Source organism: Talpa occidentalis, unplaced genomic scaffold, assembly GCF_014898055.3.
Source record: "Talpa occidentalis isolate TD23 unplaced genomic scaffold, MPIMG_talOcc4v2.1 talOcc4.11, whole genome shotgun sequence".
In the NCBI taxonomy this organism is placed as follows: domain Eukaryota; kingdom Metazoa; phylum Chordata; class Mammalia; order Eulipotyphla; family Talpidae; genus Talpa; species Talpa occidentalis.
The window spans coordinates 8351844-8496022 of NW_023601104.1; the positions used below are offsets into that span (position 1 = coordinate 8351844).

The 144179-nt window shown below is 42.9% G+C and overlaps 2 protein-coding genes across 4 annotated transcripts; one reads left to right on the forward strand and one right to left on the reverse strand.

Moving 5' to 3' along the window:
• The first annotated feature begins 920 nt into the window (after window positions 1-920).
• Window positions 921-65888, forward strand: FAM98B (family with sequence similarity 98 member B). Its single transcript, XM_037502186.2, is given in 11 exon segments — window positions 921-1136; window positions 30606-30826; window positions 38321-38466; window positions 39488-39622; window positions 40626-40804; window positions 43638-43718; window positions 44274-44390; window positions 50465-50632; window positions 52710-52827; window positions 52830-52916; window positions 52919-65888. Coding segments are annotated over 11 exon segments (1455 nt in total). The 5' UTR covers window positions 921-1064; the 3' UTR covers window positions 53050-65888.
• Window positions 56255-120889, reverse strand: RASGRP1 (RAS guanyl releasing protein 1). Of its 3 annotated transcripts, none has more exons than XM_054700399.1 (17): window positions 120623-120889; window positions 114342-114526; window positions 80628-80733; window positions 76731-76793; window positions 75670-75801; window positions 73912-74065; window positions 71164-71337; window positions 70104-70220; window positions 69179-69454; window positions 68972-69052; window positions 68598-68702; window positions 67803-67912; window positions 67007-67151; window positions 66330-66366; window positions 65473-65625; window positions 64103-64488; window positions 56255-58625 (listed from the first exon to the last, which is right to left on the reverse strand). In XM_054700399.1, the coding sequence occupies exons 1-17, from the start codon at window positions 120682-120684 to the stop codon at window positions 58491-58493; spliced, it is 2421 nt and encodes an 806-aa protein (XP_054556374.1). In that variant the 5' UTR covers window positions 120685-120889; the 3' UTR covers window positions 56255-58490. The 3 variants fall into 3 exon arrangements, with proteins under 3 accessions (XP_054556374.1, XP_054556380.1, XP_037358084.1); XM_054700405.1 differs by lacking the exon at window positions 120623-120889 and adding an exon at window positions 119984-119999; XM_037502187.2 differs by lacking the exon at window positions 120623-120889 and adding an exon at window positions 119732-119811.
• Window positions 120890-144179: the final 23290 nt, after the last annotated feature.

Sequence of the window (144179 nt, forward strand, 5' to 3'; positions counted from 1 at the left end):
TAATTTTCCTACCACTCAGAGAGGCTCAAAAGATCTTTTATCTAGTATGAAATAAAAATAATATCCTTGCACTTTTTCTTCTCTTTGTGAATTCCATAGCTATTTCAATTAAGAGAATCAAATTGTGTATTTGCTGCTAAATCTATCTTTTCTTCCACATGCCTAGAAACTGGAAAAGGAATGTTTGTTTAGATATATCAAGACTCCGAGAACACAAGTCTTTCAAGCCTCCGAGAACACAAGTCTTTCTGACTTGAAGTCTTTCAAGTCAGAAGTTTCACTTGGCTCAAAAAGGTGTGGAATGTTTCTCAAAAGGTATTTTCAGAAGTTACTGCTGGCTGAGAAAAATTTAAATTAATACATGATAGCATTTGCTTGTTTTATTTTTAAGCAATATTTTGTACTCAGAAATTGCCATCTTTATAGCATTTCTAGTTACAAATACATTTAGATTAGCACTATTCACTGAAATTTAAACATGGCATTTTCAACTAATTTGAATTAAGTTCACGTTATTACAGGTGCAGGGACCCTGCATAGGAAATCTGAGAACTCAAATTACTCACAAACCTACCTATAAGGTCTTATTCCCCCCACCCCCTTTTTAATGTATGGAGAAATAGATTTTCACTGATGCGTTTATTCAGGACTTAGATGTTTGCACCATTTTCTGAACCACAGTATGCAGAAATGTGTTTCAATCTGTGAGAGTCGTGTTTTGTTTTGTGCGTTACTTTCAAAGTCTTCCAAAGGAATAGGGCTGATCTTCTGTAGTAGCTTCACCTGGAAGGGACACGAGACTGTTGAGAAGAGCTGAGATAGGCTGTTGAATAGTGCTGAAGGAGCACTTTACAAACAGGACTGATTTTCTGAATCACCTGAGTAAAACATAAAAGCCAGGCAGAACCGGCCAGTCACAGGCAAGATGCCATGGCAGCTTGCTGCTGGAGCTGTGGTTTAGGCTGCAGAAAAAAACAGAAAGGGCAAAGTACTAAATGAACTCCTGCACTCTACTTAGTAGCTTAGGGGAGCAGGGGGTGTCAGAGCCCTAAAAGCTGCATATCATGAGCACTTGGTGGGAGAAGGACATGTACCTGATTATTTGGAGAACTATCAAGACTGGTGTGGAAAACAAGGTACCTCATTTCTCTTCACCTATCCCTTCCCCCTCACCCCCTACTTTTTGGAATGTATTTTTAAAATGTATTAATACTTTAAAATCTGCAACTCAAAGGGGAAGTTAACTGACTTGTACTATTATCTACATTCAAAATTTATTCAAAACTGTTGAGGACAAAAATGGTTTCCAACTCGTACTCTACACCAGACTTACCTGAAGAATTTAAAAATAGACGAGTTCCTAGACCCCATCTTTTCTCTTGGATCAGAGTATTTGCAGATGGAACCCAGAAAGTTCTTGGTTCTGAGTAGCAGACATTCCTGCTTCTGGGCCAGTCACAGGTGAAGCAAGTCTAGTCCCTGTTTTTGTATTTTTAGTCAAAGAGCACTGAAAAACTAGAACCTAAATCCAGTGGGGATGATAGATACCTTGTTCTCAAATTTTTTTAAGTTCAAAATCTTTGCTCAAATAAATGTTAGCTTGATCTGTAAACTGTTAGATCAACTGAAATTACTCCAGTTGGTAGTAGAAGTTCTTGGGATGGCTGCATTCTCCCCTTTGCTAAACTAGGAGGAAATACTGTGACGAGGGCATTTTCAACTGTTTCACATTCTCTCCTTCTGACTTAACTGCTGAAGGGTTCTTAGTTTCAGTTAATATCACTATCCCTCTCGCTCTCAGGAATCAAAAGCCCAGGAGTCAGAAGGTTGCCTGTTAGAAGGACCTGCTACTGTCCTCACTTAAAGTTACTTCCTTTTTTTCTTGAATAGTAAGCCTAGTATGCTCTAGAAATGGTCCTTATTCCCACCCAATAGGCCCCAACTTAGGTTTTTAATTCCAAACCCTTCCTGGTGAATAAAGCTGAACAAACTAGAAGGTAAGTTGATGGTTCAAATTAAGCAGTACCCCCTGGGCCACTCTCCTCTGGACCCCGCCTTTCCAAATGAGCTTCTGAATGTCTTCAAGTATATCTGAGAAGGCCCAATCCTCCCAGATTTTGGATATTTATTACTCTTGCCCTCTAAGAGTGGCTTCACTCCCGAGCATCTTCATGGCTTTATCTTGAGATGGGCTGAAATGGTTATATCGGCATAACCTCCTATGTCCTCGTCTCCCTGGCTATTATCTACTTTCAGTTTTTCAGTGATTATACACTGCCCTGCTCTGCGTCTCTGGTCATAGTCCTTGCCAATGACACATCCTCGCCCAGAGGAAGTTGGGAAAAGTAGGTGAGGCTTGGGTTTGGAAGCAACATGTCAGACCCAGCGATGGCCCTAACTGGCTTTGGCCAAGCCACTCAGCTGCTCTGGAACTCAGCTCACCTGTAAAATTAGTCTAGGGTCGCTAATCCCTAAGAATACTGCAGTTTATAAAAAGTTATGACTGCCTTTCTTGCCCTCCTGCTGTCAGTAGTAAGAGCATCTTTTCCCCTCTCTTCTTTCTGTGCTATGAATTTTCCTCTGAGAATTCTTTTTGCTGCATCTCATAATTTTTGGTATATTGCTTGCATTTACATTTGCCTTAAGATACTTTTTACTTTACCCTTTAATTTCTTCTTTGATGCTTTGGTTGTTCAGGAGTGTCATTGAATCTCCATGTATTCAAATTTTTAGTCTTCTTCCTAATATTAACTTCTGGTTTTATGCCATTGTGGCCAGAGAAGATACATGGTATGATTTCAGTCCTCCTGAATATGCTAAGAATTGCTTTGTGGTTTAACATGGTTCATCCCAGAAAATGTACTATGTGCACTTGAGAAGAATATGTATTCTGCTTTTATTGGCTAGATGGTTCTGTGTCTGTTAGGTTCACTTTGTCCATAGTGTTGATCAAATACTGTTTCCATTTTGATTATCTGCATGATCTATCCATGGTTGAAAGTGTGTTATTAAACTATTATATTATCTGTATCTCCTTTTATCTGTTTTTTGCTATGTATATTTGGTTGCCACAAAATTGGGTGTATACTATTTATAATTATTGTATCTTGGTGAATTGACCCCTTTATCATTTGTGTCATTTTAATTTTTAGTGACATGTCTATTTTGATATATTAATAATTATACTTGTCCTTGCTATTTGCTTGAGATAACTTTTATACTCCTTCTCTTTCTGCCTATGTGTATCTTAAAAGCCAAAGTAAGTCTCTTGTAGGCAACATATTGTTAGATCTTGGTGTTTTTTGTTGTTGTTTTTTTTTTCCTTTTGTCAATTCAGCCATTCTACCTCTTTTGACTGGAGAATTTGATCCATTTATATTCAAGGTAATGTGGATAGGTAGTATCTACTAATATATTGATAGGTAATAACTACTGACATTTTGCTCATTGTTTTCTAGACTCATTTTTTTTTCTTGCTGTGTGTGTTTGAATTCTTTATCCTTTAACCTGTTCTATGATAAAATATGTAAACACCCTAATTTTAGTTGGCTTCCTTATAAGGCAGTGAAGATGGCCAAGTCCTTTATCAACTATCTGAGGAAAGCATTAAGAGGATCCTACCAGAGCCTGACCATGTTGGCAGCATATCTCAGATTTCCCATTCTTCAGGGTAGTAAGAAATGTTTGTTGTTCAAGTAAAAAAAAAATATAACACCCAATTTTATTTTTTGACATGTATTTTTTAAATTTTCTTACATTATTTTTATTTTCATACAAAAGTTCTCCACTCATGTGTTCTCCCACTACCACATTACCTGTAAACCTTCCCTCCCCTATTTTGGCCCCTCTCCTTCCCCCTCCCCTGCTGGAAGCCTCAAATATATAGTTTATCTACAAATTTTCTTTTTCTGTTTTGACTCTTTGACAATCATTGGATTGAAACCATCCAATAATTGTCTTCTGACTTATTTCAGTAAGCATAATCCCTTCTAGTTCCACATTGCTACAATGGGATGAATGACATGAGTTTATCTTTTTTCAATGCTGAATAATATTCCCTTGTGTATAGATACCACATGGTCTTGATCTGTTTATCTGTTTTGGGCATTTAGGTTGTTTTCATATTTAGCTATTGTAAATAGTGTTGCAATAAATATAGGGGCGGAGGTTTCCTTTTGAATTAATGTTTTTATGTCCTTTGGGTAAATTCCTACGAGTGGAATCACTGGGTCATACGATAGATCCATTTTTAGTAATTTGAGGAGTCTCCACACAGCTCTCCATAGTGGTTGGACCAGTTTGCACTCCCACCAGCAGTGTAAGAGAATTCCTTTTTCTCCATATCCTAGCCTTCATTTGTTATTGCCGGTTTTTTAAATATGGGCTATTCTCACTGGTGTGAGGTGGTATCTCGTTGTAGTTTTGATTTGCATTTCCCTGATTATAAGTGATGTTGACATGCACTTTTTAAATTTTCTTACATTTTTATTTTCGCACAATGCAAATGTATGAAATGTTGGCCATTTGCATTTCTTCTTTGGAGAAGTGTCTTTTTAGTAGTTCTGCCCATTTTTTGAATGGGTTGTTTGCTTTGTGGTTTTTTTTTTTTAATTTTGAGTTGTGTAACACCCTATTTTAAACTGATAACAGCTTTACTTTGATAGTATTTCAAAATTATACTTCCCCTCACCTTTTAGGTTATTTATGTAATATTTTACAATTTTTATAGTGTGTGTCCAGTAACAGTTTATAGTAGTTATGGTTATTTTAACTCATTTTTAAAAGTTTAATAGACATTCCTTTATTTGAATATCTATATACACTCCAAATATGTGGTTTAAGATTTGCTTTTCATGGAAAGGAATTTAGGTCTCAAGAAGTTTTGACACAACTACATATTTTCTTGACATTTAAGTGGACCTTTTAAGAAGTGGACCCCTGAAGAAAATAGAAAAATTGGTTTAAGGCCACCAACAATTAGATTTTGAGTTAACTATGCTTTAATATGCAAATCCAGAATGGGTAATTCCTCTATTTCTGACATGTTCAAATTCACCCTAGACACAAAAGCCTAGTCTAGTGGAAGACATGATGCAAACAGAACAAGTTCAGCAGATTGTGGTGCAATATTAAGCTTGCAGTTGATGGTCTGACAAATTGTGGAATGTAAGGATTTTTGAGGGGTGAGAAAAATAGTTGTATTGGAAAATGTGAACTTGTATTGACACCTGTAACTGTTGCATGACTTAGTCACCTTATGTGAGTTATATAACTCACAAGATAACTTAGAAGATAACTTGTAAGACTAGTTGGAGTGAGCAATATGCACTTTCACATAAAGTCAAGGATATTTTCTCCAGGCTCCTAGTGGTAACAAATTGCTATAACAAAGTATTTAAATTTTTGGTAGAAGTGGATATAAATTTTCTGTCCTCATAGTTGAAATGTATCTGATGGCCACCATTTTCCCATTCCTACTATTGATTACCAGTTTGTAATCCTTAAGGATAATAATGTTCAGCTTCCATCAGTTTAAATATAAACTGTTGTTTGTACCATTACTGGCCACTTTGTACAAAATTCAGGTTTCTGCATATCCCATGGAGTCATGGGACTGAACCAGGAGCCTTTACTGTCTGTGACTTCAAGGGTATGGTAGAAACTGTTTTATTTAGGTAACCCACAATGTTTCATTTATAAGAAGATACGTATTGCAGCAGGTTTATCAATTCTTCTAAAAATGAAGGCTCTTAAAACTCTTTTCAGAAGCAGCAGTCACATAAATAGAATATGGGATTAAATAAAAAAAGTGGGCCCTAGTTAGCTTTCATTTTTTCTTCATATGATCATAACAAAGTATTAGGATATCCTTCATACATCAAGCAAAATCCAATTTGAAATTGTTCTTACCAACTCCAAAAAAAAACAGCCACTTGAGAATAACCCAACAGAGCAGTATGTTACCTCAACAAAACTGTAGGTTTTATCACAGACTCCAGGCCAATCTAAGGGTTAGTTTCTGCACTCCCTTTACATAATTTAACACCTGTTACACCAAACAGCATTTTAAACTGTGACATGTAATTCTCTAGTAAGATAAAGACAAAGCATTTATTGTATTAGAAACAAGGTATACATCATTTAGTTTTCAAACATTGTACTAAACTTTAGAAATTTGGCAAAGTATTCATGAAACAACCTGTAGGCAACTAGTTTTAGCAAAGAACACAACTTAAGCAGACATGACAGGCCTAAATTGTTTGCTAGATAAGAATTTTATAAACATTACTTATTAGTGGTAACAGTGAAGCATCTTGCATCTTCTCCACGTCACATGGAGCCAACCATCAATCGTGTGGTGGGCCTTGTGACCCTTCCCCAGGCCACAGCTCTTGCAGTCTGCAAATGTCAGCCCTTACATTTCCTTGTGCTGTGGACTTACCAGCTAGTTGCTACCCCATGGAAAAGGGATTAACTACATTTCTTAAGCTTAAACTTGGCTTCTAAGTGAATTGTGTGCCATCACTGCCATATTTACAGAATCTAACTTTATCGTTACCATTGAGTTTTTACACTACCTTCCTATTAGTGCATTTTTGCCTCCACTCAAAGAACTTCCTTTAGTATTGCTTATAAGGCAAATCTAATGGTGATGAACTCCTCCCTCAGCTTTAGTTTGTTTGGGAAAGTCTCTTCATTTGTGAAGGACAGCTTCATAAGATACAGGCTATTTAGTTGTCAGGTTTTTTTCCTTTCAATATTTTGAATCTATCACCCCATTCTCTCCTGGCCTGAAAAGTTTCTGTTGAGAAATCCATTCATGTTCTTACAGGGATTCCCTCGTATGTAATTGCTTGCCTTTTTCTTGCTTCTTTCAAAAGTCTTTGTCTTGGATTTTTTTGCAGTTTAATGATGATGTGTCTTTGTATAGCCCTGTTGAGGTTAAACCAACTTGAAGTCTCTTGGGCCTCATGGATCTTGAGGTCCATTTCTCTCCCCAGCTTTGGAAAGGAGATAGCCATTTTTGTCTTGAACATAATTTCTGTCCCTTTTTCTCCCCTTTTCTCTTTCTGGAATTCCCATAATGTAGACATTTCTTTTGTGTCCCATGATTCTATAGATTTTCTTCACTTTATTTTTTTTTTAATTTTTGTTCCTCGGGATAATTTAAAATATCCTTTCTTCTAGGTCATTGATTGTGCTGTATAGTTGAATCTTGTTTGAAGCTCTCTATGGAACTTTTTAATTCTATCATTGTATTTTTCAGCTCTAGGGCTTTTTATGACTTCTATTTCTTTGTTGAACTTATAATTTTGCTCATCTATTTTCCTAATTTCAGTGTGTTCATGTGGTTGATGAACAACTTTAATAATTATTCTGAACTTTTTGTCAGACTGTTCATTGATCTCCACTTCTTTATCAGTTACTACAGCTGTATTAGTTTCCTTTATATTTACCTCTGGCAACTGCCAACATGTTCTCTGTATCTGTAAGTTTCCCCCCCCCCCACCCCCACTTACAAATGAGATCATTTGGTGGTTGTCTTTGTCTGAATATATCTGCTATATTTTTATCCATCGATGGACACTTAGGCTGTGTCTATGTCCTAGCTATTGTAATGATGTTGCAATAAACATAGGTGTGCAAATACTTCTCAAGCTAGTGTTTTCATTTCCTTTGAATAAATAGTTATACATAGGATACTTCTGTTTTTAATTTCTTAAGAAAAATACTCTATACTATTTTCCATAGTGGCTGCACCAATTTATGCTCCTATAAACAGTGTACAGGGCTTTCCTTTAAAAAAAAATAGATTTTACAGGCCTTTCTTTATACCCTCACCAACATTTGTTTCCACTTTTTTAAAGAAAGATATAGGCCATATGATGGAGGTAGGAGGGGATAGTTCATTATGGTTTTTGATTTGCATTTTCCTCATGAAAAATGTTGAGCAATTTTTCATGTCTTTTGGCATCTGAAAGTTATCTTTGGAGAAGTGTCTATGCAGATTCTCTACCTAAGTTTTGATTGGCTGGTTTGTTTCATTGTTGAGTTGTATGAGTTCTTACATAGTTTGAATAGTAAATCCTTGCTGGACACAGGATATGAAAATATCTTAATCCACTCAGTAGATTGCCTGTTCATAGTTTAGTTTGCAGTTCCATTTGTTTTTTTTTTTTTTTTTTGCCTTTGTTTCCTTTGCCACTGGAGTTGAGTTCCCAAATACATCTCGAATGTCAACGTAACGGAAGATAGTGCCTCTGCTTTGTTCTAGGCACTTTATAGTTTCAGGTCTTATATTCAAGTCTTCAAGTCATTTAAAAATTTTTGTATGGTTTAGATAGTGGTCTAGTTTCATTCTTTTGCAGGTGGTCATCCAGTTTACCCAAGAATATTTAAAGAATTTCCTTTCTCCATTGTGTGCTCTTGGCTCCTTGGTCATAAATCAACTCTCCATATATGTGTCCGTTTTTTCTAGACTCTCAATATGTTCCATTGATGTGTCTGTTTTCATGCCAAGATCATATTGTTTTTAATTACTGTGGCTTTGCAGTGCAGTTTGAAATCAGTGAACATGGCACCTGTATTTTTTTCCTCAGGATTGCTTTGATTATTTGGGTTCTTTTGTGATGCCATACAAATTGTGATATTGTTTTATTTCTTTGAAAAATGACTTGGAAATTATGATGGGGATTGCATTGAATCTATATATTGCTTTACATGAGATGGTCATTTTAACAATATTCTTTCAATCCATGAAAATGGAATAGCTTTACTTCTCTTTGGGTCTTCTATTTCTTTGACAAGTGTCAAAGTTTCAGGAGGTCTTTCACCGCCTTTGTATTTTATCCTTTTTGATGCAATTGTAAACAGTATTGTTTTCTCAATTTCTAATTCATTATGTATAGAAACACAACATACTTTTGTGTATTGACTTGTATCCTGTAATTTAATTGTTTCTAGTAGTTTTTCATGGATTTCATAGTATTTTCTATGTATTTAACCATGTCACCTACAAATAGTGCTGGTTTGTTTCTATTTTTCCAATTTGGATTTATTTTATTTTATTTTTAAGATTATTTATACAAGCACTGGGTACAGTCAGAAGCGAGGGAGGGTGAGAGAATTCACCAGAGCCAGAGCCGGGAGCAGAGCAGGCAGAAGGACCAAAGTACACTGCTGAGGGGAGCAGCGGGCGGCAGGAGAGGTCTGCGCGCCATGTGGGACCCTCCTCCGGTGTCCGAGAGCAGCCGGGGATCGAACTGGTGCTGCAGAGGCCGTGGGCAGCCTTGCAACCCAGCACTCAACTGCTGCGCCACCAGGGAGGCCCCAATTTGGATTTTTAAAATACCCTTTTCTGGCCTAATTGCTCTGGTTAGAACGTCTGAACGTACGTTTTGAACAGTGGTGGTAAAAGAGGATATCCAAGTCTTTCTGATTGTTGAGGAAAAGCTTTCCATTTTTTAACTTTGATGTAATAGCTATGAATTTCTATATATATTGTAACAGGGTGGTCCCCAGGAAAGGGGGAGGTTCCCTGCCCCACCCAAGGGAGGGTGGAGCTGAGCAGGAAGAGGAGAAGCTGCAGAAGAGACTAAGGAAGGAAACAGGATGGAGCCAGGAGACCTGGAGGAGGCACATGGAGCCTAGAGACACTTGAAGGAACTGCGCTTGTCTTTTGGTTGTAGACTGGGTGACACAGATGTGGGTGAGACCTGTGGGGAGGTGACCATGGCAGCTTTTATCTTGATGTTGATTTTGCTCTTTTCCTTCCGGGCTTGTCCGGTTGTTTGTGACCCTTTTCTGTGGGTCCCCACTGAAAGATGCTTTAGACTTGTGGCAGGCCTTGGGGCCTTGCTCTGGGCCAATCCCATTTGGATGGACTTTTACCCACGAGGGGATGGGTAACTTTGGGTGCTTGATTTAGAAACTAGATTCTTTGCCTTACCTGTATTGTTTCCTAGTTTTATTAAAGTTCCTTTTCATTAAAGTCTCCTATGTTTTGTGTTGATGCGGCGGATGGCAGAACCCATTTAGAATAGGCAGGTTTGCGGGGTTTTGGGCTGCCCCTCTCCCCGTCCTATAACAATATGACCTTTGTTGTGTTGAAGTAAGTGCCTTCTTTTCCCATTTCAAGAATTTTAATCATAAATGAGTATTGAACCTTGTCAAATATTTTTTTTGCATCTATTGGTGTATATTTGATCATATAATTTTATTTCCCTTTTTGTTGATATGGTGTTTTACAGTAATTTATTTGCATATGTTGAGCCATCCTTCTGTCCCTGAAATAAATCTCACTTAGTCATGATGTATGATTCCTTTAATGTATTGTTGAATTATGTTTGCCAAAATTGTGTTGCTGGTTCTTGCATGTATGCTCATCAGAGATATTTGTCTAGTTTTTTCTTTTGTATTACTCTTTAGTTTTAGACTCAGTATTTTTGGCTTTAAAAAACACGTCAGGAAGCATTTTCTCACTTTTCTTTTGCTGTTTGACCTCCTTCATTCTTATTCACCAACCCCTGCCTATTAAACCACCAATCTCTTCTCTATTTTCATGAGATACGATTTTCTGTCTTATTTCACCCAGCGTAATGACTTTGTCAATCCATGATGTTGCACATGGCAAGATTGCATTATTTAATGGTTGAATAATATTCCTCTGTGTATGTGTAGATCTTTCTCTCTCTCTCCCCCTCACAGACAAAATATCTTTACTTATTCACCCACCATTTGATACTTAAGTGTTAGCATGTCTTGACTATCGACAATAATGTTGCAATTAATGTGGGGTGCTGATATATTTTAGAGTTAGTGTTTTTGTTTTCTTTGGATATAGCCAGAGATGAGATTTCTGGAGAGAATGGTAGTTTCATTAACTTTTTAAAAAACTTCTATGCATTACTTTTCATAGTAATGCACCAATTGACATCTCCATGGATGTATCTGTTTTTATGTTAATGACACTGTTTTGATTACATAATTTTAAGAGTTTGGAATCTGGGGGCATGATGCCTTTGTTTTTCTTTTTTTGTATAACACTACATATGATTTAGGGTACAGGATTATTTCTTTTCAGATGTATTACCGCATTGCACCTGTCACCAAGGCCCCCACTGCCCTCCACAATAGTCCATAGGACCCACTTCAATCCCTGCTCTTCACCCTTCCCCTCTTTCCTATGGTAACCTCGATTCTACAGTCAGATTTCTGTGGTTTGTTATTGGTGTGGTTGTCTGATACCTTGTTTTCTTTCTGTACTCCACATATATGTGAAATCATACTGTATTTGTCTTTCTCCTCATTTTTCTTAGCATTAACCCCTCCAGTTCCATCTGTGTTGTTGCAAATGGGCAAAAGTTCATTTTTTTAAATACCAGAGTAGTGTTCCATTGTGTGTGTGTATATATACACATGCATACATTGATACAACTGTAAATGGGATTGTTTTATTGATTTCTTTCTCTTCTGGCTTATTTGCATTTAGGAATGAAACTGACTTTTGTAGATTTTTGTAAACCTGCCACTTCATGGTTTCAACAATTTTTTTAGTGAAGTCTCTGGAATTTCCTATGTATATTATCATGTATGTGCAAATACTGATAGTTTTCCTCCCCCAATTTGAATTCCTTTTATATCTTTCTCTTGCCTAATTGATTTAGCTAGGTTCCAGAGCTATGCTGAATAGTAGTGGTAAAAGTAGACATACTTGTTTACCTGATTTTAGAGGAAAAACTTTTTTATCATTGGGTTGTAGTTAGCTGTGGGTTTGCCAGATATGTGGCCTATATTATGTGTAGATATGTTCCCTTTTGTCCCAACTTTTGAAGGTACTTTTTTCGTGAGTGGATGTTGATACTTTTCAAATGTTTTCAAGGCATTTATTGACATTCTCATGCAATTTTTATCTGCCCTTTTGTTGATGTGGAGAGTTACACTGATTAATTTTGGGATGTTGAGCCATCCCTGGGGCCCTGGAATAAATCCTGTTTTGGTGCTGGTAGATGGCACTTTTAATGAATTGTTGAATTGTGCTTGTTAAGATTTTTTTTTTTTACACCTATGTTCATCAGGGATAGTGTTTTTAGTTTTCTTTTTCTGTAATGTATTTCTCTGCTTATGGTATAGAGTAATGTGGGCCTCATAAAAAATGTTTGGAAGCATTCCCTCTTAATTTTGGGAAAGATTTTGAGAAGGTCTTTGAAAGATTGGTAGAACTCACTACTGTAACTGGTCCTTGGCTTTCAGGTTTTTGGAAGAAATTTAATTACTATTTCAATTTTCTCACTCATAATTAAACTCCAGTTTTGTTTTCCTGACATAGTCTCAGAAGGTTGTATGTTTCTCAGAATTTGTCTGTCTTCCAAGTTGTTCAACTTATTGGTATGTGAATACTCAATACCATTTTATGATCCCCTTGTTCCTGAGATGTCTGTGCTAACTTCTTCCACTTCTGATTTGATTAGTGATTAGTTTTCTCTTTTTTCTTTTGTCAGTGAACTTAGCTAGATGTTTGTCTATTATTTTTTTTTTTCAAGGCACCAGTTTTTTGCTTCAAATTCTGGGTTCTAATCTGTAAGCTCAATAATCTTATTTTAATTCCCAAATACTTTCCAAATGAGTTTACCTCTCATTTCAAGGATAATATAGTCAAAGGAATTTTATATATTGTATTACTTGTGAGTATTCCACAGGAGATTCACTGAGCTCTTCCTGGTAGGACAAAAGGTGCTAGATTCTTCTGTAGAAGTCACTCCAAATCATTTGTATAGTAACCATATTGACCAAGTATACAATCTTGCATTTCTACCTCCCAACAGTCTTTTTTCCTGCTGTTTTTGGCCTCAAATAGCTGATATCAAATGGCTATTAACTGTTTCCATCAGTTTGTATGATACCAAGTAGAAACTTCCCTTGGATTTCCTATATGCCCCCCCTATTTTTGGCAACCAGCAAGACAGGTAGCTCACTTGGTCAAAAATAAATTTAAGTGCAAACAATCTTTCTGAATATACCACTCTACATTGAGATAAGTTTAACAGGTTCTCTGGGTTGATGCAAAAGGCTACTGTCTCAGAGCCATCAAAATTAAGTGCTGGAAATCATAAACTCCTCTTGGCTTCCTGGTAGGTACAAGTGTCAGGTCATGGGCATGTGGCTTTATGCACTTGCACTGAGCCTGCTCTTAGCAGAGATCTGTATTTGCTTTAATGTTCTGCTATTGTTGTCTTGAAGTTCTTAATTGTCCTAACTTTCTCATTTTGTACTGGGACCTGTATATTGCATAGTTGGTCCTGGGTAGAAGTAGCTGCTTCATGATATCTGCGCTATTACTCATGTCTTGAGGGAAAACTTGTCTGAAAGAGATCTAGAAATTGCCCAGAAATTTGGACTTCCTGATAACAGGTAGCGGTAAAGCCAGAAGTTATAGAATAGCCACAGAATCCAAAACAAGATCTTTCTGGATAGCATTGTGGTTCTATTTTTTAATTAAAATTTTTTTTTACATTGTTGTAGTCCCCATAGTTCTCCTGCCACTGTATGGCCCGTGAACTATCACCATATTCCCTTGTGTTCATCCATCCTCTGCCCCCTCAAACCCACTGCTTTGCTCTATGCTTCAGTTCTATGGTCAGCTTGCTAGTTTTGACTTGATGATTCTTTTTGTCTGATTCTTCTATATTCCAAATATGTGAGGCCATCTGGTGTTTATTTTTTTCCTTCTAATTTTGGCTAGTATAATCCTTTTCAGCGCCATCCATGTTGCTACAAATGGCATGAATTTGCCTTTTTTGATTGCTGAGTAATATTCCATTGCATAAGTATACCACAATTTTTGGATTCATTTGTCTATATTGGGACATTTGGGTTGTTTCCATATCTTGGCTATTGTAAGTAGTCCTGCAATAAACATAGGAGTGCAGGTTTCCTTTCGAATTAGTGAGTAGGCTCCTAGGAGTGGAATCACTGGATCATATGGCAAATTGGTTGTTAGTGTTCTGAGGAAACACCACACAGCTTTCCATAGTGGCTGCACCAGTTTACATTCCCACCAGCAGTGTAAGAGTGTTCCTTTGTCCTTTATCTCCATATCCTCTCCAGCATGTTTTTTTAATGTGAGCCATTCTTACTGGAGTGGGGTGGTGTCTTACTGTGGTTTTGAGTTTCATTTCCCTGGTAACTAGTGATGTTGAACATTTTTCCATATGTCTGTTGGCCATTTGCATTTCTTCTTTGGAGAAGTGTCTTTTTAAGTTCTTTTGTCCTTTTTTTTTTTTGGACTGGGCTTTTTGTAGATCTTTATCAGTCCCTTATTTGCCATATGGTGTGTAAATATTTTCTCCCATTCAGTAGGGCATCTCTTTGTTTTGATTATTGACGTTTTTGCTGTACGGAAGCTTTTTAGTTTGATGTAGTCCTAGCTTTTTTCTCCTTTGTTTTCCCGGCTTCTGGAGAAGAATCCTCAAAAATGTTTCTGAGGTTATGTTATGGAGTGTTTTGCCTATGTTTTCTCACATGTATTTTAAGGTGTCAGGCCTTAAATTAAGTCTTTTATCTATTTGAGTTAATTTTTGTATATCGTGTAAGGTAGTAGTCCAGTTTCATTTTTTTTTGCATATTGTAGTCCAGCTTTTCCAACATCATTTATTAAAGAAGCTTTCCTTGTTCCAGTATATATATATTCTCCTTTGTCATAGATTAGTTGACCACATATGTGTGGTTTTATTTCTGGGCCTTCAATTTGATTCCATTTGTCTCTGTCTGTTTCAGTTCCAATACCATGCTGTCTTTATTATAACGGCTTTGTGTAGTATTGTTTGAAGTCTGGGAGTGTGAGGCCTCCATTTGTCCCTGTTTTAGTCAGGAGAGCTTTTGGTATTCAGGGATTTTTTTGTGGGTCCATGTGAATTTATTCATTGTTTGTCCTATTTCTTTGAAGAATATCATTGAGGTTTTTCTTGGAGCTGCATTGAGTATGTAAATTGCTTTTGGTAGGATGGCCATTTTATAATGTAATGGTTCCAATCCATAGGCAGGAAATATCTTTCCATTTCTTTGTCTTCTATTTTATCAGTGTTTTGTCATTTTCCTTGTTTAGGTTTTTCCCCTCCTTTGTTAGGTTTATTCCCAGGTATTGAATTTTTTAGGGTACAATTATAAATGGATGGTTTTCTTAGTTTCTTTATCTTGAGATTGTTTGCATATAGGAGGCTACTGATTTTTGTGTACTGATTTTGTTACCTACTTTACTAAAATGGTTTATTTTAATTTTTCCGTGGATTTTTAGGGATTTTTCTCTACATATAATATCTGCATATGGTGATAGTTTCACTTCTTTCCCTTTTTGGATTGCATTTGTCTTTCTCTTGCCTAATTGCCCTAGTTAGGACTTCTCATTCTATACTGAAAAGCAGTGGTAAGAGTGGACATCCTTGTCTTAGTGCAGATCTTAATGGGAACGCTTTCAGTATTTCACTATTAGGAATGATGTTAGCTGTGGGTTTGTCACATATGGCTCTTATTATGTTAAGATATGTTACTTTCATTCTGAGTTTTTTCAGGGTCTTCATCATAAATGGATGTTGGACTTTATCGAATGCTTTCTCAGCATCTATTAATATGATCATATGGTTTTTATTTTTCTTTTTGTTGATGTGCTGAATTAATTGATTTTCAGATGTTGAACCATCCTTGTGTCCCTGGGATAAATTCCACTTAGTTGTGATGTGTAATCCTTTTGATACATTGTTGGATTCAATCTGCTAAGATTTTATTAAGGATTTTTGCATCTGTGTTCATTAGGGAGATGGGTCTGTAGTTTTCCTTTTTGGTGGTGTTGATTTTAGTATTTGTTATGTCAGCCTTATACAATGTATTTGGTAGTTTCTTTCAAAAAAAAAGCAAGGAAGTTTTTGTAGGCTAGATATTAGTTCATCTTTGAATGTTTGGTAGAACTTGTTTGTGAAACAATCTGGTCCCGGGCTTTTGTTTTTTGGTAGGGTTTTGATTACTATTTCAATATCACTGCTTGTAACTGGTTTAATTTTTCTGTTTGTTCAGCTTTGGGTGATTTTATAGTTCTAAGAATTTGTCCATCTCCTCTAGATTGGGTAACTTGTTTGCATATAGATGTTCATAGAAATCTCTAATTATTCTCTAGATTTCTGTTGTAAGTTGTAATTTCTCTTTTAAAATCCTACTTATTTGGGTTTCTCCCCTTTTTCTTTGTGAGCCTTACTAGGGGTTTGTCTTATTTATTTTTTCAAAGAACCAGCTTTTGGTTTCATTGATCTTTTGGCTTGTCTTTTTTCACTCCTATTTCATTTATTTTTGCTTTAATTTTTATTTCCTTCTATTGGCTTTTGGATTATTTTGTTCTTTTTCTAATTTCTCAAGATGGGAGATCAAGTTGCTTCTGTGGATTATTTCTTGCTTCTTGATATGGGCTTATATTGCTATATACTATATATAGCATACTGCATATGCTATGTTCTGGAAAGTTGTCATCATCAAAGTTGTCATTCGTCTCGAGGTATCTTTTAATTCTTTGATTTCTGCATTAACCCAATGGCCCCTCAGTAACATGTTATTTAGTCTCCATGCAATGGGCAATCCTCTTGCTTTTTTGTTGCAGTTGATTTCCAGTGTGATCACTTTATGGTCAGAAAAGATACTTGGTATGATTTCAACCTTCATGTATTTGTTGTTTGTCTTGAGACCTAATATATATTTGATCCTGGAAGATGAGCCATGTGCATTTGAGAAAATGTGTATTCAGTTTTCGGGGGGTGCAGTGTCCTATAGATGTCTATTAGGTCCATATGGTCTAATCTTCATTTAGGGCTCTTTGTGTGCTTGTTTAATTTTTATCTTGTTGATCTGTCCTTTGGTAAGAGTGGGATGTTGAAATCTCCTACCACATATGTATTTTCTCCATTGTCTGTTTTCAGAACTGATGGTATTTGTTTAATGTATTTTGGTGCTCCCTCGTTTGGTGATTATATACTAATGAGTGTTATAACTTTCTGGCCTATTGTCACCTTGATCACTGTACAGTGTCCTTTGGTGTTTCTTTCCACCTTTTTTAGTTTGAAGTCTGTTTTATCTGCTACCTCTGCCACCTTTTGGGGCGTAATTCCCTATAGAATTGTTTTCCATTGCTTTACTTTCGATTTGTTTATCTTTGGAGCTTGTGTGTTTTGTGGAGGCAGAAGGTTGGATTCTGGTTTTTAATCCAGAGGCTATACTGTGTCTTTTTATTAGTAAATTCAATATATTAATAGTTAGGGGTAATTATTGATCCATCGAAGTCTGTTATTGTCATTTTGGTGATTTTTTTTTTTTGGTTCTGTTCACTACTTTGTTCCATTCTTCCTGTCCATTTCTCTGTTGGTTTAGATTTTAAGGTTTCTTGGAGTAGGGGTTTAGTGGTAGTGAATTTCTGAATATTTTGTCTGTGGATGTCTTTATTCTGCAAGCTCTTCCTTTATGAGGGAAGAATAAAGTATTCTTGGCTGGCATTTTTTGTCTTGGAGCTTTTTGAATATGTTGCGCCATTCCCTTCTTGCCCGTAGTGTTTCTTCAGAGAAGTCTGATGTCAGCCTGATTGGTTTTCCTGGATAAGTTATCTGTTTCATTCCCCTTGTCAGCTTCATTATTTTTTGTCTTGGACTCTTGGAAACTTTACTATTATGTATCTTGCTGTGGTTTTCATTATGATAGTTTGAAGTTTCCTGTATGTCTATTGTTCTTGTCCGGTATGGCTATGGTAGTTCTTGTAGCTTCCTGCACGTCCATTTTCATTTCCTTTAAGTTTGAGAAGTTCTCTTCAGTAATTTCCTTGAATAATTTCTCAGTTCCATCTCTCTTCTCCTTCTGGAATTCCTACAACTTCTATTTACTTTCCCCATGGTGGTAGATAATTCTCGGAGAGTTTCTTTTTTCTTTTTGGCTCGTTTTATAGCTGTATGTTCAAGAGCACAGACTGATTCTTCCATTTCATCTATTTTCGTGAACATTTCCAGAATTTTTTTAGTTCCTATTGATCTTTTAACCTCCTCCAGTTCCTTTACTTTCTTCTTAGAGAATCAATCTTGTCCTTCTCTTCACTAATTATTACTCATACCATTCTGTTCCTTTTCTGCTTCTTTTGTTTTTTTAATTCAGAGAATTCAGAATTCTGTATCTGTCAGGCAAAAATTTTTCCATGTCAGTGTCATTGGGCTCTGGAAGCTGATTTTCTTTCTGTAATGTATTGTTCCAGGAGTTTGCTTGACCACTTGTATATTTCTTTCTCCCTGTTTTTTGCTTTTGTATTTGTCCTTGGCGTAGGATCACATGGCCACTGGTACCCACTGGCATTACCAGGGCATATATGGATTTGCCTGCAGCTTGAGCTGCTCTGGGTGGAGCTAGGGGATGGGTGTGTGTTCCTGTTGCTTTCCCCTCAGCTCCCACCTACTGGGCCTCTTCTGATGGCCAATGGATGGGTCTGCACACTGCCTGGGCCACTGTGGCAGCTGGGCAGGGTTGGGGGCTACTGTGGCCTCCTTCGACCGGACCACTTGGAGTATCCAAAGTGCCCTGATGTAGGGCCTGGCACTGAAAGGCTCTGTCTGTGGCCCCATCTGCTGGTGGGTGCAGCCGTGAATGGAATGCACTTCTTGTGTAGCTAAGGGTCCCCAATGCAGGGCATGGCCTGGTCCACTTGAAGGCATGAGCTGGTTGAGCTGTGTGGGTGGCGCTTGGTCTTTCAAGATTGTGGCTAGTGCTCAACTGCTGGTGGCTGGTGTTTTGGCCCTGTTTGCTAGGTGGTGCTAGAGAGCCGAGTGGGGTATGCCTCCCTGCAAGGGTTTACTCGTGAGTTGTGTCTTAGGGCAAAGAAAAAAGGAAAAAAAGAATTCTGACAGCTCCTGTGGAGCTGGCGGCTAATGCTGAGGTCTTGGTTGCTCACCTGTGGGTATCCAGGGATTCCAGATGCAGTAGGGTGGGATACTGGGTATTCCAGCCTGGGAGCCAGTCCGGGCTGTAAGATGCTAGTTGCCCTCGTGGACTGGGCTTACCTATTGGCCTGGTGCCTGTAGAGAATGGACTCCTTTTTTTCCCCCCTCCCTTTTTGGTTCCTGGGAGTCCTGGAGAATTGCTAACGTCATATAGCTAGTACGAAGCATCTAGGTTTTGATGAAATCTCGTTATCAATCCTTTTTCTAGTTGTTGTTAGAAGAGAGGTTGATCCCAGCATCTCTGTTCTGCCATGTTGTTGACCTGTGGCTCTATTCTGTTCTATTTTAATCATTCCGCAAAGAGTTATTGAGCACTCGCCAAGAATGAGGGATGCTGCTCAGCAGAGAAACTATAAGAGGCCAGTGGGCAATGTGAGGCATGTTGGTTGAGTGTGGAGAAGTATACACAAGCCAGATCAGGCATAGTGTTTTATCTCGTGCATGTTGGACACAGCTGATGTGCCTTCTTGGATTTCTCCTGGAACTTTAGCTGTTTGTTCTACTTCAGTGACCATTGTACCTGCTTAATATCTCTTGGGCTTTCATCTGAAGCCAACTAGTCTCTAGAATATTGAGAGTTCTAAGCTTTTCTCCTTTGCCATTGTCATGCAGCTCAGCCAGCAATACATGAACACCTAGGGTCTGGCTCCTTATGTCACTTCTGCACTTGGAAAAACCCCAGATCATTCGACATGGGATTTAACACGTAGATAAGTCATTGAAGGGGAAAATGATGCAAACTTAGGTGCAGGGAAATGTTTGATCAATGGTAAAAATGATCAAAGGAGATGAACAGATAAAAATTATTTTTCTCCAGCCCAGGGACTGTCTTTTTTTTTTTTTAAAGATTTCTTTTAATTTTTATACAAGAACCTGGGTACAGGCCAGATGTGTGGGAGGATGAGATGATTCACCAGAGACAGAGCAGGGAACAGAACAGGCAGACTGTCTGAAATACACTGCTGAGGGGAGCAGCAGGTGAGACAGGAGAGGTCTGCTTGGCCATGTGGGTTGCTCCGCGGCGGGTGGGTATTGAACCCACACTGCAGGGGCTGAGGACAGCTTCACAGAGCTGTGCTCAACCAACTGCGCCACCGGGGAGGCCTGCCCAGGGACTGTCTTAAGGACAGTTTTTACTTGTATATTTTCGTGCTTCCTGGAGGTAGGGATCTACTACATTGGCTAATGGGAAAGCAAGTGGCTTGGCTATAAAACAGACAAAAATATCTGGAGAAGAAGTATATGGTTAGATCTAAGGGAGTAGGCCTAAATGTTGTATGTCTTTGTGTCTTCAGGCTGATGTCTAATGCAAAAGACACTTAACAATCAGGACGTCCACAGGATGTTCAATCCCATGGATGTCAGCCAGACTTGATCCTCAGCCTCACTAGTGTTCTCCCAAGGGGCTTATAACAGAGCAGCTGTGATAGTATGGAAGGGCTATGCATTGAGGCAGCCACCTGGGTTCTCTTCAAGGCTGATGAACTCTGCACTAGTGTGTATACATGTTTTGCTTTAACTTTTTAAGTTTGCTTTAAAACCATGTCAATTGTGAAAAGTGTTTAAAGGTGTCAAATACAGATGAAGCACTTAAGACTTATTTAAGGGCCCCCTGGTGGCGCAGGTGGTTGAGCACAGCACTGTGAAGCTGTCTGCAGCCTCTGCAGTGCTGGTTCAATCCCCTCTGGCCGCGGAGCAACCCACATGGTGGGGCAGACCTCTCCTGCCTTGCCTGCTGCTCCCCTCAGCAGTGTATTTCAGTCAGTCTGCCTGTTCTGTTCCCACTCTGTCTCTGGTGAATCCTTTCACCCTCCCACACATCTGGCCTGTACCCTGGTTCTTGTATAAATAAAATAAATCTTTAAAAAAAAAAAGACTTATTTAATTCTTAGCCTGAGTTTCTAGAAAACAGTTTGAGCCAAATGCTCATGTGCTAAGATGTTATTAGCAAGTCCAATCCTTGGGAAGCCAGAATGATGGAAAGGGTGATAAGGCAGCAAGAGCAAATATATGCAAGTATATAACTGTACTCCTGAATGTTAACCTTCCAGCAACAAAGATCTGAATATAGCACTTTGTCTGGGGATTCCAGCTTGTCACCTGGTAGGTTGGTCACATTCTGTCTTGGAGAGGGTGGTTATTCTGAATTTGGGTTTGCTTTTTCTGCCCACAGTTTCTCTATTAGCTTCATTAATTGAGGGTTCAAAGACTGTCTTACCCATAACACCTTGAAAAGGTCACCATTTTGAAATCCTTTGATTTTATGAAATTCTTCTGTATCGTATTTATCACATATTTAATAGATAGAGTCTCCATTTAAATTTCCCCCCAAATGTACATTCCCTTCTATAGTAAATGGGAGTTCTAGTTCATATATTCTTGCCAACATTAGATATTGCCTGGGTTGTTGCATTTTATTTTAATTTGCATTTTTCTAGTACAGTGAGGTTGAACATTATTTCATTATATTGACCCTTTGAATGTTTCCTCTTGTGAATTCCTATTCACATCTTTTGTCCAGTTTCCTCCTCTTTGAGTAGTCTGACTTTTCTTACTGATTTGAGGCATTCATTTACTAAATCTGAAAATGAATTCCTGTCATATAGATGCATTTTGGATATTTTCTCTCACTGTGTAACTTGGCTTCTTGCTTCCTTCATGGAGTCATTTTATAAACTGAAAGACCACATTGTCAATATAGAGAATCTTCATGTCCTGTGGAATAGTCAAAGATTTTTTAAATAGGGCACAGAAGCCCTAAGTAATAGACTAAGAAATTTTTGCCTATCCCTGGTTCAGAAAGATGTTCTGTTATCTAGATACTTTGCTTAGCTAGTTAATCTCCATCCACAACTCACCTGGAACTGATTTTTTATATATAACATGTGGTAGAGATCAAGATTCCCACTGACCCAGCACCACCTCTTGAGAAGATGTGAACTGCATTGGCAACTCTGTCACACTCAAGTGCCTACCTAAGGGCAGTTCTATGTTCATGAGAAGAGTCAGTCTATACGTTCTTAGTACTGTTCTTCCTGATTGTGTTGTGAGGTAATGTTGCTGTCCTAAAAAAATTTGCAAAATGCTCCAACTTTTTCTAGTCTCTGGAGAAGGTTATATGAGATTGGTGCTATTTCTTTCTGAAATGTTTACAGACTATTATTAGAACAATTGGGGTTTTGAGGTTTTTTTGTGTGTGGATACATTTTAATTAGTAAGTTCTTTACTGTGGAACTATTCATGTTTAATTTTTCTTTGTATCATTTTTGTTTATCAAGGAATTTATAATTTTATCTTAATTATCAAGTTTATTGGCACAATTATTCATAAAGTGAATATTGGTTTAATTTTGTTTTCCAGCTTTTTGAGGTTGTTAATTTCTATCTTCATTTCTAATATTTGCATTTAATGCTATGTATTTTCTAAGTATAAGTGTTGTTGCATCTTTCATGTGGTATATTGTTTTTATTATTCAGTTAAAAACATTTTTATAACCATTTGATTTCTTTTTTTAAAGAAAATCTGATCTTTTAATTTTGTTAGAAAGGGAAAAAGATAATTTATGTTGACACAAATATTTTCAAGCTAACTTGCTGTACCATTAATATAATATTAACAACATATATATAGAGAAAGATATGTGTGTACATCTCTCTGTATTTTATTTTTTAAATTTTTTTATTTTTTAAAATAAATTATATTTTTATATTCCCCATGCAATTGCAACCCCCTTATTTTGAACCCAATCCCTCCCCTCCTGCCCTCTACCCCCCATAGAGTGTCTCTGGTTCATAGTTTTTTGTTGATTTTGATTTTCACTTTCTTATAGTTATTCATTTTCCTGGTCCCTTATTTAAGTTTTCTAGATTCCTGGTATGAGTGAGACCATCCGGTATTTTTCTTTTTCTTTCTGGCTTATTTCGCTGAGCATGATCCCTTCCAGCGCCATCCATGTTGCTGCAAATAGCATGTGTTTATCTTTTTTGAATGCTGAGTAATATTCCATGGTGTATATGTACCACATCTTCTTGATCCAGTCATCTATTTTTGGGCATTTGGGTTGTTTCCAAAGCTTAGCTATTGTAAACAGTGCTGCTATAAACATGGGGGTGCAGGTGCTCTTTGGAATTGATGTTTCTGTGTCCTTTGGGTAAATACCTAGGAGTGGAATGCTGGATCATATGGAAGCTCCACCTTTAGCAGATTGAGGAATCTCCACACAGCTCTCCATAGTGGTTGGACCAGTTTGCACTCCCACCAGCAATGCAGGAGAGTTCCTTTTTCTAAACAACCTCGTCGACATTTGTTGTTGCTAGTTTTTTTAATATGTGCCATTCTCACTGGTGTAAGATGGTATCTCATGGTAGTTTTGATTTGCATTTCCCTGATTTACAAGTGATGTTGAACATTTTTTCATATGCCTGTTGGCCATTTGCATTTCCTCTTCAGAGAAATTTCTTTTTAGTTCTTCTGCCCATTTTTTGACTGGAATATTTTCATTGTTGTTGTTGAGTCTCATCAGCTCTTTGCAGATTTTTGTGATAAGTCCTTTATCATTAGTGTTGGGTGCAAAAATGTTTTCCCAGTTGGTGGGGTTTCTCTTTGTTTTTGTTATTGTCTCTTTTGCTGTGCAGAAGCTCTTTAATTTGATGTAGTCCCAGCTGTTTATCTTTGCCTTCACTATCACTGCTTTGGGTGATGTGTCTGTAAAGATGTCTTTGATGTGCATATCACATAGTGTTTCGCCTATATTTCCTTCTATGTATTTTATGGTTTCAGGTCTTGTGTCTAGTTCTTTAATCCATTTTGAGTTGATTTTTGTGTATGGTGTGAGGTAGTGGTCAAGCTTCATTCTTTTGCATGTAGTGACCCAGTTTTCCCAGCAACATTTATTGAACAAACTTTCTTTGCTCCTTTGTCAAAGATTAGTTGACCATAAATCTGTGGGTTTATTTCTGGATTTTCTATTCGATTCCATTGGTCTGAGTGTCTGTTCTTGTTCCAATACCATGCAGTTTTGATGATTATGGCTTTGTGGTATAGTTTGAAGTTTGGGAGTGTGATGCCTCCATTCCCTTCTTTTTTTTTTTTTTTTCAGGAGAGCTTTGGCTATTCGGGGTTTTTGGTGATTCCATATTAATTTCATCAATAATTGTTCTATTTCTTTGAAGAATGACATTGAAATTTTTATTGGAATAGCATTGAATCTGTATATTGCTTTTGGTAGGCTGGCCATTTTAATAATGTTTATTCTTCCAATCCATGAGCAGGGGATGTCTTTCCATTTCTTTGTGTCTTCTATTTCTTTTAACAGTGTTTTATAGTTTTCTTTGTAAAGATCCTTTACCTCTTTTTTTTAGATTTATTCCCGAGTATTTGATTTTTTTGTTTCGATAATAAAAGGGATAGTTTTTTCATTTCTTCTTCTTCAGATTTATTGTTTGTGTATAGGAAGGCTACTGACTTTTGCGTGTTGATTTTGTATCCTGCCACTTTACTGAACTGATTGATGAGTTGAATTAGTTTTTCTGTGGAGTTTTTGGGGTTCTCTATGTATATTATCATATCATCTGCAAATAGTGATAGTTTGACTTCTTCTTTTTCTATTTGGATTCCTTGTATATCTTTCTCTTGTCTTATTGCTCTGGCTAGGACTTCCAGGACTATATTGAAAAGCAGTTGTGAGAGTGGACATCCTTGTCTTGTTCCAGATCTTAATGGAAATGCTTTCAGCTTTTCACCATTGAGAATGATACTGGCTGTTGGCTTGTCATAGATGGCCTTTATGATGTTGAGGTAAGTTCCTTGTATCCCAAGAATTTTACGGGCTTTCATCATGAATGGGTGTTGCACTTTGTCGAAAGCTTTTTCAGCATCTATTGATATTATCATATGGTTTTTATATTCTTTTTGTTGACGTGTTGGATAACGTTGATTGATTTTCGGATGTTGAACCATCCTTGTGTCCCTGGAATGAATCCTACTTGGTCGTGGTGAATTATCTTATGGATACATTGTTGGATTCTGGTAGCTAAAATTTTATTGAGGATTTTTGCATCAGTGTTCATTAGGGAGATTGGCCTGTAGTTTTCCTTTTTTGTGTTGTCCTTGTTCGGTTTTGGTATTAGTGTAATGTTGGCTTCATAGAACGTGTTTGGTATTGTCCCTTCCTTCTCAATTTTTTGGAAGAGTTTGTGAAGGATAGGCAGTAATTCGTCTCTGAATGTTTGGTAGAATTCATTTGTAAATCCATCAGGTCCTGGGCTTTTGTTTTTGGGGAGGTTTTTGATTACCATTTCAATTTCGCTGCTTGTAATTGGTCTGTTTACATGTTCTATTTCTTCTTTATCTAGCTTTGGGTGATTGTAGAGTTGTAGGAATTTGTCCATGTCCTGTAGATTGTTGAACTTGTTTCCATATAACTGTTCATAGTAGTTACTGATTATTCTTTTGTTTTCTGCTGTGTCTGTTGTGATTTCTCCTCTTTCATTGATGATCCTGTTTATTTGTGCTTTCTCCCTTTTTTCCATTGTGAGCCTTCCTAGGGGTTTGTCTATTTTATTTATTTTTTCAAAGAACCAGCTCTTGGTTTCATTGATCTTTTGGATTGTTTTTTAGTTTCAATTTTATTTATTTCTGCTTTGGTTTTTATTATTTCTTTTCTTCTACTGGTTTTGGGGTTTTTTTGTTGTTCTTTTTCTAGATCTTTGAGCTTCAAGATTAGGTTGTTTCTTTGAGTTCTTTCTTGTTTCTTGATGTGAGCCTCTATTGCTATATATTTTCCTCTTATTACTGCTTTTGCTGCATCCCATACATTTAGGAAATTGGTGTCCTCCTTGTCATTCAATTCAAATAATTTTTTAATTTCTTCTTTGATCTCCTCATTAGTCCAGTGGTCTTCCAGTAGTGTGGTTTTCAATCTCCATGAGGTAGGAGAGTTCCTTGCCTTCTTTTCATGGTTTATTTCTAGTTTGATGCCTTCATGGTCAGAAAAGATGGTTGGTGTGGTTTCGATCTTGGTATATCTGTTGATGTTTGTCTTGTGTCCCAGTATGTGATCGATGCTGGAGAATGATCCATGTGCGCTTGAGAAAAATGTGTACTCTGCTTTTTTTTGGGTTTAGTGTTCTATAGATGTCTGTTAAGCCCAAGCGCTCTAGATCCTTATTTAGAGCTTTAGTGTCTTTACTTATTTTTTGTCTCGTTGATCTATCCATTGTTGATAGTGGTGTGTTGAAATCTCCCACTACGTATGTGTTTTCTCTGATGTCTGTTTTTCAGAGATGACAATAGTTGTCTGATATATTTTGGTGCTCCTTCGTTTGGTGAATATATGTTAATGAGTGTTATTTCTTCTTGAAGTATTGTCCCCTTGATCATAATGTAGTGACCATTGGGGTCTCTTTCTATCTTTTTGAGTTTGAAATCTGTTTTAACTGATATAAGTATAGCTGTTCCTGCTTTCTTTTTTGGTCCATTTGCTTGTAGGATTGTTTTCCATCCTTTAACTTTGAATCTGTTTTTATCTTTTGTAGCTAAATGTGTTTCCTGGAGACAGCAAAAGGTTGGGTTTTGTTTCTTAATCCAGCCCACGACTCTGTGTCTTTTTATTGAAGAGTTTAGTCCATTTACATTTAGAGTTAATATTGATTTGTTAGCATCTGTATTCGCCATTGTGTTTGTTTTTCCTTTGATTTTATTTATTTATTCTTTCAATAACTTTTTTTTTTTTTTGGCCTTCTTTCATTGTTATTCGTCCCTCTGAGGTTCTGGCTTTAGGACTCCTTGTAGTATTTTTTGGAGTGGGGGTTTAGTTGTAATGAAATTCCAGAGTTTGTTTGTCTGGGAAGGTCCTTATTCTTTCTTCATAGAGGAAGGAGAGCTTTGCAGGATAGAGTTTTCTTGGTTGGCATCTGTTTTCTTGGAGTCTGTTGACTATGTCCCTCCACTCTCTCCTTGCCTGTAGTGTTTCTTCAGAGAAGTCTGATGTCAGCCTGATTGGTTTTCCTTTGAATGTTATCTGTTTCTTCCTTCTTGTCAGCTTCATTATTTTTCCCTTGTTTTGGATTCTTGGGAGCTTTACTATTATGTGTCTTGCTGTATTTTTCCTTTCGTCGTGGAAGTTTGGTGTTCTTCTTGCTTCTTGTATATCAATTTTCAGCTCCTTCTTCACGTTTGGGAAGTTCTCTTCAATTATCTCCTTGAATATTTTCTCTGTTCCTACATCTCTCTCCTCTCCTTCTGGTATTCCTATAACTCTTATATTTCCTTTCCTCATGGAGTCAGATAGTTCCCGAAGTCTTTCTTCTGTCTTTTTCCTTTGTACTTCTCTTTCCTTTTCTGTTTTGGTTCTTTTACTTTCCGTGTCTTCAAGAGTACTTATTTGTTCTTCCATTTCATCTATTCTGCTCTCATTGCTTTTCCCAGAGTTCTTTAGTGCCTCCATTAATTCTTTGATCTCCTGCATTTCTTTTACTTCCCTCTTTAGGGACTCAATTTCATTCTTCTGATCATTGATTATTGTTTTCCTTTATGACTTCTGTCAGTTTTTTAATCATGGCAATTTTAAATTCTCTTTCTGGAAGGCTCAGAAGTTCTTCCAAGTTACTGTCATTGCAATCTGGGGGGTGATTTTCTTTTTGTGGTGTGCTTTTTTCCTGAGGAGTTGCTAGGTTGCGTGTGGTTCTTCTACTCCCTACTGTTTGTTTTCTAATTTGCCGTATGCCTTGGGACACTGTGTTGCTGGGACTGGCCGGCATCATGGGTGAACTTCTCCGCTCCCCTCTGGCTCCTCCGGGAGCCTTCTGCTGGTTTCAAGCAGTCTTTACTGATGAAATGTCCCTGTTCTAAAATGGCGATGCAGAACGCACTCCCTGCACGCCCAGTCTGCCCCAGCAGTAGGTTCCTGCTCCTATAACCATTTGATTTCTAGTATGAGTCCTTGTTATTTAGAAGTGTATTGCTTAAATATTTTTTTAATTTTTGTTGCCTTATTCATAGTTTAATTCTTCTGTAATGAGAAAATACGCTTTTATGATTTCAGTCCTTGAATGTGATGAGACTTTCAGGCACAGTATAAAGTCAAGTTTTATAAATGACACATAAGCACATGAGAAAATGCAAATTCTAAAATTTTGGGGAACAGTGATGTATGTATATCAATTCAGGCAAATTTATAAGTCATGTTTTCCAAGTCCTGTGTTTTTTGACTGCTTGTTGCATCAGTTAATGAAAGATAATATACTTACGGAGCTTCCTTTGTAATGCTGGATTTTACTATTCCTCCTTAAAGTTTTTCATTTACATATATATTTTATATATTCTATATATATTGAGGTTGGTTATTAAGCACATAAACATTTAGGATTGTTAGTTTCCTAATAATTTGACACTTTTATCATTATGAAATGTCCCTACTTGTCTCCTTAATATTTCTTTCATTGATACCTATTTTTCTGTAAAATGTTGATACTTAGCTATCTAATGATTCAAACTTTTATTTTCAGATTTACTTTTTAGATTTGTTTTTCCATTCTACATTTACTACTCTTGTTTTATAACATTTCATTATTCTTTTGATTACCTTAAGTTTGGTGACATGAAACTTCTATTCACTATCCAATATTAGTTATTTTACCCATTCCTGGACAATAGATGAATCTCAGAGCTTAACTATTTTTAACTCTCCCCTCTTGAATTCTCTGCATCTCAGAAGACATTGCTATTGCCATTTTGCAGTCAGTATTCATTAATTTTTACTCATATATTTATCTTTTTTAATAGTACCTTTCATTTATTTTTAATTGTACTTTTATCTGAGACATTTTATTTTATTGTATAATTCTTTTTAATCCCTTGCCCATGTGGGTCTCCTGAGAGTAATTTAGTATATATCAGTTTTCATGTGTGTGAAAAATCTATTTTTCTTTTCTCAGTGGTATTTCCACTGTATAAATTCTGTGTTTCTTCAGCATATTAAAGATATTCCATTATTTTCTTAGAAAAATTAATATCTCTGAAGCCATTTTAAAACAGAACCTGGAGTCATTACAGAGAAATCACTTTACTGGTCTCCAGATTCATAGGTTAAACACCTTTGGACTGGGTCAAAAGCAATTCCTTTAAGAAAACAAATAGTTTGAGATAGAATCAGTCAATTCCCTTTCCATCCTTTTTAGAGAATTAGTAACTATTTATGTATAACCAATACTTTAAACCCATTACTATTATCTCTTTTCTTGAACCACTTGCCTCATCTTCCTCTTTTCCTCTTATAAAAAAAAGGTTATCCTCTCATAAAAAAAAAAAAAATCCCTCCTTGGGGCATGATTGGGTTTTCTACCTGAATGTGTGGATCTGTAATCAATTACTTGATCCCAAATAAACACATCTCCTGAATTTTTCTTTTGATAGAATTTTGTGATAATCATAATCACATCAACTAGCCTACTACTCTGCCTATGGCAACTTTTTCTTTAATTTTTTGTGGCATTTTTTTCTTAGACAACTCTTATATTTGTCAGCAATATAGCACATGACCTGTATGGGTGTTTAAAAGAAACTAGTTACATGCAAATCTCTCACCATTTTGTTGATCTTCTGTATTTCACAATGTACTATTTTTGTTATAAATTCCTTTATTTCTTAAAGTTGTGACATTGTGACATATGTTGATTTAAAAGTTATCTGTAGGTACATATTATGTGCCAGTGCTAACAGAGGATAATTACTGTTTATTTCAGGATTTTAGTAATAAAGAGATGTCCCATCTCATAAGCTGGTCTCATATATATATATATATGTATATATACATATATGTGTATATATATATACACTATACACACACACACACACTATCTGTATACTGATGCTGGTATCCCACTTGGATTTAATAGTCTCTTTGTGAATCACCGTTTCTCTCAACACAGAGATAACACCCAACATAAAGCCTTTTGTTACTCATATATATATATATATATGAGTAACTATATATATAAAATATATAGTATATATAAAATATATAGTATATATAATATATAAAAATATAATATAAATATATAATAAATATTATATATATTTTAACTACTTATTATAACCAAGAATAGTTTAAACCCATTAATATTATCTGTTGAACCACTTGCCTCATCTTCCTCTTTTCTGCCTATAAAAAAAGGGTTATTCTTATTAAAAATAAAATCCCTCCTTGGGGCATGATTGGGTTTTCTACCTGAATGTGTGGATCTGTAATCAATTACATATATATATATAAAAATCCAGCTATATATATATATATATATATATAAATATATATATATATATAAATCCAACATCTCATTTGTTAGAGATGCTATTATTTCCCCTTGAATAATTTTGGCACCCTTGTTGAAAATCACTTATGAAGGTTTGTTTTTGGACATTTAATTCTATTTCGTTAGTCTGTATACTGACGCTGGTGTCCCACTTGGATTTAATAGCCTGTTTGGCTGATTGATCTCAACACAGAGCTAACACCCAACACAAAGCCTTTTGTGCCTCTCATTTGTTTACCCACAGTATTATCATTTACAGCCTTTATTACCATGACACTGTGCTTTGCAGGCCTGCGCCATCGCCTGCAGGCAGGAACCTTGGTGCAGCCCCAGGCCCTCCGAGGCAGCACCGGCCGAGACCGCGCCCGGAACCTTGATGCAGAGACACCAGTTTCCGGCGGGCTCCTTAGCGGGCTGGACGGCTTCGGGCCGCAGGACCATGAGAGGGCCAGAGCCGGGCCCCGAACCAGCGATGGAGGGGGACGTACTGGACACTCTGGAGGCGCTGGGGTGAGTGTTCCTGGGGACGCCTTTTCCCGTGAGTGTCCCCGTGAGCGTCTCCTCCGCCCTGCCCCGCAGACCCCCCCTGGGGGCGCCATGGGCCGGGCAGTGGGCGCGGGCCTCCTCCCGGCCTCCCGCCCTCGCCTCCCTCGGAGTTAGGAGGCGGGAGGGGGTTCGCTGGGGGGCGGGTGGGGGGCCGAGGGGGGCGGCGGGTTGGAAAACGGGCACGAGGCGCTCCCCTAAATCTCGCGCCTTGAAACCCCCCCCGCCACCGCAGCGGGCCAGCATGGTGTGTGGCGGACGGGGCGGCCACCGCGCAGGGGAGCGCCGCCCGGGCCTGGGGAGACTTTTGTTGACGTCATCGCGCCGGGGTGGGGGGGTGCAGGCACCTGCCCTGTCCCCTGTCTGTCCCCTGTCTGTCCCCCCTGCTGCTGAGGGAGATCGCGGGAACGCGCCTTTCCTGCTTCCTTGACTCCACAGAGTGCTTTAATTCACTGAAAGTTCATTTGTTCGGCGCTTTCCCACTTTCCTGACCGTGTGAACTGGCTGTTCGTTTTTTATCCATTGATGCATGTGTATGTGCCAGGCAGAGGGGAAGTTTTCAGAGTACTGGCAGTTTATACTGCTGTGGAGGCTGCAGAGCCCGCTGGTATTTACAATTCGGAATGCTAAGTGCTTGTAACTCCTGGGGTGATAATTCCAGGCTTGCAAGATAGGGGGAGATGGAGGGAGAGACTAGTTGCCCTCACAGCCCCTGTGTCTATCCTAAATAATTTTTTTCTTTTGTAGTCTTGTGTGTGTGTGTGTGTGTGTGTTTTAAAAGATGTATTTATTTATGCATACAAGAGCTGGGGTTCAGGCCAGAGATGGGGGTTGGGGGGTGAGAGGATCCACCAGAGACAGAGCGGGGAGCAGAACAGGCAGATCTTCTGAAATCCACTGCTGAGGGGAGCAGCGGGGGAGACAGGAGAGGTCTGCCTCACCATGTGGGTAGCTCCCTGGCCAGGGGGGGAATCCACCTCATGTTGCAGAGGCTGTGGATTGCTTCATAGTGTGGTGCTTAACCCCTTGTGCCACTAGGGAGGCCCTTGTAGTCTTGTTTTTATCTATTGTCCCTGGACTGCTCCTTCTCTCCATTCCCCGCCCACCTCCCCAGCTGCTCCTGGAAAAACAGGTGCTTTCCCTATCTTGTTACCAGCAAGATTCTACAAGGAATGGGCCCTGAAGCGGTAAATAGTGGTTGGGTGAATGAGGTGAATGTATGAAGAAATCGTTCAAAGATAATGTATACAGAATGCACTGATGAGCCTTATTACCTCTTACAGAAGAAAGTATAGAACCAGCTAAGTAACAGCTAGCTAATTAAAGTGATTGGAGCCATCTGCACAGATGTTTGCCCTGCCACATGCTGGAGTTCCTTTCATAGAATAGGCTATGAATCACTCTTCTGCTGCTTTTATTCGCCCCTAAAACTGTATTTGCTCCTTTATCAACTGTTTTTGGATCCTGATAATAACTACGTTGCAATGATAAAGTATTACAGAACTTTGCACTTATTAGTAGACCCTGAATAAAATGTTCATTACATGAAGAACAGAGCCAGTGCTTACGTAGGGGGCATTTTGACATCTGTGAAAATCAGTGGATATTTATTTATTTTTTTTTTTTTTTGCTTAATTTGGTTAAGGAAGTAACTAAAACAAGAAATTAAAATACTTAGTAAAAGTATTTAGGCATACAAAAGTATTTAGGCATACAAACAATTTGAGCTTTAAAGCACCATGGAAAAAGAATGGTAGTGTTATAGAGCAGCCCCGATATTAAACGGGTTCCTGGCTGTGGGTCCTTACCCGCGCGTTTTAAGGGGACTTATGAATATTCTGCTACAGACACACACAAAAGGTTAATAAAAGGTTTATTTACAAGAGAAAAGGAAATAAGGAGAATGTACAACTCAGGGAGAAAATAGGGAAATAAAGTCTTTAATGCGTCCTACCCGATCCGACGACCTGGAAACCCAAAGTCACTCTCAGAGCTGGCCGGACTCTGCGAGCTGGCGGAGAGCCCAAAACGGGGTCCCCCAAAGCCCACGTGTCTGCCTTTTCTATCCACCTGACTGCTTAACCCCACCCTCAGGTCCCAGCCACCTTCCCTTTGGTGGTGATGGGATTTGGAGTTCCCAGTGTCTTTGGCTTTGACCTGGGGTGGGGGTGGGGGTGGAGTCCACAAAGCCTATATGGAATTAGCTTTGGGACATCCTTTTCCCCCTAACAGTAGGATTGTGTGAATAGTTTGTATAAAGGGAAGAGACAGTGCTTTTTCTTCCTTCATTCGTAGAATTTGTTTATATTACAGGTGTTTTGAAAAGTGAAGTTTGCTATAATCTTGTATCAAGGTGAAAATTTGTTTTAGATTACTCAATATGTGGCCTCCCTGGTGGCGCAAGGGGTTAAGCACCTCACTGTGAAGCAATCCGCAGCCTCTGCAGCATGAGTTCGATCCCCGGCTGGCCAGGGAGCAACCCACATGGTACAGCAGACCTCTCCTGACTCGCCTGCTGCTCCCCTCAGCAGTGTATTTCAGTCAGTCTGCCTGTTCTGTTCCCCACTCTGTCTCTGGTGGACACACACACACACACACACACACCCGCATCTCTGGCCTGTACCCCAGCTCTTGTATGCATAAATAAATGTTTAAAAAAAATAGATTACTCAATATGGAAAGCAAAATACTTTCTTATAATTACTGAGGACAGGATTTTGAAGCTTGAATTTTCCTATGACAGTGAAATGTGAGGTGTTGCAATTGAACAATGTATTTTGATACTCATGAGGTTGCTAATAATGCATTTCTTTTATGAGTAAAACATTTAAAATATTAGCAGAGGTTTCTCAGATAAAATGGGAAACTAAAGGGAGGGAAATAAGTGAAAGTACATTGAAAGTACAGTTTGGTGATATGGTACCTTTGAGAGAACAGGGTAAGAATAACTTGCTTTACTCTCACAGATGAGGAAACTGAAGCAAATGACTTCAGAAGTCTTTCAGTTTTGACAATCTGATTTTGTAAAACAGGATCTCAGCCCTACTTGTGTATCAGAATCACGAATGGAACTTGTGACTGAATCATGGTCTATGGGGGTATGGTCCAGGTACACATAATTTAAGAAAGCTTCACAGCCTATGTTGACAACCACCTTTATGGAGGGAAGTTTACTTTAAATATTTGAGTACAACTCCATATTGAGAAGTTTTCATGAGCAAAACATAATTGTCCCAGGCCTTATGGAGATTAGTCTAGTAAAGACAGATATAATCATGTCAATATTTATGAACTATAATAAATGCTTTAAAGGAGAACAACAGGCTGACATAACATGACAGGAAGGACTAAGGTAGTCTTCGCCATTAGTGAGAGATTCCTCAGGAAGTGACATGTGAAGGTTGAGTAGGAGTTAACTAAGTGAGGTTGGGGAAAAAAGGATAAAAGTATCCTTACAGGGAAAACACAATGTGAAAGGACTTGAAGTGGAAAGGCGCATGCTGTATAAGAACTGAAAGGAGGCTAATGTAGCAGGAAGGCAGAGAATGAGGGCCAAAGTTGTGGAAGATTATAGAGTTAGGTGACCTCCTGTGCATGCAATAATTTCTAGGCTATGCTGTGGATACCCTAATGTGGGGTGTGATCGTTGGGGGCTGTGATTAAAGAATGTTAAATAAAAAAAGGGTAGTTAAATGTCAAGTTTGGAAAGTTCCTTCTGTAATCAAGGTGGAGAGTACATTGGCAAATTTAGTAGTCTAGGCAAGAGGGATGGTTGCTTAGTGGCAGTGGATATGGAGAAAAGGACAGTATAGGATTTAGTGATTGATTGGATGATTAGACCTGAAGGAGATGATCATGTCAAGGATTCATTTGTTTAGTAGGTATGAGCACCAAAATGAAATGATAAATCTTGGGGTCTGAATTGGATAGGGGAGAAAGTGAAGAGAGGAGGAATCTAGTAAAAAATACTGAAATGTAGAGGGACCAATGGGAGGAAGTTAGTAGAAATGAGGTCAAAGAACAGTTGTTGGTGAGTAGTCAAAATGGGAAGCTTGAAACAATAGATAGTAGATTGTGGTGAAGGAGTTATGTTTTAATTTAATGATTACAGGACTGAAGTAGTTGCCATGATGACTACGTTTAGGGCCTGGTTAGTGATGAAGGCTGGAAAAGAGGAAGTTAGGGAATTGAGATAACAAGATATTGGCTAGAGTGTACATAAAGACTGAAGAAAAGCAAAATAATGGCGGAAATAGGGTTGGAAATAAAACTGAGCATAGGGAATGTTGAGTGCACAAGAGACTGAAAACCACAAGAGAATGTGGGTGGCAAATCTGACTGTCCTGAGCCTACAGTGAGTATAAGACAATGGGGGAGTTATGATGTGAGTGGGGTACTGGAAAGCAAAGGAGACAAAAACAATCTACCATCTGACCTTGAACTTGAGAGTAAAATAGCTATAGTAGAAGCTGGTGTGGGTAATCTTTCTGAGAAGAGATTGACAGTTTAGGAAAGCCATATATAGATGGTGGTGCAGAGGAATTTGAGAGGCAGAAGTGGAAAGCTGGATCGGAGGCAAGCTGATAGGGTCACTGTGCCTGACCTGCTACTATAGGAAAGTATCCTTAACCTTGTTAAGCCTTGATTTCTTAACTGCAAAAATGGGAATTTGAAAATAACTTCCGCCTACATGATATGATCAGAGAATTCAGAGAAAAGAAATGCAAATTGCCTTAAAACATAAGAAAGGGCCTCCCCTGGTGGTGCAGCGGTTGCTGGGCTGCAAAGCTGCCCACAGCCTCTGCAGCCCTGGTTCTATCCCCGGCTGCTGGCAAGGGTCCCACATGGCACGCAGACCTTTCCTGCTGCGCCGGCTGCTCCCCTCAGCAGTGTATTTTGTCAGTCTACCTGTTCTGTTCCCCATTCTGGTGAATTCTCTCACCCTCCCACGCTTCTGACCCAGTGCTTGTATAAATAAATAAATAAATCTTAAAAAAAAACATATTGAGAGAAATGTAAATTAAAACTATACTGATGAGGTACCAAATGGTCAAAAAAAACCCAAATATTTGATAACTTTGAATTTCAGGGAACTTTGATACAATCCCTGCAAAGGAAAGTATAATAGTATCTAGCAAAATTAAATATCTATTTATCCTTTGACCCAGCAATCTTAACCTCTAGGAATCTATCCTACATAATACACTGACAAAAATTTGCCAAATATTTATGATAGTAAAACAATGCAGACATTCCAGATGTCCTTCAGTAAGGACATAGTGAATAAAACATAATGCTTTCAGACAGTGGAGTACTCTGCAGCTATTGAAATGATTGAGTAGTAGCTTTATTGAACTCCAGTAGGAATAAATATATGTGTGAGTGTGTATGTGTTTAAAGCAAGGAATAGAAAAGTATGTAGTAAGCTACTTAAAAAAGATAAATGTATTAATATTGAAAACCATTATGGGATGATACCCTTGAACTAACAAATATGGTTACCTGTGGAGGAGGAGGGAACAGAAGTAGAGAATAAGATTGTAAGGTAGATCTGTGCGAATGGACCTTATTTTGTATATTACACACCCTGAAACTATATAAATGTTTTCCATAATTGCAAAAAAATAAAGCAAAAGGAGACAAACCCCTAAAAACAAAATGAAACATGTCAGTATATTGAGTAGGTGGCTTAATTTCATGGAAAGAAAAGGTTTTCCATATTCTTCATTAGGGAAGGGAAATATATTCTAAAGATAAATTGTTTTCAGCTTTTTTTTTTTATGTTGCTTTTCCTACTGGGAAACTAATTTATAGATTTTTAGCTATACTAGTGTTATGTAACTATCATTTTAAAAGAAAAATAGGTAAAAATGTAAAACAAAATAAGTAAAAATCCTACAATTCTAAATTTTAATCAGAAATGGAAATATGAACTCCTGGTGCAATTTCTTTTATAAACATACAAATAACATGATTAACCTTTTTTTTTTTTTTTTTTTTTTTTTTTTAAAGCATATGGTACTTTATTTTTTTTTTTTTTTTTTTTATAGAGGCATGTTTTTTTATTTATTTATTTGTTTGTTTTGTTTATACATGCACTGGGTACAGTCAGAAGCGCGGGAGGGTGAGAGAATTCACCAGAGCGGGGAGCAGAGCAGGCAGAAGGACCGAAGTACGCTGCTGAGGGGAGCAACGGGCGGCAGGAGAGGTCTGCGCGCCATGTGGGACCCTCCTCCGGTGGCCGGGGAGCAGCCGGGGATCGAACCGGCACCGCAGAGGCCGCGGGCAGCTTCGCAACCGAGCGCTCAACCGCTGCGCCACCGGGGAGGCCCAACATGATTAACCTTTAATGCCAGATTGTGTACTCTAATTACAATTAAAAAGAATCCAGAATTCCTTGGAGAAATGGCAGATGACAGGTATAGAGTAGGAGGATCTTGTCATATAAAGCAAGAAAAGTAGTCAAGGAATACTAGGGATACGTCAAAGAACTCATTGGCCAATATGATTGGGCTTCCACGAAGGAGATGGGACAATTTGAGTATCAAAAGAAAAATAACTGCAGTGAGTTAAAACCTGTCACATATGTTAAAATCTGTAAGTTTATAAAGATTAAATACCACAGTTGCCAAAAGGACAACAGAAGCAAAAAGCTAGTATCTTGGGCCTCCCTGGTGGCGCAGGTGGTTGAGCGCTGCACTGTGAAGCTGTCTGCAGCCTCTGCAGCACGGGTTTGATCCCGGCTGGCGGGTGAGGGTCCCACATGGCGTGCAGACCTCTCCTGTCTCTCCTGCTGCTCCCCTCAGCAGTGTATTTCAGTCAGTCTGCCTGTTCTGTTCCCTGCTCTGTCTCTGGTGGATCCTTTCACCCTCCCGTGCATCTGGCCTGTACCCCTATTCTTGTATAAATAAATAAATCTTTAAAAAAAAAAAAGCTAGTATCTTACTGACTTAAGATAATGAAACAATTAAAAATTTAAGGTTCTGTTCAAATACACATTGTAGTGGTGTTTAGGAGTACAAAACTGAAAGTAAATTGTTTAAGTTAAAATGATCTTATAGCTCCTTTTCAGCTTGATTTTTAATTTAAAATTTGCATCCAAAATAATTTATGTCTTTTTTCACTAATTTCTTTTTTCTTGTAACTAGTGTAAGATTTTTAGGCTCTGCTGTTTTTCTACTACATGTAATAGTTTCTGGTTAATTTTTTCTAAAGATGTTAAAATACAGAGAAATCCACATGCTACTTATATAAAACAGAAATTAATAAGCCATTTCTTAAACAGACCGGCAAAGCCTAATATTTTTACCGTGTCACAACTATTCTGCTCTGCCATTGGTAGTGTGAAAGCTGCAAGACACAGTCTTACATTTGTTCACTGTATCCCAATAAAAATTTATTAACAGTCTGCAGACCCTGATAGAGTATTGTTGTTTTTTTAATTTTTGTCTTCTTTTCTAGGTATAAGGGACCACTGTTAGAAGAGCAAGCACTTACTAAGGCAGCAGAGGGTGGACTGTCTTCACCGGAATTTTCAGAACTCTGTGTTTGGTTAGGCTCTCAAATAAAATCATTGTGCAACTTGGAAGAAAGTATCACTTCAGCTGGTATTGCCATTGTGTTTTATTTACTTTTCTATGTAATAGTAAAATGAAATGATAGCTTACAATTGAGTTTTTTCTAAAACATACTCATTGTGCAAAGATAAATCTATATATTAAACCTTTGGATTAAATTTTGTGTGAATATAAAATTGGCTGATAAATTTGTTTAAAATCATAGACCATTACTATTTATCCACTCATAATATTGTTCTTTAGAAAAAGTGAAGCCTGAATTTTGATATTTTAATAAGTTTAAATTTTTTTTAGTATTTGATATCCCTAATGTAAGTGATAATATCAAGCCTATAATTCAGGACATGGGTTCACATGGGAGTACTTCTATAAGAAATTCCTATATTAGTTCATAAAGTTTAATTCATTACTATCTTGGTAATTAGAGTGAGTGTTGTAGAATTTCAGATGATAATTAAATGAAAAATAAAATTATTAGGCATCTGCTAGGGAACAAAGCAGCCTTATCTTCTGCAACTATCCTTTAAATTCATTTTTTCCTTGCTAACTCAAAAAAAGAATACTTAGCAGCAAAATAAGCTGAATCTAAAATTTACAGCACAATTCCTACTTAATTTCATTATGAAATAAAAAGTAGTGAGGCTTAATTACATGATTGTGTTTATTATCCAAGTTCGTAGAAATAACGATAGAAATGGATCATTTGATCTGAAATCAATGAATTATAGTTCTAATAATCTTTTTAATATTTCAGTAGGTAACAAAGTCCAGTTATTCTGCTTTTAGGGAAAGTCCACTGGAAAATACCTTTATCAGGGATTTCAGATGAAAAATATAGTCTCATGATTAGATACTTGGTTTTTTTAATTTGTTACTTTCAATATGTACAAATTTTTTGGTTACTTTTACCTAATTTATGAGGTGTCACCTCTAAGGATCTAATGTGAAAGTGAAAATTTGAGGTTGAATATAAAACTGAAACAACTAGTGGTCAGTTTGAAAATGTCAGATTATATGATACTCAGTAAATGTTTTATGGTTTTTCTTAAAGGGAGAGATGATCTGGAGAGCTTCCAACTTGAGATAAGTGGATTCTTAAAAGAAATGGCATGTCCGTATTCTGTACTCATATCAGGAGATATTAAAGACCGTTTAAAAAAGAAGGATGACTGTTTGAAACTTTTATGTAAGTTATCTTTGAACATTTAAATCTCATTTGTATTGGGTGCCTTTAAAAATTCTTTAATTCAGTCTATTTAGTTTTATGCTATTTTGAAAGTTCTACAAACAATAACGATTTGAAAGATTTTTATTTTCTAACATCTGTTATTGAAATTTCTGTTACAGGTTATATCATTTATAGAAAGATCCATGTGATATATCCTCAGTGGGGAAAATCTAAGGATCTGTGGTAGAAAGAAGACTTAATTTTCACTTTATTTTCTATCATCAGCATATATTAGCATTTAAATACTAGGCTGAACTCTGGTTAGTAATATTAAATAGAACACAGGTAGCTTGCAACTGAGGTTCTGTCAAAATTACAAGTAATTTAAGAATGGTTTTTTTTTTTTTTTTTTTTCCCAGTGAAGCTTTGCTATCAGAGGGACCTCAAGATAGTTCTCACAAGCATAGTTTGATATATATTGGTCTTAACTTTTGTAGACCCTTTAGACTGTAGATTGCATGGAAAAAATCTTTAAATGACTCAATCCTTCTTGCCCATTGGAATCATTCTGGGTCTAAATCAAACCACAAGATTCCCAGTTCACAGAACTCTGCTGGTTCAGAATCGCTGAGAATTGGACACTGGCACTTACAGTTTCTCAGTTACTGTGCTCAGCTAAAATTGAAACTACTGTTTTAAATTGTTTGTTGTGATGTATTTGTATATATAACTTGAAACAAACACAAGCCCCAATATTTTAGCTGCTATAGTGAAAGTTAATTTAAAACTAAATTATTAGTGCTTTGGTGGTGGGTGCATTATGTGATTGCATTTAAAAGGGGGAGATCCTATGCTTCCAAAATACTAACAATGATGTAAACCAATGGTATTTCAATAAAAAATTTGTTAAAAAAAAAATAAGAAGGCATATCCAAGTGGTTGTGGAAAATAACAGTGCAATTTAGAGATTCATGCCTTTGTATAATCATGTCCCTTAACAATATTTTTCCCTGTCTTACAGTATTTTTAAGTACAGAGCTTCAAGCTTTACAGATACTACAGAACAAGAAATGTAAAAATTCTCAATCAGATAAAAATAGTGAAATTCATCAGGAAGTTCAGGCTATCTGTGATGCCCTGGGTATACCCAAGTCAACAACTTCTGACATTCCACTTACACTAAACCAAGTGGAAACAAAGGTATTTTTTTTTTTGGTCATTTTCCTCAAAATTTAGCTAAATACTAATGTGTAAATATATAAAAATGAAAGTATTTCCTTTAGGTATAACAGACATTTCAAGAGTTTATTTCATGTAACCTAAATTTTGGATTTGGACTTGATTTTTCCTGTGACCTTATTTGCCAGTAGCCCATATTCAGGAATTGTATCTTATAAGTAAGTGCCCTTAAGTGGCTCAAAGGTTTGATATGATGGATGCTTAAATTTGCAGTGATTTCTCTTTCCTAAACAAGGTATCAATGGTAAATACAGTTAATGAAAGAAGAAGAGTTAGCTTATAATCTCAAAGGCAACAATATTTTTTGAGTGGATATTAATAGATTTCAGTGTGAATGCCTTTTGGCAGTGAGCAAGCACAATTTCTGGTAGGAAAGCATTTGTAAGTTATTTGTTGTATAGTGAACAGTTGAATGAGTGCCCTGGTGGAATAGTTAAAAACAACCACAAACTTGTACCTCAAGTTGTTTTTGTTTTTGTGTGTGTGTTTTTTTTTTAAATAAGCCATGCTGTTCCCATATATCAGAATGCTACTGTCGCAGACTGAATTCTAGCCCAGTTCATAGTTCTGTGGAAGTCCTTTAGGGGAATAATGCAGGATCCATTTTAATTATTTTTTTTTTAAGTTATTTATTTATTTACACAAGCAGAAGCGCGGGAGGGTAAGAGAATTCACCAGAGCCAGAGTGGGGAACAGAACAGGCAGAAGAACCGAGGTACACTGCTGAGGGGAGCAGCGGGCTGCAGGAGAGGTCTGTGCGTCATGCCATGTAGGACCCTCGCCCCGTGGCCGGGGATCGAACTGGCGCTGCAGAGGCTGCGGGCAGCTTCGCAGCCCAGCGCTCAACCGTTGTGCCACCAGGTGAGGCCCCAGGATCCATTTTAAAGGACAGGAAATTTTTCATCCTTAAGAATGGTACTGAAACTCCACTTTTTGACAGTCTGCTTTAAAACAAATCCTAGAATAGAGATGTCTTGAATTGATAATTTATGAACTGAAAGTAAAAAGATTTTAAGAGAATTTTAGTATATTAAGAACTTTTTTTGGAAGAACTTGCAGACCAAAGAATAAAATTGTGAATCCTAACTCAAGAACATTTTGCAGTTACTCTTCAAGAGAGTGGCCCCCCCCACCCCCGTTTTTCTCTCATTTGCAAATGATCTGAGTTTGACTAAAATGTTGGACTTTTTCAAATTGAGACGGATTTCTGGGCTATTCCTAATCTTCCATTATTTCCATATATTGATTCCAAAGAGACTTCCCTTTTAGGATTTTCAGTTAGTTTACTAATACCTCCTAATCTCTTTGTGCTACTTGAAAATAGGTTATAATGCTTGTGTTCAGATGCTGGCAGGCTAATTATGAGGCAGTTCTCCCTATGGCCATAATGGCTAAATATTTACCTAAATAAAAAGATTTCCATCTCCATTCAGTTTGTCAAAAGCAAAAATTTCTATATTCCATATGTGATATGTCCAGAGGAAAATTATCATTATTTTCTACTTGAAATTGTTTAAATGTAAAATCTCAAGGAGTTAAATTCCAACAGTAAACAAATAACACTGTTGTAAGTCTTTGTATGTAATCTTATTTAATTCTGTTACCTATGAGGAAGTTATTGGCAGCAGGCATATGAGGTAACAGGTGTTCCTAAAGTTCTGATAAAGTAGATGTTTCTGAGTAGTGGTAGGTATGAAGTTAGAAAGTAGGCAGTCAACCTTCAGAGTGTGCTTTTAACTCTTCCTCACAAGTAATTCTCAAATGTACTAACATTGTTAACTAATGTTGCAATCCTGGGAATGGAGGGGATGTGATAACTTGTAAGAAATTACAAGTATGCATTTGTGTGAGGAATTACAGCTGAAACTTTTACTAAAATATGAAATAGGGGCCTCCCTCGTGGCACAGGGGTTAAGACTCAACCTATGAAGATGTCCCCAGCCAGGAGCTACCCACATGATGCAGCAGACCTCTCCTGCCTCACCCGCTGCTCCCCTCAGCAGTGTATTTCGGACATTCCTCCTGTTCTGTTCCCCACTCTGTCTCTGGTGAATCCTTTCACCCCCCCCCCCACATCTCTGGCCTGAACCCCAGTTCTTGTTATGCATAAATCTTTAAAAAAAATGAAATAATAAAATTTGTGATATTTACTATAGTTGGAGAATCTACAGAAAGGTGTATTTTAAGAAAGTTTTTAATTTTTCATAATATGTAAAAATTAGATCAGTTAATCTCTGCAGAGGTGGACTTGCTGCACAGCTTATAAAGCGTAAGCTTTGGGACCCCTCATGTGCACAATTTCCAAATAATTCAAGTCAGCGACTTTGGAAATGTAATGGAATGTTTGTGGTGACTCTGGGAGGGCTTGCCCTCTTACTTCTTGCTGAACAATAAAACTAGAATTCTTAAGTTGGAATGTAAACATAATATTTGAGAAAAGAGAAATCAATGTGCTCATCCAAGTTTTAGAATCCCTTTTGAGAATTTACCAGGAAACTTTGAAGAGACTCCTAAATTATTTTACATAAAACATATTCTCATAGTAAAACCTTTTAGTAGCTATTTCTTAAGTTGTCTATATATATTATGTTCTCTGGAAAAGAAGGTATACTTGAGTTAATATAACAAATGCTTCTTTGAGAAAGATTGTCTTCATCATAGTGATATTCTTCTGAATGTTTGAAGGTGTATTTTAATGATTTCTCTTTTTGTTTATTCAGAGCATTTTAAGCAAGAATAGGATGGTTTTAAACTAGAGATTTACATTTTCTCAATTTTGTATATTTGCATTTAGGTGAAGGATATTCTCTCAAAAGTGCAAAAAAGTCATGTGGGAAAACCATTGCTGAAAATTGATTTAAATCTGGAACAGGCGGTAAATCACCTTTTTAATTATTTTCTTGTAATTAAATATTGAATGCAACTTAATTTAATAAATAGACATCTAGATTTTACAGTGTGTAGCATGCACTTATTTTGGGGGAATTAAAATGAATTGATAGTCTATAGAGTAATAATTCTGAGCGTTTCTTCAGATTGCTAATTTTTAAAATACTGGCCAGAAGTATTTAGGGTATTCAATAAGTAGCATAGTTGTGAGCTAAAAAACATAGTAGCTCAAATTCAACAAGATGGGAAGTTACCATTGCTATTATTTTCCTTACTGGTCCAGACTGTTTAGCAAGTTGATGTTTTATGTATGGTAGGTAAACGATCAATTGTAGAATTTATTTAAATTAAACTTTTGAATATCATAAATGCTATATCAAAAACTATTACACATAATTAAATGTAAGGTCTAACAGGTTTAGAAAACAGTCAACTATGGTATCTTTTGTATCAGTAGAAGTGTTGACCACAGTTTTCAAACTTATTTTCTCTGCCAGTGAAAGATTTTAAAGTTGAGGATTTTTGTTTCCAAATTTTTTAGAAGCAGCTAGGAAAAATTAATGATGCTCTTTCCTGTGAATATGAGTGCCGCCGGCGGATGCTGATGAAACGATTAGATGTGACAGTGCAATCTTTTGGCTGGTCTGATAGAGCAAAGGTAAATCTGTTTTCCCACTTGTGTCCTGTAGGTGGTACTGTGTGACAGCTCTTCAGTGCTTGACTTATGTAATTACCCCAGTCTTGAACTTGATCACTACCTTAAGCTCAAGCCCAGACTACATACTGGTCTCATGTAATAATGATCCTGATTTTGTATAAATCCCTATTTGTTAATATCTTAATTTTCTGTGTATTTTACTTTTATTTTAAAGTTATAAATGTGACGTATGTGAGAATATGCATAAAAGGGTCATCATAAGAGACAGTGAGCTAGATATGTGAGCAAGAAAGTAGGATTCAGGGAGATGTATAGCTCGTAGTGATGCCTGAACATTTCTTCTTAAAAGTGTCTTAAGGCTGTAATGTGTGTTCCAGTTGATAAGGGAGTGGAAAGTGTGTGTGCGGGTGGCATACTAATATGAATCTTTTTTTAAAAAAGATTTTACTTATTTTTGCATAGAAGAACTGGGGTGGAGGCCAGAAGTGCAGGGGGGTGAGAGGATTCACCAGAGACAGAGTGGGGAACAGAACAGGCAGATATGTTTAATTACACTGCTAAAGGGAGCAGCAGATGAAACAGGAGAGTTCTGCTGCACCATGTGGGTTAACTCCCTCTCTGGACTGAACTGAGGCCACAGTGAAGCGGTGTCATGATAGCCCTGAGTCGTAATAACCCCTAGGCCATCAGAAGGCCCCGTAAATAAGAATAACTTCAGATAGCTCGCTCTCTCCACTACCATTCTATGCCCATTATTCTCAGACATCATTATTACATTGTTTGGATTAACTTTGGGCAGTTCTACACATGTTATATCAGTTGTGTCAGCATACATCTATTTTTTTTTTTTTAAAGATTTATTTATTTTTATTTATACAAGCACTGGGTACAGTCAGAAGCCCGGGAGGGTGAGAGAATTCACCAGAGCGGAGAGCAGAGCAGGCAGAAGGACCGAAGTACACTGCTGAGGGGAGCAGCGGGCGGCAGGAGAGGTCTGCGCGCCATGTGGGACCCTCCTCCGGTGGCCGGGGAGCAGCCGGGGATTGAACCGGCACTGCATAGGCTGTGGGCAGCTTCGCAACCCAGCGCTCAACCGCTGCGCCACCGGGGAGGCCCAGCATACATCTTTTTTCATCTGGTGCCTGGGCTGACTGGAGCATCTGAGGTGATGTCTCACTTGTCTGAGCTCTGCTATCTGCTCAGCTGCTTCAGTCGTCGTCTTGGCTCTTATGTAATCTGTCACCACATGGTGTCTTGTATTGGTATCCTATGACTGTTCTAACAAATTACTACAAACTTAGTGGCTTAAGTTTACACATTTATTCTCTTACAGCTCTAGAAATGAGAAGTCCTAAAATGAAGGTATCAGCAGGCTTGTATTCCTTCTGAATGCTTCAGGGGAGAATGTTTCCTTGCATTTGTCTTCCAGAAGTCACCTTGCATAACTGGAGGCACTTGGTCTCATCCTCTGTGTAAAACCAATAGCATAGTATCCTTGGTCTCTCTCTTCCATTGTCGGTTGCCTTCTCCTGTCTCTCTCTTATATCAGTCCTCATGATTACACTGGGCCTATCCAGACAATCCAGGATAATCTTTTCATGTCACGATCCATAACTTCATCACATCTGCATGGTTCACAGGTTCCGGGAACTGGGATTTAGACATCATCATCAGTTCAGATCTCATTTTCCTTCTAACTGGATTTTATTTTTCTTGCACACTGTTTCATCATATGCTTCTCCTCTTTTATATATATATATATACTTTTTAAAAATCAGGTGTTTTCTGTATACATTCCTTTCCAGAAATTTGTATTCTCTTATTATAATCTGGGTCACTGGTGTGCCTATTCTTGGCTTCTCCACTGTTTCTTAGATGGCCTCCTCTTTTGTTGTTTATTCTCTTACTATCTGATGTAAACCCACAAACAACTTTCTGATGAAGAAAAATGAGGTGATTTTTTTTCTTAATCCTTGCTTCCTCATAACATGTTTATTGTGGTGTCCTCTTTGATAGTTTAGGTTAATATAAAATTTTAGGTTAAATATTTTTCTGTAAAAATACTAAAGGTGTTGATTGCATCATTGTTTTCTAGCATTCATTGCTGCTACTGAGAAGCCTGATGCCATGCACTTCCCTCTTGGGTGATCTTTTTTTTGTCTCTGTGAGCATCTGGGCTCTTTTGTGTATTCTTGGAGTTTTAAAATTTCCCAGTATGTGTTGATCTGGATGTTTCTTCATTCAGATGCTAAACCCTAGGAGGACCTTTCAGTCTATAGTCGCTTAGCTCTTATGTATTTCTTCCCTTTTGTTTTCTTTCTGAAAATCTTTCTTTGTCAGATATTAGACATCCTGGGTAGATGCACTTAAGTTGCTTTAGGGGAGGAGTGACAGCATCACACCAGGAATTGGAAGAATGGGTTGCTCTATAGTTAAACTGAGTTAACCCCTATTTTCTGTTCCATATTTTGTTTTCTGAGATTTTTGATTCCCTTTTTACCTATATCCATTTTTATCCATTCTCTTTTGGTAGTTTGTGTGTGCCTTTTTGTGACTGTGTTCAGTCTGACCCATCTATTTAGAACTACTACCTCATATTTTGTACATAGTTTCCTTCTAAACATCTGGCAGAAAAATACAGAAAGTTGAGTGATTAGAACAGGGAAACTATTTCAGAGAACATTCTTTTTAGTATAGTAATAGAATAGCTATAAGGCAGAGTTGAGGACTGTCATTCATGTATTTTCTTTCAATAAGCCTTTACTCAGTGCCTTATGTGTGTCAGTAAGGCACAATGTTGTACCTGGTTCTAGATGAGCATCTCAGGACCGTGTGTTATTAGGTCTGGAATATTTTCAGAAGATTTCTGTTGTAATACCTAATCGGCTTCTCAGATAGTCTTTCTCTTCTTCAGTCGTCGGGGACTGACTGTTTTGTGCAAGAAACCAAAATCCTTTAAGAGCTTTGAATTACCAAGAGGTAGATGACATGATTACTGACCTTGAGAATTGGAATAACATTCAGATGTGTGGGAGGTAGCAGTTTTACTGACACCGCCCACTCCATGAAATTTTACTGAGGCTGTGTATATACTGGGTGTCCAGTTTAATCTGATAGAATTTTAATGAGAAAAAGGAATTTAGGAATATAAGTAAAATGGGTAAAGGTAGTATATTAAAAGTGTCTTAACATATTAACTGGACATTGTTACAGGTGGTGGTCTTAAGCTTATAGAGAATTCCAAAAGAAATGAGTTTTGAATGTTTAGAGTGGTATAGACTCTTGGGCTTGTTGACACTTTACTAGCCTTAAACTTGGGGACTTTGAGAAAATATACCTTTAAGAAATATGTTTATTTTATCTAGGTCTTTTTTTCATCTTGTTTTAGGAAAAGGTTGTATTTTTGTCCCTTTTTTCCTTAGTCTGAAAGATATTTTATGTTTTAAGTATCTTACATATTTTTTATTACTCTTCTTGTATTGTTGTAGTCCTCAAGTGTCCCCATAGTTCTCCCACCGCCGTATCACCCTTGAACAATCACCATATTCCCTTGTCTTCCTTGTCCTGTTTTGACCCCCCATCCCTTCCCATCTCTTCTTGTACACCTCGGATCTATGGTCAGCTTGCTAGTTTTGACTTTTTCTTGATTTTGTTTGGTTTCTCTATATGAGTCTGGAGGATATTTAAAATACTTTTTTCTTACGCTATTGATAAGTCACTTCATTTAATCCTTTTGCATTGGTTATGTGTGTGTATGCATTTGTACCCTGAATTTTATTTTCTTAGGGATAAAATTAATGTTTAAACTTATTTCAACTGTCTTGATATTGTTGGATGACTCATCATATACTGTTCCATAGCATTTTAAATCTTGGCAGATTATTTTTTTATATAGATATGTTCTACTGATCAGCATGGAGGTTTTCTTCAATTTTCTTTTTAATGAAATCCTTTGCAGCTCAGTTTTTTTTTTTTTTTAAAGATTTATTTATTTATGCATACAAGAGCTGGGATACAGGCCAGAGATGCAGGGGGATGAGAGGATCCACCAGAGACAGAGTGGGGAACAGAACAGGCAGACTGACTGAAATACACTGATTACTGCTCCTGAGGGGAGCAGCGGGCAAGACAGGAGAGGTCTGCTGCACCATGTGGGTTGTTCCCTGGCTGGCATGGGATCAAACTCGTGCTGCAGAGGCTGCAGATTGCTTTATAGTGTGGTGCTTAACCCCTTGCACCACCCCTTGCAGGGAGGCCCTGCAGCTCAGTTATTATCCGTGTCCTTGATGCATCCAAGCGTGGAATTACTTGATCAAAGAAATGCATGTTTTAATGTTTTTAATACACACTCAGAGATGCCCTTCAGAAAGATTACACGTCTATTTTAGTATAGTTAATCTAGTTTCTCTACTTTTTTCCTAGCATTATGAGCATAACTTTAGTTTGCTTTTTTACTAATGTTGGGATTGTAGTCCCATCTTTCTAAAAGCTCTATTTCAGTACTCTCTTTAAATTAATTTTTAATTTGTGATAGAGGTCACCATTTTGTGTCCAGTTAGGTGGTTTTGGTGTAGTCATTGTATTGTGAAACCGTTACCTCTGTGTAATGTCGTGACATTTGCATCATCCCTGAAAGAATTTTTCTGCCTCTTTGGATTTGCCTATTCTGGACAATTTATATAAATGGAATCATACAATAAATGGCTTTTTGTATCTGGCTTCTTAGCATAATGCTTTCAGGGTTCATCCATGTTTGTCACTTGTAACATTACTTCCTTTCAGTGTCACTTTTATGGGTGCTTTATATTTGATCATACAGAGATATCATAATTTAACTCTTACACGTTTTACCTATATAAACTAACACCACGATTATTACTGTGTATGATTTTTATTAGTAAATTTCAAAGTATATTCTTATGGTGGATTCCTAAAAGGAAATTTACTGGGTCAAAGATGATTCTTAATGTTCTTGATGCATATAGCCAACCTTGTTTTTAAAAATATATATGAATTTGAACTCTAGTCAGTAGTGTAAATTTTATTTTCACTCTAGTGTTTTTGATATTTAGGGTGTTAATCCATTTTATTGCTAACTGATGGTTAAAAAAGACTAAATTGATTTAATTTGTATATTTTTACTGTTGATAAAGTTGAGCCTTTTTATATTAATCATTTGAGTTTCCCCATTTAAGAACATTTTTTAAAAAATGTCTGTTTCTGTCTTGTTTTCCCTTCCCCTTTCTGTTTTCCTTCTGATTGAGCTTTTTATGTATGAAGGGAGTTAGCTAGGTGCCTTCTTTGTTGAACATGTTTTCTCCAGTTGTCTTGACTTTTGCGTTTTGACATGTAGAAATTTTAACCTTTAAAACAGAGTTAACTTTTTTAATTTAAAATAAAACCTCAAACAATAATTTTTATATTTGGAATTCCTTCTGTTATACGCTATACCTTTTTAATTTTACAAATAAACAGCAGTTCATTCCAACATCATTTAAAATATCCCTTTTCTCGCTGACTTTTGTTGCCTCTATTTATTGCGTTTATACACTCATGAGGCTTTGAATTTCATTTACTTATTTTGCGACATCAATCTATTTTTGTTTCTTTTCATTAGATTTAGGTTAGATAAACACTGCTTCTTAAACATCTCTTATCTTGGCGTGAAGTAATTAGTAATTAGTAAGTAGGCAAAATTTGGGATACTTTGTATTTTTGTGAAATTGTTTCAGCTTTCTAAGCTGGAATTTTTTTTCCTTCTGCAAAAGGGGATAGTGGAAACAACTCACTCTAAAAGGATGTTTTCAGGACTGAAGACATAATGACTATTAAGTTATTAATAATAACTTAATTGTGAATGGACTCCTTTCTGTGTGGTTTTTTGAGCTGCTACTGCTTCGTATCTCTAACATCTGTTTATTTTTTCATTCCACAAATTATCATTAGTTATTTATTTTACTTATTTCTATTTCTTATACATTATCTCCTCTAATCTTTCAGAAGATTATGATTGCCATTGCTCTTTCAATTGATATGTTCTTTGGTTTCTTTTTTACCTAATTTTTGTCATTTAGATAAAAACAGATGACATAGCAAGAATTTACCAGCCTAAGCGTTATGCTTTGTCACCCAAGACTACAATTTCTTTGGCCCATTTACTTGCTGCTCGTGAGGATCTCTCTAAGATCATTAGGACAAGTAGCGGCACCACCCGAGAAAAGACAGCCTGCGCTATTAATAAGGTTGGTTTTTCTCTCAGTTCAGTGAAGAATGAATTTATCATATACTCATTTTATATTTTCACATATTTTAATCCCCTTTTTCTTTTACACCTGGTGAGCGCCTAGAAAAGAGTGATGGAGGGGCCTCAGTTCATGGGTTACTATGTTTTATGTGTGCTATGTCATTTGGAGCTCTATATTCATAAAGTAAATTATCTGAATTAGTGGACTTAAGAATTGTTACCAATAACTTCAGCAAGAAATTGTTTGCTGTCTGAGAATGGAGTCACTTTTTGTCACTGAAATTCTATGAGTTGTTTCAGGTACTGACTTATTCTTTACATCCTTGGTAGAAAAGAGCAGAGTCCGTGCTTTCAAATCCTATAAATCTGGGTTCACAGCCTGGGTCTCTTACTAGAGAAATAGCTTTGGGCAGGTTACTGAATCTCTTGGAGCTTCATTCCTGACTCAGAGTACATAGATCCATTTTTCTGACAGTGGTCCTAAAGAAACTCAAAGCATGTGAGTTTTCTTTACCATGGTAGCAACAACAATTATCTAGAATGTTTGTCAGTTCGGCTAGCATATTCCTCTCCATTTAGTTTGTCATGCACTCAAACTATATTACAAAAGAGCAAAATAGTGAATGGAAGAAATTTAGATGTTTTAAATTCCCACTTCTCATTATAATAAGAAATGTGTTTTTGACAGAGGAAACCTTGCCAGAGGGGCGTGGGTTATATTTCAGGTCAGTTTGCTAACTTGCAGAAGTGTTCCTGTCTCACTCCCACGTTAGATGAACTTCCCCTATCTTAAAGTGTTCTGTCTGTCAAATACATTCTTTACTATTTTGATCAGGTTGCAGTCCAGTCTTGTTTAAGAAAAGATTACCCATCTATTTTCTGAATTTACAATGTATAGTCTTAATAATTTGGACAATCTCTTGATCAGTTTTGGGAGCAGCATCCCCATATATATTCACCAAAATAGAGTGCTGGCTGGAGAGATCTATCGAGAATAACAATCAAGAAAAGATTTTTTTGGGGGCGTTTTGGTAATTAGGACATTAGTGATTATTTTAAAAGAATGTTTGACCCTTTCACCCTTGCCGATCAATGGTGATTTGCATTTTTTATCTTTCATGAATGACGTGGTACTGAAACATGGTTCTTATTAGAAAATCAGTGGAAGGAGAACCTAACTGATTCCTAGGCCATTTTGTGGGCGGCAATTAGCGCATTGATTATTTTATCTGGAAATGTCTAGCAGGAAACTATGGGCCTCCCCTTGACTGTGGTGGGTGGGAGATGTCCTCCTCACCACTGTCCTTTGATTTATTTTTCTATTCAAGGGCATATAAAGTAACTATTCTGTAGAAGGTTGGAGACTTCAACACCAAACTCTTCCCTGGTTCATTCTTCAAAGTATTGTTAAGCAGGATAAAGAAAGGATAGCCGGTCTTTTATTTTCTTTATAATATTACAACTAGTATCATCATTGAAAGTTAGTGATCTTCAGTTTCTGGTAAGAAAGGAACAGTTTATTGCAAGTCTTCGTGTGTCTTTGCAATGGGTCCTTGGATTAATAGTCATTCAGTGCTGACTTCACTGCCTCCACATTTTATCATTTATTTCATACTTTGTTGAAATAAAATGTACTTAGAAATACAATCTTTAATTGAATAATCCATTCTCCAATTAGTGGGCAATGGAAAACTAAGAGTTGTTGAATAAATGGGTATGAAGTTAAAAATGAAGGGTGTATATATATTTTGTCTTGAAAATAATTTACTAAAAAAAGTCCTAGTGTGATGCATACTACTTTTGATGTAAAATTCACTGAACAAATTTAGATGAGAAAGTTGTCTTTAAATTTCAGAAATATTCTTCCAGATTAAAAAAATCACATTCTATGAGGAATTTATATGGCATTTATGTTTTCGATATTTATTCATACTGCCGTGTCTGACACTGCCATGTCCTTAAATATTTGGCTTCGGTTTCCGTACTAGAAATAGTAACTTCAGTGTCGGTTGAATCCTTTGTGTCAGTTTAAACTCTTAAAATAGCAGAAACTGAAAAAATATTTCCTCACACAGGTGCTGATGGGACGGGTCCCCGACAGGGGAGGACGCCCGAACGAGATTGAGCCGCCACCCCCCGAAATGCCCCCTTGGCAGAAGAGACAGGACGGCGGTGGACGGGGCGGCTGGGGTGGGGGGGGGGGGGCGGGGGCGGGGGCGGGGGGGGCGGCTGGGGCGGGGGCGGCGGCGGCTGGGGCGGGGGCGGGGGAGCAGGGGGAGGCTGGGGGGCGGTGGGGGCGGGGGGAGAGGAGGCTTTCAAGGCAGGGGCAGCTACGGCGGCAGGGGCGGCCACGGCGGCGGCAGAGGGTACGGGGATCCCTACGGAGGGGGCGGGGGCGGCTACAGGAGGTACTGAAGCTGCGGAGGCGTCAGACCCCCGTCCCGCGGATGCGCTTGACGCCGCCGCCTGGACGTGAGCCCCAGGTTAGCAGCCCCAGGTTAGAGCGCGTCGGGGCGGGCTGCTCTGCGAGGACCTTGTTTTCTACCGCCCTCGCGCCCCCACGCAGCGCGGCCCTTGTCCTGTGTACCCTCAGCATGTTGTCTTTTTAAAAGAGTAAAAATTATTTTTAAAATTGTAAATATTTATTACCATCGAACTTGGGAAATGGAAAGTATTTTACTGTCACGACTGAATTTAGATTGCTGCCTGTATTTTATTCAGGTTTGGGACTCATAAATTACCCCACTTGTAATAGAAAGGATATGGCCTCATTTCATCTGTATTCCTCTGCACTGTGTTTGTGTTTGTTAATTCTGCTTTACAAAATAGGGAGAGAGACTGATAGTTTTGTTCCATAAGTAGTTGTAAGGACATGATTTATCTTTCACAGGAGGCAATTCTCTGGCCAGGTTTCCAGTGAAGTTCCTTTAATGAAAGTCCAGTCTGTGTTTTGCTGTGCATATTTGATTAATTTTCTAATTGGATTTGAAATCTGATTTTGTTTTGACTAACAAAGGAAAGTTAAAGATGATAATTACTCTAAAGGGAGAAAGACTAAATTTTACCTGATGTGAAAAGCAGTCATAGAAGCTTCTCATCATTTGTGCTGTAACTGGGGATCTGCATATAAAAGGCAAACTGAAAACACATACAAATAAGTAAAAGAGGCAGGCTGAACTGTACTAAACGGTATCAGAGAAGTAATTTTCAGTTTCAAAAGATCAGAGGGAGAGGTAATCATCCCTTGGTGATTCTGCTACACAGGAAGATTCGGGAAACATGGTTAGGGAATGTCAGTCAAAGGCTGGGGGAGAGGAGTTCTGAATCGAAATCGTGGCACTGACCCAGGGATGCTAGAAGCTGAAATGACCGTGGCCTCAAGGACTGACTTGTCCTCATCTGTTAAATGAGGAATGTGACACTTGTCCCCGACTCGGGTGGTTTCATAAAGACCCAAATACTACTGCCATTTGTTGAGAATTTAGAGGATGTGTGTGAATGGTTAAAGGGGTACAATAAATGCATTTTTTGCTTAGTATAGATGATTAAGAGATAGCCACACGATTGTTCAGTGCCACTGTAAAATCTGTGCCCCATTGTAGCCTCCTGATCAGTACTTTCGCAATAACCACTTTTTGTGATCAAATCAACTTGGCATAATAGAAAGCTGAGTATTGGTAGACAAATGGTATTTGATACTTGGCAGTTTTAACAGTAAATGGAGGTGAAATCTAAAATGTTAAAAATATTCAAAGTAAACGTTGTGTGTACTGTAGTCTTGGCCATGTATTTTTCCAGCTAGCCCTTCAAAGAAAACTGTTTAGGATAGGAAAACATGTTTTCAGTTATTTGTAAACTTAGATTTTTAAAAACGTGTTTATATTTAATGAAGATACTTAATTTCATTTGTGATACTTGAAGGAAATGGCTTTCCATAATTAAGGAAACACTTTTGTGAGTAGCTATGAATTCTGGAAAATAAATACTTTTTAAAAAATATACAAGGCCACAGGAGTAAAATATTTCAAAAGAGCTAATAGTTAAAACAATGTTCATTTAAAACCCTTACCTTTCTGCTTCATTTCTTTTGAGAGGACTTTAGTTGCTTATATAAAAGGGAAATTTACAACTGCTTTCAACCTTTGTCACTAAAGTCTATGACATATAATGACAGACATTAATTTTTGTAAGATTGCTTTGTATCTTCATAGGGGTGCTGTTCGGTTATCTGTTGCACTCACTGCAAAGCTTAACCACATACAGTGCTTGTTCTTGGAATCATGTTGGAGCTGGAACCACTCCTGTCTGCACATTCCTGTCAACAGCACTTGAATGGAAAGCTAAGTGTTCTAGACTCTGATATTTTAGTGTTCTCTATAAGGTATGATTATGATGATAATTTTTATTCAGTAAAATTTGTTTTGTAGAAGAGCGAGTGTGCTGAGCAGTATCTAGACTAGCAGTCGGGCAGTTTGGGACCTTCATGTGGTAATGTTTTGTAATTCAAATGCAATATAAATGTGGAGTATAATGACTGGCACATGACTGGTTTCTAAAATCTAACACCCTCTTTTTTTGCCTGGTTCTCAATTTCAATTTTGCTTGCACTTTGTTTTCTCTCACCTTTTTTCTTCTCTTTGTCTTGGTTTTGGCCTTTGCTATTTAATAGCACCAATTAGACTTGAACTTACTAGGATTAAAGAAGTAACTGACCACTTATCTGGATCTTATAAAGACTCTTTGTCTTGTCCATACACAATCACCAAATTTTTACACATAGGCTCTCAGCAAAAGAAGGGCTCAGGTGCTTTCTTTGCACCTATACCCTTGTGTTCTGCAAATCAGGGAAACCTTGCCTCACTAAACAGGAAGACGTTGAAAATCAAATTGTAATTACGTATTTGTGTCAAAAGGAGGTAAGATAACCTAAAAAAGCTGAAACTAGCGAATGTTTTGAGCAATGACACCACCTATCTGTTGTAAGGAGCAGAGAGTAGAAATATTTGGGATGCGAATTGGGGGCAGAGTAGAGGGAGGCCGTTTGACAACCTGGCCTTGCAGGATAGCATTAGTGTGACTTCGTTATTTTGTCTGAAGTACTATGAATTGCTAAAATGAGAAATATACTTGCATCCAAATGTACCAGAATGCATTCCCCACTGGAATTTGAGTGATTGAAATGCCTCTCCCCAGCCCTGCATTCATTTGGTTAAACAAAGATTAGCTGGGGATGAAGACAATATTGTAGCTGAATTGTACATAATTATGAGCACAAATTAACTTCTCTGGATGAGTCTGTACACTGGCTTAAATCATCTACAATTTGATACACACATTCAAAGTTTCTATTAAAACTGTGGAATTAAAGACTAAACCTGCAGTGAAATAATCCTTCAGAGTTGTCCAAAGTATTCATCGGTTTAATATTTAGGGATCACTGTAAGTCATGGGGTTAAGTTGGATATTTCTGTGTTGTTCATGTTAAAAGAATTAGAAAAAATTTTATTGGCTCATTAGTTGCTTTGTTTTCCCTTCCAGGAAAAGTCTGTTTTGTTAATAGACTGGGGCATGATCTCAGCTGTAGATTATAGTAAAAATTCACATGAAGCTTCTACATATACTTGAACTAGAATAAGCACAAGACATTTATGTTGTAGGGATCCTAATGTCTTTTATGATATAAATATTGCACAAGGAAAACTTACATGGGATATAAAAAAATCTTTACAATCTGTACATGTTTTTTTCCTTATTTTTTTACATGAGATACCAAGACACAAATTCATAAACAGGAAAAGGCAAGTCAGTTACCAAAGAAAGTAAGAAGTGCTGTTTACAAGACATTTATCTGCCTCATTTTGGCAGATAAATGAATGCCCGAACTTATTTCAAGTTAGTAGAAGACACAAAAGTTTGTATCGGAGGTTTTGAAAAACCAAAACATTTATTCCAGATTATTTCTGTGGGCTCCAGTAACTCTGTGTAGCTCAGTGCATAACTACTAATTTACACACTAATATTAATTGATCCTTGTCAGATGTGAAATCTTATGCATTTCAGTGATAAATTCTGAAATGTTTGAGACCCTCGCTGTGTTGATTTGGCTGACATTTCCAGTTCCTACAGATTATAGATAATTTACACAGAAAATAAACTAACGTGGCATCTGTATTTTGGATGGAGGGTGAGAGGAAAAAAATCATGGTGCATGATACTGTTCAAAGTTGGTTCCATGTAAGGTAAATAGTAAAGTGCTTTAAGTTTACATACCAGGTGGTGTACAACAGCAGCCCTGCTCTGGGTATTTGAGTTTGAATTTGAGAAAATTTGTGTGTAAAATGGTTGTTTAAAAGTACTAACTGGAAGCTAAATGTCACAAAAATCGAGTACAAGGAGCTATGCAAATGGAAACTTGCCTTTGATCAAAGAAATGTCTTAAATTATGTGAGTCTCCCAAGGGAGCTACACTGTACATATACTTCATATTCTGGTTAAGAGTTTTGGCCTTCGGTGTGGAACTTGTAGTTGACATTGTATTCTTGACAGTTGTTCAACATCAGTATAAATTTCAAGTCAGCTTGGTACCAGGCTTTCTAAGCATGGCGGGTAAGCCCTCCCCTCCCCTTGCTGCTCTCCTCTCCCCCGCCCCCCCAAAGAAAATGCTCACATGAACATTTTTAAAGCAATAAGAGAATGACAAGAATTTGTGAACAGTTGCCCAGGCAACTGAATGAGTCCATTAATCATTAGCCTTCATTAGAAAATTTCACAGGACACCTACTTGTCATTTTGCTGAACAATAGTTGGAAACAATTTCTTACATCTTTTAACAGACTGATCTTTGTATTTGTGAATTTGTATAAATGACTAAAGTAGTTTAAATCACTTCCACATTTCATGAAGGAGGAAATACAATTCCAAACCACATGCATGATACTGTATATATACACTGTACACATATGTATACTGTGAGCTGTGACCCTTAAGCCTTTGATGCAGTTTATTTCTAGATAGTATTTATAGTGAAAATAAGCACAAGTTCAGTTCAAAGAATATTCTTCAGTTTCTGAAATAAAGGTGGAACATGAAGAATTACACTCTACTTTTTTTTAAAGCCATAAGTGTCTAATTCTGTCCATTGTAGATTATAGAATAAACACCTTGTTTGTGTTATTTTAGCTAACAGCCAGGTTTGCAAGTACTTCATTTGGTTACTTACTAAGACTGTGAGACTAAAACAATGAAGTGACTTGGAATTCAATGTCACGTTGCTTTAACATGCTTCTAAAGAAATTGTGGCTTCATGTCAGTAGTTCCTGTGCAGGACGACTCATGGGAGTGTGTGTGTAGTGAGAAGGGAAGGGAAATAGGCTAATGGATTACATCTGAGGTAGTACAGTAGGAAACAGATTCCTAAAATCTGATGATGGGATGTAGAAGTAAATCTTTTTGGAATGCAGGTAATTTTCTACTACAAGCAACCTTTGAGTAAAAGTAAGTTAATATTCAGTTCACAGAAAACCTAGGGGTAAAAGGAAACTCATTTTCTGGGGACTAGTTCAAAGGAGACAGTAGCCAGGCAGGCTACATAGGAGAAGCTGGCTTACACTTCTGCACACTTTTGGTATGAGTCCCAGGGAATAAAGTTTGTGTTACAAATGCAATTCATCAGCTTCTGCCTGTTGAGTTAACCAGACTGGTAAACAATACTGCACAGTCAGAATCTTAGGTTAAAAAAAAGAGGAACTGGCTTTTCTGTAAGTACCCTTTGAAAAGCCTGTCAGTGTAATGTTCCCCTAATAAGCCTAAGAAATGTGAACTTTGTTGTGATCAGCTGTGTTCCTTGAGTTTCTGGGCTAAGAACAGTCACCCTGCTCCATCTGAGCCAAGACATGATTGCTTCTAGCAAGTTGGAGGGTTTCTATTTTCTCCTGTGCATACTTCAGCTGTGTCTTCAGGGCATCATTATCTGCTTTCAGAGTATTTATTTCCTAAAGAGACGAGAAAGACAGGTTAATAAAGCAGCAAAGGCTAGCAAATCAGTATTGGGAGTAATGCATATGTGATTGGCATTCTCCTAGTCACTATTACTAAAAATTAGGAACTATAACCATGAATTATTTTTTCCTGAAGAGAAATATCAAATGAGTATGGTCAAATATCAAATGAGCATGGTCAAACAGCAGTTTTTGTTATATTAAAGATGGGAATGGCTAGCATTTGGAGTAAAGCTGTCTGAGACAATAGGTTGATAATGACAAAACCTTTGGATGATGTGCAACAGGAATCCTAAACTTAGCAGATACAGTCTTTGATGAGTTCTTAAGTACAGCAGCAGCGGATCAGAATTCTGTAATGAGACAGTATAGTCCACCCAAGTCATTAAGTCACTCCTCTTCCCCGTTCATTGAAAACTAATAGACTCTTGATGTAGGTGGGAATTTTAATCTGCTCTCTGCACTGGGAGTTTTTTACCTAATTTACCATGATCTAAGGAGATGCAGCAGCTAATTTCCAGTTTTGTCTTTCAGTCAAATATTTTATATTGCATTGATTACTCCAAAAGAATAGATGGGCCATTTCTGGGTAATTTGGGGGTACCTTAAGTTTTTCAACCTAAATGATCCAGGTAGCTGTTTACTAGCTACTGTAAAATATTGAGTATTTGCTGTATGTCAGGTACTGTGTTACACAGTAACAGTATTTTAACTGAGAAATAGTCCACACATTACTGGTATATCTCAATTTCACAGAAGCAAAAAATGTTGCCATACAGTATTAGACTGGGGATTTGAACACCGGTATATGTGACCCTAAAAGTGTTTACTTTTTCTTCTGTGCTGATTTAGTGGTTTATGCATTTAAAATATTTAATATTAATATTATAAAGCATTTACAACATTAATATAGTTTTTGAAGTATAACTGACCTCAGCAGTAGTTGCAGGTGTACAACCTAGTGATGTGACACGTGTACACACTGAAATGACCACCCTATGTCTATTTACACTCACACTTAAATTTCCAATGCAGTGCTAATGACTAGTTCTCATCCTGTAATGACATCCCTGTGATGTCCTACTTTTTAACTGGAAGTTTGTGCCTCTTGATCCCCTTCACACCAGTATGTGATTTCTGTATTACTTACTTCACTTAGTATAACACCCTCCAGGTCTTTCATATGCTACAGATGTCAAGAACGTGATACTTGCTGTGACTGACTGAGTAGTGTTCCATTTCATATACACTGATGTGCTGCGATGCCGTTTACAACAGTGGAATGACTCTAGATGGTGGTCCTTAAATAACCTATGTGTGTAATAGGCTGTACTAGCTAAGTTTGCAGAAATGCACTTTATACCTTTCTACAATGACAGAATTTCCTAGTGACCATTCCTTAGAATGTGTCCCTGTGGTTGTGAGATCATGACTAGACACCACATATTTATCCATCGATGGCTACACGGTTTCCGTATCTAGGTTACCCTCCAAAATATGGGTGGCCACTGCGGGGAATATTGGGTGCACATAGTTTTTTAATTAGTGGTTTCTTTTGCTTCAGGTAATATAGAGGAGTAGAACTACTGGATCATATGATAGTTTTAATTTTTTTTTTTTTTTTGAAGAAAATGACATTGTTTTGAACGACATATTGAAGCCATATAGTGGCTTCACCAATTTACATTTTCACTAAGTGTGTAAGGGTTCTCTTTTCACCGTTACCAGCACACACTTCGCATCTTTTTGATAACCATTTTGATGGGTGAGGTGGTGTCTCACTGTGGTTTGTAGATTATCTTTTCTCATTCAGTAGGTTGGCTTTTCATTTTGATTTCCTTTGCTATCCAGTGCTTTCTGGTTTCGTGTAGGCCTGTTGCTGTTTCCCTTGTGCTCTTGGAGTCATAGCCAGAGAAAAACAAGGACCACTGTCCTTGGTCCTTGTCAAAGGACTGTCAAAGGACTTACTGCCCATGTGTTCTTAACAGATTTTTATGATTTCAGGTCTTACATTAAAGTCTTTATTTCATTTTAATTTTTGTGTGTGGTGTAAATAGTGGTCCAGGTTTGTGTTTGTGTGTGTGTGTGCTTTTTCCGTTGGTATGTGGCTGTCCAGTTCCCAACAGTGTTTACTGAAGGGACTGTCCTTTGTTGCATATTCTTGTCTTTGTCATGTATGTATGGGTTTATTTCTAGCCTCTATTCTGGTCCATTGATGTGGTTTTATTTATGCCATTTCCATACTGCTTTGATTACTGTAGCTTTAATAGTTTGAAACCTCAATGTTGGTTGCTGTCGAATCCCACTAGTGTGTTTTTCCGTTACTCTGTTTTTCAGCTTTTGGAGCTTTCTTACATTTCCCTCTTTGTGGAAATTGCTAACACTGACAATGGCCTTAGCAGTCCTTGTTTTTCTTTGGATATGACTCCAAGAGCACAAGGGAAACACAGCAACAGGCCTACACCAAACCATGCATCTCCTGAGTTTAGTGAGCATCTTTATGACTATAACTTTAAAATCTTGGTCATATTTTGCTGGTCTTGTTTATTCAGAACATAATCCTCTGTGTCTGTCCTTTGCTTGGCCTCTCTTTCTCAGAATTAAACTGCTAGCTGAGTCTTAAACTGGCCTTGTACAAGAGATGAACCTTATCTTTCAACATTACCCTAGCTTTTGATCATCTCTCGAACCTTTGTGATTGTCTAAGGAGTCAGATTTTTTTTCTTGATCCTGGTTGTTGCAGATGCCAAGAACTGTTTTAGATCTGTAGGGCCTAGAAAGAGAATCGTGAGTCCTTCTGCTCCCACAACAGGCAGATGTTCCTCCTCAGCCAGCTCTGGCAGGCAGTGTGGTTCACCCTCAGGTACTACCCACGTTTAGAGCAGTACTTTCTAACATGGTGTCTGCTGGCATCTCCACAGTCATTTTCCAGTTTCCTACCCACTCTGGCTGATGCTTTAAGATCATCAAATGAATCTAGGCATGTCTCAAACTGCTGGTCATGGTTGAAATGAGCTAGTTCTTGAGTTCTTTAGAATTGGAACCTATTCCCTACGGCTCTATAGGTCCCTTTCACAAAAGGTCTGTTTTCAAAAGCTGTACTTCTTGCCGCTAGTTTCTCCAGTATAGGTCTCAAGGGTTGGGATATTTAATGTGGGTCACAAACCTCTTAGTCCTCTGGGAAAAGCGTCGTATTTGTGGGATCCCGCCAAAATATGGGTGGCCACGCTCATGCTGGAGTTCCGGGCAAGACTGTTTCTCTGCTTCTCCTAGCCTTGTTGTGATCATTGAATCCTTTCACGTGTATGTGCTGTTCAGCTGGTTTTCAGGGGGAACGCCTACATGCTTAGTAGTGGAGTTGTTTGTGAAAGGCAAGTTCCTGCTCTTCAAGACTGATTTGACTAGTTACTATGAATGGAACCAGTGAATTACATATAAACAAGTGATTGTAAGGATTTTATTCAGTGGGCAAGTGGGGCTCAAATAGTGCTTTCAGACAGTTCTGCCCCTTTGGGAGCCACTGATAAGGATGAATGTAAAGAGAGGCAACTGGGAGGTGAGAGGGTTTACCGGCCCACTTGGTGTCACACAGGGTAGGAGTTTTTTCGGACCTAGCTCATCTGAAATCAAGCACCCACATTCTTTTAGCAGGCGGCCATTGTTACCAATGTGTTGTTTCTTTCCCTAGGCTTATGAAATGTTAAGATCTGAAGCAAAATGTAAAGGATGTGGAATCCTAATCCTAAATTTTACGGAGGATTAAATAGGTTAGTTTTACAGCCAACATATATCTAGGCCTGCAAACAGAAATCTTTGTCCCCAAGACCAAAGTCAAGTACACTTTTCAATGTTTCCCTCTTTGCTGTTAAAAATTCCATTCAGTATTTTCTTCACCTTAAAGAGAAGGCTTCTGCAAAACCCACACTTTAGCTACCTTCTGATTGATTTGACTCTCAAAGCATGTCTGAAAAATACTCTAAGCAAGACAGTACCTTTAATCCAGAAAATTTGTTTCTGTTCCTAATGTTGTATTCTTTGTTCCACAGATCACAGCAAGAGTTAATTCAACTCTTGAGAGTGTGACAGGGAAGGAGGTATAATATTCAGGACAACACAGGAAATCCTACACCCCTCTGGGACTGACTGACTTTAATATAAAGTACAATAACATAATATTTATAATATAATATTTCAGGGATTCTAGCTAGGTGGGTTGTGATTTTATGTCTATTAGTAGGTACTCAAAAACTTTCCTTTTCTCCAAAACTTTAAGGGCAGCACACAGGCAAACCCCCATTTAATAAAGAAAGAGAACTATAATGTCGGGATGAATGTATTCTTGATTCTCTTTTTTGTTAAAGATTTATGCATTCAAGAGCTGAGGTGCAGGCCAGAGGTGTGGGGGTTGAGAGGATTCACCAGAGACAGAGTGGGGAGCAGAACAGGCAGACTGACTGAAATACACTGCTGAGGGGAGCCATAGGCGAGACAGGAGAGGTCTGCTGCACCTTGTGGGTAGCTCCCTGCCCGGGGATCGAACTCGTGCTATATTGGCTGCAGATAGATAGCTTCATAGTGCTGTGACTTAACTCCTTGTACCTCCAGGGAGGCCCTCTTCTCTTTCTCTAGAAGGACTGAAGTTACCTATCAGCAGTAAGAAATTCTCTCACAAGTCATCTAAGCCAGACCTTGAGAGTTTTTGTCCTCTAGACAAAAATGTAATACCTTAGTAATGGACTCTGCAGAATTGTTTCTGGCTAACTGCCTGATGTCCCCAGCTGTCCCCTCTCCTACTCTGTTTTTCTCTTTTATTTAAACCTCATTATTTCTTTCTTCAATTTGATAACTATTCTCAAACTCCTGTTTTCTTTTGTGGCTAAACTGTCTTTTCTGTCCCTCCATGAGGTGCCTGTATGTAAGACACTGTGAGCCTAACAAAAAAACCAAAAAGCAGCTCCTGGTACTACAGTGATTACCATTTTATAGAGTCTATACCTGATGTGTTTGCCCTTAATCCTATCAAGAGGGAGGCTGGACTATGGTGAGCTCTACTTTTTTTCCTTTTTGTAGCACACTGATCATCTACCTTTTAGGAAGAGGCCTAGTCAACCATGACGGTGTCAAAACAGCCCTGAAGAGAGGTTGACGGGTCCTCTAGAGGGGAAGATGTAGGTAAGGCCATTTAATGTTCTACCTAGCAAAAGGGTGTGGTGTGGAGTCAGCATCGTGAAGCTGAGGGATCGAAACTGGTGTTTCTCAAGGCATCCAGTGAACAGCACGGGGGCGTGAACTGGCACCTCTTTGGCACTAGGGAGTGTGGTTCAGCCTGTTGCACTCAAGGGCTATGAGCCAGGGTCCCCACCCTGGTTTCTTTGGGCAAATGCCAGAATCTTTTTATCCTCCATGTTCATGCTCTTCCTTCATTTAGCCTCACTTCTCTTAGAGCCTGAATAAAAGGAAAAGGTAGGTACCTGTTCCAAGTCGTGGTACGTGGGCAGTCTGAGGTGACGGAGGTCCTCCTTTGCTTTTATGAGCGATTCTTTATTCTCCCATTTGACAAAAGCCCGCTTTCTTACCAAGAGTGGGCTGGGGCACGGAGACGTGGGGCTGGGGAGCACATAGAGAGTATCCTGGGCTGTCTTCCTGGGGGATGACAGCACAAAGGGGCCCGGAGGACCCTCACTGCCGAGCCAAGATGGTGATTCAGTCTGGGTGGCCTTGTGGACGACAGTTCTCTTCAGCCGCACAGAAATCTTCTGCGAGGACACTCCCATGAGCATGATGGTCCGATCCTTACTTTCCTCAGTATGTTCCGCAGCCTCCCCATTATGGAATGTGAAAGGTCCTTCTTCAGGGGCTGGAGGGAGATACAGGACATGTTACTACTTAGCGCTGAAAAGCATCATCCAAAATTGACTCCGTAGTTTCAGATGAGACCTTCCTTGTTACAGGAGTGCCCTGGGTCCACAATGGATTCATTTCGCAGGTATCCAGTGCAGGGGAGTTAGGGGACTTTTTGTAACCAAGACACTGGGTTGGTATGGGCAGAAGGCTTTCTGGACAACACCAGTGTCTCTCTTCCACCTTTTCTGTCAGTTCTATATTTACCAGTCCAAATTATGAACACCAACACTTCTGTGAGGCAGAAATGCTAAAGAAACTTAGAAGTGTCTCCTCCTCAAATGGAAACAAGCAAGCAAATAAAAAGAGAGCCCTTAAAATTGCAGAAGTGATTCTAAAAGCCAGGAGGTGTAAGTTTTTAAGAAAGGAAAAGTGGATAAACAGGTACAATGAGATTGAGAAGGATAATGGGCTAAGGAAAAAAATTCACTGGAAATTTTGAATTGACAAGCAGGTTCCATTGGAGAGAACATTACAAAATAGAAGCAATTTGAATGGGTGACAAGTGTCCCCACTACAGGCACCGCTTAGGACACGGTCACCCTCCAGCTGTGCATGTGCTGCCCACTGTCTGCCCACATTTACCCTGCCCATGAGTGTCCTTCCTGAGGCAGTGTTTGAAGGCCTTCTCTGATGTGGGTGGGGTCGGGCAGGGAGGAGATGACTGGAGAAGTGAAAGTCGAGCTACAGCCCCTGTCTACCATGTTTGTTTGGGAGTTGGTATGGGCAGCCACTTGCCCCCATGAAGACGTGCATTGCATGTGATGGAACTGTTACTGCTGGCGATGAGTAACTCTTAAAACACAGGGGGCCTGATGCACAGGGCATGCCCTTGACACTAGTATTTGTGGTGGTTTCCGTGAAGAGTGGGAAGGACGGAGATAATCACCCACCCCCGTATTTTATCACCTCTCTCCCGGGAGGATGTTTCCAGTCTTACCGTGGAGCAGGTCTTTGGCACCCAGTGAGCAAAGGCTGGATGCTGGTCCCACAGAGGTGCTGTTCTCTGTGGAGGCTGCTGGGTTCTTGGCTCGCTTCTTGCACTCAAACACAACCAGGTCTTTACATTGTTTGTGGCAGTTCATCCCGCAGTCTGTGGAGAAGACACCTTGCTCAGGAATTATTTCTCCAGTCACAACCTCACTCATGCAGCGATCTCTTGTCACCCATTGCCTCTCCTAGTGTCTGGAACGGGGACACCTAACATTCCTCAGGAACTCAAGTTTTTCTCACTTGCTCAGCTCTGGACCTCACAGTCCTGGACTCCTCCTGTGAGCTTGGAGGGAGGAGGTGCTGTCCTTGGGATGCTGCACAAGCTGCCTGCTCTGAGGACACGCGCTGGAGGGTCCCAGCTGTCAGGTCTTCCCTTCCCTTCCGGGAAGTGTAAGTTCTCTCGTTCACTCCTAAACTTCTCTAGTCACAAGGCAGGCAGCTACTGGGAGAAGAAAAACTGACAAGGGCTTTTTTAGTAATCCCTTCTGTTCCAGAATTAGTTCTGTGCCTTCCATTAAGAACCTGTCTTTCTATGATCATGTGGCCGCTTACTCTCCTTCCAGGCACCCCTATTTCCAAAGCACCCAGGACAGGGGTGCTTTCCCTTTGTAAGGGGAAGCTGCAGGGCCAGGGCCCCAGATAGCCCTCGCCTCTGGCGGCAGCTGTCACGAGGCTGCTGTAGGAGCTAGGGTGAGGTGCGGCTGTGAGTGAGCTGAATGGCCAGCCACTGTGGGTGCAAAAACACTGCAGTGGAGAAACCCTAAGGCCGGGGGAAACAACGCGGTTGACAAAGCTGAGCCTTACCTTTACATCGATAGCCTTGTTTGATCACTCCCCAGAGCTGGGAGAAAAGAGACAGGACAACATGTCAGTCATCTGTGTGTTGTCAGGCTAGATGCTGACATCGTTCTTTACGCTCCCTGGTCTTCCTCTACCTCAAGTGGGAAGTATTTTTTCTCCTAATCTTAAACCGAAAAGAGGAAAGGTTTGTGCCCATCAGTCAAATGTTCAGGAAACTCATTAGGGTGCACTGGACCCGGGCCATCTCCAGACCCTTAGTGGATGAAGCACAAGACAAACAGGCTTCTGCGGATTCCAAACTAAGGACGCGTATGTGGAATCCCAGGCTCGGACTGGGTTTAGGAGGACACTCGATGATGTGGGGGGCAGAAGAGGCGCTGCCCAGACTTGTCAAAGGGCAGTTCCCCTTAAAGGGGAGAGGCTGTCTTATTTCTAACATTTGAACAAGCCTACCCCATATGCACATATCCCACCATCTACCACACGCCTCGGGAATCAGGTATAATAAATTGGGACGAAATGGGAAGATGCGTGCAAGCGAGAACTGCAGTTGCAGACTGGGTGGCACTAGGTGGTCACTTAGGATGCAGCGACAGGGGCTGTGACGCCTGTGCCCGGCTTACTCATTTGAATTGCCTTGTGCCCCTCTTCAACCCTAAAGCAGTGTGAGAGTAACTTACAAATCCAGCACAGTTGTCACAGAAAGTGGGTTTCAGGTAGGTGGTCTCTTGGAAGTTATGAGGAAAACCCAGGCCCAGCTTGGAGTAGATGGAGCTGGCCCGCATGAAGTAGGCCGTGATTTCATCTCTGCTGATGAGCCCTTCCCTGCCAGCAAACGAGAGACCAGGTGAATGGGGGCGGGTGTGGTGGTGGGAAGGAGCGTCTAGCCTTAGACTCACCTTGTCCCTCAAGGGTCGACAGGGCGCATGGCCTGATCATTACCTCAAGAGCTCCCCATAAGGATACAGGGCTAGCATTGCTCATTTCCACAGAATTGTTCTGTAGGTTTTTCTCACTTAACCACTCTCTACCAGATTTGGGGGAAAAAAAAAATGGAGACTGTACAGGGAGGAAGACTTTCTGCTACAGTTTCTCACTGTAGCAGTTTCTCACTGTCTCTCACTGGAGACAGTGCATGATATATAACTGGAACCCACCAAGGGTGCATCTGGTGTCACAGCAAACTGACAGAACTTACTGAACTGAGAAAAATATTGTTTCTTACAACCTGTAGGGATAGCCAGGGGAAGACTCACTTTTTCTTATATACATATAGTTGATTATTCATAAAAGGGCAATTTATGAAATCTGCAACTCTGAGGCACTGACGAAGGCATGCAATTTTTAACGGCCTGTCGTGGTCTACAGCCAGACTGCCCAACCCTCGAGTGCCTGAGAGCCAGCGGCCAGTGACATGCCCATAAGCTGCTTTACCAACAGGCTGACAAGCAAATATCTGTATACCCCAAACCTCACCTGTCTTTGTCCATCACACAGAAGGAAAAGGGAAAACTTGCAGCAATTTTTTCAAACTCTTCCTGAGAAATGTATCCATCCTGGTCATGATCATAGTTCTTGAAGACAGACTGTAAAAACAGGTTTTCCTGAGTGATTGAGAGAGCAACAAGTCCCTTCAGGCAGTTGAAAAGGGGCTGGCGTGGCTGGATAAAAGCCTCTGTCTCATCAGCCTGAATGAGGCACGAGAACATACCAGAGATGGGGATGCTGCGGGTCACATCCGGGCCACTGGCCGTGCCTGAAGGGAGGCCAGAGGCTTCCGCCAGGAGCACCTCCCTTCAGCCCTGGGCTGCCGTACTCCTGCCACTCTGCCCTTCTGTTCTCAGCCCAGACTGCACCACCTCCTGAGTGCAGTTGGAGGTGCGCCCCACCCCCAGCTTAATCCTCCAGGTTTCACTGTTCCATCACTTTCTGGCTGCACTGGCATGCAGGCCAGATGTAGACGTCCATGAAAGTGCACCCCCTCTTCAGCGTGCACTGCAACGAGGTGAATCAGGCAGTTTCAGAAATGTTCAGTTTTAGATTCTCTGCACTCGTTTATGCAAATGCTTTCCAACACTCCCTGCCCCCAAATCCGCTGACAGCCTTTGAACATAGGCTGTCCTGCCAGATCCTTAGGGGGCACTGCTCCCCCCCCCACCCCCATGTGAGGCGAGGGTGCTCACACAGTGGAGCTGCTAGTAGTTCACCTGCGTGCTGCTACCACCCCTTGGGCCACGCCCGGCTCTTGTCAGCCGGACCCCAGGTACTTACATCCACCATCCTCTGCACGTGCTTGCTGATGGTCTTCGGGTCGGGCTTGGGGGAGACTCCAGAGGCCCAGTCCACGACGACGGGGGGCTTCGAAGGAGTCAGTGGCTGAAATGACCAGAAAAATGTGCACAATGATGATCAAACACAGGTCTCTGGCTGCCCCCGCCCCCACCCTGGCACACGACAGCACAGGGGCAGCAAGCCCACGAGGGGGCGGAAAGACTAGGTCACCACATGCCCCACATCACCACACAGAGGAAGACATTAAATCGTGTCGATTGTCTTTCTGAAAAGTTTCGTGTGGTAAAGTGGAGCATCTCAGGCCTCTGTGTTGAATGAAAGGGCACAGAGAAAGGAAAGGAGGGTGGGCTCACAGGAGCACGGTGGTTCCTGGGTTCTCGGGCGTAGGAGAGTTCGTAGATCTCATCCTCGGTGTAGTAGAGATCCAGGGACAGCTGCGGGGAGGCGGAATGGTTGGTGCGTCCTTCCTTCCCCTCTTCTTCCCTTCCCCTTCTTCTCTCCCCCCTGCCCCGTCCCCCTGGTCCCTGGTCCCCTCCCTCCCTACGAAAGGCCCTCCTTACCGTCAGCAGGTGCACTAAGTCCTTGTTGGCCTCCAGGGGTGGGGCCACCTCCTGCAGCTGCACCAGCTCATTGATGTGATTGTAAAGGGCGAGCAGCTTGTGCACATTCACCTTCCCGTCCTCCAAGTGGTCGGGCATGGCTTCATACAGGGCGATTAGGTCTTTAAGATGCACCCCCAGGATGGGGATCTTGAAATGGGTACACTCCCCATAGGCGCGGCGGTAGTTGTCATAGTTTCTACAGGAGGACAGCAGTTCAGTCATCTCACCCAGAACCTACAAGGCATAAACACACCCAGTCACAGGGCCCACCAGGCAGGCCGCACGGTTGGCAACACCTACGTTTCTCAGCCCCTGATGTGATGAGGCGAGGGGGTGATTCACCTGTAAGGTACAGATGATGACACCCCGCTTCAAAGTCCAGCCAGATCACAGCCTATTTAAAAGCATGTTACTTGTTTGATTTACGCGCTATATGGGAAACCTTCGAAATGAGAGTCCCAGAGACGAAAACCTCTTTTCTAGTAGAAGCACTTGAGCAAAAATGTGAAAGGTGCATGTGTATATCCAGTGAAGAGTACATGTCCTCCTTCACCCCTGCCCTGGTGTCTTACGTTGTCCAGGGCCACTGACCACCATGTGCAGCGACTGGAAGTGGCGTTACGAGTGTGGCTAGCACAGGGACAGTCATGTCCTGTGTGTTGAGCCTCAGCAGCCTGGGCGGCAGGGTCTCGTTCTCTGTGCTGCGCTGGGGCCTTCATGTCAGTGATTCGCAAAAGGGGCCCATGTCTAGGAAGCAGGTGTCACAGACTGAACCCCAGAGCTGCACAGACTGAATACACTAGATCAGCACCCAGCAGAGGAGGGGAAGCTGAGGCAGAGAGCCCAGTGCTCAGGCTGCTCAGAGAGAGGAGCTGGTTCTCACCTTATTGATTTCATGAGGGACGTGCGAACTGGTCTCCTTGAGCCTGGAGATGGAGCTGTGACACAGCCCACCTATCACAGCCATCAGTGTGTTGAAGTTCTGCAGCTGGTGGAGTTTCTGAGACATGAGACACAGGAAACAACAGTCACTCCTGGCCAGTTATCTGAGAACTCAGAACCTGCCTCTCTCTCTGCTTGTCAAAGACTAAGAAGCAGGTCTTGCAATTTTCAGCCCATTTTTCCCTTTAGACCCAAATCCACCAAGGCGCCACACCTCTACTGCGGCTGAGCTGTGGACCGCCCTGTGCACAAACGGTGTCAAAGAAACACTCCAAAGTGTGTGTAAGAGATTTCTGGACCCACGCTTAGATGTTCACATTATGATCTCTGCTTTTAATCTGTCTTTAGTAAGTATCAGCAGGTGGTCTGTATACCATGCTCGAGAAACACGAATCTAGACCAGAAAAAATATATATCATGTTTATGTCCTTTGCTTATGTCCAGACTTATTTCTGAGATCAAGGACTTTGTCTTATTCTGTGCAATGTCGGGAGCTACACAGGAGAGTAACTGGGATAGAGGAGCTTGAATCTGGGAAACTGCAAACATGCATTCCTAGTACCTAGCTTCCCCTTATCAAAAGCTTAATCCCTGCCCCTCCCCCCCAAACATTTAACCCTACACAGTCAGCACAGCATGGATCAAACTTGTCAAAGCTCAGGGTGGTCATTCTCAGGAACATTTGGAATTATCCCTTCCCTTGCCATACGGGCCAGATCTGGGTAAACAATATAGACCTGGAGGCATCTTGTGAAAAATGTGAAAGATCTAATCAGATCGAGAACCATGTCCTGATTCCTGACCTGGACTTTGTGGCCTCGCCATCCCGCCCTTCTAAGGCAAACAGAGCAGTCATCCTGTCTGCATCTGGGAAGAGTTAAAGGCCCACAGACGCCGCTGCAGGTCAAGGGGACAGCAGCTCCAGTGGCCCAAGGCGGCTTGCGGAAATAGGGAATCATTTACCTGCTGGCCCCGGCCCAAAGTCTTAACCGTCCACTCACCTGCGCCACCTGGATGAACTTGATGAAGACTTCGGCTCGGAGCTGTGGGGTGGGGCGGCTGAGGACCATTAGCTGCACCCACTGGGAGATGCCGTTGCACAGGGCAATGGACCGTTCCATCATGGGGTTCTCCTTCACGCAGCTATTCACGAGGTAATTCTGATAATCTGAGAACTGGGGAGGAAAAAAAAAAAAACACATCAGGACTGCCACTCTGGAACTCCGAGAGCCCAGGGCCACATCACATCTGCTCTGAGGATGGCTACAAACAGCTCCTGCACATCCACCCCTGGGTGACGAGAATGGTAGGAAGGAAATGGACCCACAGCTGGTTCCCCTACAGCAGAAGCCATCAGGTGTAACAATGTGCATACCTGTCAGCTTTTACATTGAACTGGATACTAACCGTCCTTTCCAACTCCTAGAGAGGGCAAAGGAGGAGGCCAGTTTTTTGTAGTTTCAGCTCTTGCTGAAGTAACGGGGAGAAAAAAGGATCCGCCCATAAAATTAATCTCTCCCCTAATTGGTTTCTTAACTTCAAATGGAATGAGACATCCACCCCACCCAGGATGTGGCCTTGTTAGGAAGATCAAGCATGATGATGTGTGAAAGCAGTTTCATGTTTCCAAACATTCCATAAACACGAGGTAGTGCTCATAGCATCATTATTAGTCTCATGCTAAAGTTAACCAGGGCCTCTCTGGTGGCGCAGGAGGTTGAGCGACACGCTGTGAAGCTGTCCACATCCTTTGCAGGGCGGGTTCGATCCCCACCAGCCTCGGAGCAACCCACATGGCGCGGCAGACCTCTCCTGTCACACCCGCTGCTCCCCTCAGCAGTGTATTTCAGTCAGTCTGCCTGTTCTGTTCCCCGCTCTGACTCTAGTGAATCCTCTCACCCTCCCGCGCATCTGGCCTGTACCCCGGCTCTTGTATAAATAAATCAATCTTAAAAAAAAATAAAGTCAACCAGTGTGGCTGTCCTTGCACACTTAGCAAAGGCCAACTGAGCAGGGCATATGAAATTGGGCAGTTTCCCGAGGGAACAGCACTAATGACAGTTGACAGTGAAACAGCGTATGTGAAAATGGCAATGTCCCCGAATACCTAGCAGGATCGAACTGCTGCGTCCCTGCCAACAACAATCCTGGTCCAACAGTATAAACCAGAGTGGGGAGGGGTCCACTCTGCTCCTATGCAAATTGTGGTGCTACTCCCCAAGTCTCCGCTTCCAAACGCCCCCTTGGAAGTCAGGTGTGACCATGTGCAAGTGACGTGATTTGTGAGGTAAGTGAATGATGTGCCCTCTTGCCTTCCCACTGCTACAGAGACACTGGGAATGTGTCAAGACGAAACCTGGCATCTAGTTGAACCAGTGGGGCCCACGGGAGACCTTTGCTTTATTAAGTGTCTGATATTGAAGGGGAGTCTGGAGGGTTGTTGCAGACCCTTGTTCTGTCTCACTAGTAAGTATATTAACTGAGGAATGGTATTAGCCTTAATAAAATTAATGCAAGTCCATGCCATGCCCCTGTTACTGTGCTGTGATTGCTGATGGGTAGACAAATAAGACTTGACCAAAATAAGAGTTGACCAAAAGTGTCATAAATGGCACTTTTCTGTGTCCTTGTGATGGGAAGGCATTGCCAAATGCCATCTCTCCAGGGAGAGCTTCCCGATGGGGTCCTGTGGTTCTGTCTGAGGGGTACCACAACGGAACTGACGGTGCCAACACATTTATGCTTGAACTGCTTTCCGAATGGAAGCCCGGGGTGAGAGGAGGTGTTTCTGGCTGACTGGCTAAAAAGCTGTGTGAAAACAGGGGGGATGTCAACATCCCGGGAGAAAGGACGGTATAACCCCTGAAGGAGGTCTGCAGTTCCGACACATACAACCAGCTTAGATTCAATTGAATGTGGACTGACCAAGGGACACGAGACCTGAGGCCACGCACTGACTGCAGAGCTGGGTGACCTTGTTTAAGACACTCTTTGGGGACTCCATTTGCTCTTCAGCAAACACAAGTCATTCTAAGAAATGGACACAGCAACTAGGTGGTCTCTCTTCTTAAAGCAAAGCTGAAGACCATCTTTGGGGTTAGGGCTACAGATAAGCCTGTTATGTGTCAAGAAAGCACACTGGCCAGCAAGAATCTGTTGGCACTGGCATGCTGACAAGTTCTCCTTGACAGTGTTCTTGGTATCATATAAGGCGTTGTACGGCGGAAGGTGTGAGTCAGCAGTTCATCTCCAAGTGGTTAGCAACATTTGGAAGGTTTGGGTATAATCTGAGCTAGATCAGTGTCATCCACTTTGCTTCCCAGAGCCATTCGAAGCCTATCCTAGAATGAACTTAAACTCCATGTGGGGTGTGGGAAGAACCTTTTTTTTTTTTTTTTTCATTCTGGAAACCTAATGACTGAACAGTGGTGAAAGGGGTATCTGCGCATGCGTGTGTTGACTGTGCATGCTCATGCTGTGTGTACGCTCAGGTAATCATGTGTGCTGGGTCAGCTGTGCCCACAGTATGGTCACTCGAGCGCATGTGGGGTGCGGCGTGGAGTTGGGGATGGGAAGCACAGCAGGAGCAATAAAGAATGCAGAGATTTTCTAGAGCGCAAGACGTCTGAGGGGAAAGCCTGCCAACACAGAGGCTGTCTCTACGGTCAGGAGGTACACAGGCTGCTGAATTCCTCTGCTTATTTTCAGAAATATCCCCCAAAGTTTCTCTCCTGCCCCTGGGTACATACTGATATCCTCCGGAAAGACTTGAACTCAAGGTAGGTGAGGTGTTCAGATAGCTCTTCTGGTTCCAGATGATCAAAGAGCAGAGACACTTTGCGTTTCTTGCTGGTGTTTGATTTTATCCTTTGAGTAAGTTTCCTGGACCAGTCTCGGGAATTGCTTTTATGGGTAAAGTAAAAGGAAGAAATGGAGAAAATGAATATATCAAAACTGCTTTTTAATTCAAGTAAATTCAGTAATATTTCCTACAAGCACCATTAGCTGACTTTCCTCGGCCAAAACAATGCATTAATAGTTTCCTCAATTGATTTTTTCTACAGCGACAAGTAGGAAATCTTGTTTTTCAATGAATCTTTTGAACATGTCTTGGGAACTGGTGAAGGCGGTTTGCTTAAGGCCTGGGAGGACAGAGACTCAGGCACCAGTCACAGCTTCCTTGCCTTTGGTCCTGGCGCCTCTGCCTGGCCTCTGGCGTGACTTCCCTCCCCATGCTTCCGGATGTCCCTTCCTTGTCATGGAAGAGACAGGCACTCTCTCTCTGGTTGGAAATGTCAAGATCATGGACAGTTTTCACCCAGAAAAAAACAGAGAGACCCACAGAGAGCTGTCAGACTGCAAAGTACCATGGACGGGAGTAAGAGGTCACTCTGGGTACGCCTGAGGCATCCTCCTCAAATGTCTCCAGGCATTGGAATGACCAAGGAAGCCTTGTTGAGCCCAGAGTGCCACCCCCACCAATCTGTGTGCTTCTTAATCAGTTTCAATTGCCTTCACCGAGGTAGTGAAGGGGAGCAGTTGTTCTGACAGGTAGAATATTGCCGATCTGTGTTTCTCAAAGCGGTCTTCCTGAAATCTTTGTCTTGACAAAGGAGTCTACAGCAAATGGTCTGTGCTTTGGGAAATTCCACATTTAGTCAGGACTATGACATGTGATTGTGGAATCATCTCTACATACCCATGGCCTAGCACACTAAGGGGGCTCAGTGTCCTGTTTCTGCTCTGCCTCTAACTGGGCGATTAGTTATCTGGGTGACCCAGGACGACTCACACCCTTGCTGAGCCTCAGTTTCCCAGGGTGTTGGATGAAATGGTCTCTAGAATATGGTCCAGTTCTCAAATCTATCTCCTAGGGATTTGTACAATTCCAAAATAAAGTGGCCACGTTGTGAAAACCTTAACATAAAATGTGTTCACTCTTGTCTCCCAAATTAGAAAGACACTCATTTTTCCAGAGGGGCCAATCTCACGTAAGAAATCCAGGGAATACTTTGAAATATTTGAGACCCCCTTCCAACTCAGAAGTCTAGGTGTCTTCCATCAACACACTCACACTCACACACACACACACACACACACACTCTCTTTGCAAGCATCTATATAACATACATGTTATGCACAATGTATTTTTCAACAGTCCCTTCCCCATTTACAAAGTAGGGGACATTAGCCGCTAAAGCAGCACGGATTTAGTCACTACACTTTCAGTTTCTCACGATCTGGATAAGTTTTAGTCAATATCTTGCTACCTGATTTCTTTTTGACTGGGACTCTTTTTGTCCTGCTCTTGGATAGTAGTCACCTACAGCTTTATCACCAGGGGGCTCCTCTGCTTTCCTGGTAAATACCAAGCTTTTCACTTTGGGGAGACAGCGTGAACCTGCTCAGCTGAGGGCTCCTTGGTGACAGAAGCCTAGCAGAGCCTGAGGGACTGTATCACAGGAGGGAGGAGGTTTCCAAAACCCAGTCAAAACCTCGTCACTTACATTTGAGTTGTGTCAATCAGGCGGCAGTGCAGCTCCTCACCATTCATTTTCACCAGTTCCTGAAACTCCTCCATAGTGTTTGTCAAGCTAGCATCCATTTTAAACATGATCCAGAATTCTGTTATCCAATACCTGCAAGGTGGGTGTTAAAAAGTACAACCGAGAGCTGAAGCCAAGGACTCACACCTTGATGGGTTCTTCCTGTGAAGAGGACTCAGACTGCTGGGTTTGTCTTTCTACTTACTTAGGAATATGAAAACGCATTCATTGTACAAAGAGAATGAGGAGCTGGGCGGGGGTGAGGGTGGCATGGGGAAGAAAACCACCTGATGATCATCCTCTGTCCTCCCTCTACTAAAGGCTTTGGTGGGAAAGGAAATGGCAATTCAGAGGCCATGACACAGATGTAGGCATCATCGCATGTATCAAAGATAATCACGAGAGACACAACTACAGACACATCACATGTCCACAGATGGGACAGGGTATGTTACAGACTCTGCTTCATTATGTCTTAGAATGATGCATGGTCATTAAAAATAAATTTTACAAAAAAAGCCTTTAATGACTGGAGGAGATTTACATCATGTGAATTTACAACTTTTTATGTGTGTTGATATCAATTATGTTTAAAAAAAAAAAATCTGCCTAGAAAAAGAGAAAGTAAATATACCAAAGCTGGGAGTTGGATGAGTGATGATTACTATAGTAATGTAATTTTTTTCTTTCCCATATTTTCAGCGTGCTCTAGAATGAGCTGCCAATAAAAACAAAGAGCTCCTTCCTTATCTCTGTCTTTCTCCCGTAGGTCATTTGATGCCGCCATGCTACAAGCTTGAAGAAAGTATTAAACTCAAGCTCCCATCACTAGAAAAAAAGGAATCATGTGGTGCCGAGGAATTTCCAGTCCTAAGTAAGCACTGAGCTCCCCAGGCTGCCCAGAGGCGTTCCAGACAGTGGAAGGGAAAGGCAGGGAGGGTCATGAGGGAGCTAGAGGGCCCTGCTTCGGTCTCGGAGCCCACCCTCCTCCAGGAAGCCCCCGAAGCAGGCACAAACGTTACCTTACAAAGTAGCAGATCTTCAGGCACAGCCCCGGGGAGTTCTTGGCCAGGGCTTCCTTATAGGTAGGCCGAGGTTAAGGAAAGGGAACTGCTGTCACGGAGACCGCGGGGTTTGCTAAAGCTGCCCCTCCCCACCCGGTGCCAAAATATACTTTAATGAACATAGTTTTTATCTCCTCGCAGTAGGATAAAAACCCACGTCACGTGAGCAGCTGATTATCACGTCCGAGGGTGATGATGGTCCTTCCGCTCCCAGGGGCTGTAGCACCCCCTTTGCAGAAACAGCACTAGGACGTCAACATGGAGAGGCCCCAGCATAGGGACCCGTGAGATCTGCAGACCGGGACAAATGACCTCAGCCTGCACCTGAGAAACCAGGAGTTTAACTGAGACAAAACTGAGCAGCGACTTAGAAGGGGGATGTGTGAGTGCTCAGAATTACCACCAGCAGAATTAAGAACAATAATATGAAAAGGGAAGAAAGAAAATATGCCAGGGGATGTCAGTGGGCTGACGGGATGGCAGGGCACAAAGAACCGTGTCAATGACCCAAAATACAAGTGGAGAGCAGGCGAAGGCTCTGTCTGGATCACTCAGAAGAGCCCGTGAGGACGGGGCCATCAAGCACATGAAGGCACAGCACTGGAAAACCAGGAACAGGAAACTCCCTGGCTTGTTTACCGCAACAATTCTGTTCCTTCCAGGTCAGAAAACAAGGAAATTGGGCTTCCCCGGTGGCGCAGCGGTTGAGCGCTGGGTTGCGAAGCTGCCTGCAGCCTCTGCAGCACCGGTTCGATCCCCGGCTGCTCCCTGGCCACCGGAGGAGGGTCCCGCATGGCACGCAGACCTCTCCTGCCGCCCGCTGCTCCCCTCAGCAGTGTACTTCGGTCCTTCTGCCTGCTCTGCTCCCCGCTCTGGCTCTGGTGAATTCTCTCACCCTCCTGCACTTCTGACTGTACCCAGTGCTTGTATAAATAAATAAATATATCTTTAAAAAAAAAAAAAGAAAAGGAAATTAAGCATGAAGGGAAAAAAAATGTTTTGACTTCAAAAGTTTAACCTGAGTTCCCAGAACAGGGACTCTTGGAAGTCCATCTCCCCTCTAAGAATCACTTCCCCAGCTGCTGACCTAAACAGAGTCCAGGTTTCTTGCCTCAAAGTCCTGCTGGAAATAGAGAAATAATCCCCATGTTTCACACATGGAGGTAATGCACCATTCATGGTATCTCACCACATGAGCACTGAGCTACATTCTAGAGAAATCTAGCCTTGATTCCTGCATGAGAGGGGCACAGTCTAATGGGGGAGATGATGTGAAAATCAGTAAGTGCTAACACTGACCTATATTCTTACAGGAACCTGTAATGAGTTCTCCGGCGCCCTTACAACCTGCTATGTTACAAGTCAACTGAGTAAGTATGTGCAAAGATTCTGCTGTTTGCTTGACGCGGTCATCAGTGTGGGGTGTCCAGATGTTACCCTGACACTTACTTATAGGCTGAGGTGCAGACAGAGCAATTCATTTAGCTAAGAGAATAAACTCTCTTTCTGCTGTCACAGGTGAAACGCTTTTCAAGGCAGATTACATCCAAGCCAGAGATGTGAGAACCACTCTGACTTCAGCAATACGAAATTGAAGTCGTAGCCATGACACAGGCTGTCCACCACTGATACAAGACGTATTTTTAAAGGGGTGGGGTGGACTGAAAGAGTCAGCAAAAGCTTTGCAGGAGGAGGAAAAGGCATTCCAGGCACCGGAATTGGGAGGGGCCCAGCATGTCTTGCGTGTTGAGAAGTTCGCGTGGAGGGATTGCGGGGGGCCTCCCGCGAGATTCGGGATGAAGCAGGAGGGCCACAGACTGAGGAGGCTCCTTCCTGGCGACTGAGGAACCTGCTGTCGCTCCTGTACTTTGCAGAGCCACTGAAGCAAGGGTCCCCCTGATCTGCTTCTTAGGGGAGTGCCTTCCATGGTGGGTAAATGAACAGTAGGAGGACACACAGACGAGGCTGGAAGAACAGCGTCCCACGGGAACCGAGAGAACAGCCCAGAGCAGAGTCGTCTCCGAAGGAGAAGCCCTTGGCTCGGGTGAAGGCTCCGCAAGAGGTGAGAGGCAGGGAGCAGTGGAGAGCGCCTCTGCGACTTTGTGGCCGAGCAGCCGTGGGTGATGACACACCACACACCGAAACGGAAACTGACACAAGTGTCAAATCAGAATTACTGGGGTGGCAGCAAGCCCATGGGTTATGTCTGAACTGGGGTGTCTTCAGGACAAGCCTGTCCAAAGCAACCCAGGGGGAAAAAGAGTTTGGCTTATCAACCGATGGTCTTAAAAGCCCCCGGCACCGCGGAGGGAGGGAGGCCCCGGGAGAAATCCCCCGCAGCAGGACGCGGTGCGCGAGGACGCGTGGAGGCCAGTTCTCCCGGACTTCAGGGGCCTCCCGGAAGAGGCCAGCAGAAAAGCTGCAGGAGACACAGCCCGGGGGGAGGCGAGTCAGGAGAACACAGTGTCAGGAGCCCAAGGGGAGACAGCTGGAGCAGCCTGGCCGTCTCCAGTGTCCGTGTGCACAAGGGGCCGGAGCAGCCAGGCCGTGGAGACATCAGCCGCAGCCGTGACCTCCCGGCAGGGGCCACAGCTAACTTGAGGGGTGAGTGGGAGTTGAGGGATTGGAGACACTGAGTAAAGACTCTTCTAAGAATTTTGCACATCACATTTGTAACCCTAGCCATGGCAGGAAAGGGAGGCAGGGTCAGCAGTTTATTTTCAGCAGTTTATTTTCAGGAGACCTGGATGTGATGTAGGCTGATGAGCAGGTGCCACGGAAGAGTTAAAAAGGAGGTAAGCGATGGAGTAAGATTTGGGGAGAAGCGGGCGAGGAGGAGCAGGGCCCCAGCCTAGCATGTGGGTGGGGGGCCGGGGGACACCAAGGCGGGCACCCCAGGGACAAGTTAGTCTTTGCGCCACCAGCAGTGTTTGCAGCGGGCGACTGGAGCCTCTGACAGTGTGCAGAATTGCTGGCACGTGCAGCTCACAAAACCCGGAGAGATGCAGAGTTTGTTTTATTACAGCTTTAGAATCCCTGCCTGCACCTCTTGTTCTGTGACCTGCTCCCAGCGCTCCGCCCCGGCACGCGGCTGGACACACCCACTCACCCACTCACCGAGGGTGAGAGCAGAGACTCACTCCCCATGGCTTCCTTTCCTCCTCTTCTGAGGGTCTTCCGGGCAACAGGGAGGTGTCAGGGGACTGGGAAAGACTGCGAAGAGCCCCGGGTCATGACTCAGTGGCAAGGACAGCTTCCCGTCACTTAGTCTCACTCCACCTACGGCCTTTTCTCTTTGGGGCCACGGCTTACCGAGGCGTTGGTGAGAGGGACAGAGCAGGTGCTTTTTCCACCCTAGTCAGTTCGTGGCCTCGAGGTGGCTCAGAGGCAGCAGGGCTGCTGGTGCTGGCTAGCCCTGTCCAGACGCGGAGGTGCCGGCAGCTTTCCTCAGAGCCTGGAGAAGGTTGAAGCATTGGACAGGAAAGCCAGCAAGCAGCTTATCGTGTGTGTGAGGTTTGCACCCGCAGTTTGCACGAGGAGTATGAACTCTGACTGATCTAAATTAGGGAAAGCTGTTTTTACTAGAAAGAGAGACTGAAGAAAACTGTGTTTGCAGGTTGCTTTCTCTGGCTACTCCCCAGAGCAATCAGTCTCAATAATTCTTACCCCAACCAACAAGACAGACACACAGACACACACAGACAGACAGACACACACACACACACACCCCCTGAAAGGAATACAGAACCCACTGACCACTCAGCGCTAGCCAAACCAAAATGGAATCATACTTTGGTTTTTCATATTCCTGGATGAACCCCATTTTGGGGTGCCAGTCACTGTGCAAAAGGATATAGGGTGATAACTTTTTGGAGCAGCTCGGCGGAGGAAATGATAATTCGGTGCATGGTCAGTATGACTTGCAACAGTTGGTTGCTTCGGCACAGGTTTCCATCTGCATCTGAAAACACAAAGAGCAGCTTCTGAGTGAGGCCCCAGAGAGAAATCAGTCAGGTGAGGGGCTGCCTGAGAACCTGACAACCAGACATCCCCCCACACCCCCACCCATCAAGGGGGTTGGCCTCAGGCAGAGTGCTTTGCTCCCACTGCCCACCCCCTCCCCCATACACACATATCCCTCCCCCTCTTTGCTTTTCTTATCCTCCTGCTGCATTCTTCCCTTCCCAAAAGGTTCACTTTTTATAAAGATTTATTTATTTATGCATACAAGAGCTGGGGTACAGGCCAGAGGTATGGGGGGGTGAAAGGATTCACCAGAGACAGAGTGGGGAACAGAACAGGCAGATGGACTGAAATACACTGCTGAGGGGAGCAGCAGGCAAGACAGGAGAGGTCTGCCTCGCCATGTGGGTAGCTCCCTGGCCGGGTATCGAACTCGTGCTGCAGTGCCCATGGACAGCTTCATAGGTTGCATCTTAACCCCTTGTGCCTCTTAACCTCTTAACCTCTTAACCTCTTAACCACCAGGGAGGCCTCCCCAAAAGGTTCATTTTGATGCTTATTAATTACCCCACCAGCAAGGTGGTAGAATCTTGGGGAAAAAAAATACAATATGTACCATCCACTCTACTAAAAGCAGAAGTAGAGCCAGGTATTGTGGAGCTTAAAATGCATATAATTGTGGGAGGCGGAGTCCTTTCTAAGGTCAGAGTGAAAAAAGTCTCAATAGCTTACAGCAAAGATACCAACTTCTGCAAATGTTACACACGTCTAGGCTTCTCCCATGCCCTTGGAAGAGACTCGTGCGAATGAGAGGTCCTGGAACAGACACTTGTCTGGTGTTATGGACACCAGGCCTCCACATGGAAATAAAGGAGGAAGACTATGGGCAAACACTATTTGGAGATGATGAGCTGGTTGCAAGTACCCATGATGACTTGTCTCAAAGAGCACGGTTAGCTAGATCTTCCCAAATTCCAGTGGCACCAGCTAACAAGACACCCTCTGTACACTGGCACTGCTTCCCAAGATCCCCCTTTAAGTGGTTTTCTCGTCTTTTCAACATTTACAGCATGAAGGGTTAGGGGCTGTGCGGATTATTCTGCCCTTCACCATGCACTGCATTCTGGGCTCGCTTGCCAGCTACATCACTGTTGGGATCAACTAGCAGGAAGCATCCAAAGGAAAGAGGAGGAGAGAAAAGTTAGGATTTTTTTTTCCCTCCCCTCTGCTGCGGGCTGGCCTCTCCTTCATGGCTCCACCCTCACTGGGCACCAACACAATAACCCCTCCAGACACACTTTCTTCTCTTGGCTTTCATAACACCACACTCTTGGCTTCTCTCTCAGGCGCTTCTGCTGAGTGTTTAAATGTCAGAGTACTCTGTGGCTTCGTGACCCCACTTCTTTTTTTCTAACAACTTGAAAAATGTAAGACTTAAATCTCAATTTAAAAAAATGGCTTTTTTTTCTAGGTAAACTCACCTAGTTCTTCAGAAAAAAATAACATCTGTATGCTGATGACGGTGCAGCTTCATCACTGAGCATCTAATTAGTATGCCCAACACCCAGCATAGTAGGTCCATCTAGATGTCTAATTTAAACGCATTCAAACAAAATGACCTCCCCTCTTTCCAGCCCATTTTCCCTCCATCTTCCTCATTTTAGGAACTGGCACACTATCAACCACCCTCTCAGCTATTCAACCCCTCACATCCAATCCATCAAGTCTTCATTTACTTTCAAAATATATCTCAACCATGCCCATTTCTCTCCACCTTTCCATCACATTTGTTGTAGCTATTTCTGTGATATATAACCTCATCGACCTCCCTGTCCTTACTCTTGTCTACTTCAATCCAGTCTCTACACAGCAGTCAGGAGTGAGCTCCTAAAATCCAATGGTCAGGTCATGTGCTTAACAGACTTTAATGGATTCCATGGCACTTTAATAGAACACAAACGCCTTACTATGATCGATGGAGCGCCACAGTTCTCATCCCTTGCAATGGTTACCACTTCAGTTCATACCACATGTCTCTTTATATCTCGCACCCCCAACCTATTCCCACCTCATGGGCTTTGCACGTGTTATTCCCTTCAATGTGGTCTTTCTTCCTTTGACACATTCATGTCATTCAGCTCTCATCTGCAAGGTCCTATCCTCAGAGAAGCTGTCTTTAAGCTCCCTAAGGCAGCCGCTGCCCTGCCTGAGTTTCTTCATAGCACTTATGAAAGGAAGTTATCTTTTTAATTTTTAATCTTCCAAATTTCCACTACTCTTGTTTTACTCACAATCATATCTCAGGGCATGAAACAGTGCTGACACACAGTAGGTATTCATTAAATATTTATTGAGTAAATGAGCAAACTATATCGAATAGTTCACCCCTTAACTTTTCAAATATCTTTAGATAGTGATTTTCCTTTTCTTATTAGCCATTTCATCAATGATAAAAAAATAGAACTATTTATTTTCTTTCTGTTCACAGATGCAATGTAATAAATCACTTTTATGATATATTCATATAGCCTGAGTATAGTTTTAGAAATCTTACATGAATTCTTCTAAATTTATGTTCTGGTAAGGTAAGGCTAGCATTGTTCTCTCTGTTTTCTGACGCATATACTTTAATAGTTATCTCTTGTCATAAAAACATCTACATTAAAAAAATTTCACTTATTTAAAACAGTAATCACTTATTTTTTTTTCTCTAGTGTATGTGAACTGGCCTTTGCTGGAGGCCCTGTCTCACATGCTCTCAGCTCTCTGGGGCGGGGGCGAGCCAAGGTACTTCCCCTCAGGGTGATGGCAGCCTATAGAGGGACAACTGGCAACAGCCAAGGCCCTCTTAAGCCTAGTCTTAGAACCGGCATGTTGTCACTCTGCCTTACCATGCAGGTCAAAGCAAGCCACTCTGTTAAATCGAAGTCAAAGTGTAGGACTCGTAGAGTCAGATGGAAAAGATCACTGATACAAGGAAGCTGAAAAATTGGGGGTGGGGGGGCAATAATGCATTCAAATCTACCACAGTTACAGAGGAACTTTTAAATTTAGCATCTGACAGCAGAGTTTTTACAATGCACCTTTCCGCATAGAGGTGGAAGTGTTCAGATTCCTGTATATCACGCACAAAGCAGGAGAGACTCTGAAGCGTATTTTTAGGCTATGCTTTTAGGATATCCTATGACAGAATAGTCACAGGAGCTACGGACAGTCACAGGCTTAACCAGTCTGGACGGAATCTAAGGCTGCTGTCTCAACTGTCCTTTCTGGCCGGCCACCTTCTTTCTGTGGGGGCTTGCTTATTAGGGAGAGGGGCTTAGAAGTGTCCTGGGTAAGAGCAAAACCATGTCACATTGAAATTATTCAAGGAACTAAATAGGTTTACCATGGAGAAAAAACAGAAGAGATACAAGAATTGTCTTCGAATATTTGACGTGTTGTTTCTGGGGAAAGGTTGAGACCTCTCCTGTGGGGCCTTAGAAGGAACAGCCAGACTAGAAGTCACAAGAAAGAGAACGAGGTACAAATGTGGCAGAGAAAATTCTCACCACAAGGACAACCCAACAATGGAAGCATTCCCATCATGAGGTACCCAAGAGGCGGTCTCAGAGGGACACTTAATAAGCATTATTATAATCAGCAGAGTAGCCATTATTTATTGAAGCCCTGCTTAATACCAGAGGCTTGCTACGCACTTGAATGATGCAATGATGGTACTGTTCCTCATTTACAGCTGAGGAAATGAAAGGGTAGATTAATTTATTCTAGGTCAAAGAGACAATGGGTGGAAGAGCTAGGTCTGTCTGATTCCAGAACTGTTCTTCCACTGTCCTCGGCTACGTGATGTATGACTGTTTATCAGGTTTTACAATATTCAAGAATTAATAGAAGCTAAAGTACCAGATGTCTCCCAGTCCTTAGGGTGACAAATCTAAGAGATGCAATTGTGCTATTGGGTTGAAACCAGTGTACACGGGGAAGATTAACTCCTGGGATGTCTTTAGCAGAAGGGTACTGTGCCCAAGGTTCACAGCCCTATTTTCTTGCCACTTTGATCTTGCACCCCTCAACTACATGCTGTTCCTCCACTGCGACTTCTGAACCCTCATACACCTTATGTAGGACGTGGGGCTGGCAAATGGGAAGGGCAGGAAGGATGACTCGCTCAGCAAAGGGAGAGGGGAAGGGAAGCAGCAGCTCTGCAGCCCCCAGCTCTCCTCTCCAACAAGAGAATGTCTTGGTACATTTACTCGCCCTCATTCCCACCACCATCTCTCCCCAGCATGAGCTGCAGCCCCCACGTGACCTCAGCAAGGATACTTCCATTCCTTCCCTCATCTCAAAGAGCCTGCACTTCTTCCTTCTTTCAGAAAGGAAGAGCTTCCTCCCAGAAAGTCCGATTTCAAAGCGGGTGGCCAGAAGAATCTACCTTCAAGGTATGGCTGGATTTTATTTTGATATTCTGTTATAATTGCTGGAAGCTGATTTGAATATTTCAATGAATAATTTTATTATGTTTGCATCTTTAGGTTTCTTTAAAATGCAGGGTGTCATACCAAAAACTCTGCTAAATAGAATGTGCAGTGCATAATAAAATATGCATATTTCCTCATTACCATCTGCTTTTCCTTACACTTGAGGAGAAGCCTTCTTTAAAGGGTCGAGACCTCAGTGGGATAAAAAAAAAGTCAATCTTACATATGTTACCACTTCACTTGGGGAGTAATGGACGCTAAGGTAGGATACTAGTTAAAGACCCACTTGTGCTACAGAGCACACAGCAAAGCCACCTGACATCTAGAGAGGCAGCTGTCTACTAGCCACCAACCCATTTTTCATTATTCGATTGAGGGCCAGCAATAGGTACACTTCAAGAAATCACAGAATTGGGGGTGGAAGAGACTCTAGCTATCTTCCTCAACCTTTTTGTCCAATGCATTATTTCCTCCTAAAACCATTCTGAGCAAGTGGCTGTCTCGTTTCTACTTGCTCCCTTCCAGTGGGAGGATATGATTCCCTAACTATAGAGCAGCTTTTCATTCTCCTCTAATTCAGAACACTCAGTAATTCATTTTCTGTGTGTGAGGCACTGTCCTAGGTACAGAAGGTCTGAAAAACTTTTGTCACTGAGAAGCTCACAATCTAGACATCTCCCAGCAGCAGGCAGTAAATGTTTTAGCGTGAAAGCCATGAAGACCGCGCTGACCGACGGTGGGGTTCAGGGGAGAGGGCCCACCCAGCTTCGGGGCCTCACCAAGTGTCTCGTGAGCCCTGCGGTGAAGTGACCCAGAACTTCAAGAACCAACAGCCTTCTGGTCCAGTTCTCTGCTCTAAAGCAGCCCGCACGCTCTTTTCTTCCTCTCTGTGGTTTAACCTTAAATCAACTGCGTGCCCCTGAGAGCGCTGAAATGCTCCCCGGTGACGAGAGGGCTGTGAGAGCAGACGTGCAGAGGGGCAGAGGGCTGCGCTCCAGGCCCTGTGCTGGCTGACCAGAGGAGGGACGATCTTCCTGCAGTGAGGGTGTGACTAGGGGGTTGGGGGGTGGGTGGAGAGGAGCATTGATGACTCTGCAAAATGGGCATGAAACGTGTCCAACACCAGAGAAACTCCAGAATTGCATCTTTGTTCTCCCCTTGTTTCAATTTCTACGGATCCTTGGACATGTGACCGAGTGGACCAAAGGCGGATCGTCAGACATTGGAACCCTGAAGGCAGGCAGCGTGTCAGTGCTGGGGCATGACACGTAGCGACAGGTGTGTCGAAACCAGAGGCCAGAAAATGGTGATGATGATGAGAAAGCTGGTATCAGAAAACCAGGGGGCGCAGCTGACCTAGAATTGGTAGTTGGGCTGAAGCAGCTAATGGAGGTCAGGATGTCCAGAAACAAGGGGAGACTGGATCCAGGGAGAACCTCACAAACACACAGACTTCTTGACATGAAACCATGAGATAAACATCCCAAAGAAATAAAACTACTTGGCAGCAAGACTGTTTGTAGGCATTCAATCCTGCTTAGAGTATAGAAAAACTGGCAAGCTGAAAATGAGTTGACTGCTCTTCTGTGGTTGAGGCTTGTCAATGCCAGCATTTGCCCCTGGGGTAGGACGTACCCGTGAAGCCAGAAGGTGGTGATAACGCCATGAGCTCTCAGGGACAGAGCAACAGAAAAGGGGCACTGGACACCACCTTGATCTTTTATTTTTTGGCTCTTCCCCCTGCAGAATAGGGCGAGGAGAACTTGAATCAGGAGAAACTGATTGGCTAAGGACAGAGACTCCCGACCCACAGCGAATGGGAGAGAGAATCAGCATGGGCACCGCTGGCCAGCACTCCTGGTAAGAGAGATGACAGAGCAGCTCTCATGGGGGAGGCCGGGCGGAGAGGGCACTTATCTGTACTCAATATTTTTTGCAGATTTTTTGGGTACTGAATATTCCCACTCTGGTCAATCCCGAGCGGCCAAAGGGAAGTCACTGAACATGGAGCTGGGATGAGAAGCTGCACTGAGCGCTGGTGGCTCCAGCACATGCGGCTGCACCTCTCACCAGCAGACACGAGGTCAAAAAGCCTGGATCCCGCTCAGCTTCCTACCAGGTCACCCCACCCCCCAACTGCTGCAGAGCCCACTTTACCCCATACAGCACTCCTGAGTTCATGCCCTCTGGACCTGGCCTGGTGACTGAGAAGTGAATCCAGATCAACAAACTCCTCTGGGGAAGAGAAGACATGAAGGGTGCATCCTCTCAGAGACATCTGTGTGGAACGGCAATTTCCTGGGAGTAGTTCAGGTGCCAACTCAAGGACAAAAATATTAGTGCGAGGTGAGCATTTTGGAGAAGGCAATTCCCCAGTGCTTTTAAGTCTAGCCCTGATCTTGCTCCCTCTGGGAAAACCTGGCATATCAGATTCAGGCTGATGGCGTGGAGCCTGCCACACGAGTGAGGACGTGTGTAGTTCAAGCCTTTCTATTCTGTGGTCTGGGACAGGCTCCAGGAGCTCTGAATATCTTATACACAATTCCTATTTATTTATTTAAATGGCCAGGGATGCCACGATGTGGACAGTACGCAAGTCTCCGGTTACCCACAGTCCACTATTTGAAATGTTTACTGCAGGACTTTAAACAGAGTCTGACCAAAGTGGGGAAGGGGCAGGACTTAGCAATAGGGTGCCAGGAGTAACGCCACTCCCACCCAACACGCGAAGGTGATGACAACCATGGGAGGTGGGACAACAGCCAAGGCTAGGGGCGGAGCAGGGGAAAACCTGGCTTCTCAGTACCTACGTGAGGCCTCCCCAGGCCTCTTAGGCTCCTGCCCTAGAAAAGTCAATGTGGGAAACACTTGGTGAAGGAGAGGACCTGTGCTTCCTCCCTTGGTTCTACTGACACTGACTCACTGTCCTGCTGGGCTGCAGTGGTGGAGTGGAGGAGGGGTGGGTGCTCTGGAGCAGGCAGCATCTGGCTCCGGGCATGCCTGCTCACACACACTCAGCTCTCCCTGCAGCTAACCCCAAGTCAGGGGTTGCAGAACCACTTTCCTTCCTAGATGACAATGCCCAGTAGCAATACTTGGTTTTTGTAGCACCTACGACTGCTTGTTAAGGATCACAGTTCCAGGGGCCTCCCTGGTGGCGCAAGGGGTTAAGCACCACACTCTGAAGCTATCCGTAGCCTCTGAAGTACCAGTTCGATCCCTGGCCAGGGAGCGACCCACATGGTGCGGCAGACCTCTCCTGACTCACCCTCTGCTGCTCCCCTCAGCAGTGTATTTCAGTCAGTCTGCCTGTTCTGTTCCCCACTCTGTCTCTGGTGAATCCTCTCACCCCTGCCCCCCCATCTCTGGCCTGTACCCCAGCCTCTTGTATGCGTAAATACATACATCTTAAACAAACAAACAAACAAAAAGAATCACAGTTCTAGTGACAGCAGGGACTGTGGGCTCGATTTTAAGGATGAAGGAACTGAGGATTGTGCCTTGGCCAATGGGGATGGTGAGTGGTGGCTCCTGACAGGCATGACCTCTAACCCCCAGGCACATGCATCTCCTGGAAGATCTGAGGCTGAGTGGGGTGCACACTCGTTATACTGGGGAGAGCTGTGACTCAGTCACCTGTGCTATAAGGCTAACCCACTTACTCACACCCCCACTTCCCTTTTTCTCTCCAAGAACTCCTAGTGCACCCTTTCCTCAGCAAGCATGGTACATGCTCTAAAAAGCTCTTTGGGGATGTGAACGCTTACACATACCCCTTTTCATGACATAAATACAAATCAGCTATTACCAGCACTGCATTGCTAAGACACCTGAGCGAGCCTGGCAGAGCCTGCGAGCCAGCAGCCACGTGGGTGCTACACCAAGCGGCCTGAGAGCTCTCAGCCCCCTGCGCTGACCCACACTGGCCTCTCTCCTGCAGCGGATGCTTTCTCCCCTCCCTCGGCCAAAGCAGAGGCAACATTCTCCCTGGGCGTGTCTTTTCCTCCAAAGCGTGAAGCCCTCTGTGGATGACCTAGATCTTCTGGATGAGCAACGGTGATCTATAAATGTCTAACCAAGCGCATGAATCGCCTAAAGTGAAAAAGAGCTTTTAGCTGTGCTACCTCTGCTGAGAAGACAGTTGGCCTTCCCTGGGGACTGCCACCTCAGTCAGGGCTTGTCGCGTCTGAAGAGTAAGGGGTGAGAGAAGTCGTGAGAGAAACTTTCCTCTTCAGATCTGCACATCAGACTCAGTTTTGGGGGTGACATGGGGGCTGGAATGGCACTACAGGCACAGAGGCGGGGAAGAGGCCTGGCAGGTCCTGGACCAACTGTGGGAAAAGCCATGGCTTCAAACTCTAAGATCCACTGCTGGGAGGTAGCACCAGCTGAGAAGCCCAAGTGGCTGCTTCTCCAGGGCCCGTGCAACTCTTGGGGAAGGATCAAATGATCTGATTGGTGGCCGCTGAGCTGCCCTCACCACAGCCTCAGGAACGTGCCTGGCAGGAGGCTACCAGCTCCAGCTCCCCAGACCACACAGACAATGCCCACAGGTGGCCTGGAGGGAGGCCAGCAAGCAGGGAGTGAACTCAAAGGAAAAAACAAATGCAAGCCAAGGGGGAAGAAAATCTGGGGCAGTGCTCTTTCCCCACTTGCTGGGCCACATTCCTCCCTTCATCCTAGTCTGTTTTTTTCTGGGCCTCTTTTGCATACGTTTGGACAGCCTGAATAGGGGCTGAGAAGCAACAAGGGCAACTTCCCAAATATACTCACATGGTGAAGTAATTCAAGGTCTATCTGAGACTGATTGGTGGGTCTCAAACAGCCTTTGTCAGAAAGTCTTCCTCGCTGCTGACCTGGCCCAAAGCCCGGCATGCCCAGCCAGATCGCCTCACTCCAGCACCCGCGAGGACTGAAGCAACCGCGGGTGTTGACACAAAGCAGCAATGCACTGAAAGCCGTCTTGCCACACCACTGTTTCCACCACAGAAACTGTCCTGGGCTTGTAATTCTCCACCAGGAGCAGTCCCGCACAAAAAACATCACATCACCGTGTATGGTAAAAGGAACTGGCTTGGTTTTTGTAATCCGATAGAAGTTACTCTGAAAGTCTTCCCTCCTTTTCTTCGTGTTTTTTTTTTTTTTTAAAGACTTATTTATTTTATTTATACAAGCACTGGGTACAGTCAGAAGTGCGGGAGGGTGAGAGAATTCACCAGAGCCAGAGCGGGGAGCAGAACAGGCAGACTGACGAAGTACACTGCTGAGGGGAGCAGCGGGCGCTGCAGGAGGAGAGGTCTGCGTGCCATGTGGGACTCTCGCTGGCGGTGGGGGATGGAACCGGCGCTGCAGAGGCTGCGGGCAGCTTCGCAACCCAGCGCTAGGCCGCTGCGCCACCGGGGAGGCCCTCTTCTTCAGTTCTTATTAGAACTAGACTGTTTGGCTACATCTAGAAAACTGCTCAGTAAACTGGGGTGAATTGTTCTTACTTTTCCTGCTGGATTTGGAATGCTGTTTTGTTGTTTTCTTTTGTTTAGTCTGTGGCTATTCCAGACCTTTTATGAAACACGAACTTTACCCACAGTACAGAGTGGCTGTCCACTGTGGTCTGTTACCCTGCCTGTGCCAATGAGCTTGGACTCGGTTGCCTCTCAAGTGTGGTGCCACTGCCCTGGCAGTGTTCATTCCGGGACGTCTACACTCCCCTCTAATGCTGGGTTCCGAGTGCACCCTCCCCACAGACCATCATGACACAGGATTTCATAAAAGTTGACTGAAGTGCTCGAAGGAAAAATGCATGGGGGCCTAGGGAACACTGCAAAAGAGAGGGCTGTACGTGGGCATGAGGACCTCATGATCAGAGGGAAGGGAGAAACTGCCCCCTCCCCAGAAGCCAAGTGCCAAATAAGAATGTGCTTCAAACCAGCCCATGTCACAGACTGGTGCTGTATCATCAGCAATAACTCAACACGGACACTCCTCATGTTGCTACCATTTGGAAGACGAAAGAGCCATGAGGAGTGCTTGACAACGCTGCAGGAAATACGATATCTGACTAAAAGAAAGGAACTGTATTTATTTAATTTTTTTAAAGATTTATTTATGGGGCCTCCCCGGTGGCGCAGCGGTTGAGCGCTGGGTTGCGAAGCTGCCCGCAGCCTCTGCAGCACCGGTTCGATCCCCAGCTGCTCCCCGGCCACCAGAGGAGGGTCCCACATGGCGCGCAGACCTCTCTGGCCGCCCGCTGCTCCCCTCAGCAGTGTACTTCGGTCCTTCTGCCTGCTCTGCTCCCCGCTCTGGCTCTGGTGAATTCTCTCACCCTCCCGCACTTCTGACTGTACCCAGTGCTTGTATAAATAAATAAATAAAATCTTAAAAAAAAAAAAAAGATTTATTTATGCATGCAAGAACTGGGGTACAGGCCAGAAGCATGGGGGTGGGGGGGTGAGAGGATTCACCAGAGACAGAGTGAGGAATAGAACAGGCAGATCTACTGAAATACACTGCTGAGGGGAGCAGTGGGCGAGTCAGGAGAGGTCTGCTGTGCCATGTGGTTAGCTCCCTGGCTGGGAATTGAACTCGTTCTGCAGTAGCTACAAATAGCTTCATAGGTTGTGTCTTAACCCCTTGCACCACCAGGGAGGCCCAGGAACTGTGCTTAAAGTCTAGCCTGACTCCCTTTCTCACTGTCTCTCTGTTGATCTCTCTTTGTTACTGCACATGGAGTGCTTTCTGTGTGACAGGCCCTGTCGCAAGATTACCTCTGTTAACTCAAAGACATGGGTGGCATCATCGTCACCCAACAGATTAAGAAACTGAAGCAAAAATGGGGCAGGGTAACTTTCCCGAGTTTTCACATCTATGAAGGGGCAGACCTTGAATTCAAACCTAGGCTGCCTAGCCGTGGCATAGCCTTCACCATTTCTGAGCTCTCATTTGCAAAATGAGAACTTGAAAAGATCCTGTCCCCATCCCTTCCAGCAGAGAGACAACCAGGAGATTCGTCAAGATAAGGAAAGAGCTTTGATATCTTTTGGGGAGAACAAGGTCCCAAACTAGTCCAAACCACTGTGCGATGTGGTTGAATTGTGGGTCCCAAATATCTAGGCTGCCTGACAGTTGTCACGGCAGGCACATAAAACCCTTTCTCTGGGGCCTCCCCGGTGGCACAGCAGGTTGAGTGCAATGCTGTGAAGCTGTCTGCTGCCTCTGCAGTGCAGGTTCGATTCCCAGCCAGCCAGGGAGATACCCACATGGCGTGGCAGACCTCTCCTGCCTCGCCCGCTGCTCCCCTCAGCAGTGTATTTCAGTCAGTCTGCCTGTTCTGCTCCCTGCTGTGTCTCTGGTGAATCCTCTCACCCTCCTGTGCCTCTGGCCTGTACCCCAGCTCTCGTATGAAATAAATCTTTAAATAAAAGAAAAAGAGAGAGGTAAAATAACTGGTTAGTGGCTTAGCTAGGAAGTTGCAGGAAGGCGGGCTGCAAATTACTGTACTGGTTATTCTATCATTGGGCTCCAGGGTTCCTAGTCTATGATATTTCTGTGATGCCTTTGAAATGGGGATTCTCCAAGGAAAACGGGGAGAGTGTCCACTTCCTGTCAGTTTTCTCGGTGTGTGCTGACACCAGGGCTAGTCCCTTCGCTTAAGTCACAATATAGAAGAACAGACATGCACTAACAGCTACTAATAAACACAAAACAACAGCTGTGAGCTTCCTATATGGAAGGAGTTGGATGCCTCTGGAAGGAAGAAATAGCTCAGGATTGGTATTCTCAGAAAATGGAGGGTATGTGTGTGTGTGTGTGTGTGTGTGCACACAGAGAAGTGATGGTAAGGGAATTAACACAATTTTTAAGTAGAAAAGACAAAAAGAGGAATCAAGAAACTCTATGGACAAAGCAGGAACCAAGTCTTAGACTGTCCTCTCCTGTGTTAATGTCACTGGTATCAAATTCCATTCACAGATGCAGACAGAGCTGCCCTCTCACACGCAGTGCCCATCAGCTCTCTTCAGGGTCCTGAAGGTTAAAGTCTCTGTGCAGTAGCACAAGGTGTCCTCAAGTAAGAAAAGCTGACCCCAAAGTTCAACAAGTCTCCCTAGGCTTTTGATGTTGATTAGATTTCTGAAAACTTACCTACAGAGAAATTGGCATTTTTAAGAATTACGACGGTAGGGACAGATGCTCAAGGAAGTTGAGAGTTTGTGTGGGATCTACATGTTGAGCCCAAGATCTCTCTGATTTGTGGTTTCCGGCTCCACTGATTAACATGCTGCTCCTCGGTCCGCCCTGCAGATGCCGGCTCTGAGCAGGGCAGGAGGGCGTGCTGAGGACAGGGCTCCCATACACATGCTCACAAGCGCCACTGCGCAGCCCTGACTTACCCGGGCACACCATCTGTCACTTTACATAATTCACAGGCACGATCTCGCCTCTCATAACGACCCTGTAAGGTGGGTAGAGGTCGCACATAACAGACACAGGCACGATCACAGGGCTGATATTTCAGCCTGTGTAACTGGCATCTGCTCAGGCTGAGGAGGGCAGCGCTCCATCAGCCACTAAATACTTTGACTATCACCCGTGGCAAAGCTGGAGTTTCAGGCATGGATGTTCTCATCACAAGTCCAGGTGCACTGCTCAGCAGGCACTGTGCTAGGCACGGTGGGGCAGGAAGGGGGAGCAGAGGTCACGGGGGTCCTGTCCCAGGCAGTGTCCAGAGCGCACTGGCTGTCCTATAGAACAGAACACAATGAGGCCTGCCGGGAGGTACAGGCCGAGCACTACTGCGGCGTGGCGGAGGAAGGCCAGATCTGGCTGGAGGAGATGGCTTCTTCGTGAATAGCTGGCATGTGAAAGGGGCCTTGAAGCAGAGGTCACATGGTGACAGACAAAGTGGAAGTAGAGGGGTACTGGGTCGGGGATGAGATTCTTAAAGGGGTGCTGGGGTAAATATGTAAAACCCAGTTTGGCTGGATTAGAAAGCCGAGGCAGATAGGGAAAGGTGTGTGGAAAGTAGATCCGGGTTATAGGCTAGGCACCCCACTTACTAAATTGGGGAGCTGTCCTTACTCTGAACTTCACCTCAAAATTCTGCCAAAGCAGTTAGTCTACAGACAGAGGAAAGCAGCACCTATTACCCAGGATTCTGTCCTCTCTTACAACCTGAGCACGAATATGGCACTTTTCAAGGTGGATCATTTCTATAGAGGAAGCTTGAGCTTCATTTTAATTTCTACTTGCATATCTTTGGCTTACAGCACAGCCCATGGTGAGACACAGCTGCGGGGAAGGCCAGAGAGAGGGTTGCTGCTACAGAGAGGTCACATCAGTGTATGGAATAAAGGTAAGCTTTTGCTGAATGTGACTGTCATTCAGGACAGTCGGTTACATTTATTTTTCCACCCTGTTTGCCAGCGTCAACATCTTAACCCTCAATTTCCTTCTCTGTCCACACCTTCCCTGCCTCCTTCAGAAGCTAAGCGACCATGACAGAAGGTCAGCCATGGTTTCCGGAAAGCAATAGCTGACTAGATATGTCGTGGGGTGTTGGGCCACTCGCATTGCGACAAATTCAGATACCCTCAAAATGTACCCCAAATCAGCAAGAATGGGCTGAAAATTGGCAAGAATGGTAATAGTGCCACTAACTGGCTGCCCTAGGATGTGCCTCACTAGTCACTACTTACTTTGAATTGAAGGCAGACCCCGAAACAGTATCTTTGTCTAATAGGTGTCCCCTAAAAGCAGAGAATAAAATTTTCCTCCCATACCTAGAAGCAGGAGATACCCTTGTCACCCCACACCAGGCTCCCAAGGCCTCTTCCTATGTAAATAAACTGCAAAATTCCTTTCCAAATTATATATAAATCTAAAAATTCTTTTGTTTTGTTTTGTTTTGTTTTTTCCCTCCCAGATTTACTATCTCATTTCTAAAAACCACCTAATCTCATCTTGTTGACCGGACCACAGGTTCCATATTTTAGGGACCTCTGTGTGCACAAAATTAGTCTCTTCTCTTGCTAATCTTTCTCAGTTTATTATTGGATCAGCCAAATGAACCAAAGGAGGTCAGGTGGAGATCCTCAAAATTTTCCCCCATGACGGCTTCATCTGCTTGGCTAAGAGTTTGATCACAGTGTTATTTCACCTTTGGTCCCGCACAGGCAGCAGCTGGCATCTGACCTGTGTTTGTGACTTAAGTGAAGTGGTGAGATTGTGGCCAGGAGGATAGTCCAGAGCAGACTGTGAAGTTGTACAGACTTCAAGGCTCTCCTATTACCTCCCATCCTTTCACACATTGTGCTACTCATGGAAACCTCTGGAAAGATTACGTGAAGGTGCTGGAGATTTCAATATTCTTCAGGTCATACTAACATAACAATCAGTCAGAGCAGAGATAATGTAATGAAAAGGAAAACTCACAACAGCTACAATTTTGAGCTTCGGTAGGTGGATTTATGGTAACACTCTGCATGCTACCCCCACTCACCATTTAGAGTTTCAGGAAGAAAAGAAATTAATGTTTTCCATTTTAGGATGGGTATGTTCTGGCTTATCCAGAAGCAATATAATGAATATATTAAACCTGATTGATTTTTCAAGACCTCCTAGGTGGTTTCAGAACCAAAAAATCCACAAATCAATAAAATTGTTCTGGATGGATATATATTATCAATGAGCATCAAAGAACCTTTGTTATTTTAAACCTCAAAAAAAAAAGCAAGACACAACCATAGAGACTTGAACAACAGGCATTCACCAAAAACAATGACTGAATGACCAATAAAGTTACAAAAACTGTACAGCCTTGACAGAAACCAAGGAAATGCACGCTAAGATCATACATCTCTATCATTATAAACCCACCAGAAAACAGATGACACTGTTGTAGGGGAAAAAAACCTCCTGTCCCCCCATGGGTTCCAAGACCTTAGCTCGGACTTATTGATTATATCAAGAATTTCAGGGATGGGGCATAGAATTTGCATTTTTAATCTCTCTCCAGGGATCTGATAATCAATGAAGTTTGATTTAGTGGGTTTAAACCTTCTAGTTCATTACAAGCCACTAAATGACCACTTCCAAATTCAGAACTTACTGATTTTTTTCCCAGAGGTTTTCAAGGCTAGACATGAGGAAAATACCAAACAAATAGCTGACTTGTTGCCAACACTACAGACTCCTTGGTGAAGCCTGGTTAGTACTAATCATAAAGCACAATCAGAAACACATCAGGAGTCAATCTGGGGTGAGCCAGAAGACCATGATCAACAGTTACTGATCTGGGCTGCAGAAGTTTTCTCTTGTATATTAGCAAAACTCCCCTCTTCCCAGGGCCTGCACAGCCATAGTCTAAGGTGGTATTTTCTCTCTCAAGCCATTCTTCAAAAATAACAATATCAGTTCTCCTGTGGCCTTCAGAGGCTATCCTGACTCAGGTGCTCTGCCCATGGTACCTGGGCAGTCCTCTCTCTCCCATGCCCACGCATTCCAAGGAAGTCTGTAACTTTCCAGGCATTAATGATGGGACCCCCAAAAGCTCAATTCCAGGGAAAACTTGTTCTGCTTTGTTTGGACAGGGGCATTTTATCCAGTATATGAAAACACTTCTTTTTCCCTCTCCTACTATCTAACGCTTGGGTCTTTTACCACTAACAGCACTTCTGCCAGAGAGAGGACCCATAAGGGGGACTAAATACTAGTCATTTTATAGTTATCTCAGTAACTGTAATAAAACATTTGGAAAAGACTCAAAAGCATGATTAAAATGGAACATGTGGGTTCCTGGTAAAATCCAATGAGCCCCTCTTCTGACTGGAATGGTCTCATCAATTAAACTTCATGTAATTTGCTTTTTTCATCAGTAGTTCCAAACAGTGCTTCGCTGGTAGCAGGCTATTTAAGGACAATTTTGGGGGGAGCAGGCTCCCAACCAGACCCAGCACCTGGTTTCTGAGTTAGACAATTTTGTACCTCACATATTTGATCACACACAATCACAAAGGAACCCAAAGGTTAAAGAAGAGGTGAAGAAGTTAGTCATCTTTCCTTCTCACGGGTCACACCTATCTTGAAGAGTCTTGACCTACCTTCTAGCAAGCTCTACTACATGTGCATGCATTGTGATAAGAGTTCCTCTCCCTTAAAGTTCCTACAGAAGGCACTTCTGCCAGTTCTTTTGGTAACATGTTTTGGGGTCTGTTTTGCTTAAATCATTTTTTCTATCATGCAGTACAGTAGAAGGTTACATATATTACGTGCTGTTTTTAGTCTTCTGACAAAAACGTACATCCATTTAACTCAAACTCCTCTCAAAATCTTGCACATATCTATGGCCCAGTAAATCCCCGCATCTTCCCAGTCAGTTTCTTCATCCCCACCAACATAAAGCCATTATTTTTATTTTTTTTTTAAATCACAGATTCATTTTTGATGTTTCAGAACTTGACATATTGGGATGATGCCATATACAGATTTTACATGTAGTGATTCTTTCATGACAAAATATTTTTGTGATTAATCAATGTTGAATATATTGGTGGTTCATTTCTTTTTATTGATGAGTAAGTGTTCTGATGTATAAATAACATTTTTTTCTGACATGGACTGATATTTGAGTTGTTTCTAGTGTTGGATTTTTATGGCTAAACTTACTGCGGACATTTTTGTATATGCCATATTGTGTCCATATTTTTCTTCTTCTAGCACAAATACCTGACATTGGAAATGACAGGTCACAGAGTACGTGTATATTTAACTTTATAAGAAACTGTTAAACTATCTTTCAGAGTAACTGTATCATTTTACAACCCCCATTAGTAATGTCTAGGGGTTCAAGATGCTCACATCCTCACCAACAGTTGGTGTCATCAATCTAAATTTTAGCCTTTTCAGTGGGTACACAGTCGCATCTCATTGTGATTATAATTCATGTTTTCTAGTGTCTAATGATGCAAGGCAATTTTCAATTTTCATTTCATTTGTATTTCTTTCTTTCTGAAATGTATACCAACTGTTTTAGCCATTTTTAATTGGATTGCTTGTCTTTTTACTATTGGGTTGCTAGAGTTCTTCATATATTTTGATAAAAAAATCTGTGAAACATATATTTGCCAATATTTTCTCCCATTCTATAGCTTGGTCATTCATTAATGGTACCTTTTTAAATGCATAAATTTTTAAACTTTATGAAGTCCAACTTGTTAAATACATCATTTATGGCAAATCCTTTGCATTCTGTCCAACAATGTTTAATCCAAGCTTGCCAAAATAGTCTATATTTCCTTCTAGAAGTCTTACTGTTTTCACTTGATATTCAGTTCTCTGATTAATCAAAAATAATCTTTTGTGCATGGTGTGAGATACAGATCACAGTTCATATTTTTCATAGTTTAGCAATTGTGTCATCGCCATGTGTTGAAGGGCTGTTTTTTCTCCACTGACTTGCTGTGGTTCCTTTGCTGAAAACCACTTGCTCATACATGTGGGTTCATCTCTGGATTTGCCATTCAATTCCACTGACATATTTGTCTCCCCTTATGACTCTACCATACAGCAGTCTTGATTCTCAAACTTTACAGTAAATCTTTAAAGTGACTAACTTCCTTCTTCTTTTTTAAGATCACTTGGGTTATCGCGGGCCCTTTCACTTTCATATAAGCTCTAGTCATACTGCCTGAAATTTTTGTTTTTTCAGTCTCTGCTTTCTCAGATATTGACTTGCCTTCAAATTCATGAAGCTTTTCTTTTCCAGCACCCAGTGTGATGAGAAGTCCAGCCAGCGAGCTTTCTTCTCGTTGTATTTTATTTTTCACTTCTAGACTCTTCTTTTGGCTCCTTCCTTGCACTGCTCCATTTCTCTGTTGAGACTCCCACCTGCTCACTTACTTCAAATTCCTCACCATACTTATAATCACTGTTTTAAGCCCCTTATTGACTAATTTCAACATTCGTGTTAATTCTGATTTCATTTGTATTCACCATTTTTCCTGCACATTTTATGTCTTTTAATTTTGTATCACATGCTGGTCACTATGGATACAACATTGAGAATGAAACATATACCTGTATAGAGGCATTTAATTTACTGCGACCTTAAGTTGATCCTGCCAAGGCAAAGATTTAATCTTTGTTGTTTTTTTTTTATAGATTTATTTATTTATGCATACAAGAGCTGGGGTACAGGCCAGAGATGTGGGGGTGAGAGGACTCACCAGAGACAGAGTGGGGAACAGAACAGGCAGACTGACTGAAACACACTGCTGAGGGGAGCAGCGGGAGAGTCAGGAGAGGTCTGCTGTACCATGTGGGTAGCTCCCTGGCTGTCTGGGGATTGAACTCATGCTGCAGTGGCTGCAGACAGCTTCATAGATTGTGGGCTTTTTTTTTTTTTTTTTTTAATAGAGGCATGTTTTATTTATTTGTTTGTTTGTTTGTTTGTTTTGTTTATACATGCACTGGGCACAGTCAGAAGCGCGGGAGGGTGAGAGAATTCACCAGAGCCAGAGCGGGGAGCACAGCAGGCAGAAGGACCGAAGTACACTGCTGAGGGGAGCAGCGGGCGGCAGGAGAGGTCTGCGCGCCATGTGGGACCCTCCTCTGGTGGCCCGGGAGCAGCCGGGGATCGAACCGGCGCCGCCGAGGCTGTGGGCAGCTTCACAACCCAGCGCTCAACCGCTGCGCCACCAGGGAGGCCCCATAGATTGTGTTTTAACCCCTTGCACCACCAGGAGGCCCAAGATTTAATCTTTGTTAAAGTGGTCAAGAGTAGCTCTTGTTGGAGTGGCCCAACTCCTGTGTAGCAGTTCTAGATAAATACCCATGGTGGTAGAGCTCGTCATTCTGGCTGGTTGTAACTATGGTATTTCCCAGACTATGAAACTTCCTCAGACTCACAGACCCCCCGCCCCCCGCCCCGTAACTTGGTGTCATGGAGTCTCACCATATCCATGCATAGTTTAGCATATGGTCAAAGACTAAAGGAGCTCCCTTCTCTCCAGCAGCATACTCCACACATTCCAGTCATCCCAAAACACAAACTCTTCCCTTTGCCAGGCAACATGTTACTCTCTGGAATTTAGTCTCCTGAACCACAATTTGTAAAGTGCCCCCAGAGAAAGTCAAGATGAGTTTTGAGTTCACCTCTTTGTTTTTCCATTTTATTGGCAACCAAAACTCTGTTCTGTGTTTTCCAAAGACTGAAAATAGTCCCTGTGCATATTCTGATAACTTTTACAGTTGTTTCAAGCAGGTATATAATGTCAATACTCATTATTCCATGGCTTGAAGTTTCTGTTTTGATGTTTAATACCTTCACAAATGGGAAGTGGCAGTACTTTGCTGAAATTTCAATCCATTTCTTATTTATCTGTCCTCATGGAAGTAAATACCTCAGATTAATGCTCCATGCTTACCATTATCAAGACATACATAAGTCTAACACTGTTAAAACCAATTAGAAAGAAAAGGCTAATTATTTGTCTTTTTTCCCAGGTGCTGCCATCTTACACCCTCACTGATTTTATTCACACATTTAAAAAACTGTTTCTCTCCTCTATACTCTCAAACCTCCCATTTCTATCTTAAAACCCAGTGGCTGAATCTGAAATTAATAACACCTTTCACTTCAGTGTTTGGTCAGATGTTGGTATAGTAGACATAGTTTTCAGTACCCAGAATATCAGTCCTCTTTGGAGAAACATTCCTTCCTCAAATTTAATCATGTGATTTTAGAGAGAGATGCTCCATTTTTAAATTACTCCACCTCTGTAACCACATTGATTGGTTCAAGCAGTAGCCACCTGCCCCAGTTGGAAACACTCAAAGTTATTTCCTTGGAAATTTTTCATTGAATTGGAGGGGGAAAAAAATGAAATCTCTATTGGCTAGAGGTGAAGAATTTGTGCCATATTCACTATCTATGAGAAAACAAGGCTTCAATAAAAGAGACTGCTTACTTGACAAAGAAACAGGTCAGAAAGGAGGGTGGAATGGAAATTGCGGGGGGTGGGGCACTTGAGGGGGATAGAGTGTCTCCTAGTCCCTAATTTTAGATGTTCCCAAGGTCTACAGACATCAGTACTCTTCCTGTGCTTTTGTTAGATGAGATACCTATATCCCTTATAATAAAATTTCACAAGAAGTTCACATTGGATTTCTGTCATTGTCCTAATATTTAGGAGAACAAGAGAATGACTTTTGGGCAACTAATTTATGGAACAACTGTTAATATAGCTCAAATTCATGTAAAATTTAAAATTATACCACTACCTTCCTACTAGCTTCATACCTATTTGTGTCTATCATGACAACTGCCTGGTAATTTCTGACACCCCTATTTTAACCAGAGACTGCGATCTTGCATCACCATGAGACAATTTGAGACCCTTTGGCAGTCTGCATTACTAGTGGGAGCAGGTAATATATTATTATTCAAGTCTGTTGTAGTAATGGCTACTTATGTTTCTGGATATGTTCTGTATAATGGTATTTTAATAGTGTTTTGCATAAATGCTTTTTTTCCCTAAAGATTTATTTAATTATGCATATAAGAACTGAGGGACAGGGGCCTCCCCTGGTGGCGCAGTGGTTGAGCGCTGGGCTGCGAAGCTGCCCGCAGCCTCTGCAGCACTGGTTAGATTCCCCGGCCGCCAGCGAGGGTCCCACATGGCCACATGGTGTGCAGACCTCTCCTGCAGCCCGCTGCTCCCCTCAGCAGTGTACTTCGGTCCTTCTGCTTGTTCTGCTCCCCGCTCTGGTTCTGGTGAATTCTCTCACCCTCCCGCGCTTCTGGCTGTATCTAGTGCTTGTATAAATAAATAAATAAATATTTTTTTTTAAAAAAAGAACTGGGGTACAGGCCAGAGGTGCAGGGCACTGAGAGGATTCACCAGAGACAGAGTGGGGAACAGAACAGGCAGACTGACTGAAATACACTGCTGAAGGGAGGAGAGGGTGAGTCAGGAGAGGTCTGCTGCGCCATGTGGGTAGCTCCCTGGTCAGCTGGGGATTGAACTGGAGCTTCACAGGCTGGGGATAGCTTCACAGTGCTGTGCTTAACCCCTTGCGCCACCAGGGAGGCCCACAAGTGCTTTCTTTCTAAGATAACTACTTCACAACAACACAAAGAATGTGTTCTATCTTTCATGTTGATAGACACCTAATTTCAGAAACATTGAGAGAGATATTTGTTAAGCACAAAAAAGTTACCATGTGCCTGTGTTAGGACTGATGCAGGATTTACATCTTTTATTAGAATGGAATCTGGGCATTCATCTCTTAACATGGAATTTCTATTAATACAATCTTAGATTATTTTAAATTTTTGAGAAGACACATGGTACATGCCTTCCTTTCTCTAGTTTTTCTTAGGATCATCTTCCAAAATAATTTGTATTCAAATCCTCATCTCACGATCTGCTTCTGAGGAAACCCAAAGGAAGATAACCTTACTTACATAAATGTTCACTCAGACTAAAAGGAACTTAAAAATTTTTCACTATTATTATCCATTTTACAAATGAGAAAACTGCAGTAGATTATCTTGCCTAAGGCCAACACTTGATAAATGGTAGAGTCAAGATTGGATTCCAAAGACCACAATGTTGAATGGCCTCTCATGGCTTCCTCTGCTGTCTTCAAGAAATCAGGCTGTGCCACAGCCATGACATTTCCCTGATGAAAACTGGGTGTGGTGGGGGTGGGGGCGGCAGGGGAGGACCTGGGGTGGGGAGGAGAGTATTACACATTCTCATTTACCTAACTCCAACCCTCACCTCTGATAGTAGGATTGAAGATTCAAGTTTCCAGTTCTATTATTATTATTATTATTATTATTATTATTATTATTATTATTATTTTGATCTTCCAAGATACCAGAAATTGCACATCTAAGAGTTGAGAGGAAAATGAGCTGAATGTGATGCAGGATGTCAAGTACAGGGCATGAAAAATTTCAGTGGTGTGTAACTGAAGTGCCTTTTTTTATTCTCTTTCGCTCCCCTCTTTCATACAAACCAAGAAAACTAGAGCAAAGGATTCCTTTGATTTTTCTGTAATTCTTAAGCATCTATCTTTCTTAAATTTGAGGACAGTTTTCATGTTAAGATCTTATATAAGAAATCAGAAGTATATACTGCAGTCAGCAAAATGAGGTCAGGAGCTTCCAGGGACTCATCCAGCTGCAACAGGGACCTGTACATGGCCCTTTCTGACCCACGCACTTCTCCCACCCATATTCTTCTTCTTTTTTTTTTAAATAAATTTTATTCTTATATTCCCCATACAATTGCAACCCCCTTATTTTGACCCCAATCCCTCCCCTCCCCGCCCCTCACCCCCCCATAGAGTGTCTCTGGTTCATAGTTGTTTGTTGATTTTGATTTTCACTTTCTTATGGTTATTCATTTTCCTGGTCCCTTATTTAAGTTTTCTAGATTCCTGCTATGAGTGAGACCATCCGGTATTTTTCTTTTTCTTTCTGGCTTATTTCTCTGAGCATGATTCCTTCCAGCGCCATGCATGTTGCTGTAAATTGCATGTGTTTATCTTTTTTGAATGCTGAGTAATATTCCATGGTCCCACCCATATTATTCTAAAGCAAATCCCAAACATGACATTTCATCAGTATATTATTTAACTATGTTAGTATATTTACTATTTTAGTATATATTTTTTAAAAGTAAGAGCACTTAAGTTAAAAAAAATAAAACAAATGCATTGACAGGCCTAACACAAAAACCAATAGTAATTCCTTAATATCATCATTATGTACAGTAAGCATCCAAATTTCCAATACACAGAATTAAATATTTATATACTATTAAATGACTGTATGTGTGCTGTATTTATATACTACTGTATACTGTATACATATTTATACTGTATACTGCATACATATTTATATACTATACAATATACTATTATATACTGTATACATATATATTTATGTATACTATTGTATACATAAATACTGTATGTATTTATATACTATTAAATGACATGAATGTACACACACACACCACCACACACACACACACACACACACACACACACATATATAACTTTTTTGGAGAAAGGTTCACACACTGACTGGTTGAAATGTCCCTTAAGGGTTTTTTAGTTTAGAGAGTTCTCTTCCATCTTTCCTTCTTGCAGTTTCAAAGGCACACTTAGATGAAGTAAGTCATCTCAGGTAGATATTGGCGGTTGCTGAACAGATAATGGGCTCTAAGTGACAAGGGACAGAGAGGACAGAGGGGAAGCATAGACACAGTAAATACGGGGAGCTCTTTTTGGGGTCACAGCAGTGCCTTAAAGTCAGGAGAACGCCAGAGTCACCTCCTGAAAACACGCACACACGCTTGTAAACTGAAGATAGCCAGCAGCTGTCTCCTGGGGGCAGCACACCAGACACTAAGTGGCTCACAGGCCAGCTTGAACTACCTAGATTAGGTAAATGGAGAGCAGGTTTGGATGGAGTAAGTCTGGAACCCATGGTGCTAAAATGAAGGGAGGGTGAAAAAACACTGAAAAGTCCCTATGCATTTGCATTTGGCATTAAATAAGCAAATGTAAATTTAACCAAAATGACTAACGGCGCGTCAGATTTATGGCTGCTCTGTAGGCTGTAACTACACTTTAACAAGACAGACTGATAAATGATAATGCTGGGGCATTTCTTGGCATCCTGAATGCCCTGGGAGCCTCCTCAAAAGGAGACTGTTCGAGAGATCACAAAAACAAGTCCGGGATGGCATTTCAGGGCCTCCAGTCCCGACAACTCTGCCCATCTCAGTTAATCGGTGGTTCCCCTTCAATCCAAGCTCCGTCCTGGCAGCATCTTTCACCTTTTGGTAAGAAACTCAGCAATCTCCCCAGAGCCCCTGAACACTCTCTGGAAAAAACCAAAGCAGACAACGCGGCCTGCCTCCCACACTGCCCACTAGCTCTTCTCTGCTGCAGAAGCATCACAGATGCACTGGTACTGTAGCAGCCTCCTGTTTCTGCGATGCATCTTTTCCAGTTGCTGCTTTTTGAGATTTTCTGCGCAAGTTAATAAAGACACAAGCTTTTTTTCTTTGTTTCTTAAAGTTTCTCTTCAACAAAACCCATCTGACTTTCTCTATATATTAAAAAAGCATCCACCTAGAATTCTAAGTTAATGGAAGCATTTTTTTCTTTCCTTCATTTCTTACAACTATAATCAACCACGGTTATCATAATTAGCATTTAGCATTAGAAAGGAATGAGCAACTACTCTTGTCTCTGAACATCCTTATTCCTCATTAGAATCTTCAGTTGCCAAGCAACCTTCTCTTTTATGTCCCATATTTGAAGGGATTAAACCAGAATGGTTTATTATCTGGATTTTATGATAGAATAACAACTGTATATGCTGGCACACTTCTTCCTATGTACTAATGTTGAAAGATCATAATTGTTTCAAATGTGAATTATGGAAAATAGTAAATTATAAAATACCTACCACAAAAATGCTAATGTGATTATAGTTATGTAAATAAGCATAGAAGAGAACCTAGAAGATATACCTAAAAATGTTAATAGTGCTTATCTTGCGCTTGGTGATAGAATGGATGACTGTCATTTTCTTTCTTTTATTTTTTTGGCTAGTCTATATTTTCTATAGTGAGTGTGAACAATTTTTCAAGTTGTTAAAATTTAGAAATTAAATCTAAGATCCAAGTTACACTCAGATCTTTGTAAATATAAGAATTTATGAGTAGGAATTAAATGACAGTATGTACATAAAATATATGAATGCAAACATTACCTTATTCATAAATAGTCAAAAGTTGACAGCTTAAAAATCTACATAAGTGGTAGGTTTTTATGTTAGGTACATTTACCACAATAGAAAAGTCTATCTAAAAAGAATATGGACTCGGTCTGTATGAATAACTTGAAAAGGATGGAATTAAATTTGCTTGGCTTTCTAGGTCTTCACACTAAGGATATTGGCTCTTCAAATAAATTACTATATTTTCTTTAAAGAACTTTTGTCAAGCCCACATTTTACATCATTCACATCATTCCATCTTCTAGACATTTTCAGTCTCAGAAATTATTTCAACAGAATCACAGTGAGGGGCGGGGAGGTTCTAGGTTACAGAATGAGGGTCCAAGCCCTTTGGGTTTAGGCCAGACAAAGTTAAAAACAACACCCAAGCTTCTTTCTCTCCAGCAAAACTTATTAAGAAGCTATTATTGATCAGCTGCAACAGGGGAATATGGAATTATATCATAATGGAGTTAATAAAACGGATTAAACTGAAAATAGAACATTCACTGAATCATTGGAATGGAGGCATGTTTTCAAGTTTACAGTAAAGGAAAAAGATAAAAGGAACATGGACACATTTAACTACATAAAAATATCAGATATCTCCACATTAAAATCCCTCCAACAACATAAAAATAGAAATAAGAAAGGGAGAAAAGACTACAGCAAATGATAGTCAAAGACATTCGAAGGCTTATTAGACCTCTCCTGCCTCAGCAGGAGAGCCACTGCTCCCCTCAGCAGTGTATTTCAGTAGATCCACCTGTTCTGCTCCCCACTCGGTCTCTGATGAATCCTCTTAGCCCCCCCGCACCTCTGGCCAACACCCCAATTCTTCTACGCAAAAATAAATTTAAAAAATCAATTATAAAAAAGGAGCATCTCTCCTCCAACTTTTGTTTGCCAGTTCCACTGTCCATCACTTCTTTAAGAAAATGTGCCACCCTCACTGATATTTGATATCTTATCTCTAAAGTACAGAGATCCTTCTGTTTGAAGAACACACAGAGAGTTGCTTTATAAGATAGTTAGATGAAGAAGCCAAAGACAAATTATGATTATTTTCTTTCAATTAGATGATACAAAACAGAGATTCCAATTTTCAGCTTTCTTTTCCACCTCAGCCTTTTGTTATACAAGCACCCTGTACAGCTGGGAGAAAGCAGTGTGCAGGTAGATGGGTCCCAACGGACTTTCCAGGGGTGAGGTTGAAGGGGAAGCCCTGATTGGGAGTGTTTGTCCGTTTTTTTTGGTGGAAATGCCCCTAGCACAGGCGATGTCAAGTTACTGCTGACTTCATGGAACCGAGCCGAGAAAAGGCCGAGAGCATAGCATGCCACTGTACAGCACTGAAACCTCAGAGCACAGTTTATAGTAAAATGTGGTCACATATTAGGAAATGCTGCATTTTGAAGATTTCCTGTAGTTATTTTTAATGTAATTTAATTGTAAGTTTAAATGAGTTAATTTTTAATGATGGCGGTGTTCAACAAATGGCTTGCAAAATTCCTGAAAATGTAGCAATCTGCTCTTGCAGATGAAGTCTTTCAAAATTGCGATGACATTAAATTGAGTGTGGCGTCCTGTGCCCAGGAAGCTAGCACAGCTTACACTTTTGCTCTTTCCCTGTTGTTTTCCTACCCGCTAATCGAAGATCCCAACTAGGTGGCAGACCAAGCTTCCTGCAGACAAAGGCACAAAGTCTAGCAGTGGCACCTGCTTCAAGCAGAAGGAACAGGGCCCACCATCAGGCGGTGGCCCTGGCCGGGGCTGGGGGGAGGGCACTGCACTTCAGAGGACCTTCTCTAGGGGTCTCACTCTCCAATCACTCCTGTTTCAAAGACTGAACATACTGTTTTTGCTTTTACACTATCTCCTAATGTGTTTCCACTACAGATTTAAGACCCTTCATGTCAAATATTGCCAAAAATCTGTTAGAAAAGACACTTTGGGAAAAATACTCAGAGGAAGCACCTTTCCAGTCCTCGCCTCGTCAGTTGTTATTATTTCTAAGTCTCTCACCCATAGGGCACCCAGGGCCTATGACAGCAGAGTAAACCGGTCTGAGCGTAGCACACAGGTAGGATGCCACCTGCAATGCTGCCTTGGAGTGCAAGGAATTAAACTGTAGCCATAACAGATACTCTCATTTTGCTGGTTTCCACAGTTAAAAGATTGACAGGGCAGAAGTTCTGAGGAGAGTCTGTACAGCTGAGAAGGGGTAGAAATGTAGGAGTTGAACTGAGTGGCCCAGTGACTGCAAACCTGCTCACAGGCCGGCCTCTCGCTAGTGACATGTGACTGGATTGCTTTAGAGATGCCCAGGAGGCTGCCCACGTGCTTTTCTAATTTAGCTAATGGAAAAAACCCATTTGGCTATTGCTTCTCAAAAGACATGTACCTTTTGGGTTTTCCATGTTTTACTAGAAAGCCTAAGAAAATATCTGAGATGTTCAAGATGCAAGTAGACAGTATTTCTCAAAAACAGTTTATGGGTCACCTCCATCAAAATCATAGTGAGGGGCCTCTCTGGTGGCGCAGAGAGGTTAAAGACCTCTGGTTGTTCTGGGCAGAGCCCACAGCAAGTGCCTCACCACTGTCAGAGTCTTTTCCTGCTGGTTAAAGACACAGCACTATCAAGCTATCACCAGCCACTGCAGCATGAGTTCGATCCCCAGACAGGGAGCTACCCACATGGCACAGCAGACCTCTCCTGTCTTGCCTACTGCTCCCCTCAGCAGCCTATTTCAGAGATCTGCTGTTCTGCTCCACTCTGTCTCTGTGAATCCTCTCACCCCGGTCTGTATGCATACATAAACCTTTAAAAATCATAGTGACTTTGGCTGAATGAAAATCTCTCAGAATCTGAATGTTGAACATCCTTCCTGCCTCCTAAAGTTCATGTAAGGCTGAAGAAACCGTTTGCCTCAGAGACAGACCAGAGTTCAGATCTCCCAATGAACTGGGTTTCCACAGGTTAATGTCCCGAAACTTCAGTTCCTGATTAAAGAAGCAAAATAATAACCACCTATGGCGATGTTACGCAGGTTAATGCAAGCATTTTGGTTGTTCTGGGCAGAGCCCACAGCAAGTGCCTCACCACTGTCAGTGTCTTTCCTTCCCTCCAGGCGCCTCTCTCAGCAGTAAACCTCTCCTCAGATTGGGCTTCCTGAACTAAAAGGCTTTGCGTTGCTGAGACACTGTCAACCTTATGCACGAACATTTTCAAGACTACCTCTGTTCTCTGTGCCAGGAAGGTCTACTATGAACCCCACCACACTGGAGATCACAGAGGAGCAGGGCTCCCTTCTTTCTCAGGGCTGGCAGTCACCATAACTCTCATCCATGGTAGGGCAGATGTGTCTGCCTGGGGTATTGTGTGCTGTCAGGCTGTCAGGGATGCAGCAGAGACACTCACTGGAATAAATGGCATTCTGATCACTCCTGAGGGCTAACAACAGCCAGGCCTGGGAGCTGCTCTGATGTCTAGAAGCCTTAGGACACAGGTGCCCCAGGATATCCTTCACATGTGAAAGTTTGTGGCCTAACTCCCAGTGGCTGAGGTTGCAATGAGGCTGCTGGGGCAGGCAACGGTGTCCTTCATGAAGCGCGTGTGATCACCAGTGGCCCAGGCTTGGGGTCCTCCCTGATCCTGCCCTGGGCTTTGTTCCCTGGACTTGTCTGGTCTCAGGCCTGAGCGCCCTGACTCTTGTGCCCTTGGCTCCTTTCTGTGTCTCCGGGCACCGTGCTGTGCTGCTCAGGCGCTAAGCTGCAGAGGGGTGAGGAGGACCTAACCTTCCCTTTGCCGCAGACAGAACTGCAGTCCTACAAGTGTGTATTTGCTGCCTACTTTAACTCTGATTTTCAAAATAGGTATACCCTTTTCTTCTTAATTAGTTGAGGTCTCTAAAATGCTTTTAATGTCCAACTGCTCCATGATGTGGGAAATACAACTGTTGTTGTTCCAGGGTATTTCTGGTTTGGGAGGTGTCTGGATAGCATCAGCACAATGCACAGGGTAATTTTAATTAATTAACACTTTGTTCAGAGAGGATTTCAAGCAGACACCTGGTATATGTGGGGTCCAATAAACGTGTCTTGCACTGAATGGAGTTTAATCTCTATGCTAGGGGAGGTCAGGCCTGCAGAATGGTGAGGCCTTGCAGTCTCCGCTGACCAAAGACAAGCTCGTCCCAGGTGAGAGCCCCAGACATGTTCCAGCTCAGGTCGCAGGCGGCTGCTGAGGGCAGAGGAAGGAGCACATGGTTCTAAACTGCAGTACCCAACACTCTTCATGTTTCCTCTTCCAGCTGGGGAATTGAAAATCTCAATTCTCAGAGACTGAATTTTTTTTTTTTTTCATTTATCCAATAGAGACAATAATACTGGACCTGCCCACTTTAGAGTTGTTTTCAATTTAAAAGAAAATTAATGCATGTGGAATATGGAACTCCTAGAAAAAATAAAGTCTACAATTATAAGATGCAAGGTAAGATGTGCCTCTCTTCACACTGACATGGCAACACTGAGTTTCTTCTTCCTACACCCTAGCAGGAGAGCTACTTTCTGGAACGTGTTTGCAGTTTCCTCTCCGATGTCAAATGCTTTCTTGCACTCAGAAGAGGCCAACTGAGGAGCTTTGTGAATTTGGACACCTGAAACCTTCCATTTGGTCCCGAATACTGGCAGCCCTCTCACACAGCGAAAACATTTTGAAAAGCCCAGATGATCTCATAGGTCTTTGATGCCTCTGAAACAGATGGTGTGATTCACATACATTTGACATAAATGTACCAGGTTGTGATGATTTGCCTCATTATGCTCAACTGGAGAGTGGAGTAACTAGCAGTACTATGCTGAGAATGTAAAGCATGACCCCTGATTAAAATAGAAGGTGGGAGGGGGTTGTTTCGTGGGTAAAGCATGAACTATGACTCAAGGATCTGAGTTGCTAATCGCAGATCTGTAACCTTGGTTGTGACATGGGGAGGGTTGCTGGAGGCCTCTGAGAGTAATCTTAATTTGTATGTGCCGGTCACCTATCCTTAAAAGTACTGTCTTTGCTCAGAGAGCAGTGTGGGTGGTGATTAAAGCTTAATAATCTTAAAGTGAGAGAGCCCTCGGTAAAGCCTGTCATGTGCCTGTGATGCCTTTGAGAGTATTCAGTCTATTACCGCGAACTGCCAGAAAAAGGCAAACTCCAGTTTCCAGCAGACCTGCCCGTTGCTTTTCCCTTTCAAGCCACCCATGAGTCCTGTCTTGTGCTAGTCAACACTTTCTTCGATGATGGAAATGTTTTCTGTTTACTCGGCCTAGCAGCAGGCTACCCCTTGTGGCCACTGAGCACCTGAAACGTGGCTTGTGAGCCTTAGGAGCTAAACTTCACATTGGATTTAATTTTAATTAGTTGAAATATATATGTAAGAAGCCACACATGGCCGGCAGCTACCACACTGGACAGCACAGTTCTAACTCAAACGTCTTCAGAGCAGCTGTGTGAAAGGGAGGCTGAGAAAGTAGCAGAAATGAATCTAGTCTTTATGCACAAAAGAAAATTTTTCCCTGCTTTTTTAATCCCGCAGTGGCAAGAAGAGTGGCTGAAACCGGGCTCTGAACTGATAAATGTACCCCCTTAAAAAAATCATTTCCCCACACTCCTGTACTATTTCTTCGGGGTATTAAAAGAAGAAGCCATCTAAATTCACTAACAAAAAGCTAAGCTACACTGCTTTATTGCAAAGCAAAACTGTTCTGTGCGAACCTGAGACAATAACTAGAATTCAAGAGAAATACTAGCCTCACTGTACTATTCTCGGGTCACCTCCGAGGACGTACGGAAACACAGGCACACATGTGATCTTGGGTTTAGTCTGAGCTCAGCAGCTCAGCTCCACTCACTTCTGAAGCTCAACCTCCACCCTCCCCCACCTGCTGTGTGGGCTGCTAACCAAGGAGCACGAACACAGTCAGAGTCACAAAAGCAGGTGCTGTCTCCCATTCCCTCTAGCTCTTGCCCCTTCTTTGGCTTTTTTTCACGTCAACCTGTGGCAGGACTGCAGCTCAGGAAACAAGAAACCTTGACATCTTACCTTCCTGCACTCCTGTGGCCCAAGAAGCGTTTGAACAATCAGTGGCTCTTCTTCCTAATCTATGGCCTCACCCCTGAAGTGAACTTAAATGCTACATGGTATAAACAAGTTCTTCCTCCTGCACACCTTAGTTTCTTTGTGTATATTTTCCCCCCAACTTCTCAGGTATTCTAAACCCTACTAAGGGAAAAGGGGTTCGAACCCTGCAATTCTCCTTGTGCACTGCCCAGCAAGAGGTCAGATACAAATACGGGCCAATGCTTCTTGACAATGGATGAAAGACTGTTAGACTCAACGGGCATTTTATAGTTTTGGGAGTTTAAGATAGTGTTTTTTTGTTTTTCTTTTCTGGTTCAACATATTCCAGACAACATTTAGTCCTTGTAGGGTTTCTGGAGGGGAGCAGACTACACTGCTTACTAGATTAGGTTTTCTGGGGCAAGAACTTCAGAATCAGTCACGTATGTTTCAGGTTGATGTCTTGATTATCTGAAGGTCAAGAAAACAGCCCCGAGCTCAGCCGGCAGCGGCATGACCGGCAGCACAGGAGGAGGTGCTGTGACAAACACCCTGCTAGTCCCTGTTCTCTCAACAGTCAAATGGAAAGAGAACATACACACTTATTCATTAAACAGTCACAGTGCCCCGCAAAGACCAGAAAATATGACTCCTAGGACCACAAGGAACTTTGCAGTTCGTTCAAGGTGGGAACTAGGTAAAAGCCAAGTCTGTGATGAACAAGAGCCCCGGGCAGCAGTGCTCCTGCAGGCCTCCCTGTCTGTTGTGACACCCTCGCGTGCGTGTTTTCTAAGTGATCACTTTGCAACAGAAAATCACCCTTTCTGCTGCCGAATACATCCTGAACTGAAAGGTTAACGGATAAATAGGAAATTAGTTAAAATTTAATCCTTAACGATGAATAAAAATGCTTGTTTCCAAGTGAAAAAGCCTACCACACACAATAAAGCAGTGATTCTCAGAGGGGTTTTCAGATCAACTGCATCAGCATCACCTGGGAACTTGCTGGAAATACACATGCCTGGGCCCCACCCCAAACCGACTGAAGCAGAAACTTTGGGGGTGGGGTCCAGGGATCCATGTTATTTTAAAAAAAAAAAAAAAGGAAGAAAAAGCCCAGTGATTCTGCACTAACATTTGAGACCCAGGGCTTTAAACCGATGTTGAAATCACTGAAATTATTCTTTCCCATGTCATACTAAATTGTACTAAAACGAGTATTCCTGAATTGTCAAGTCTGCCAGTTCTGCAAATAAAGTCTGACCAAGTCCCAAACGTACCAGCCGATAATTCCTAGTTCTGAGTTCGGATACATCCGCATGCGGTGATCTGATCAGGCCACCCGACCCTCCCCAGGAGCTCAGGGCCAGGAAGATAGAGGGGTTCGAAGAGGGGTGTACGGGGAAACAACAGCGCTGGCAATCTACAAATTTCCCATCAATTTTCATCATTCCTTTTTTGGAAGAGAGCAACTATTCACTTTTCTGTCACTGTTTCACAAATAACAATCACAAGAGACAGTTGCTTGTAAAAACAAACAAACAAAAACCACACCAGGCCATCTCTGCAGATCACTGCTTGTCAGCAGCGCTAAGATGTGCATCCTTCCTGGCGGGTACAGCAGATGAGCGCACAGCTCTGGATAATTCACTGTCGACTTGGGTCTGCGCTGATCCCCCAGCTCCCTGACCCTCAATCTCCACGCTTAATAACCAGTGTCTCCCGGTCACAGACATGCTGGCTTTCCTGGGTGCCTTCCTATTCCACCTCAACTACCCTCCAGATTGGCAGGGAGATTATTAAGACTCTTTTGTCCAAATGATTCAAGGCTCTCAAATTTCTGTTTGATAACCACGTTTGCTCATGTAACATTGTCTTGGTGTGTCCCAAGAACACAAGGACAGAAAAATGTCAAAGCACCAGATGCACAAGAGCCTCACGCTCTCTTTCATCAGGAGAAACACCGCTGTTCTCAAAAAAACGAAATGCAAACTCTCTCAGTAACTTTTCTCACTTTAACTCGCACCTCTCCTCACGACCTAGTACACCCACAGAGTCATGTGCCACAGGCACTGCACACTGTCTCCAACATTTCAAAGGCTCAAAATCTATTTTTAAAGTCAAAATACAATTTAAGTCGCTAATCTATAAAGCACTTTTTAAAGAAGAACCAAGTAATACAGCAATGTTTATGTATGTGGGCAGCGAGCCAACTCACCGAAAGACTGAATGCAGCTGTCGATGAGATCGTCCAGACTGGCTCCTTTGGCAAAATGTCCCAAAGACACCATCATTCGGAACTGGGTGATCTGGGCAGGGCTGGGCTGGGCTGGGAAGGGGCTGCTGGCTGGCTTTGCCTCTAATTTTGCTTTAGGGGCAGCTCTGCAGCCATGAGAAGGTTTCCTGGGGAAAGAGAGAAGGCAGTGAGCGCAAGCAGATCAGCCAGGCAAAGAAGAAACTGGCAGCTCCGTGCTCTGAAGGCAGATTGGAGAAGACAGGAGTAGAGATAAAACAATTAATCCCGGGAGCTGGACAGATAGAAGACATACCCCTCCCACTTGGCAAATGCACCAAACGGACTGGTTGGCTGTTAAAGAGACATCTCCCAAGTAAATAACAAGGTGAGATGTCAGGCTTGCAACTAGGACTCAGCATCCTGGAGTTAGGTTGGGCCTGCTATATCCAGTTCCTGCTGTGGAGAGGCACATGCAGCCTGTCTTGGCAGTCCTTAATTCTTAGCAATAGATATATTTTTGTTTTAGCCACTTGGCCACAATCTTGACTCTTAAGAATTTTTCAAGTTTGTCACATATTCAGTCAAGCTCATTCATTTTCAGAAAATACCAGAGATTCTACAAAAAGTCAGGCGGCCTCAGAAACATCTTTAAGGACACCGGAAGAGATCAAAGACTGAGGATCTATGTGCAGGGGGTGAGTCATGATATTTAGATTTTAAGCCAATCCTGCCTTTCTCACAAATCTTGATTATTTTGGGGGTTCTGGTTTTCATTATTGACAATGCAGGTAACTATTATGCCTCATTTTTTTTTATCATTAAACAGCATTCTATGAAGTCCTTCCTTGGATCCTTAGAGATTAAGAGAAAGCAAAGCTTACGAGAGCTTTATATGAAAGTTCCTAAGGAGTCCAATAGTTACCTTCATCTACTCTCACTAGGCTTCATCTTTGGCTCAAGACCTCATCAGAATAAGTTGTTTGAAAAACGATGAAGGATAATCAAACATTTCATTTTCTCTTCCATTAAAAAACAAACACAGGGCTTCCCCGGTGGTGCAATGGGTGGAGCACAGTGCTATAGAGCTGTCCACAGCCTCTGCAGAGCGTGTTCGATTCCCAGCCGGCCCAGGGGATACCCACATAGCGCGGCAGACCTCTCCTGTCTCACCCCACTGCTCCCCTCAGCAGTGTTTTCAGTCCGTTTGCCTGGTCTGCTCCCCACTCTGTCTCTGGTGAATCCTCTCACTTTCCCGTGCTTCTGGCCTGTACCCCAGTTCTTGCATAAATAAATAAATCTTAAAAAAAAACCCCACATATACAGACAAAGAACTATCATCTCTGAGGAGTCTTTCACTATGTGCTATTGCTGCTGGCAACTTCACTGAGCACATAGTGCTCTTCTCTCTACTATGGACTTGATTATTTCATAGTTTCTATTAAACAGGAAGTGAGAAAAAGAGAAAACAGAAATATACCTAAGATCATCACATTAGCTGCTATTTTGACTGACATGATTCATCAATACATGATCCTTCTGTGTAAGACCATGTGACAGGCCAGAGAGGACCACAGTGGATGGTCTGTCGGAGGATACTTTGTAAACTGTCCAACACTCATTCTATCTTAGTTGTTTAAAGGGATCTAGAAATTTCCCATGAAAATTGAGTTGAAGAATCAGCCCCAGACCATGAAAAGATAAATCTTAAATTAGTCTCCTGTGAGTGTCAAAGATAAGCAGTGTGATACTGTCCGAGGAGGGAGCACCACTTCCCAGTGCAGTGATGGGGAAAGTTTCTCTGACAAGATAAAATCTCAACCAGAAGAAACTTACATCAAATTATACACCAAGCACACCTGAGCTTTGGGAAATCAGCCTGCTGAGAGACAGTGTACTCAACTCTGGGGCTATTCTGTATGGGTCCGACTGTGAATGGGACACCCTGGCCCTTCATGTCCTGTTTCAAATGAATTCCAGGTTATACTGGCATGGCAGCGGCCAAGGGGGCTAGTTTTGACCTGGGATGAGTCCAGGGAAATCAAACTGGAGATTTGCTAAGCACAAGCAGTGATTTTGAAAGATCAAGTTGGTGTTAGAAGATTTTGATCAAGTTTCTCGCCATGGTCACCCTGGCCCTGGGATGGCCCCAGAATCAGATCCGTATCTGAAAACTAGAGAAAATTATAATAGCCATGGTGAATTGAGTAACTCAGTATGGTTCTATACTGGAAATTTCCAGGTTTTTAAAGTTTACTGCCTGGTAAGATATCTCCATTTTACGATGTTGAAAAGGAAGTATGTGCCATAACCAAGGCTGTACAGCTCAGACATGCCACATAGGAGATTTGCACTAGGCACCTCTCTGACTTTATGAACTATTTACCATCCCTGGAATGGTTTCCCTTTTACTACATTGGAACTAGCAAGTAGACCATCACCAAAAAAAAAAAGGCTGAAAAGGTCAGGTCAATTTAAGACAAACTCCTCTGAAAGCTGAGCTGATATTTTAAAGGCTGAATTTTGACTCTTTCTCTTTCTGCAGGTCCCTGAAAGAGTCCCCAGTCTGGAAGGACTCTTTATGTCATGGCCATGGTGGAAGTCCCTCATCTATAGATGTGCAAGTGCAGGCTCAGTAGGGCAACGTGACCGCCACTGGTACAGACACAGGTATCCATGTCAGGCCTCCATGTCAGTCCAGGTGTCAGTCCAAGCTTTGCCATGTTGGACTTAATGAACTAATTTTTCTTGGCCCTTTCTGCACCCCCTCACCCCACCTCCTTTCCCTAGAGGGTGCAGCCCTGTAACTTGCTCTAGAGTGAGAGGAGAGGCTTCAGGGATTTGAGTCTGTATTAAGGGGGTTGGAAGAGGACAGGACTAGAAGGAATCCTCAAAGCTACCTGTAGTGGCAGGACAGACCTGTGCCCATGTCGTGCTCCCCAGCTCCTTCCTGGAAGCACTGACAATGCTCTAAACCTGGGGCCAATTGTCAGGTATTGAGATGACTCAGATTTCTGCCTTAGCTGCTGCCTTTTCACCTGAGACCTCAACCCAAGGTAGAGTCGGAGAAGATGAAAATAAAGTCCTTCTCAGTAAAATTCTCTTTTTTCTCCTAGACCTTTACATTACTTCTCCCTGGTCCCTGGTGAAGAGGCTGTGCCTCCACTTCAAGCTCCTCCTGCTGGGGCTGGGAGATGACTAGTCGCCTCTCCCTGTCTCTCACAGATCCAGGACTCTGAACACATCTCTGTCTCTAATTCTAGTAGTTTCCTCGTTTCACCAGTAGGGGAGCCACTTTGATTCACAAGGCAATTCTCAGAGGTAGATGCTTTTACCAGAACTAGGAAGGACTGGGGTAGATTCAGGTAGAAAGAAGGAACTTGGAGGGAATATCCAGGGTAGGAGGAAGAGAAGGCAGTGTGAAAGATGTGGTCCAGAAATCATTATGGAGACTGGGGAGACTCAGGAGACCAAGATGTGAGAATAAAAGGAGAAGAGAAACTAAAAGCCAAACTACAACCTGAGAGGTCTACAAAGATGCGGTGATCTATACCATAAACTAGGAAACGCGCTGCTGCTGTGGTGCAGCCTAGCTGGTTGCTTTGTGACAAACCTTCAAATCACTGTTTCTTCTGGTGAAACAGCTGCAGATAAGGATTTACAAAAGGTATTGTTAGAGTAGATCTAAGGGTGTCTAAATCCATCAAATGAATAGCCTGTTAAGACCTTAAAAGCATATTTTTAAAGGACAGTAGTCAAATGTTTTCTGGCCAATTTCCTAGTGAATTACATAAAAAAAAAACAAGATAAAAAACCATTTTTTTAAACCCAAGAGAAACTAACTTGGAGATGTTTTCTCAGGCTAAAAGTGGCCACGGTCCCGTGGCGTGTCTGCTAAAGGAAATTGTCAAAACTCTGAAGTGGTTCAGGTGAAACCCTCTTCAGACCGAGGTTTCTCAAGGAGGTTAAAATTCAGGTTGAACTGTTTGTGAAATCCCTCTGAGAAGGCAAAGGGATGAAAAAGACAGAGATAATGGAAACTTGTACAACTTTGTTTTCGGCAGAGGGTAGCGCAGGTTAAGGTAAAAACCATCAGGCTTTTCTGCCCTCCCGCCATCAGGATAGATGATGGGTCCTTGCGGTCCTGAATGGATGCCTGATGGCGGGCACCTGGAGTAGGGTGTGGGCATAGGTAGATGGGATTCACCTGGGCTAAGACGGGGCTTATAAGGGCGGCGTCACGGAGACGCCAGGAGAACAGAGAAGCAGAACCAGGAGAAGGGAGGAGAGAGGCAGAGAGAAGGCTGGGGGCTGGGAGGCCTGCCAGCCTCCAGGCCCCCCAGCACCCCTGCCTGCGGTGTGCCTGGTAATCCCAATGAAAGTCTGCAAAGCCACCGAGGGCTCCAGGGCTGACTCCTCCTTTACCCGGTCTGCTGGATCAGTGGCCTTCCTGCCACTACAGGCAGCTTTGTGAGGATTCCTTCTAGTCCTGTCCTCTTCCTGCCCCCTTAATATAGACTCAAATCCCTGAAGCCTTTCCCCTCACTCCAGAGCAAGATACAGGGCTGGACCCTCTAGGGAAAGGAAGGAGGTGGGGTGAGGGGGTGCAGAAAGGGCCAAAAGAATAGTTCATTAAGTCCAACATGGCAAAGCTTCCTGCCTCCCCTGGGTATGCTTGTGCGCCGCGCGCTCGCATCACGACCCCTGGGGATGAGCTGGGAGGTGCACAACTGGCCCAGCTCTGTGCCAATTCCAGGCCTTTGTCAGGTGCCAGCCCCTCGGGGGCACAAACTCAGGTTACCTGGCCCCGCCAGGTCTCTTTCTCCTTCCAAGTCTTTTCACCTACTGCACTCTTCGCTCATCCCCTGCCGCCCCAAGACCCTCCCAGAACATCTCAGGGAAGGGGCGCACAGATGTCCACCCATGCTATAGGAGAAGTGACCTCTGCGCTCACCGCCGGCTCTTGGCCTCTCCGGGCCGGGGGAGCCGCCAGGTGGCGCCGCCCGAGCCCCGCGCCCGCCGCAGGTGCGGGAGGTGAGGAGCGCGGGAGGTGAGGAGCGCGTCCGCGGGGAGACCCAGGCGCCGGGCGCGGAGCAGGGAGGGGACCCGGGGGTGCCGTTCCGGGGCTCGCCCGGCCAGCGCTGACATCGGACCCGCGCCGTCCTCCCAGCCCCGCGCGGACCCCCCATTCCCGAGCGCGTCTGCCCCCGGGGCGCGGCTGCCCGACCCCAGCCCGACGCCCGCTGCCAGGACAGCAGCTCCCGCAGGGGGCGGCGCTCCGGCACCCCCTCCCCACCCCTGGGGTCTCGGGCGGCCGCCCGCGCCGCGGCCCCCGGCCCCGGAGAAGACCCTGGCGCGCCCGGGGTCCCGCTCACCTCGGAGGCTCCCGCGTCTTGCCCAGGGTTCCCATGGCCGCGGCCGCGCTCCGGGCCGCCTCACCTCGCGCGGCGGGACGGGCTCGGCGGGGCGCAGCGCATCGTCCTCGGGCCCCTGCGCCCCGACCTGGCCGCCCACCGCCGCGCGCCCAGCCCAGCCGCCGCGCCCGACCCGGCGCAAACTTTCCGGGGCGCGCGCCCCCGCCCCGCGCGCCCCCGCCGCGCGCCCCCGCCGCCCGCCGCGCGCCCCACCTGACGGGCGCAGAGGTTCTCGGCTCAGCAAACGCGGGGCGCTCGTATTCTTCGCCCAAACCTGCCCCCATGACTCGGGAGCGCCCGGAGCCGGCGCCCCTCGCGGTTCCTGCCCGGTGCCCGCGCCCGCGGTCTCGCCCGGCTCGGGGCGAAGCGCGAAGGGGAACCCGAGGGCTGGGGAGGCTCCGGCGGCGCCGCCTGACACCGCGCCGGGAGAGGAGGCGCGAGCCCCGGGGCACCCGCTTCGCCCCGCGGCTCTCCGGGTGGGGGCACAGCCCGCGCGCCTTCCCGCGCCCTCTGCCCCGCGGCGCGGCCCTGGCAGCCTGGTTCTCGCGGGCCCCTGGCCCCTTGCTGGGCGCTCACGTGTGTCAGAGCCGCGGGGGACGGGAGAAGAAACTAAGCCACATGTGTGGACGGGTCTCAACCTGCGCCTTTGGGTGTCTGTCTTCCAGGGAGCGGTTTGCAAGGCTGGGCTGGCGATGCACGGCCCGAGGCCCGCAGGAGGCGCGGACATGGAGGTGCACTTGGGAGCCTTGATCCCTGTCTGGCTGCCAGGCCAGAGACAGCTGCCTGGCGTCCGCGGGTGTGCGAGACAAGTGGGGAGGGGGACAGGGTGGGGGGAGTTTTCTTGTAGCATACCTCGCCAGGAATGGCAGCCTCCCCTTGTCCAACTGATAGGATAATTCTATACATTGCCTCATTTGTCCGTCTTCTGCAAGCACGAAGAGATCACTAATTTAGAGATGAGAAATGAGGTTTAGGAAATAACATGCCTCCCATCACACAACCAGTAAGCCGCAGAGGTATGACTGGGCTGCGATCTCTCTGACTCCCTGCAGTCGCTGCTGGACTGCCCTAGAAACACACCCATTCTTGTTGTTATCACACACATAACTCCCCCTACAAGGACAGGTCTGTCTCCCAGCCAGAATGCTCAGAACCTTAAAGCCACCCTCTGAGATTTCATTTATATAGTTCCTTGTGTTTATATGCCATCTTACCCTTAAAAAAATTCAAGATAGCTTACAAAGTTATATAACCAGGCAAGTGCATAACATGAAAAGTGAGAAATTAGGCATACAAAAGGGAGTCAAAAATGGATGTCATTAAATATATATATATATATTTTTTTTTTTTTCTGTTGACTACAATGCCCTTGCTACAAGTGGGACCAAGATTTTTGTCACGGATTTCTACAGGTTTAGAAATACTGCAGAAAATGCTCACAAGCATTGGATGACAGAAACAACTAAGTCCCTGTTACAGCCTTATGTAAAGAAGGGACATGTGGATGTTTAATAAATATCAAATGACACTCTTCCAGACTTATACTGTTTATGCATATGTATATGTGCCAAACGGGAAAACATGCCTTTATGTAAATGCATAATTATATGTAAATACTGGTTGACAGGCTCTTTAGCTTACAATTCTAGACATACACAGGCATTATACACAACTCTACATGAGTAGCCCAGTATGTTTATAAGTATGGAAATGATTAGTTACTAGTTCATGTAAGATTCTTGAGGTTTTTTGTTTTTTTTTTCTTTTTAAAGAGAGGCCTATTTTTGCCTGGGAAGCTTCTTTCTCTCTGGCTTCCTAAAAGCCCCGTACTCCACTTGCACCTGATTCTGTTTCTGGGCCCACCGTAGCTCCTGAGACTTTCTGACTGCTCCTACCTGAGCATTTTGTCTTTTTCAAACATCTGCAAAACGAGACGTTGGCTCCATGTCTTTTTCCATCTTCTTTCATGTACCTACAGATCTGCTGTTGACTGAGGTGCCTCGGACTTCAAAAACCAAGTTACTCTTTTCTTTCATTCTCTCTTCTTACCATTTCTTCTGCTTTTGCCACCTCTTGGAGAGGTGTTTCTATGTGCATTTACATAAAGGTATGTCTTTTCATTTGGCACATATACATATGCATAAATGTCTCTATCGCAGTTGAGAAAGGCTGAGGACCACTGTCTTCCTCTGCCCGGGCATCGAACCCGGGCCAACTCAGCGATAGTGCTGAGACTTAACCCCCCTGTGCCACCAGGGAGGCCCTCCCTTAGCTTTCTAGGAGGTATCAGTGAAGCCTCTGAAATGAAAAACACCTGCTTTCATTGGATTTTCTAAATGCTCCATGACTTAAACGAGGTGTTTTTATTTTCTTCCATGTTTTCAGCAGGACCTCCGTGACTGTCGTGTCTGAGTATCCAGCCATGCTATGTAACATCCAGACCCACATTTCCAACTGGTCATCTCCTGTGATTGTCCCTTAGGGCTTTCACTATATCTCCATGGCCAGTATGCTGGTCTCGGCCCTTCGTCGCTTACCTGGACCTGTGCTGTAATCTCACAACTGGCTTCCCTGTTTACAGAACCTCATTTTCCCTGGTCCTTCTTTCACGTTGCTTTCAGTTACATGATTGTGTCATTCCTCTGTCCGAGCTGTGGAGGAATCCCTAAATGCCTACAGAATAGAATACAAACTTCTGTGCACCTTTACAACTGGATTTTACCTGTCCACTGGAACTCCGACCATGCCTCCCAGCTACCTGACCCTGCTGACCTTCGTGATTCCTGGCAATTACTCTGCCCTTTGCTCTTTCTTGCACCAGAGCTTTTGCTCCTCATACTTCCTTCTACTGCTCTGTCTTTACCTAGAAAACCCACAATGGCACAGTTATACTAAATGCATGTCAACTGGCGAGTCACCATAAAAGGCACACACAGGGCTGCTTCTCAGGGGTGGAGGGACACAAGTCATCCTTTCAGAATCTGCCTGATGAATGGCTGTATTTGGAGAACCTATGGCCACATAAACCTCCACTCATGTCTAATACTTACTTCTCTATCAAAATGATAGAACCAGTGGGTGACTAGACAGTGTCAGCTGCCCATCCCTTGGCGTTGAGTATCTGACAGAGAACAAGACAGACACGCTCACATATAACACACGCTCACATCCACACATGCTCACATGTAACAGACTAACCAAGTCAACAAAGGAAGAAATACACTGTGATTTCCAGGAGCTGCTACCTCAGAGTGAAGATATCCCTGTCGTCAGTGGGTACCCCACTAGAGCCTCCCACTTGGACCACACATAGCTGCAGAGGAGAGTGAAGAGCTATGGAGAGGAGGAAGGAGGGACAGCACTCCTTTGCTCTCATGCTGGTGGCTGCTTTGGTGTCTGGAACAGGAGTGTTGGCCTTGCTATTTTATTGCGACTGCTGTCCCACACAACGGCATCTTGGACCAAGGAATGTCCATGCAAGAAGCAACTCCTCTGGGGTCTCCCTAGTGGCACAAGGGGTTAAGCGTCAGCACTATGAAGCTATCCACAGCTACTGCAGCACGAGTTCAATCCCCAGCCAGGGAGATGACCCACATGGAGCAGCAGATCTCTCCTGTCTTGCCTGCTGCTTTCCTCAGCAGTGTAATTCTGTCAATCCACCTCTTCTGCTCCCCACTCTGTCTCTGGTGAATCCTCTCAGTCCCCCACACCACACCTCTGGCCTGTACCGCAGCTCTTGTATGCATAAATAAATCTTAAAGAAAAAAATAAGCAGCTCTTCTGCCATGTACCTTTACACTGGGGCTTGTCACTGCCTCAGCATCTTCTCATGGGAGTACAAGCCTCTCTGGGAGTTTCTCCGTCTATGGACCAGCTTATCTGGAAAGTGTTCTGTCTCCCTGGGTATCCCAGGATTTTCCAAAGGGAATTGTATGAAAGTCACATAACTATATTTTAAGATGGATCATCCCAGAGTGAGAGAGACCCTAAATTGAGTATCCATTCTTGTTTTCAGCTGCTTTGAAGGGTCTCCAGAAAGTTCTTCCAGAGCCCCTCCCCCTAGCCAAGTCATATTTATTTATATCACTGAGCCCATACTTTTGACTTTGAATTTTTCAAGGGATGCTAACAGAACAAACAAAAATACATGTCCCATGACTTTTACTCCTAATGAAAGCAGAGTCCTGGAGGGCTTTGAATAATGGAGGTACAAGGCCTGACTCTGCTTTATTGGATCTCTCAGGCAACTGAACCCCAAAGCTCCTCATAGGATACAAGGGGTGAAGGGTTTTTGCTTGAAATGACCTTTTTAATGTCTAACTTCTGGGTTCACCAGGTCGTTAACTTTCAAATTCTTCTAAACTGAACTTCATAGTTTACATGCTGTGACTCAGATGTACATTTATGCTACGTGTAAAACTGAAACCCAGGCTGTGTGAACAATGTTTGTCCTCACTATATGTGCGTCTCTTTGGTCCCTTCAAGTCTTTTTTTCAAAGTGACATTAAAAAACATGTTTGCACCCACAAAATGGATCCATGAAGGGTTCGGGATTATAGTTTACAAAACAGCTCTAGTTCTACCTCTCATGGAACAACAGATGTCTACAGTTGCCTTTGGAAAAGGGAATTAGTTATCTCTGAGTTGGGGGGGGGGGAGCTTACTATTCATTGCTTCCCCTTTTGTAACTTCTATTTTTGTATCATGTGAAGACATCTATTCAATAAATAAATCCTATTTTGAATCATTCTGGCACAGAACTTCTTGCTTTCTGATTTCAGCCTGAATGGGTTTAAAAACCAGAGGCTATAGCTGATGAACACAAATTATCGATGAGTTGACTTTGTTAAAGTTTATCAAAAAAAATTTTTTTTAGATTTATTGATGCATACAAGAGCTGGGGTATAGGCCAGAGATGTGGGGGGTGAGAGGATCCACCAGAGACAGAGTGGGGAGCAGAACAGGCAGACTGACTGAAATACACTGCTGAGGGGAGCAGCGGGTGGACAGGAGAGGTCTGCTGCACCATGTGGGTTGTTCCCTGGCTGGCCGGGGATCGAACTCGGGCTACAGAGGCAGCAGATTGCTTCACAGTGCGGTGCTTAACCCCTTGAGCCACCAGGGAGGCCCTATCAAAAAATATTTAAAAAAAATTTTTTTTGGTGAATAGTTGGGGAGGAAGAAAGGCACAGTAACTGAAAGTGTAAGCTCTGGAGTTAGGTCGATTTTGAATTTCAGCCCTCATGTTTCCTAGTGATGTGACCCTGAGCAAATTAACTTTCCTAACCCTCAATTTCTGCATCTGTAAAAATGGGTATAAACAAGGTCTACCTCATGAAACTTTGCTAATGGTTATATGCCACAGTCTACACCTGGAGTAGGGTAACCACTGAAGATGTGCTAATGTTTTGAGTGATTCTCAGGGCCCAGCTGTGGCACACAAAGCACATTGTAGGGGAAAACAGTTTTCTCAGACTATTTTTTGCCATGACCTTCCAGCACAGGTGGCCTAGTAGATAACATGTAGCCTTGAGGTGTAGTCTGCACGTGCAGAAGCAGTAAATAATATGTAAACCTGACGTATAGCTCTGTAAACTAGGCCAAGACTTGGTCCTGTGGCGGCTTTGTCTATACGTCACATAAAAGCTAATAGGGGATCCTGGGGTGGAAGGGGCATACTCCCAGGCCTCTCTTGGCTTCTCACTGGCCACTCACTGGATCACAGGGCCACCACTGTGGCTGGATCCTGGGGGTGGGGGCAGGGGCTGCCGCTGTTGCTACCTGTGTGTCTCCCGCTGCCTCATAATAAAGACATGTTCCTGCTCCCCACATACAGGCTTCATGACCTGTTTTCTCAGCTGCTGCCAGTGACACCCAGGCAAGCTTGTAGCTGAGGCCCCAAACTGGTGTTTCAGTGACCAAATCAGCACGATGTGAAGTCATCCAAGGGTTACCTGCCCTAGTTCTTGGCTGATGGGGAACTGACTTCTCAGAGGAAATGAAGGGGGGCTAGAATGCAAAGGGTGAGGTGACCAAGGAGTCAAACAAGTGAGGGGACAGGCAGATGTTTCAGAGAAATGGATGATGCAGAGGAGGGAGAAAGGGCAGAACCATAGTACTCATGGACTCATTCGGTCTCCCCCCACTCGAAGATCGAAGTTTCTCTGACTTCATCTTATTGCCTTCACACCTTGAAGAGTCCCTACGGACTCCTTAAATTGCTTGATCCACTTTAGACGTGATTCAATTAACACCTCTCCTCAAGTTTGCCTTTGGGTGCTTGAGATGAGTGTGCTGAAGACAGGCCTGCGTTAATTAAAATTCAACACCAGGCCTCTTTTCAAATGGCTGCCACTGCCATCAGAACAGCAATCATTTGAATGCTAAAACTAGTTGAGTAATGCAAACACTATTTTTAAAACTCCCATTGTACATGCAGCACTACATTAGCATTAATACTACTTAATAATTTAACACCTACAAAAACACATGGGTACAAACTAAAAAAGAACAGTTCATAGAAAGATTCAAAATGGCCTGGACCGACCAAAGGATGTGGTTTTCCGGGTACAAAACTTTAATATGCACTTTAAAAAGTACTGTAATAAGCAGAGTATTGACATGAAAACTCCTGAGTATAAATAGATACACGCACATGTGAACTGTAGGGAAAATCACTGTAAATAAATGTGGGTGGGTGCGTCTTCAACTGGGATCATCTGTAGCTGCATCCTTAAGGGTCTAGAAGTAATTCTTTCCTTTTAAAAGGGGGCATCCTTTACTCGAACTTAAGAAATGCTAAAGTAGGCCATTTCACAGGCAACTTACAAGCATTTTTACTTCTTTATTTTGACAACACAGTGCTAGTGCCCCACTTCACTCCCCTCTGTGCCCAAGCCTGCTTAGTCTTCCCCACCTCCCAAGGAGCGTAAGTATTTTTTGATTCGGTCTGATTCCTTGTCTTGGGCATAGGAAGTGAACATCGAATAGGGAGGGAATGACCTTAGGCAAGTCATAATTGGGACAGAATGATGTCTCTCCTCTGTTTCTCTGACTTTGCAAATGCAAAGCAGCAAGGCTCTCAAGTCCAACTAAAGAGAGTGTATCTTAACCTCCTGGGTAATTGCACTTCCTAAGTGCAGTTTGGGTGTCACAAATAATAAAGTCACACCCAAGACAGCATCATGAAAATTAGAAATGTATTGATTAAGAAACAAAGCTGAAAGCTCCCATTTGCTGCAATGATCGATCAAGGTTGACCTGCCTTCCTGTCTGACTGGCAACCAATTCAAACTTTCTGGATGAAATAATTTCTCAGACTCCATCCAAATGATAGCTAAAACGTGCTGCAAAAGGAAACTGTTTCTTTTGTTTTGTATTGTTTGGTTTGTTTTTTTTTTCTCTTCACCTTATATCAAAAACAGAGTGAACTCTGAACAGGACGTGCAGCTGAAGGAGTGTGCCTGGGGCAGGCTCTGTAGCGTGGACCAGACCTACTCATCACCCAGCAGAGTCAACCAGGCGCTCAGCTTAATTGATTTTAAATTAATCAGTGAAAAGCACTGCCATATGCTGTGATAAATCCAGTCAGTCCCCAGTTAGGTGTGATTTCCAAGTGCTCCAGAAGTGAGGCTTTGTTCCCCAAGGAGGGTTACCTCATGTTGGATCTCAATTTGGCCACGGCAGGTGGGATCCAGCTGTCGTTAGTGTTTGGGGAGGGTGAAGACATCTGGGTTAGACTTACGATGGAAATAGACAAGTTATATATAATCAACGTTGACAGTTGTTTTAAAAATCCTATTAAAATCAAAGTCGCTGTGACTCCTGTACCGGCCAGAAGACGGGAGGCCGGGTGTGTGGTGAGCATTGCCTTGGGCCCTCCCTGTTGAAGATCACTCTAAACTCTGCAGGAGCCACAGGGCCACGTCTCAGCATTTACGGGCCCCTTCCTCCCTAAAAGCATATCTTAAAATATAGTTATGATTGTGCAAAGATGACTATGATCCAGATTGAATTCATTTTCATGCTTTCATTATTATCATATTCGTTTTTTTCTTCTGACTTAAAAAGAAATTAAGACATTTTCTGAGAACACAGGCCCGGAACCTCCTGGATTCGGGCTGGGAGTTAGGCTGGCACTTTTGTAATAGACAAAGTGTTCTCTTAGTTCCGGAGAACTTAGTGGCTTCTACTGAGAAATGGTATTAATTAAGGGGGAAGGTGATTTTCTAGGAGGGGCTCCCTGTCTGTGCGCTAGGGAGGATATGAAAGATTACCAGAGGCAAGAAATAGGATGAAAAGTGAAGGTTTACCTGGGGAGGAAAGATAAATACAAGGTCCCCTTTGAGAGTAGGGGCTCTGAAAGGTCGTCTAAGACCAGAGGGTTGGTTCCATTTTAAGGCAAGAAAGTAGTACTTTTCTACCAATGATCTGTCAGGGTAGTGAGCAAAGAATGCTGGTCCTGTACTAGGGAGTAAGTCCCTATGACTTCTGTGTCAGACTTGAACTTGGCGCTGTTGTACCCAGAGGTGCAGCCACACAGGAGTCTGACAGCTCCTGGGTTACTGCAGAAAGTTGGCTTGACAATTGGGCACATCAGTAGGAGGCAAAACAAACAGATAAGCAAACCCCAAAAGGGTTGACTTAGATGTTATGCTTCACTGAGCTAGATTGTATCATCAAAGAGACAGCTTTTGCTTTTTTTTTTTTTCCTGTATTTTCTTTTCAACCTACATTTCTTACAACAAGTATAAGAGCCAACCTACTAAGTATCCCCTCCATAACAAGCACTGTGCCGAGTGCTTCATCCTCACAGAAAACCTTCATGATGATTTATTACTATTATCTCCACTTTACAAATGGAGGATTTAAGGCTCAGAAAGGTTAGGTAACTCTCTCAAGGACACATACCTAGTGAAAAGTGAAACTAGGTTTCAAGTCGGTGTGATTTTGGAGCCCAAGTGTATCACCACTTTGCTACACTGTCCACTCCTATTGTTAGGGGGAAGGGATGTCCTGCGCAAACTCCATACAGGCTTTGTGGAGTCCACCCCCACTCCATCAAGACACTGGGAACTACAAATCCCATGATCACCAAAGGGAGGGTTGCCAGGACCTGAGGGCGGAGTTAAGCAACTATGTTCTCTGTTTGGATATTTAACCGGCCTTGTGACCCAGGGTCACTCTCTTGGCCACGCGGGGCGCTCAGTTTTTCACCAGCAATGCAGTTTATTGGGATTTCAGGTCAGCGGAAGCGGTAGGACACATTTACAAACTTATATCCCTCTTTTTCTCCCTGAGTTATTCATCTCCTCATTTCCCCTTCCCTTGTAAATAAACTTTTTATCAACCTTTTGTTGATGGTCTCATTGAAATGCTGTCTCATTAACCACAGGTTGCAAAGCTGAACATTTTCTGGTCAGCATTTTGATCTATTTACAGCTGCAGCTTGGACCCACATCAGCTAGAATGATCTCTAAAAAGACTTGGTCATGGGGCGGGGAGCAACTGACTTAAGACTTCTTCAGGCCCTACCTCAAGTTTTTACTTTCAGTGATTTGAAAAGTGGAAGTATAGGTATCAAAAATGTGGTATTAATATGTTGGTGGGGCCTCCTGCCTTTATCTGTCAGTTCTCACATGACATCCACCATGTCATGTGTGTGTTCATGGACACATGTTTTCTCAGCACACTGAACTAAAAGCATGGCTCCTATTACAGTCTCTTGTCTATGATTCCTTTTTTAGGCCCTTTGGTCCTTGTCTTCAATGGGGAATATTTAGATCAAATGATTCAAGCATTATTCCTCAGGACTTTTAATCCTAAAACCCAAGAAGTTTGTTTTGTTTGTTTGCTTCTTTATTTGGAAAGAGTTCGGTTCATTATTATCCTTAAAAAAAAATTCTCATGAATGAGCTAGTAATGGAATTGTACTCCAGTCTTAAAGTCTGCACTCAACAGGTATGAATATTTTTTCAGGTATGAATATTTTTTTAAGGTATTGTAGGGACAGGAACAGACACCGAGCAGGTTTTCTATGATCCAGCAGACCGGGTAAAGGAGGAGTCAGATTCCTCAGTGGCTTTTGCAGGTCTTTTATTTTGGTTTACCAGGCATATGGCAGGCAGGGGTGCTGGGGGGCCGGGAGGCTGGCAGTCCTCCCAGACCCCAGCAAATCCTCACTCTATCTGGGCTCTCTGGCCTTCTCTTTGCTTCTCTGCTCCTCTCTCAGCTTCCATTCATTCTTGGCTTCTGCTGGCGTCCCTGTGACGCGCCCTTAAAAGCCCAGTATTATCCCAGGTGACTCTCATCCACCTATGCCCACACCCTACTCCAGGTGCCCCGCCATCAGGCATGCATTCAGGACCGCAAGGATCCATCATCAATCCTGATGGCAGGAGGGCAGAAAAGCCTGGCATTTTTCCTTACCCTACAGGTATGAATACAGGTATGAATATGTTTTCAGACTTTGGGCTAACCTGGTCAAGTAGGAGTTAAGACTGATTTTTGACTCTTCTGCTTTTGTGACTCTTGTCTACTTGTTCAGCTTTCCAGACTGGACCATCTGAACATTTCAGAAACCCAGTTTGCTCATTATCTTCCTACCTTGCTGCCCAACCCAGTCTGCTCATAGCTTCCTATACAGATCCGGGCACTGGAGAGAAATTTCTGCTCCTTCACTGGCCTTGCTCTTGACATAGGGCAAATCATGTTCAAGGCCCTTCTGACTCAGCAGCACTATTCTTCTTGGACCCAGCCCAAGACTCACAAGTGGCACACAGGCTTCTACTCCCTGCTATTCCATTAGTTTCTTGCTCTTCCCTTCTCTCTTCCAGGGCATTTGAGGATCACTTTTTATGTTATCTTCTATTTAACATGAGGTCTGGCACCTCTTTCAGCCCTCTGCCTACCACATCCCATCCAAAGGAGGGTAACATGAAAGGCCCAGAGGATAATTAACAGGGATGCCCATGGAGCAGAGAGTAGCCTTTTTTTTTTTTTTTAAAGATTTATTTATACAAGCACTGGGTACAGTCAGAAGTGCAAGAGGGTGAGAAGATTCACCAGAGCCAGAGGGGAGAGCAGAGCAAGCAGAAGGACCGAAGTACACTGCTGAGGGGAGCAGCGGGCGGCAGGAGAGGTCTGCGCGCCATATGGGACCTTCACCAGGTGGCCGGGGATCGAACAAGCACTGCACAGGCTGTGGGCAGCTTCGCAGCCCAGTGCTCAACCGCTGCGCCACCAGGGAGGCCCGAGAGTAGCCTTTAGATAAGGAAAGACAAGGAGATTCAGCAAGTAGGACGGCTGGCCTGCTTTCTAGCTTCTGTACCAAAGAAGAATGATGGATACATCATTCCTGAGAAACTATTTAACTATGTCCCAGCTTATGTCATCCTCCAGGCAAATATTTCTTTCTCTGCACAGATCTGTGCTTTTGCCTCTGTGAGAGGCAGGGCTATCCCAAATTGACAACAGTCCATATTTTTTACAGTATAATTTTACTAAGTCTGGGGCTATCTCTAACCTAGGATAGGTTTCTGACAATCAGGGTGGCTTTTGATTCAACTCTCAAGGCCCAATGTTTTTGGCTGATGCCGCTCTTTCTGAACAGTAAGTTATTGTTGAGTGACATGAAAAGGAGCAGAGATAAGGAAAATAAAGGTTTCAAAAGATTATCTAAAACAAAAGTCCTTTCAGTCCCTGGTATTCTGATTTCATCCCTTATTGAACCAAGGTTGTTCCTTTTGTAGGGAGAAACCACACGTAGCCAATGTCTGGGGGCCAAGCCCACAGTGGTCGCAGGTCACCCAACATCATTTAGGGGCTGGTGCTCGCTGCTCGGCATAAAGTTCACCAGGGAGGGGAAAGATAAGTCACGCTTTCCTGTTGTAGCTGCTCTCACTCTCATCTTGTTTCATCAGGGGCACGGCTGTAGCTCAGGGTATAGATCAAGCAGAAACAGTATTTGTGCAATGGAGAATAGAACTCAGGCAAATGGCTGCCAGTTTAGCAGGTTCCTTCTTCCTTATGTCCTTTTTAAAAACAAAACATTTACGTTGAAAGCTGTGAAGCCTAGTTGTTTCTTCAGGAGCTTTAACTCGGATCTCAGCCAGCGCTGATCTGGGGGATGCAGGAGGCTCTTATCCATTCCAATGTTGACATTAGGAGGTGAATCCCGTCCTGGACATGGCGAGGAAGGGTCAGCACTCCCTGACCACAAGGGACCTGAGGGCATTTATTTTGTTTTTTAAAGGAGAACTCTTGTTTTTTTTTTTTTTTAAATTTGTTTATTTATTTATACAAGCACTGGGTACAGTCAGAAGCGCGGGAGGGTGAGAGAATTCACCAGAGCCAGAGCGGGGAGCAGAGCAGGCAGGAGGACCGAAGTACACTGCTGAGGGGAGCAGCGGGCGGCAGGAGAGGTCTGCGCGCCATGCGGGACCCTCCTCCAGTGGCCGGGAGCAGCCGGGGATCGAACCGGCGCTGCAGAAACTGCGGGCAGTTTTACAATCCAGCGCTCAGCTGCTGCGCCACCGGGGAGGCCCCCTGATGGCATTTAAAGATGGATTGGTTTCCGGGGTCAGGGGGCCAGCCAGGGAGCTACCCACATGGCACAGCAGACCTCTCCTGTCTCGTCCACTGCTCCTCTCAGCAGTGTATATATCAGTCAGTCTGCCTGTTCTGTTCCCCACTCTGTCTCTGGTGGATCCTCTCACACACACACCCACACCTCTGGCCTGTACCCCACTTCTTATATGCATAAATAAATAAATCTTTAAAAATTGATGAAATTGAAGGGGGGAAATTGGAAGTAACGCCTGGGAGGAGTTGAACAAATACTGGTACATTTATTCCCAGACGTGGAATACCAGGAAGTAGAGGATCCGATTCCTTGACTGTCCCACTTCTAGAAGCTGCTAGGATTCCTCAGCTTGTGAGTCCTTCCTCCATCTTCAAAGCACAGAGCTCCAGCCTCTACTTCCACTGTCACATCTCCTTTTTCTGATGCTGTTTTACATGGCTTGTGATTACACCAGGCTACAGGATAATCTCTCCATCTAAAGATCCTCATCGCCATCTTCAAAGTCCTTAAAATAGCAGATCCACAGCTTCCAGGGAACAGGAGACAGACATTTTTGTATGTCTATAAATCTGTCAATCATACCTTTCCAACCCCAAAGCACATTCCACCACCAATTTGCCTTCACTTATATACATGTGATGTTTATTAATATAAGGTGAGGAATAATTCGTGAGGAGTTTCTATGAGAGGAAAGGCAGCAGCAGAATGGAAAAATGGAAGGTTCTGTGATGTCTATTCCAGTTCTGACTGAAAAGCTGAAACTGAGACCTGCCGGCTAGGGGATAATGGCCGGAAATGGATAGAATCACTTAAAAAAAGACTGCAGACCTCTGGGCATGTGCAGGGCTGCTTGAGGACCAGGGAGAAATGTGACTCAGAGTTACCTGTTTTTGCCAAGAACCCAGAAGACTTCTGAAACAGCAGGAGTGGAAGCGCTGGGGCATCTGGGTGTGGCATGACACGCTCCTTACGGTGGCAGTGGCGATACATGAGAGCTGAGGTGAGTGGAAGGATGCGTGAAGACAGATTAACAGTAGATGATCACTTGGGCCTCCCCGGTGGCGCAGCGGTTGAGCGCTGGGTTGCGAAGCTGCCCGAGGCCTCCGCGGCACCGGTTCGATCCCCGGCTGCTCCCCGGCCACCGGAGGAGGGTCCCACATGGCGCACAGACCTCTCCTGCCGCCCACTGCTCCCCTCAGCAGTGTGTTTGGGTCCTTCTGCCTGCTCTGCTCCCCGCTCTGGCTCTGGTGAATTCTCTCACCCTCCCGCACTTCTGACTGTACCCAGTGCTTGTATAAATAAATAAATAAATAAATAAATAAATAAATAAATAAATAAATAAAATAAATCTTTAAAAAAAAAAAAAAAAAAAAAAACAGTAGATGATCACATGGACAACAGAAAGTCCTAGAAAGTCCTCCTGGGACATGAATGGAGATGTGAAGGGCAGAACAGATGCATACATATGTGTGTGTTTGTGTGTTCTACTTAACAATACATTATGAATACTCTTTCCATATAAGCAATTTCCTTCAATGATATGTGGAACTTCCTGGTATTCCACGTCTGGAAATAAATGTACCAGTATTTGTTGAACTCCTTCCTGGCGGTGCTTCCAATTTCTCCCCTCAATTTCATTAGGTTTTTTTTTTTTTTTTAATAGAGGCATGTTTTATTTATTTATTTGTTTGTTTGTTTGTTTGTTTATACAAGCACTGGGTATAGTCAGAAGCGCAGGAGGGTGAGAGAATTCACCAGAGCCAGAGCGGGGAGCAGAGCAGGCAGAAGGACCGAAGTACACTGCTGAGGGGAGCAGCGGGCGGCAGGAGAGGTCTGCGCGCCATGTGGGACCCTCCTCCGGTGGCCGGGGAGCAGCCGGGGATCGAACCGGCTCTGCAGAGTCTGCGGGCAGCTTCACAACCCAGCGCTCAACCGCTGCGCCACCAGGGAGGCCCAATTTCATTAGTTTTTAAAGATTTGTTTATTTATGTGTTGCTAACCAGCCACAGCAGTCTGGGTGTCAGGGGTTCCTGAAGGATGGGAAGGCGTCGGTGCAATTGTAGAGAAAAGGGGAAGGGACGGGGAAGGGGAATGAGGAGACGCAGACACTTGATCAGGGTGCAGGCATCATCCTGCTGAGGGTCTCAGCAGTCCTTTATTTATACTAAGCAAATCGTGAGTGCACAAGCATAAGGTAGGAAGGTAATAATCATCACATGTTCTTTTTCAGGAGCAGCCAAGGGTCTGTTTGCCTTCCAGCAGAGGTGTAACATTTATTATTCTTTGTCTTAGAGAAGGCACAGTTGCTAAACAAATGTTTTCAAAATAGTTATTTACTTTAAACAATCCAACAGTTATTTTATTACTAGCAAAAAGCCTATGTGTCTACAACTAACATTTCTAAGTTTGCCATGGTGAACGATTAACTATGGGCTGAGGGAAACAAAGGGCAGGAAGTTACCTGGGGGAAGGAAGACAAAGAGATTATTTCTAACTAACCTATAAAGTTTAGACAAACATATAACTAATTGATTAAAGTAAAAAACAGAAGGCTTTTATATAGAAATCATCATTTATAGTATATTGTTTTAATATTGATTTGATATTAAGGAACCAAGGGCCTGGAGGCGTTAATGCCAGGCAAGCCGCACTGACTCTTCCCTAGCCCCCAACTCTCAATTAAGGGAGGAAGTCTCCTAATCTAAACAAAGAGTTTTCTACCTATCACTCCTCTACTATCTAGTCAGCCTAGTTTTCGTATTTAACTTTAAGATCAAGGGGCAATCTCTTCTTCCATAGGGTTGCTGGTTGTTGTTTTAAGGAACTACAAATATTTTATCAGGGGCAAAAGCAGGAGATGGTTATAGCCTTTGATTCTCAAAAAAATGGTCAATATGTGACATATCAGTGGTTGTAACATTGACCATTTCCGAGTGCATTATTTGTGCTGCCGTGATTACTAGCTCAACCATTCACAAATTGCTGTTGACTTATTCTTGAATGCATACTCTAACAGCTACCGTACCAATTGTCACATCCTAGGGAATAAGCCTTAGACAAACAGGAAAAATTTAGCAGGAGTCAACTACGGTGTCTCCTGGTTTATCAGGAATCTTCTTACACTTGGAGCATGGCTCGCCTCTGCCACCCAACTGTTATCTTTAACTTTAAAGTAAAGGAATTTCTTTCTCCAATTAGATCTTGCCTCAAGAGACCACATCTCTATATCAAAGACTTGGCCGATAGATGTTTACAGCCTTTTGTTTCCAGAAGTTTTTTTACTGGTTAATGTAAAGCCAAATGTTAAATTGCTGCCTTTTTGGCAGAGGACTACTAATTTTATGAAAAATGTAATATTTGTATCATGCAGTGCCATTTGTCATCAAATTGGTTATTCAGTGATTGATCAGTATTTGCAGTTTTACTTTTAAATGCGTATTTTAGCAATGGTAGAAACTAGCCATAAACAAATGAGGAGAATCTTGGAGTTAGCTAACGAGATTCCTGATTTTTCAGAAATCTGCCCCATGTCTGGACTTTTGTCAGACGACATGAGTAGCACGGCTCCCCATATTTATGCATATAAGAAGTGGGGTACAGGCCAGAGGTGTGGGGTGTGTGTGAGAGGATCCACCAGAGAGAGTGGGGAGCAGAACAGGCAGACTGACTGAAATACACTGCTGAGGGGAGCAGCAAGCGAGAGAGGAGGGGTCTGCTGTGCCATGTGGATAGCTCCCTGGCTGGCCGGGATTGAACTCATGCTGCAGAGGTTGCAGATAGCTTCACTGTGCTGTGCTTAACCCCTTGCGCCACCAGGGATGCCCTCCCCTCAATTTTAAACCACAGTAAAATAAGCATTCTTGAAAGTTTCACAAATCATGGTTTCTTAGGATAACTCACCTGAAGGTGGAATTGCTGAAGCCCAAGGGTATAAAGAACCACTCTGAGGATTTTCAAGTATGAAGTACAGTTTCCTTATCTATAAAAAGAAAGGTGAAGATGATCTTGGTGACTTTCAAGCTTTTCCCCCTTCTTTTTCATCAGCAGACTCTTCCATCAGAAATTCTGCTGAAACCTGGGAAGTAAATGAGTCAGGGGCGAAATCACTCCTGTGGAGTGAGGCTGGGCCAGTTGGTTTCACCCTCCCCTGCCAGGGGCTGTGAGGAAGCAGCCAGAGGTCTCCAAGTCACAAAGTTTGCAAACTGCAGGAGGTGACCCTGAGTTCCTTTCCACTGATGGGTTTGCTATTAGTCTCTTTGAATGAGCCGCTGGTTGTCTAGCGGCTCTGAGATCACTGCCCCTGAGCGGTCAGTTGGCACTTGTCAGTCTCAGAAACCAGTCATCACACAAAGGTCAGAAGCAGAAGGATCCCGCAGGCCAGATTCAAAGGGAAGAGACTGGACCACACCCACTCGAGTTGGGAGCCTGGACAGGACAAAAGATTTGGGGGAATTTCTGTGACTCAAAACTTGGGGAATGTTGACAATATATAATTAAAAAAATCAAATGTAATAAAAAAAAATACAGGTGACTTCAGGAACATCAAATCCATCTTCCTTTTGTTGTAGAAAAGAGAATGAAAGGAGAGAAGGTAAAAGACTCACCTCAGGAATACAGCAATTTAGTTGCATAATTGGGCATCCTCTTGTTTTTATTGTGTTTACACCTTCCCTTCCACCTTCTACAGCAGGGAATGGACGGGGCGGCAGAAACCAAGCCTGAAGACACCAACTATATGCCAGAAAATTATCTAGTCCTTATACTGTGCCGTCCACCATGATGGACACTGAGTTGGCCTGTACTTTGGGTGTTTGCCTCACAAGCTCAGTCCTGGGGCCAGAGACACCCAGACGTGAGTGCCAGTGCTCCATCTGAACTCAGGCCTGACTCCAACGACTACCCTCCCCCTATTTTATTAACCTAGAAAGGTAACTGATGCCTAAATAACAGGTTGCAGAGGAACCTGGGGAATAATTTTTTTTTAATAATAAATTTTATTTTTATATTCCCCATACAATTCCAACCCCCTTATTTTGACCCCAATCACTCCCCTCCCGCCCCCTATCCCCCATAGAGTGTCTCTGGTTCATAGTTTTTTGTTGATTTTGATTTTCACTTTCTTATAGTTATTCATTTTCCTGGTCCCTTATTTAAGTTTTCTAGATTCCTGCTATGAGTGAGATCATCTGGTATTTTTCTTTTTCTTTCTGGCTTATTTCGCTGAGCATGATCCCTTCCAGCTCCATCCATGTTGCTGCAAATTGCATGTGTTTATCTTTTTTGAATGCTGAGTAATATTCCATGGTATATATGGACCACATCTTCTTGATCCAGTCATCTATTTTGGGGCATTTGGGTTGTTTCCAAAGCTTAGCTGTTGTAAACAGTGCTGCTATAAACATAGGGGGGGCAGGTGCCCCTTTGGAATTAATGTTTCTGTGTCCTTTGGGTAAATACCTAGGAGTGGAATTGCTGGATCCTATGGAAGCTCTATGTTTAGTAGGTCCAGAAATCTCCACACAGCTCTCCATCGTGGTTGGACCAGTTTGCACTCCCACCAGCAGTGCAGGAGAGTTCCTTTTTCTCCACAACCTCGCCAACATTTGCTGTTGCTAGTTTTTTTAATATGTGCCATTCTCACTGGTGTGAGATGGTATCTCATGGTAGTTTTGATTTGCATTTCCCTGATGACAAGTGATGTTGAACATTTTTTCATATGCCTGTTGGCCATTTGCGTTTCCTCTTCAGAGAAGTTTCTTTTTAGCTCTTCTGCTGGGGAATAATTTCAAGGCGAAATAGGATAAAAGATGAAGCACAAGAGCCTGTTAACAGACAAGACTCTGAATAGGTTATGGATAGATCAGTTTAATTCAAACGCATGATCTGGGAAGAGAATATGACCGGAAGCCTTGCCCAGGACCCATCCTTGGAGGTGCTTTCTCACCATGAAACTTGGTGCCAAGGATGTGGTATAAGATATAAAGAGAAATCCTTTTCTTCAAGTCAGATTCCTCTGGGAAATACCCTCTAGTTTCAACATTCTAATGTTCTTTCTGGCTGGGAAATCCAGGGTACTTTTCATAAGAATGGGAGGTTTAGGTCCAAATCTCCAGGCAGCCAGAAGACTTGGGGACCCGACTTGCAGGCACAGGGACATCATCCCTGAGGTGATGAGGGGCTGTGGGAAATGAGGGTATGCACAGGTACCTTCAGTTTGAATTCTAGCATCTTTCTTCCAGCCCAAAACTGCAGAAAATTTTGCCATGATCTTGGTGGTCTTGCTCACCAATACTATACTTCTCTTAAAACTTTACAATGCAAGGGCCTCCCTGGTGGCGCAAGGGGTTAAGCACCACACTGTGAAGCTGTCCGCAGCCTCTGCAGCACGAGTTCGATCCCTGGCTGGCCAGGGAGTAACCCACATGGCGCAGCAGACCTCTCCTGTCTCGCCCACTGCTCCCCTCAGCAGTGTATTTCAGTCAGTCTGCCTGTTCTGCTTCCCACTCTGTCTCTGGTGAATCCTCGCAGCCCCCCTCACCCTATCCCACACCTCTGGCCTGTATCCCAGCTCTTGTATGTATAAATAAATAAATCTTTAAAAAACAAACAAACCAAAAAAACCTTTACAATGTGAGGGCCTCCCTGGTGGCACAGGGGTTAAAGACAGCACTATCAAGTTATTGCCAGCCACTGCAGCACGAGTTCAATCCCCGGGTAGGGAGCTACCCACATGGCTCAGCAGACCTCTCCTGCCTTGCCCGCTGCTCCCCTCAGCAGTGTATTTCAGTCAGTCTGCCTGTTCTGCTCCCCACTCTCTCTGGTAAATCCTCTCACCTCCTCACACAAGCAGGCAGGAAACGTTCCCCCGAGAGGGACAGGTTTGCTGAGAGGCCTGCATGGTCACAGGCAGGCAGCCTTGAGGAGAGCAGCCTCCACTGAGGGAGGTCAGTGAAGAGAAGTCCCTGCAGGTACAGGTCACAGGCAGGCAGGAAGCTGCTGCCCTGCAGAGGGTGAGAGTAGGTGAAGGGAAGCACCTGGATAGCCACAGGTGGGTGGTGGGATTGCTTCCCCAGCCTGTGCAGAGACTGCACTGATATAGCCTTCTGTTTGGGAGGGGTCACTGCTTCCTGGAGTGGTTTGTTTGTTGTTGACTTTGGCTAACTATGGAGAAAACAATGGGCTCTATCTCCATATCTTTACCTTGGGGTCTGTGCTCCTGGCACTGCCTACACCAGTCTGATGCCAGCTTGGGTTTTATGCCTTGTGCTCCAGGCTGAGCCTAAGGATCTTGGTTCCTATAGTTGGGTTAATGGCTATGTTAATCCCTTCTACCCCCCCACCCCCACCCCCAGATCTTGGCATTGTGTGAGCCAGGTTTCTGGTCTTGGGGTGCCTCCTTTTCAGTTTTTCTATTCTTATCCTCCATCAGTAGACATGGTTGGTTGCCTCATTTTTTTAAAAGATTTATTGATGCATACGAGAGCTGGGGTACAGGCCAGAGATATGGGGGATGAGAGGACCCTCCAGAGACAGAGCAGGGAACAGAACAGGCAGACTGACTGAAACACACTGCTGAGGGGAGCAGCGGGCGAGACAGGCGAGGTCTGCTACGCCATGTGGGCAGCTCCCTGGCCTGCCGGGGATGGAACTCATGCTATGGAGTCTGTGGACTACTTCAGAGTGCTGTGCTGTTAACCCCTTGCGCCACCAGGGATGCCCCGGTTGCCTACATTTTAACCAATCACTGCTTCCTCTATGTTCACAAAACCCTGCTATTGTTGAGGTATTTGTTCTCCCTACAGCACACTCCCTGAGGAGGGTGATTCTGTCTTCAGCCCTGGGGTGAGTGCTGATAGTCTAAACTACTTCTGGCACCAATCACCAGCAACTGGTTCTGACCCATTCTAGTCAATGAGGCCTGAGGGTGGTGGTGAGGGTGGGATGGAGGGTGGGTAGAGAGAGGCTAGGGAAGATTTCTTCACTGATAGAAACCAGGCATGTAGAAAAAGACATCCCTTATTTTGTAAGACCCTGTGCTGTCTCCACGTTTGCCTGGACTTGCTACAACTATAAAGGAAGACAGGAGAGCGAGGAGGCCACAGCCAAGAGAAGCACCCACAGTCTTGCTGTTATGTGACATAGGACTTCCCACGGTAAGGCTCTGGAGTCAGGCTTTTTCCGGGTCACTTGCACCCAAAGAAAGCACCTAACTAACATAGTTAAGTATTTTTGCTCCCTCTGTCCTAGATGATGAAACCGAACTTCAAAGGGATTTGCATTATCTGGTCCAAGGCTCAGCAAGCAGCCATGCAGAGCAGTCTCTCACATCCCCTGTGGCCTCTGTTGCCCAGGGCCTCTTAGGACGAATACTTGTGAAAAGAGCAGGCAGCATCTGAGCAGCTCAGGATGCTTCTGGACCTGCTGCCTCCGGGCATTCTGGGAGACTGCTGCTAGCGCCCTAGCACGACATGCTTCAGCAGTTGTGATGACTTTCCAGCCCACTGTGCACAGTGAGTCTCCCGAGTTCTCTTAAAAGCAAGAAGACTAATTATCTAAAGTGAGTCTCATTTCCAGGGCACGCTTCACAACACTCAGCAATGTGATAAGTAACGCTTGCTCTTTATTTAAACGACAGACTTGAGTTTGGTAGTTACCACTTCTTTATGCCCTCTTCCTTTAAGGAGAGATTCAGGCTATCAATGTCAAAGAAATCGAATCCTCCTCTCTGGAGCACATTGCACTAAATTGATCTCAGCATTTCTCTCCGTTTAAGAGAAGCCCCTCACTGGGGATGTAGGAGGAGGCAGGCTTGGGTAAGGTACAGAAGAACAAGACCCACAGGTAAGAGTGAGAGGATCTCTCCTCTTAGCAGGAGTCTGTGCCTTGATTTAGTGGATGCCTCTCTGGTTTTTGTCAAGGGCTGGGATATTAAAGAATACCTTGAATTTTAAGAAAGCGAACCAGGGGAAAAGTCACAATGACATAAGGCATAAGGCCACAGAGGCATGCGTGGGTTCCTCTTTAGGTCCCTGCCTCCTAAGTCTGCATTAGTCAAACTGAGTCCCTGATGAACCTGCCCCTGGGCAGAAGTTCAAGGACAGTGACATTGACTGACAGGGCTAAATAAGGGAACTATGGACCAGGAGTTTAAGATGGTAGCTGGGCAATCGCCTCTCAGTGTTACACCCATGATAGTCACAGTCATTGTTAAACTCTCCTCTTCTCTTAAGGAAGACTCCTAAGCCAGAAACCAACAATAATAAGGGTGACAGTTGATACTCACTGAGCACTTACTACATTTATCAGGCTCTGTTTGAAACTCCTTCCATATGTTGTTATTTGAATTCTCATGACTGTCACACTTGTATTCATTAGTATAGCTCTCGCCATGATATCTATTATTACAGATGAGAAACTGAGGAACAGGACACTTTACCCAGGGTTTCCAAGCTGTGAGTGACTAAGTCAAACTATAAATCCTGGTATTCTCGGTCCAGAATCTAGTGCCTTAATAGCCAAAATAGTTCATGAGAAGGAGCAGATGGTTTGAAAATGGCAAACAGATGGCGAAGAGCAAAACACTTTTATCAAGCAGTTTCAGTTCTACAGCTCAAAGCAGCCTGAGAGGGAGCGGGCCTGGTGGGGAGAGCCTCCTGGGACAGCCCAAGCCCATGTCTGACTCTGCCCTGGCTGCTTTGGAAGACTCACAGAGGGTAAGCAAAATGCTCCACTCTTTAAAATTTGGACTAGGCAGCAGTCCTTCTGCCTCCCATGCCTAGGCAGGTGCTTCCTTTCACCAGCTCTGTCCCTCTGCAGGGCAGCAGCCTCCTGCCTGCCCGTGACCTGTACCTGGACTTCTCCTCACTGACCTCCCTCAGCAGAGACCACTCTCCTCAGGGCCACCCGCCTGCAACCACGCAGGCCTCTCTCAGCAAACCTGTCCCCTTGGGTTAGCTCTTCCTGCCTGCTTTAGTCCAAATAAAATTTGGACTCAAAATCTGATGACTTCCAAACTTTGAAGTACATTTGAATCGCTAGCTGATCAGAATGTTTCAGGGTGGGGGCCAGGAACCTGCATTCCTAACAGGCTCTTCCTTCAGATGCACGTGGGCTTTGGGCCACCTTGGAAACCACCTGAGCTTGGGCCTCCTTTTGCTTCTTCTTTAAAGACAACAGGTCACCTGCTGTTGTGATGGTGAATCAGGCCTGCTTTTGCAGGTAGAGAGAAGCAGGGGTTGTGGGAGAAGCAGGGCAACAAAAAGATTTGTGACAGTGAGCCACTCATGCTCATTGACACCACTTCTTTTTTTCTCCTTCAGATAAACTAGGATTAAAGGCGACTAAAAATCAGGGGCAGGGAATGGAAAAGCTGCTCGGGTAATGTCAGTATCCACCCCCAGGTCAGCATAGCCAGGATTTGGTCTTCATTTTTGCGTTAAAAACATTGCAGAGGGGCCTCCCTGGTGGCGCAAGGAGTTAAGCACAGCACTGTGAAGCTGTCCGCAGCCTCTGCAACACGAGTTCCATCCCTAGCTGGCCAGGGAGCTACCCACATGGCACCCAGGCCTCTCCTGCCTAGCCCGCTGCTCCCCTCAGTAGTGTATTTCAGTCAGTCTGCCTGTTCTGTTCCCCACTCTGTCTCTGGTGAATCCTCTCGCCCTCCTGTGCCTCTGGCCTGTACCCCAGTTCTTGTGTGCATACATAAAGAAATCTTTTTTTAAAAATTGCAGAGAAAGTTGGAAATTAAAGAGCCCTGTTTTTTTTTAAAGCTTTTTATGTTAACTTTCTTTTCTTCCAGCCCTCCTTCCTTCCTTCTCTCCCTTGCCTCTACCCCTACCCCCAACCCTTTTCTCCCTCTCTCCCTTTTCTGTGTGTGCTTGAGGTCATCAATCAAGAGCATGTGACTACAGGTTGACCCCCAAGCTGGACCTGGGCAAGCAGAGGCTCTTTACCCCTCCCTTGTCCTTGAAATGTCGATTCTGGCCACTTCCCACTCTAGGAGCCACTTTAAGGAGGCAACCTTGACAACGTAATGTGTCCGTGGAATGATCTGGATTGTTATGTGAAGGACCCCTGTAAGGCCTCCGTATGAATTTTTTTTTTTTAAAGATTTATTTATTTGTTTGTTTATTTATTTATTTATTTATACAAGCACTGGGTACAGTCAGAAGCGCGGGAGGGTGAGAGAATTCACCAGAACCAGAGCGGGGAGCAGAGGAGGCAGAAGGACCGAAGTACACTGCTGAGGGGAGCAGCGGGCGGCAGGAGAGGTCTGCGCGCCATGCGGGACCCTCCTCCAGTGGCCGGGGAGCAGCCGGGGATCGAACCGGCGCTGCAGAGGCTGCGGGCAGCTTCGCAACCCAGCGCTCAACCGCTGCACCACCGGGGAGGCCCCGGCCTCCATATGAACTTTTAAGATGCCGGTGGGTGGTCACAGAAGCCTGCCCATCTGTGCTGTCCTAACAAGCCTCGTATTGTTATAGGGCAGCCCCGATATTAAATGGGTTGCCTGGCTGTGAGTCCTCACCCGCACGCTTACAAGGGACTTACTAATACTCCACTACAGGCACACACAAAAGTTTAATAAAAGGTTTATTTACAAGAGGAAAGGAAATAAGGAAAATGTACACCTCAGGGAGAAAATAGGGAAATAAAGTCTTTAATGCGTCCTACCCGATCCGCAGACCTGGAAACCCAAAAAGCACTCTCAGAGCTGGCCGGACGCTGCGAGCTGGCGGGGAGTCAAAATGGGGGACCCTCCAAAGCTCACTTGTCTGGCTTTATATCAACCTGGCTGCTTAACCCCACCCTCAGGTCCCAGCCACC

What these genes read in the sequence shown, in the direction of transcription:
- RASGRP1 (XM_054700399.1), bottom strand. Translation starts at nt 120,684, where the DNA reads ATGAGGCAATGTATAGAATTATCCTATCAGTTGGACAAGGGGAGGCTG. An exon ending in TGTGTGATGGACAAAGACAG is followed by an intron (nt 67,152 to 67,802) that starts GTGAGGTTTGGG and finishes GTTTGCTGGCAG; the next exon opens with GGAAGGGCTCATCAGCAGAG. An exon ending in ACAAGGCTATCGATGTAAAG is followed by an intron (nt 65,626 to 66,329) that starts GTAAGGCTCAGC and finishes TCTTCTCCACAG; the next exon opens with ACTGCGGGATGAACTGCCAC.